Source organism: Perognathus longimembris, chromosome 7 (genome assembly GCF_023159225.1).
Source record: "Perognathus longimembris pacificus isolate PPM17 chromosome 7, ASM2315922v1, whole genome shotgun sequence".
NCBI lineage: Eukaryota > Metazoa > Chordata > Mammalia > Rodentia > Heteromyidae > Perognathus > Perognathus longimembris.
Window position 1 is genome coordinate 16,968,800 of NC_063167.1, and position 140,560 is coordinate 17,109,359.

Consider the following 140,560-nt stretch of genomic DNA (forward strand, 5'->3'; position numbering starts at 1 on the left):
CCTCTGATCTGAGCCCCCTGAGTAGCTAGGATTACAAGCATGAGCCGCGGTGCCTTGCTCTTGGCAAGTTCTTATCTCTTTTTTTCACAGTCCCTAGTGTCTAGAAGAGTGCCCAATATATAGTAGGTGCTTGCTAAATACTTTCATTGTTGTTGTTCTGGTTTCAGGGCCTTACACTCTGGCTCAACTTTTTCCATTCATTGCTAGACTGGGACTTGAACTCAGGACCTGACATTTTCCCTCAAAGGCAAGCACTCTACCACCTGAACCATGTTTCCAGCCCTCATCAGCTTTTTTTTGCTGGCTAACTGAAGGCAGAGTCTTGAAGCCTTCTTCGCCCCCCCCCCCCCCGTCCTGGGGCTTGAACTCAGGGTGCTGTCCCTGAGCTTTTTTGCTCAAAGCTAGAGTGCTTCCACTTGAGCAACACTTCCACTTCAGGATTTCTGGTGATTCACTGGAGATAAGAGTCTCACACACCTTCCTGCCTGAGCTGGCTTCAAACCACAGTCCCCAGATCTCAGCTTCCTGAGTAGCAAGGATTATAGATGTGCACCACCAGCACCTGCCCTACATACTTCTTGAATGAATGATAAACAAGTGAACGTATACAGGGCCACATGTAGGAAATGTGTTGTATGTATGATGTGTGTGTATGTCTGAACAGACACATTTTGGTGTGTCCAGGTGTGTGACATTTCTGGCATATGTGGCATTTGAGCCAAGTGTGTGCACAGGTAGGTATGTGTGTTTAGGTATGGGACCTTTTGCCTGAGGCTTTGCCACTGTGTGAGCCCTGCGAGGGTTGGGGCCATGGCTGTGTGTGCACAGTTGTGTGTGCGTGTGCGTGTGCATGGGGGTGGGAAGGCGCTGTCGGCTTCTCCCAGCCTTCAGCACTCACTCAGCTTCACCCCAGGTCGCCTGCTGCGAAATGTCAGTGGCAGAGAAGCTAAAAATATCCACTCTCCTCCTTCTGCTCACTGCTTGGGCTGATGGGACTGTGGGGCCCCAGCCGGCCCCTGGGGCCCTGGGGGAGGAGGCACTGCTGGATGAGGGGGACGGGAGAGGGGGTGGTGGAAGGAAAGGAGGCCCTTCTGGGTACATACCCTTCCTTCTTCTTCCTGGCTCCAAAGCCAGGCCCCAGGCTTGCTTCTTTCAGGAAGCCCTTTGAGAAGCCCCTGGAGCTGCCACAAGCTCTGCTCCCGGGTCCCTGTGTGTGTCGTCCATCTGTAGCCACAGCATCCCCGTCCCCCCACTATGGTCTCCATCAGAGGGGCTCCTGAGGCAGGATCCTGTCTTGTCAGTTCCCAGGTTCCAGAGGTCAGAGCTGTGTTTCCATTTGGATAGGGGATTCCCACAGAAATTGCTGGAACCGTCTCCTTAGCCGGCTGAGCCATTTCTTGGGCTTATGTGGCCTTGCTCCTCTGACCCCAAGGCAGATCTGCTGCTACTCAGAACTTGCAGGAAAGGAGGAGTCTCAGCTCTTGCCCGCACCACACCCTAGGCTGGCACATTGAGGATGGGACGTGTCGGGGCTCGTGGTCCTTCAGAGAGAGTTGTACCTCATCCCATGTTAGGCTCTTGGGTGTGTCTGCTCTGTGCCAGTGGTGTTTTGCCATTGCTTGCCCTGGGCACTGTGGACAATCGGTAAAAGTCAGGTGGGTCATGTGTTCTTCCGGTTTTAATGTGCGTGTGGATGCCCAAGGGTGTTGTTAGCTACATGTTGCTGCTTCTTGTCATTCAGACCTGAAAATACTAGCAGAAATGAGGGGTGTGCATGTGAGAGGAGCTGAGATTAATGTGGGGTGCTCTTGTATGCCTGTGTGTTTGAGTATGCTGGATAGTCAGTGCTGGTTTGTCCTGTGTATTACGCATCTGTGGCTCTATTTGTGTGTCTGTGTTTTAATCATTTGATGACTGTGTTTCTGTGGGTCTGTATGTCTGTCTGCTTGGATGTCATTCTGCCTACGGAAATCTCTATACCTTTATCTGGGGTCTGTGATCCATGTTGGTATTCTCCGTGTGCCTTGGCATGTGGGTCCCTCTCTCCTTTTCTTAGTCTCTTACCATTCGGTTGCAGGCCTCAGGCGCATGTGCGCATGTGCAGACATGCACACGTGCACAGCAACTTTCTAGGGCCCCAAAGCCTCCAGTCCTGAGATCTCTCCCACCCACTCTCTCTCTGTTGGACTTGAGGTGGGAGCAGAATCAAAGAGGGCAGACAAGCATGGAGCCCACGACAGGCAGGGCCAGGACCAGGCCGCCAGCCATGAGGGCCCTGCCTCAGCTTTCCTCCAAGCTAGCGCTAAGCCAGAGCCTCGGTTACATGTAAACACCAGCTGTGTCAAGACAGCGCAGCTTCTTCTAGGTCAACAGACAGCTGTGGGGTTGCTAGGCAACCGCCTGGCTCCCCCCTACTCAGCCCCCCTCCCACTGCTTCTACCTGCAAACCTTCTGCTGGCTGCCCCCACCCCAGAGGCCTCCCCCTCCATGCCAGTTAACACAGCAGGGGCTGAGGGGGTGTTGGGGGGGGGGGTTAGGGCAGCTCTGGGACTGGGATCCAGGTAGGGGAACATTAACCCTGCCGGTGCCACCGCCCCCCCCCCCCCTCAGCCCTCGGTGTCCTCCTCCATGTGCCCCCCTCAGCCTGCCCAATTTAGGGCTGGCCTGCAGAGCTGCACAGCAGGTCCTGAGAGACGGGCACCAGCCAAGCTGAGGAGGGTCTGCAGGGCAGCAGGACGCAGGGAAGGTGCGCGGTCACGTCCGCATATGGTCAGGCTGGGGGGCGGTGTGTATGGGGGGGCCCCAGTGGCAACAACGCAGGGCTAAGTCCCTCTTTATTGTCCCCGTCCCACCCTCTCCCAGGATGGCCGCCCCATTTCCCAGACCGCACCTGCGCTCCCAGCTGCCCGGCCCTCCAGGTGCCAGCGCCCAGGCGCGCAGGACCCTGGGGGGCCCCCCCGGCCCAACCCGCCCCACGGGGGGGATCAGGGCGGGACTGAGGCTCCGGGCCCACTCGAGGGCTCAGGCTGTGCGTGGGGCGCGTGGGCCGGCAGGAAGGAGTGGGCGGCGAGCGGCCGACGGGGGGCAGCTGCAGGGGCAGCGAGCGGCCCTCCATTAGCATTCGGGCCCGCGCCGTGCGCCATGGCAACCGCCCCCTCCCGCCGGCCGGGCCGCCCCGCGCACAGCGCGCACCTCTCCTCCCACAGGTGGCGGAGCGCGCACGCGCAGGCACGCGCAGGCACGCGCACAGGGGGCCGCGGGGGGCCCGGGCGCGCGCCCAGGACGCCAGGTGCCCCAGAGCCCCCGGCCCCGCCCCCCCACGTCCTGCCACCCATGGGCGTGTCTCCAGGTGTGCCAGAAGCGCCCCGAGGGAAGCGGGAGGGAAGGGGGTGCCTCTCGGTCTCTGATCGCCCGTTGAGGGCTCATGCCCGCCCTGCCTGAGCTCATTTGCCTCTTTATCCCCAATGCAGGTGGCTCTGAGTGCGATGGCCCAGAGGTACTGAGTGTCCCTACCTGTGCCTTTGTGTGTTGCTGTTCCAGTGTGTGCTTGCATCTGCTCTCTTTGTTTCTTGTGTCTGGTGTGGTGGTGGTGGTGGTGGTGTGTGTGTGTGTGTGTGTGTGTGTGTGTGTGTGCATGTTTGAGGCTCTGGGTTTTCCTCTAGAGGAATAACCTGGGTGTGTCTGGATGAGTGTGCGCGTGCCTCAGTAATGAGCATGTCCGCCTGTGTGTGCTCCATGGATAGCTACATGTGACACATACAGCACCCCCCACCCATCTGTCTGGCTTCCTTAGGTACTTTTGGGTGTGGCTGTATGTGCAGTTTCGTGCTTGTGTGTTATGGCTCTGTGTTTGTGTCATTGTGCCCTTAAGTGTGTGTCCTAGAGTGTGCCTGTGTCCAGGGACTGCTGGCTCTTTGCCCTCCTGGGCTTCACTCCCTGCTGCCTGAGTGAGCCCACACCTGCTCCCTGAGCATGGGCCCCTCCCCCCACCTGGCAAGGACAAGGAAGGACAGAGGCAGACATGGAGGAAGAGACAGAGACATAGAGGGGGATACAGAGCCAAGGAGACTGAAGAGGTGGAGACCCAGAGTCATGTGATCCGCTTCATAGCCCAAGACCCAGAAGAGAAACAGATGCCAAGATCTGGACGTTACAGAGAGGGACACCCAGAGCCACACAGAAACCCTGGGTCCGGAACTGCTGAAACAGAACAGAGATCAAGGTTGTGGCTCCCTAGCTCCCCCCCCCCCCCCCCCCCCGTCCCAGCTGTGCCTCCCCCACAAACCCAACCAAGAGCTGTCCTGGCTATGTGACCCCAGCTTCCTCCTCACAGCTGCTGCTCTGTGTGTGTGTGTGTGTGTGTGTGTGTGTGTGTGTGTGTGTGTGTGTGTGTGTGTCATCAGTGTGTTCTGGGCTGGTGCCTACGTTACACACAGCCTTCCACTCTCCCCCACTGTCCACATTTTCACAGGCTCAGGTCTTGGACACAATTATATACATGCCACAGTCAGGCCACACTCATGTCAACCCAGACACACATCCCGAGCCTGTCTCTCAGTCACCAGAGCACCCAGCACACAAGCTGCTCCACGGGCGAACCACTTGTGCCCTAAGCTCTGCCAGTCAGCCACACACCCCTCGGCAACTCTTCACTCTCCAAGGGTTCCAAACCCCTACTAGAGAGGAACACACCACCAAACAGGTCAGTTGGAGCAGGCTGGATGCTCAGAGGCAGGGCACTGGGTCTGTGTCTGGCACTGGTCCCCATCGAGCTTGGGCCAGTGTCTGGAAACTTGCAGGGGACAGGCAGGACAGCGATATGGAGGCTCATGCAGCATCTACAGCAGCCACTCCAAGAAGCTATAATAACTTCCAGGCCCTGTGTGAAAGGCACTCCTGGATACCACAGTGTTCATACACATTAAATATGGGTGTGTGCACACAGGCGGCTGTTCCTGTGCGAATGCTCAGCACAATGGCTAGATTAGAGGCTCAACTTTGGCTGCTCATTTCGAACCAAGCAAGAGCCTTTAAAAATCCCAATGCCCAGGCCCCACCCCAGACGGAGAAAAGCAGAACTGCCTGGGGTAGGGCCGGCACCGGCAGTGGGAGGCTGTTCTCTACTGCTCTTGTTGAATGGCTGGAAAACTCTGCCATGGGATATCAATGGGGAGGTCGATAGAGACCGTTTTCAGTTTCTCTTCCCTGGTGAGGATTGAACCCAGAGCCTGGCTCAAGAGAGGCCGGTGCTCGACCAATGAGCTACATCCCAGTCCTTAAGTTTTCATTTTAACAGTTCAGTGAGCCCAGGTGCCTGTGGCTCATGCCTGTCATCCTAGCAACTCAGGAGGCTGAGATAGGAGGATCACCGCTGGAAGCCAGCCTGGGCAAGAAAGCCTGAGTCTCGGGCTGGGAACGTGGCTTAGAGGTAGAGTGCTTGCCGCTTGCCGAGCATGCACAAAGTCCTGGGTTCAATTCTTCAGCACCACATAAACAGAAAAAGCCGGAAGTGGCGCTGTGGCTCAAGTGGTTAGAGTGCTAGCCTTGAGCAAAAAGAAGACTCAGACCCTGAGTCCAAGCCCCAGGACTGGCAAAACAAACACACAAAAAGCTGGAAGTAGAGGTGTGGCTCAACTGGTAGATTGTCAGTCTTGAATGAAAAAGCTCAGGAACAGCACCCAGGCCTTGATTTTAAGGCCCACTACCACACAAAAACAAAACAAAACAAAAGAGCAGCACAGTGGAACACAGATCCTGAGCCTGACTGCTTGAACTCTGGTGTCAGCACTTACCCAGAAGTCTTTGCAAAGTAACTCCTCTGCCCTTGAGCTTCTGGTCTACAAGGTGGGAATAATAATGGTTAATAATAAAGCCTGGGGCACTGTTGTGGAGACAGAATCAGTGGCTAAGTATGTAAGGAAATTATTTTAAAAAATCTGATGTCAAGGGCTAGGGATATGGCCTAGTGGCAAGAGTGCCTGCCTCATATACATGAGGCCCTGGGTTCGATTCCCTAGCACCACATATACAGAAAATGGCCAGAAGTGGCGCTGTGGCCCAAGTGGCAGAGTGCTAGCCTTGAGCAAAAAGAAGCCAGGGACAGTGCTCAGGCCCTGAGTCCAAGGCCCAGGACTGGCCAAAAAAAAAAAAAAAAAAAATCTGATGTCAAGAAAATACTGTGTAATTTTTTTTAACTATTGTATTTACTATTACTGTATGTTTATTATTATGATAGAATTGGGGCCTGAAGTCAGGGCCTAAGTGCTGTCTCTTAGCATTTTTGCTCAAGGTTAGCACTATACTTAAGCCACTGATCTACTCTCAGCTTTTAAATAATTAGAGATGAGTCTCACCATCTAGGAGCTGGTGGCTCATGCTTGTAATCCTAGGTACTCAGGAGGCTGAGATCTGAGGATTGTGGTTCAAAAGCAGCCCTGGCAGGAAAGTCTGTGGAGACTCTTATCTCCAATTAACCACCAGAAAACTAGATGTGGTACTGAGGCTCAAAGTGGTAGTACACCAACTTTGAGCAAAAAAACTCAGGGACAGTGCCCAGGCTGGGAGTTCAAGCCTCATGACTGACCAAAAAGAGAAAGAAATGTACTTTTTACTTGACTTATGAAACTGTAACTCCTCTGTACATCACCTTTGTAGTAATTTTTTTAAAGAAGTCTCACTGACTTTCCTACCTGGGCATGTTTCAACCCTTGATCCTCAGATCTCAGCCTCATGAGTAGCTAGGATTACAAATGTGAGCCACTAGTGTCCAGCAACACAGTTTTTTTTCTTTCTGATTTGTGGTGTTGAGGATGAAACCCAGGGCCTCCAGCGTGCTAGGCAAGTGCTCTACTATGACTACTGATCCCAACTCTGAATTATTTTTACTACAGAATGTACTGGTTTTTGTTTCTATTTTTTTTTAGAGTATTGTGGCTTGAACTCAGGGCCTAATGCTCATGCTGGGCTTTTTCACTGAAGGCTGGCACTCTACCACTTGAGTCATGCCTCCAGTTCTATCACTTTGCTGGTTAGCTGGAGATAAGAGTCTCTTAGATTTGTCTGCCAGAGCTGGCTCCCCACCAAGATTCTCCAATCTCAACCTCCTTGAGCAGCTAGAATACTTATTTTTGTGCTGGTAGGAGGGATTTCAACTTAAGAGCCTTGAGCTCTCTATCTGCTTTTTCATTTATAGCTGGCACTTTGCCATTTAATCAATACTTCTAGTCGGGCATTTTGTTGGTTAATTAGAGATGGACTCTCTAATTATTTATTATTTTTGTCTAGGCTGGCTTTGAAATATGATCTACCAGATCTCAGCCTCCTGAATAGCTAAGATACAGGGATCAGCCACTAGCAACTTTCATTTTTTTTTTTTTTTTGTCATTGTGGGGCTTGAACTCTGGGCCTGGATACTGTCCTTGAATTCTTCAGCTCATGGCTAGCACTCTACCACTAGAGCCATAGTGCCACTTCCTGTTTTCTGGTGGTTAATTAGAGTCTCACAGACTTTCTGCCCAGGCTGGCTTTGAACCTTGATCTTCAGATTTCAATCTCCTGAGTAGCTAGGACTACAAGTGAGCGAGCCACTGGTGCCCGGATTTCAATTGCTTTTTTCTTTTGGCACCAGTCCTGGGGCTTGAACACAAAACCAGAGCTTTGTCCTTAAGCTTTTTTTCATTAAAGCTAGCATTCTATCTCGAGCTACATTTCCACTTCTGGCTTTTCCCGTGGTTAATTGGAGATGAGAGTGTCACAAACTTTCTTGCCCAGGCTGGTTTTGAACTGCAATTCTCAGATCTCAGTCTCTTGAGTAGCTACGATTACAGGCTGAGCAACTGGCACTGGGCAATTTTCCAATTTTATAAGCAGAGTGTTTTGGTACTGGTGCTGGGGCTTAAACACAGGCCTGAGTGTTATCCCTGAGCTTCTTTTGCTCAAGAGTAGTGTAGTGCTCTATCACTTGAGCCACAGCTCTACTTCTAGATGTTTGGTATTTATTGGAGATCAGAGTCTCATGGTCGTGTGTGTGTGTGTGTGTGTGTGTGTGTGTGTGTGTGTTGTGTCCCAGTCCGGGGCATGATCTCATCAGGGCATGGGTACTGTCCGAGTCCCACTTCCATCTTTTTCTGTTTATGTGGTGCTGAGGAATCGAACCCAGGGCTTCATGTATACTAGGCAAGCACTCTACCACTAAGCCACACTCCCAGCCCTCAGTATTATTATTATTATTATTATTTAAATTGGTGCTCGTGCTGGGAATATGGCCTAGTGGCAAGAGTGCTCGCCTTGTATACACGAAGCCCTGGGGTTCTGTTCCTCAGTACCATATATATAGAAAAGGCCAGAAATGGCACTGTAGCTCAAGAGGTAGAGTGCTAGCCTTGAGCAAAAAGAAGCCAGGGACAGTGCTCAGTCTCTGAGTCCACACCCCAGGACTGACCAGAAAAAAACAACAACTGGTGCTCAAACCTAGGGCCTCGTGTATACTGAGCACGTCTATTCCATGGAGCCACATACCACAGTCTTTTTGTTTGTTTGTTTGGTTTTGTTCTTTTGTTTGGTTTTGTTTTTTTGCCAGTCCTGGGGCTTGAACTCAGGGCCTGAGCACTGTCCCTGGCTTCTTTTTGCTCAAGGCTAGCACTCTACCACTTGAGCCACAGCGCCACTTCTGGCTTTTTCTATATATGTGGTGCTGAGGACTCGAACCTAGGGCTTCATGTATAAGAGATGAGCACTTTACCACTAGGCCATATTCCCAGCCCACATCACAGTCTTTAAATACATTTTTTTTTTTAAGTTAGGAAGAAGTGAAGGCTTGGAGTAAGTCTTTGGGTCAATGTACTTCTGCCACTTTCCATGTGACACTGGACAAGTCACTCTGAGATAAGTCACTTATTCCAAGTCTATGAAGCTGTCATGTAAATGATTGTTTTGAGTAAAACATCCCAGGAAGTATTTAATAAATAGTACAAAACCCTAAATAATCTAGAAGCCACGTAGCTTTGATACAGCCTGGGATCAGGTGTGGCACTCTGGCTGCGGTGGGGCCCTGCCCTCTGAAGTGGACAAGTTCCAGCAGCATAAGGACCCCTGCCCCGCCCCCCCAAACCTGGAGAGCTTTGCTACCTTTTCCTCAGGGGCCCCAGAACCTAGGGGCTCTAAAAGTCATCAGAACTCTTCTTACCCTTTCCTCCGCTATGACTCCTGCCCTCTCATGGGGGGATCATCTGCTCTCCCACTCCTTCGGACCCTGCTCTTCTCTCAGGGAACTCCAGTTCTCCCCAGGACTCTCTCCCATTCCTTCTTTCATTCTCTTTCCTCATCCTTCCCTTTTATTTATTTTTTTGGTGAAGGTCCTGGGGCTTGAACTCAGGGCCTGGGAGTTGTACCTGAGCTTTTATTTATTAGGCTAGTGCTCTACCATTTGAGCCACAGCTCCATTTCCAGATTTTTGGTGTTCACTGGAGATGAGTCTCACAGACTTTTCCTGCCTGGGCTGGCTTTGAATCTGTAGCTAGGATTATAAGGGTGAATTACCAGTGTTCTGCCCATATTTTGATTTTGTCAGTCATGGGGCTTGAACTCAGGGTCTGAGCACCACCCCTTAGCTTTTTTTGCCCAAGGCTAGTGCTCTACAACTTTGAGCCACAGCTCCAGTTTTAGTTTTCTGGTGGTTAATTGGAGCTAAGTGTCTCATGTACTCTCCTGCCCACACTGACTTCACACTGTGGTTCTCAGATCTCAGTCTCCTGAGTAGCTAGGATTCCAGCACAACCTTTGTTTATAAGGACGTGCTGAGCTGTGGTTACCTCCCTAACTCCTTTCTTCCCTGAGTCTCTCTTCCACACAAGTCCTGAGCGCCAGGACACACAGCCCTCTACTATTCTTTATTCCGCTTCCTTTGGACCCATCTCAGTTGAGCCAGTCTTTTCCACTACCTAATCTCCCCAGCTCCCCAGGAAGCCTCACCTTCAGACTGAACCCTCATTTCCGTAGAAGCCAGTTCAGCTCCCCCACCCCTCCCCCCAGGCCCCCAAGCCCCTTCTGCCTCCTCAGCAACTGCTGAACACATTCATTTTCTCCCTGCAGGCAATTCTTGGGGCTGCAAACCATCTTCTCTTGGGTTGGCTCATCCCAGCCTCCTCTGATGGGTTCTCTGACCCCCCCACCCCCCCACCCCCTGCTGCACTGACCTCTCCAGAAGCCCCTCCCCCTTCAGGATCACAAGCAGTGTGCTTTCCAGACAGAACCCACGCCTCCTCCAATCCGCTCCCATCTCTGCGCCCTGGCACGTGTTCTTTTCTCTCCCTTCATTTTTCTGTTTAGCATCCTAAGCGTGGCTTTTTTTTTTTTTTTTAAACTTTCTGCAGAGCCCTCTTCTCTGGTCCTCAGGGTCTTAACTGCGTCCTGCCCCCACTTCTGGCTCCCCAGCGGAATGTCAGTGCTACAGGCTGTCTGCAGAGAGGACAGAAAGCCAAGATGAAGATCTTGGTGAGTTGTGGAAGGGGCTGAGCAGGTGGACGAGGCTTCACATCAGCACAAAGGCCAGAGTATCGGGCTATGATATAGGACCCTCCAGCTTTTCCCAGGCAGGAGGGCCCAGAGGGTGGGAGCCCCAGCAGCCCAGGGTTCCTTTGTCTACCCCATCGCCTGGGCCTAGCTGGGGGGATCAGGGAGGCCAGGTCACATGAAGCTGTCTCTTAGACAACACTGAGGAAGCACAGGGAGAAGTCACATGAGCAGAGGTTTAACATAGAATGGGTCATGGGAAAACTGTGTCTGAAGATCAGGAGACCAAAGTGGCTGTTGTTTGGGTGAGGACAACGGAGAGCTCCCCCAAAGTCAGGGGAGAGCAGTTCAGTTCTTCTAACCTAGCATTTGGGGATAAACACTGGGGTGACTGGCATGGTCCTACCTTATGTTGTGCAGATGTGCCTGCGGTGTGTGGGTTAATACAGGGGGGGCCTGGAGGTAGAGGGGGCCCAGGACCTAAGACTAATGAGGGAACACATAGCAGTCCCAGGGGGAAAAGAGTCTCAAAAGTGTTCTTGGTGCTGGGTGCTGGTGGCTCACACCTGTAATCCTAACTACTCAGAACACTGAGATCTGAGGATCAAAGTCTGAAGCCAGCTTGGGCAGGAAAGTCTGTGAGACTCTTATCTCCAATTAACCACCAAAAAGAAAAAGAGCCAGGCGCCAGTGGCTCACGCCTGTAATTCTAGCTACCCAGGAGGCTGAGATCTGAGGATCATGGTTCAAAGCCAGCCTAGGCAGGAAAGTTCATGAGACTCTTATCTCCAATTAAAGACCAGAAAACTGGAAGTGGTGCTGTGGCTCAAGTGGTAAAGCATGCCCCACGACAAAAAAAAAAAAAAAAAAAAAAAAGTAAGAAAGAAAAAGCCAGAGTAGAGAGCTGTGGCTCAAGTAATAGAGCATTAGCCATGAGGGAAAAAAAGAAAAAGAAAAAAAAAAACAAAAAACCTCAGGAACAGGGTCTGGGACTGGAGTTCAAGCCCCAGGACCAGCCCAAACAAACAACAACAAAAAGAACAAAAAGGGCTGGGGATATAGCCTAGTGGCAAGAGTGCCTGCCTCGGATACACGAGGCCCTAGGTTCGATTCCCCAGCACCACATATACAGAAAACGGCCAGAAGCGGCGCTGTGGCTCAAGTGGCAGAGTGCTAGCCTTGAGCGGGAAGAAGCCAGGGACAGTGCTCAGGCCCTGAGTCCAAGGCCCAGGACTGGCCAAAAAAAAAAAAAAAAAAAAAAAAAAAGAACAAAAAGCTAGTTATTGGCGTGGTTCAAGTGGTAAAGTGGCAGCTGAACAAGAAAAGAAAAAACAAATGTGGGGGCTAGAAAGCCAGAGATACAGAACAAATGAAGGCAGAGTTCTGAGACCAGGGTTAGAATGAGGGGGCCCGGATTCAAGAGCAGGCACATAATGCGGGTTCCTCAGGGAGACTGATGTCCCCCCACCCCCGCCCTGCCAAGTCCTAGGGCAAAATGAAGACCAGGAGGTAGAACTTTCTTCACTTTTAGGACAGAATGCATGGACTGAGGCAGAGGCAGGACAGGTCCACAGAGCACAGTGGAGTGGGGGACCCTGGGTTTCAAGCAGATGTCAGATGTAGCAGGGAACACATGTAGGTATTTCAGTCCCTCTGGGGACCCAGCGGCTGGTGACAAAGCCCAGCTGTGTCCCTTCCACTCCACCCACCCTCACTCACCCCCTTTCACAAGACACAAGGTTTTTTTTTTTTTTTTTTTTTTTTTTTGCTTTTTTTCATTTCTTTTTAATACAAACTTGGATCTTTGGGTGTGTCCTGCCAACAGAAAGCAACAACAACAACAGAAGAGAAAACCCAAAAGAGTGAAAAATAAGAAAGAAAGGGGGAAAAAAAAAAAAAAAAAGCTCCCGTAAGAGGTTCTTCTCCCTCCCCCCCACCATGCGAATTTGCACACCACGGGACCACAGCAGGTTTACAGAATGCAATATACAATCCACGATTTATAATAAAACAGTATATACAATAAATAGGATATTGTTCATTTTTGTCAAACGACCTGTAGATAAATTTCTCAGTGCATACTTGCAGGGGCTCTGGACACAGCGAGGCCCTGCTCGCAACCTCTTGCACACGCACTCTCTCTCGCTCTCTTTTTTTTTTTTGTCTTTTTCTAAAACTGTGTTTTTGTCTTTAAGTTTTGTACATTTTTAAAAAGTATTTACAATTGCTGGTTTTGTGCAGAAAGGGCTCACCTTCGGCTTCTGCGTGGAGGAGATGGGCAGGGAGGGTTGGGGATGGGGTGGGAGGCAAGGGGCAGGCTTTCCTGCCGGAGGACAATGTGGACACAAGGAGGGATCTTGGCGTTGGTTTTCTGAAAGCTGCAAAGAAACAAAAGAAGAGGCAGAAGTCAGCAGCAGGCAGACACTGGACTTTGAGACCAAGAAGACCCAAGAACCCTGTCCCCTGCTCCAATCCCACCAGGATTCTGGAAGAAGCCAATCACATCGTTTCTTCCCCCAGATCTAGCTCCCACATAACTCGGGGACTACATGTGGCCAACTCCGAGCTCAATTTCTCTCTGTAAAACAAGCATGGGTGAGGCCACACGTAAGAGGTGAAGGCTAGGCTGAGGGAGCTGTCAGGGTCCCAGGCCTGTAAGAGCTTGGGCTCTTGGAGTTAGGCACCACTGAGTTCAAATACAAGCATCACCGTTTAAGAGCTCTGGGCCAGCGGGTTGAGTTAGGCTTCTATGAGCCTCAGTTTACTAGTAATCAGTAAAAAGGGGTTAACTAGAGTTGGGGATGTGAGGAGAGAGAACTTCCAGTTTTAGTCCAGTCTGGACTACCCAGCAAGACCCTGTCTCAACAGGTTAACACAACACACTAGGGGTGTGGGCCCGCAGAGATTTGTTGGCAGGATTCAGTGTGGTAAGGCAGAGGAAGACTGAACACACGTACACAATACACATATTACGGCTCGCTATTATCTTTCTGGGGCCACTTGGGCCCTCCGAACCTCAGTTTCCTAGTGTCACAATGAGTTCATTTAGTAATTCTTTCCCCTGCCAAGGAGGTTGTGAGGAACACTGCAGGGAGGACACAACTGTGAACCACTGCTTCCATTTTCTCTACATCTAACCCTTTCCCTAGCCCTACCCATGCCACCCTGTTCCTTAGAGAGAGGTGATGAGGACATCTGTCTGAATGGAGAGAGAGCTGCCCAGCATGCTGCCATCTGTGCTCAGTGTGATGCTGCCTTCCCAAAGCTCAGAAACTCCAAGTCCACCATGAGCAGTGGACTGGGGTGCTGCCCTCTTCCTGGGCAGCCCCAATCCTGTTTAGGAGACTCGACTTGCCTATCCAGACCCCCAGTCAGGCTAGACCCTCTGGATTCACAGCTTTGCGCCATGAGGACTGAGCTGCCTGGAACAGGGTTGGCTTGGCAATTCCCTGTTCTGCCCCCCACCGCCATGGGCCACGTCCTCGGGATTAGGCACAGGGTGTGGGTGCTCAATGCACCTCCTAAGCCTCCTCTGCAGGCTGGGCTGCAGGAGCCGGCAGCGACAGGAGGTGACTGAAAGCTCTCCTTCCTTGCACTTTCTTGGCTTCCCGTTTGCGAGGCCACATTGACATTCTGCTCAGCCTCAGCTGCTGTCTGTTGGGCAGCCAGCCCTGGGGACGACTTTTGTCCTCAGGCTGGACTTGCCAGGACACCCCCCAGGAGCTAGGGGACTGGGTGGGCTCCTGAAGGGCAAGGGCAGCACCCAGTCCTGCTGGCTGGCTGGGGCAGCGGCACCCACCGCCACACCGGCAGGTCTAGAGAGTGAGCAGAGTCCGGAGGCGGCCACTGGGGTGGGAAGCAACAAAGTAGCTCTTGGTCTCTGCAGTGAGGGTGATGAGCAGGATTAGCTGCAGAATAGGGGGCAGGAGCATGCTCTCTGGGGTGCCAGCCCCCCTCCCCCCAGGGCCTCTATCCAGAAGCTGTTTATTGCAGGTGAAGGAGAGTGGCCAAGCTGGGTAACTAGCAGGGGGAGATTTACAGTGGGCCGTTCCAAACACTCTGCACATCAACAGCGATGAACCTCAGCTTTTCCCCCAAGGGCCTGGGGCAGGAAGAGAGGCTCTGCACAAATCCCTGCCTCTCCCACCCCCACCAACCCTCAGCCATTGCCAGTGACCCTCTCCAAGCCAGGTCTCCATGGTGATCTCAGCCCAGCGGGCGGCTTCTGCCAGAACCTTCCTGCGGTGCCCGCGGCCAGGCAGCAGGAGGCTTTCTCACCCTCCGCCAAGCCGCCCAGTGCCCAGCGAGCTCACCTTCCTCCTCCCAGAGTCCTGGACTTGGCCAGCCACAGACTGTGGCAGAATCTGGGAGATGATGGGGGGTTGGGCGGGGTAAGGGGAGAACTCACATCTCACTAGACTCAACTGTCCACATGAGAAGTCCAAACACCAAGGTGCCAAGCCTAGCACCAGCCATTAGAAACAAAGCGGAGGACAGGGCAACCCTGTTCCTGCCTTTGAGAGGCTCATGCAAAGCAGGCCTAAGATGGGCACTTTATGCGGGGAGATGAGGGAGAACCAGGAGTGGGGTGCCTAATGGTCTTGGTGGAAGGCACTGTGGCTCTCAGTTCACTGTTGGGCACAGCGCCCAGCACACTGGTGTCTCAAATGTGGGGACGGAAAGACAGAGTGATGACTGATCAGAGACAGGTCAGCATGTCAAATCAAGGTCCAGCTCAGCTCTTGCACACCTCCAGGATGCCTCCTTAGAGCACCCTGTTACCATAGCTACCAGTGTACTTATCATTCTCTCCAGGGCCCAGGCCTGCAGGTGGTACCTCTGTACTCTCAATCCCAGCATGCACCTGGCCCCAGAACACCAACCACTGTTCCCAAGACTTAACCTTTTAGTGACTTTACAAGGAGCCTCAGAGCCAGCTTCCACTGGGTCCTCAGGTGCAGTTTTTGAATCTGAGGTGCCATGACCTTCATTGCCTCTTGCCTGGCAGTGGAGTAGGCTCAGTGAGCACTAAAGGGTAGCTGAGTTGAGATTCAAAGGGCTATAGAGGATATACAGCAGGTTTCCCAGAGAGCTGGTCTCTCCCCAAAAGAAGGCTACACTTGCACATTTACTTAAGCAACCAGGAAACATGCATTCACACTCACTGGCAGGACACGCGCTATGACTTAACCTTCACTAGTTTCTGCCTCAAGAAGAAGGGGGTTCAATGACAAATAAGAGCAGAAAGCAAAGTGTATGAGAATGAGACTTAGTTCACTGTGATCTAGAGCAAGGCCCTTCCTGCTCTGGGCCTCAGTTTCTCTTCTGCAAAAGAGGGGCTCATGGGCTGGGGATATGGCCTAGTGGCAAGAGTGCTTGCCTCATATACATGAGGCCCTGGGTTCAATTCCCCAGCACCACATATACAGAAAATGGCCAGAAGTGGTGCTGTGGCTCAGGCGGCAGAGTGCTAGCCTTGAGCAAAAAGAAGCCAAGGACAGTGCTCAGGCCCTGAGTCCAAGCCCCAGGACTGGCAAAAAAACAACAACAACAAAAAACCAAAAAAACAAAAGAGGGGCTCAACCAGGCACCAGTGGCTCACATCTGTAATCCAAGCTACTTGGGAGGCTGAGATCTGAGGATTGTGGTTCGAAGCCAGTCCAGGCAGGAGACTGTGAGATTCTCATCTCCATTAAACTACTCGAGAAAGCTGGAAGTGGTGTTGTGGCTCAAGTGGTAGAGTGCTAGCCTTGAGCAAAAGAAGCTCAGGGACAGCACCAAGGCCCGGCAAAAAAAAAGAGGGGGGGGGAGGAGGGGTTCAAACAGGTAATAAGCGGGACCCACAGTAGCCAAGATGGTCCCCCAAGGACTACAGTTGCCTGAGTGGCCTACCTCCCAGTATTTCCAGGCTGACAAGCCTGAGCCGCCTAAACGCACAGATGATACCATTTCAGGGCCCAGACTACACTTGCCTGGCAGAAATACCATCAGGTAGGGTGGGCCTGCAGTCCATGAGGTCTCACACTGAGGTTCACAACTGGGGAGGGACAGGATGTGTGTGTGTGTGTGTGTGTGTGTTCTCCTCTCAGTTTTAAAAAATCAGTGTCTACTACTGGCAAGAGGCATACACATAACATACACCGAGAGCTTTTCCACTCTCCTAGCTAGGGATAGCTTATATGCAAAGACAGGGGTGAGCAACTAACTGCATGTGTGGGACATGAAAAGGAAGTGGGGGGAGGCTGAGCAAAATAAGAGTACCTGCCAGGAGTTTGGCTTAGCGGTAGAGCACTTGCCTAGCATGAACAAAGCCCTGGGTTTGATTCCTCGGAACCACATATACACAAAAAGCCAGAAGTGGCGCTGTGGCTCAAGTGGTAGAGTACTAGCCTTGGGCAAAAGAAGCTCAGGGGGAGTGCCAAGGCCCTGAGGTCAAGTCCCAGGACTGGCAAAAAAAGAAAAGAGAGTACAATGGAAATGGGGTGATCCTTGGCTCTGTTATGTGCTTTGATGACCTGCTGGCTGAGTCCCTAGACCAGTCTAGACCAGTCCTCTGTCAATTGGCTTCTAAGATTTGGGTCAGCCCTGACAGTTCGATCCAGTTTACTTATATGACCCTGGCCCACTCCCCACTCTTCTGTCTTTCATGATTCTCTCATTCTCCATGCTCATCTTTGACTCAACTTAGAACACAGACATACTCTCCGACCTGTCCCAGGAACAATGAGACACTGGGGTGGGGAGATGGTAGCAGAGATGAGTAAGTGGCCTAAAGGGGGTTGACGACCTGTGAGGACGTTCTCAAGAAGGGCTGTCACCACGCACACAGGGCCAGAGACTAACCGTGCCCGGGAGGAGGTGAAGTCAGCTGAAAGGCAGGGACTGGCAGGTGGGAAGACCATGGTGGACAGGAGAGGACAACGCAGGCCAGGGAAGAGTGAAAGACCCCTCCCATAGTACCCTCCTCATGCCACGTGTCCTCAGCGGGCAAGAAAGGGCGAGAAGAAGATGGGGCTGCAAGAGAGGCGATGCCAGGGCACAAGCCCCAAGTACTTTCCACCCCCGGCCAGGAAGACTGGCCTGTATTCTGCAGGCAAGGAGGCTGGAGAGGAAGGATGCAATCAAAAGGTGTGAAGCATGGAGTTGCAGGAGCAGATGTGCTTTAATCAATTCATCCAATAAATATTTTAGGGGCTCCAGACACCATGCATCTAAAAATACTGAACAATAAGCACTTTGGCGGCCGCGGTGGGGGAGGGGGAGGGGGGGCTAGAAATCCTCACTGTGAAGGAGGGCTCCCAGCTCAGGAAGCCCTAACTGCCTGCCCCATGCAGGTGACTCTAGAGAGGGGCTGAGTCCCTCCCCTGCAGAGTGGTGACGTGGAAGTTTTTAATGAATCCCTGCTGACAGGCTGGAAGTCCCCCGAGGGCAGGGCCTTGCCCATCTGCTCCCCGTGTGCATTAGCACAGGACACTGCCTAGCCCAGAGCAGGGAGCAGTTCCTGTGTGCTGAACAGATCCCCCACCCGCCTACCCTCAAGGCTCAGACTCAGGACACTATTGCTCCAAAGGTTACAAAGAGAAAGCAGCCCGAGAAGTGGTGAAGTGCCCTGGGGGAAGATCGAGACACATTACAAAGTTACCAAGAGTTTTCCGGATTATTTGTGTTGGGAGAGAAGACTGGCGAGGGTAACTCTGGGAAGGGTTTCTGGCTGACTGAGGTCTTTTTTTTTTTTTTTTTTTTTTTGCCATTCCTGGGGCTTGAACTCAGAGGCTGGGTTCTGTCCCTGAGCTAGCACTCAAGGCTAGCACTCTGCCACTCGAGCCACAGCGCCACTTCTGGCTTTTTCTATACATGTGGTGCTAAGGAATCGAACCCAGGATTTGTACATGCGAGGCAAGCACTCCACCACTAGGCCATATTCCCAGCCCCTGCCGAGGTCATTTTTGAGTCTAGGCTTTATTGCTCACCAGGTCTGGGTCCTTTGGGGGTGGGGCTGACCTTTTCCCTGGGAAGGCAGTATCTGAGGCAAGGAACTCAGGTATTTCAAAACCTCCCCATGCCCATGAAATACAAGGTCCCTGTTGGAGGGCAACAAGCTACAGAGGCTGGAGGACTAGATCTGGACTGAGCCAAGGCCCAGAAGCTCAGGAAGTATGCGAGGCACACACAAGCTCTGTGGGGAGGTCTCCATCCACCATCCACCACCCACTGACTGCATGCTTGCTGCAAGCCAGGACCCTGCTACGCGCTTCCTTCACATGCAATCTCCCTTAATTCTCACCCGAGATGCAGAGCTGAGTGACTCACTCCTAGGTCATGTAGGTGTTAAGGGATGGAACCACATGGTACACAGAGGCCTGTCTGCGACTACAGGTAGGCTTTTGGCTATTGTCCTTCAGTTTGGGGGTTCTACTCTGGGTTGTGGGGTGCTGGGAGAGAAACATGAGAGGGCATGTTCACGGAGATGGTGCTTCCAGGAAATAGGGTTCTTAGAACAAGGCCGTCTCACAGCTGTGAGAGGGGCAAGAGATAGGATTAGAGAGAGGATGGCCTCATAGCAGGGGGAAGTGCAGGAGCCCAGGAGAGGCAGGGAAGGACTGGTTGAGCCATGATGTGAGACTTCTCACCCAGAGCCAGAGGCAAGTTCAGGTGACCTCTCAAGGATTCAAGACAGACAGGGCTCTGAGCAGCCAGGCCTGGCCCATGCTTGAGCGTGCCTGCTGACCCCAGCTGGATGGTGGCCTTGGAAACCATCTCCTGCTCTGGTTAGGGCCCAGCTGGTGTAACCTTGGAGGACCTGTGACATTTCTCTTGGCCTCAGTTCCAAGCCTGAGAGGGAGGAGGACAGGGAGAGAGGCACCAGAGATTCTCCAACACCTAACAGGTCCTTCCTACCTGTCGCCCCTGCCCTGAGGGTCTGGTATGGCTGACCTTTAGCCTATAGGGTCCCAGTATAGTCAGTCTGCCTTGCTTTGCTTTTCATTCAGGCAAGAGAAAATGTCTGCGTGGGCCCAAGGTCTGTCTCCCGAGACGAGTCTCCTGTCTCTTTCCTGTCAGTCACAGCTCTCAGCCCAGCCACGCCCAACAGTCCCTAGTCTCCTGACCTTTCATCCTACACTGGCATTTGCCAGGTGACCTGCCTGAAGTGCTCTTCCCTGCCACCAAAGCTCACCTGTTCTTCAAGGTCAAGTTCAAGTACAGTTTCTTCCACAGACCCACAAAGTCCAACCTGACAGTTTGCAGACACGGAACCCGGGAGTGGAGTACAGAGGAAAGGAGCAGCCATGTGGCAGGCCCAGAGAGGCAGGAGTGCGTTTGTTCCAAATCTGACACCACCATTTACTAACTACAGATCCTCCAGGCAGCGTCCTGTCTCCTCCTCTTTTCACCTCTCTCCGAGGGGTTGCTGTGGGCAGTAGCACACAAAGGGCCCGCAGCAAATCAATGTCCCTTTTTTCACTAAGTAGGCAGAGGGATGACTTCTGAGCACTCACTGCCTGCTGCATCGTCTTTGACCCTCTCAGAAAACACATCCTTCCAGGTGTGTTTCTATTTTTTTTTTTTTTTTTGCCAGTCCTGGGGCTTGGACTCAGGGCCTGAGCACTGTCCCTGGCTTCTTTTTGCTCAAGGCTAGCACTCTGCCACCTGAGCCATAGCGCCACTTCTGGCCATTTTCTGTATATGTGGTGCTGGGGAATCGAACCCAGGGCCTCATGTATATGAGGCAGGCACTCTTGCCACTAGGCCATATCCCCAGCCCTCTATTTTTTTTGCTTGTACTGGAGCATGAACTCAGGGCCTGGGCACTTAACTTTTTCACTCAAGGCTAGTAGTGCTCTGAGCCACAGCTCTACTTCTGTCTTTTTTGGTGGCTAACCGGCGATAAGAGTCTCCAGGCTGGCTTCGAACCGAAATCCTCAGAACTCAGCCTCCTGGGTAGTTAGGATTACAGGCCATGAGCCACTGGCGCCCAGCCTGGCATGGCTTTTTGTTTCTAGGTTCTTTGTGTACTTGTAGCTTCCTTGGGTGGATGCTGAATTTGAGGACAGGAACCATATCTGCTTTGTTTCCCCAGCACATGGCATTGAACGAGCAGGGCGAGGTTCAAGATTCATGGGTAAGCTGAATTATTGCTTCCCTAGTGCCCAGCGTCAAAGCTGCTCACTGCCTGTTGGCGAGTGAGCGCATCATTGTCTTCTCTGCTTAAGCCTTCTGTTGACAATGTGACTCCCTCTATTAATTCTTCCTCACTACTCTGCTCCGAATTCCCCCACCCTTTGTCACTGCCACCTTAGCTGAAGCAGGGAGCCCATCCTGCTGGTCCAGGTCACGATCTCTGCCTGCCTGAACTACTGCAGTTGGCCTCCCTATTTCAATGTCTGCCCAGTTCCAATGTGCCCCACTCTCCAGCTGAGAACCTTCTCTTCAGTGGTTCCCCACGTGCCTTGATTTGAATAATTCAAACTCCTTGCAATGCCCTGTGTGCCTTGCCTTCACTTGCTTTTGTGTCTTCCTACCACTTCCTCAGAGCTCAGCCCCTTCCTGCCTGCCTCCCGGCTGCACACACTGCTGTTCTCTCTGCCCACAGCTTGTGCAGTGGTTTAGCCCCCTCGTCGTCCTTCGGGTAGCCGCCGCAAGGTCTGGGCAGTGGGTTACAGGTTCTCATAATCCCCATGGCTTCCTTTTTCTCATACTTCCCTTCCTACAGCTGTAACTACCAAAAGTTCTGTGTCATTCTGCTTGCTGTCTTTCCCTCTAACCAAAAGCTGCCTGAGGACCAAGTGCCTCACCTGTGGTGTTCACTCCAAAGACTGGCACAAAGGGGGTGCTGTGCAGATGTCTTTGGGACAACTGCATGCATTGGCTTGAGGACAGTGCTGCTAACTCGCAGCCCTGGGTGGGGAGCGGGGCCAGAATGTGGTGCTGGATGGCATCCCAGTTCCTCCTGTGTTCAGGCCTCACTGGGTGGTTCCATTATGCATTGCACTGAGCTGTGACCTGCCCAAACACCCAGCCCCCACACCCGTTCCTTTTTTCCCACCCAGAGCCTGGGAGGAACAGTTTTTGGATTATTCACATTTCTGGATTATCCATGAGACATCTTCCCTCCAGTGAGAGGGATCAAGAGTTTGACATTTTAAACCCTAAGCAGCTTCTCCCAGACCTGCCTCAGATCTGCGGCTCTGCTGCTTGTGGCGAGAGGCATGGGGAATGGAAGACCATTTTAATCTTGGCCTGGTTGCATTAGGAGAGAAAATCTGTTGCCAAAAAAAAAAAAAAAAGGAAGAAAAAAAAAAAAAAGAAGGTGGGTCCATTGTCTCTGCCATGCAGAGTGGTATAAGCCTAAGAGATGACTGAGGTCAATTTCCTGAATAGATGGGGAAACAGAGGCAAGAGTGGGGCAAGAGCTTGATTAGGAGCATGGAGCATGGTCCTCCCAGAGGCCTCGGCTCCCTGGTGCTGCTCTTTGTCCCCCTCAGGCCCCAGGGCAGCTGGAGTCTAGCAGAGAGTGGATAGTAAGCACCAACTGACTTCACTTCGGAACCCTGGGTCACTGTGGCCCCGAATGGCCTCCTCAGAGCAGAGCTGGGGCTTTCCCGGAGGCTGTCCCATCCGTCCCCAGGAAGGGAAACACCCTGGTGGCTTGGAGCAGCAGGGACAAAGAGTGAGGGCCTCAGACGTGTCACCAACTCACCTCACTGCCAGTTACTACATCAGGGCCAGCGTTGTGACAGGTACCTGTTGTCTTAAGTGGAGCTAGCTGTGGCTGTATTCTGGAACAGGTTGGGCTACAGAATATCATTTCTTCAACCTTATTCCTTTTGGTCACCTGGGAATTTTTTTTTTTAACATTCCTTTTCTAAAATGCAAACTCTTTTGTGTGCCTGTACCTGTGTCTGCTGGGGCTTGAACTCAGAACCTTTGTGCTCTCCCTTAGCTTTTAATGCTCAAGGTTGGTGCTTGAGCCACACTTTCACACTTCAGCTTTTTGCTGGTTAATTGGAGACAAGAGTTTCTTAGGAGTTTTCAAGCTGGGCTGGCTTCAAACTGTGATCCTCCAAGACCTCAGCCTCCTGAGTAGCCAGGATCATAGGTGTGAGCCACTAGCACCTGATACTATCGTACAATATTTAACTGGTCTCTTGGAGAAGCATTTGGTATGAGGAAAAGGACTGGCTTTAGGGTCAAAATATCCTACCTGGGACAGAGATATTGGTGGCAGGTTTCCAGGGAGAGTCAGTTCCTGAGTGGATCCCCTTATCACACTGAGCCTATCTTAGGTCAAAGATGTTTAAAAAACGGCCTTCGCAGACACTGGGGGGAGGCACGTGGAGAGGCCCTGGGTCATTCTCCAAAGGCATTTGCAGAGTGTGTGACCAGGACACACGGGTTGTGCCAGGAGTGTCCAACGGACCTAGAACTCCGGATTAGCCCTAGGTGGGTGACGGATCTGCTTCTCCCTTCCTCGACTCATGGGAGGATGTAAACACCCTCCCTTGTGAAGATCAAGTGGTGAGAATTTCTTGCCCAAGGCCTAGCACGCATGAGGGAAACCTTTGTTTGATGAACCAAGCTAGGAGTTCCTATCTAGTCCATGTTTTCCCCACCATTCCAATGATCAGTATCTCTAAATGTCCTGCTGGGTTCCTAGCCAAGCTCCATTTCAGCCCCAGGACTGAGCTTCTCTCCCCTGCTGCCAGGTCCCCCCTTTTGTCCTTTGACCTTACAGATGAGTCCTGCTCATCTCTTTGTACCTCTTCTTCCTGTCCAAGCATTAACATGTTCAGTTTTGCCCGCCGCCCAGGCCTTTGCCCACTCCACCCCAGTCCCCAGACTCACCCAGGAACAAAACCTCACGGTCCAGTCGGCACTTCAGTTGGCACTACAGGGAGGTGACGGTGAATGTGTCCTCAGGGTGAGGTTCCGCCATGGGCCCCAGGAAGCTGCTCTTGGGGCCCCCACCCAGGCCAGGATGTGCCTGCGGCATAAAGCCTGGGTACCTGTAGGCAGTGTCCTGCAGGGGCAGCAGCGAGTCCCTTGGCACAGGGGACAGGGTCAAGTCACTAAGGAGTGGGCAGCCATAGCCAGCAGCGGCTGCAGCAGGGCCACGGGGTGGACCGGGAGGCCGGGCCATCTCCAGTGGCTCCTTGTCGGCCTTGGGCGTGGCCGGTGGGCTAGCCAGGTGAGGGGCACTGAGGCACGCGGCCTCCGTCCTGCCCAGGAAGTCAGCCAGCAGGCCCGATCCCACCTTGCCTTCATAGGGTGGGCTACGGGCAGCAGAGCCTGGCGGGTACCAATAAGCTGTGCCCTTGCAGCTGGGGGAGTCGTAGTGGGGCTGGCCCAGCGGCAGGTCCCGGCAGCTCAGGTGGGCCTGGGCTGCAGCTGTGTGGCCCAGACTGGCCCCCTGGAGCCCATGCTTGAGGGGTTCACAGGCAGTCAGCTTGGTGGGTGGTGGCCGCAGCTCCTCCTTGAAGCCTAGTGTGGGTGAGCAGGTGGGCGAGTAAGCCTTCTGCAGGCCAGCATCAAACACGGTGGGTGGGTGGGCCAGGGGCGGGAAATGCTTGCCATCGAGCTCAGGGGCACCCAGGCTGGGCGAGTCGCAGTGGAAGCCTTGGCCAAAAGTGCCGTCGGAAGGTGTGGATGGGTTCATGGAGTAGGGTCCCATGAAGTCACAGGGGTCTCGTTCTCCCACACCGAAGGCCCTGGACTGGGAGGGCAGCGGAGACATGCTGCTGTCCCCGCTGTAGTAATCGAGGCCCAGGTCTGGGCTGTCCTGAAACAGCGGGTTGACCGGCTGCGGCTTAGGGATGAACTTGGCTTTGGCTGCTGCACCACCTCTCTCCTTCTTGGCTGAGCAAGCCCCACCCCCCCGACCACCCCGTGGTTGCCGGGGCCCAGTGCTCCGTTTGGAGGGGTAGCCCGAGGCAGTGGCCGAGGCCGATGTGGAGAAGCCTAGATGCGAGGCTTCGAACAGGTCCACCTTCTTCCGCCGTCCACGGCCGGGCTTGGAGCTGCTCTGGAAGAGGACACTCTGGTTCCAGTTGTAGCCGGGAGCGGAGGATGCCTCGTTCCAGTCCATCATCAGCTTCTCCAGGCTGGACAGGCTCGACTGGCCCTCGCTGCTGGAGGCCTCACTGTTGGCACGCCGAAAGCCGCCCCCTCCGACGGGCTGATTGAACTGGGTGCTGTCGGAGGATGACTCGGAGAACGTCTCGGACACGGTGGTCTGCTGCTTCACCTTCTGCGGCGTGTAGTTGGAGATGTCCAGGATCACATTGGGCTCGCTGACGTGGCAGTCGAAACTGGGATTGTAGAGCTGACTAAAGGCCTCAGAGGCCCAGTCCAGGCCTCCGTAGCCCTGCCGGAAAGGCCACTGAGAAGCCCCCGCAAACTGCCGACAGTTCTCAGGCGAGGGCTGGAAGGAGGAGGAGGAGGAGGAGGCGGCAGAGGCTGCGGAGGTGGCAGAAGCTGTGGTGCCCTTAGGCACCATGTAGCCACCGGGGGAGACGGTGCTGGCACGACTATCACAGCGCAGGGGTGTGGGGGCTGACCCGGAGAAGGGGGTACCTTCAGAGCTGTTGAAGAAAGAGGCTTTGCCAGGCGGCAGGCAGGGGCCCCCGGCCGGAGGGGGGGCATAGCCAGCGCTGTGGGCACTGCTGGGAGAGGCAGGAAGGCTGTTGCCACTGCCGTAGGCAAAGCTGCAGTCCTTGCTGTTAGCACAGTCCTGACCCGAGAAGGGCTTAGCCGGGGCGAACACACTTTGTCCAGCCCCGTAGCCACCGTACTGGGGAGGGTAGGTGTTGGCAGGGGGGTGGGTGGTGGGGGAGCGGGCCACAGCTGAAGGCGGGGGTGCCAGCTTTGGGAAGGCCTCAGCCGCCCGGCAGTCTGACGTGGCTGGAGTTATCCCATAGCTCGTTGCCCGTCCCGGCGGGAAGGTCTGGCGACTGGAAAGAACAGGCTGGAAGGAGGGGTCTGCGCCGCCTCCACTGCTGCCCACCGACACTGGGCTGGCCTTGGCCCCCCGGCTGGGGAAGGTGGCCAGGCCCCGCTGGGCAGGCAGGGCACTGGAGGGAGGCCCTGCATAGGTGCCCGATGCCTTCCGGGACTCTGGGCGAGAGGCTGAGAGGGCAAAGTCCAAGAGGTCGGAGGAGTCATCCGAATCGAGCAGCGAGCGAAAGTAGCCAGTGAACAGATTTTGGCGTTCCTGGCTGAGCTCCGTCTGGCCCGAGGGTGCGCCCGGGCTGTAGTAGCTGCCGCGGCCCGAAGCCCCACTTTCTAGCCCGGCAGAGGCGAAGGCCCGGGCCTCGGCCCCCTGGAACCCACAGTTTCGGCCAGCTTGCCCACCTGGGTGCCCATGGTGAGGGGCCCAGCCACCACCCTTGTCCCCTGCCCACTCAGCACCTGCCTCTCCAAAGCCCGGGCCACCCGGCACCTGGTCTGGAAAGAGAGTCCCGTTCTTCCGAGACCTCCTCTTGCGCTTGGGTTTGCCGGTCATGGCATCTACCTCCCCTCGGCCCCGCTTCCGGGGGTGCCCCAACTCAGCGAGGCCGGGACCCCCGACCCCAGGAGATGCCACGGCTACCACCTTCTTTTTCTTGCCGATGCCCTCAAAGAAGTCGCTGAAGGAGCATCGAGCTGCCTTGGCCGCATGACCCCCACCCCGGCCCCCAAAGCCACCTGTTTTGCCTCCGCGCCGTCGGAAACCCTGCACGCGGTGCAGGAAGTGGGAGATGCTCTGGGTGTCCGGGGCCTGGTGCACGGACTCGGGCTCGCTGGGCGTCCAGCAGCGGGGTGGGGAGCACCGCCCGGCACACTGGCTCTGGCGGTTCAGGAAGGCCAGCTTGGCGAGGACGTCGGAGTACTCGGCCTTGCTGTCGTTGGCATCGGCCGCGTAGGACGGCTGGGGCGAGGCCAGCTTTTGCTTCCGCCGCCGTCGCTTCTTCACTTCCGGGATGGCCAGGGTGGCCGCTGCCACGGTGGTGGCCTCGGCAGCCACCACGGCTGGCTCCTTGGGCTTGCCGGGCCCCAGCAGCAGGTTCTTAGGAGGGCGACCACGCTTGCGCTTGAGAATAATGGGCATCTCACCCGGAGGGAAGACCACCACCACATTGCGCCCGTTGTTCTTCATCTTCAGCAGGGGCGTGGGCTCTGCGGACACGCGCAGGCCCAGCTCCTTGCCCTCCACGCTCAGGCTGCTGCTCAGGGACGACACTTTGTAGGTGGTCTTGTTCCGCCGCCCCAGTGATACAGGGATTTTGGCCATTTTCACCACCATGCGCCGGACACCCCGACATTTACTTTTGCGGGGAGGGACTCCGGGGGTCTGGGAGGACTCTGGCTCCAGCTCTGGGACCGGGCCTGGCAGGGCAGGAGGTGGTGGGGGCGGCGGTGGCGGGGGCTCAGCAAGGGCAGCTGCTAGCCCCGTAGGCATAGGCAGGGGCAACAGGCGGCCCTCAGGTCCAGCATCTGCCTTACGACCCCTGCCGGCTTTCCGCCGGCGACACAGAATCTTTGGCCTATCGGTGCGCCGCAAGGCATACTTGGGGTGGCCCTCAGGCCCAGGAGGGCCATGGGGTGAGCACAAGTCCAGGCGCAAGGGCTCAGCCAATGGGCAGTGCCCCAGTGGCTGCTGGGGCTCCAGACGGCGCCCAGGGACATCCAGCAACTTAGGCAAGGGGTCAAGTGCCTGGGGATCGAGTAGCTGGGATTCTAGCGAGTCAGGAAGCGTATCCAAGGCCTGCAGAGCCAGGCTCGGCAGTCCCAGAGGATCCGCAAGGGGCTGCAGTGGGGGCAGCTCCAAGGCTTCCCCAAGTGGCTCTAGTGCCTGCGGGTCCAGGAAGCGGGGCTGGGGGTCCAGAAGCTGAGGCTCTGGCTCTGGCGATGGTGGCTCAAGGGCCTGGGCCTCCAGCAGTTGGGCCTCTGGGCAAGTAAGGGAGGCCAGCTCACTGAGGATGTCAGCGTCGGCAAGTTCAGAGTAATCAGGGCCATCTGGCTCAGGCTCTGGGGGTAGCCCAGTGGCTGCAGCCGCTGCTCCAGGACTATGGCCTTGGCCAGGCTGAGGGCTGTCCCTAGGTTCGGGCTCAGGCTCATAGAGTGGGTGGCCGGGCCGCTCTGACTTGGCATGAGGGGTGGTGCGCTCCTCAGGACTGCGGATGCTATTGGCCAGACTGGGTGAGGAGAAGAAGCTGTACTGCAGGTCCCCGGGTGGAGGGGCCGGGGGCCGGCTGAGCCGCAGCCCACCACAGTCCAGATGCACACCGCTGTGCTGCAGGTCCTGCGAGAGCCGCGTCAGGTCCTTCATGATGTCAATCAGCTGCACCACCGGACGCAGGTTCACACGGCCGTTGTCCCAGTGGCAGCGGGAGCTGTTACCGTCTCCGGCTGGAGTGGGGCAGCGGGCCTGGGAGATGGGCCGGGCTGCCCGAGGGGGTAGTGGGTCGTCTCCCTTGGCAAGGACGGGTGGGCGCCGGGTGCTGGGGTCCCGGCGTGGGGGTGGGCGTGGATTCTCGGAGAAGGTGTGGGTGGAGAAGGCCTTGTCAGGTGGGCTGGCAGGAGGTCTGGTAGGAAGCAGGGGCCGGGGGGTGGGGGGACCGCTGGGGTAGTACTTGGGCTCCCGGAGGTAGTCAGGAGAGCTGCACACGGCACTGGAAGTCACCACCAGGCCCTGGGGCTTCACACGCATCCTGACCTTGTCCTCCGAGGGCCGCCGGGCGGGGCCGGGGCTGACATGAGGGTGCGAGAAGCCGGGACCGGGACCTGGCGGGGAAGGACAGCAGGAGGACTCACACTGAGCATCCTCAGCAGCTTCCCCCAAAGGAGCTTACCCTGGGGCCTCCCTGCCATCTCATCCTCTTACTCCAGCCCTGCCCCAGGCCGCCTGTGCGTCCCAGCCACCACGGGCCCAGTGGCTCTATGGACAACTGACCCCCTGCTACATCCTGTGTCAGAGAGGCCCACTGGCTGGATGAGGTGACCACTTCAGTGCAAACCTAAGGGGAGGGTCAGAAGGTCCTACTGTGGGCACAAACTCTTTCCTCCCCCCTCCCCCCCATCCCGGGGATTCCAACAGAATGCCAGCCACTCACCCTCGGCTCTGCCGCCTGGGCCGTCACGCTGGAAATCTCTGTGGACAAGACAGACAACAGATCTGAGTTCTCCATATGACTTCATGGCCACACTAAACCCCAGCCCACTGGCCCAGCCTCCACCGGATGCCACCGCCGTCCCCCCAAGCCCCCGGCTCCCTCCAGTGTGCCCACCCAGCTGACCTGGGAGAGAAAGGGCCCCCGTGCCTGGGGGCTCTGCCAGTCGCTGGCTGTCGGCTGGGGATGTGGCAGAGCAACTTCGGCCTGAGCCCAGGCCTCGGAGTGCGGACAGCGCCTGGAAAGGACCATCGCAGCTCAGGTTTAGTGAGCACCTACTGTGCGCCAGGCACTGGGTGGGAAGCTGTCCAGGCATCGCTTCATTTAATTCTTCATACCAATCCTGTGAGGTAGGGGCTATTAATAACCCCGTTTTGCAGACGAAGAAATGGAGGCTCAGATATAAAGTAACACCATTCATTCATATACTCATTTATGGGGTGCCTACTCTGCACAAGCAGACATTGTCAGATAATTATAAGTGATTTAATTATTAGTGGGATAAGAGCTTCAAAGAAAAAGTTACAGAGTGCCTGAGGTCAGAGGTCTAGCAATCACTAGAGTCAGCAATAAAAGCCCGTATTTTGGGGATACTTTCTCTACTGCCAAGAGTGGGCCAAGCACTTCACATAGATTATCTCACTTAATCCCCCTTCGAATCTGAGATCAATACAATTGTCCTCACCCACTTTTAGAAAAATGATCTACTGAAGGTCCTAAGTACCACAGGGGCAAGGATGTCTGTCGTATTCACTGAACAGCCGGAACAGCATGTAAGAAGCTGGAGGCATAGTTTAGCAGTAGGGTGCCTGCCTTGATAGCACCAGGTTGTGTTTAAGACCCAGTTACCACCCCCCCCCCCCACGCACACACATAAAGGCCCAGAATACCAGAACAGCATGGGCTATGTTGGCTCCTCCTTGTAATCCTAGCTGTTCAAGAGGTTGAGATCTGAAGATCACTGTACTAAGTCAGCCTTAGCAGTCAAGTTTATGAGAGTCTTATCTCTAATTTAAACACCAAAAAGCCAGAAGTGGAGCTGTGGCTCAAGTTGTAAAGTGCTAGTAGCCTTGAGCAAAAAAGCTAGGAGACAAAGCACAGGCCCTGGGTGCAAGCTCCAGTACTGGCACACACTGCATGTGTGTGCATACACACGCACACACCACACACACACACAGGTTGAATAAATGAATATGGCACATAGAGCTATCGTCCCTGCCTTTTCTCATGAAGCTATTTCTCTCTTTTAAAGATAGGGTTTCAACACATAGCCAACTGGCTGGAACTCATAGTCCTCCCTTACCTTTGCCTCCACAGTGTTAGGCTTACAGACATACACCACCATACCTGGCTCTCATGAAGTTCCTTCTTAATTCTTTTCTAGCTCCAAAAGACCCAAGGAAGACACTGAGGGAAAGCCAGACATGGATGTGGAAAGGGCGAGTCTTTGGACCTTCTTTGGTTTTCCTCAGACTCTGTGAAGCCCCATCCTACCTCTGGCTCTGGTCAGGCCTTGGCTACTGACTCCCAGGGCTCTATCTATTTCACCTTCATAGTATTTATCACAACTGTAATCAATTACTGGTGTGACTGGCTGTTTCATGTGTCTTCCCTGAGAATGTTGGCTTTTCAGGGGCAGGGATCACATCTGGCTTGTTTACTGCTGTCTCCTCTGACCCCAGAGCCTGGGCTATGGATGCTACATAAATATTTACCGAGTGGCTCCCTGGGCCGGTCAAGGCAGAGCTGGGATTTAGATCCAGGCATCTTTGACTCCCAAGGGAGTCTAAAAACTATCAAGAGTTGGGCTGATACCCAGGAATTAGGATCCTGGAGGTTGGGGGACTGGATGGGAGCTGATCACTGTGAAGGTCTTAAGAGACACAATGGCCAAGGCCTAGTGTTTGATCCTGACCTAGCAATGGGTCCCGAAGGCCTACCCGCTACGATAGACAGGTATGGATTCAACTGGCTGACATACTGCTCCATAGGAAGGCTGCAAAGCTGGCTCAGGCCAGGATGTGTGAGAAAGGATACTCCTTTGTGCCCCATTTGATCTACGGAGTCTTCACAGCAACCAAGGAGGCATGGACGGTTTATTATCCCCTAGGTACAAGGAAAACAGGCCTAGAGCCCTTATGAAACTTGCCTGAAGTCACACAGCTGCTCAGAGGCTGCTTCCTAATTCTGCCCTAAGGCCAAAGCCTCTTTCTACTCCCAGCTCCTCACAACTCTCTTTTAGCCACTTCTGGAAAAGCTCCTTCCAAGCTGTGGTCTAATTTAGGTCTGGGAGGGACCTTAAAATTATCTAAGCCATTGGCTTCCAAACCCTGGGCCTGGGGGAGCTGTGTCACATTCCAGATACCCAGGCCCTAGTCCAGGGGAGTCTGACTCACACATCTGAGGGACATCTGGGGATCTGTATTTTTAATCCGCTACCCCAGTGGGTATACTGTTCTAGTGCCATCTCATGCCCTTCCATTTCAGATGAGGAGACTGAGATGGGAAGAGGGAAAAGACAGACTTTGCCTGAGGCCACATAGAGCAGAAGGGCCCTTTTGTTGCTCTTCTCTAGGTGGACCATTGCTCTGCCTGGTAGATCCTTCCGTCTCAGCAGGTCCTAGGCCTCAGTAACTGCTCCCCATTGTCCCACCTATGGGCTCACTCTAGGCTGTGTGCTTTCCTACGCCTGGCTGTGGACCTGTCCCCTCAGAGGGAGTGCCTTGGAGATGCTGGAATCTCCAGTAGCATGGTGGCCCTCTGGCTGCCGCTGCCCTGAGACGCCCACCAGAAGCCACCGTCCCCCCTATGTGCAGTAGATGAGGCTCACCAACCCTACTGGCCGGCAATGGAGACCTCCCACTTGGGGCCGGAGGGTGTGATCTTGGCAGAGGAGACAAACCTCCTCCCCAGTGGCGGCTTCTGTTCCACCCACCCGTGAAGACCTTTGGCCACGTCCTTCTGACTCTGTCCACTGCTCTCTTTTGCAGTCTCCAGGATCTGAGGGAAGCAGCTGGCTCCCCTCCCCACCACGCCCCAGCAGGCGGCCATTCTCTTGGCCCCCTCCCAAGGATACCACCTAGCCCTGGTCTGAGAACAAAGTGGAAAGAGTCCTTCTGTCTGCTGGCTGCTTCTGGGTCAGTGTGTCTGAGCTTGCCCACGGGGACACCAGCGGGCTGGGAGGGGCCCCAACCTGCACCGGCTCAGTGCCGGGAAGCTCCAACCCACATCCTTGAGTCCCCAGCCCCACCCTCCCCACTGTGGCTGTGACCACCCCACCCCTTCCCCAGCCCCCCCTCCTCCACCCACAGTCTCCCTAGGGGAACCAGACTGCCAGCCCCAGCCCTCACTTCCGGCCTCATGACCCTCTCTCCAGCCTGCATGTCCTCCCTCTTCCATTCCCCTCCCAGTCTGGTCTGAAAACCCAGAGATGTCCCCTTCCTCCAGGCAGTGGAAAACAAGGCCGGCCGGAGACTTTCCCCATCGCCTCCCTTCCCCTCTCCTCAGGGGCCTTACCAAACAGGATCAGCTTCCTCCCTCCCCCCAGGAACTAGGCATCACCGCCTCTGTCTTCTTCCCTTCAGCCCCCTACCCGCTCACCCCATCTGCAGATCTTCCAACTCGATTCTAGCTCCAAATCACAACCAAAGTAGCAAGGATGGAAATAATGATGGTATGGGTCACTTATTGGCATTTAAAGGTAGCCAAGTCATTCCATTCAGACTCTGCTGGAGTCTGAACTTGAATTTAGTTTTGTTGGGCTCCTCTAAAACCAAGCTTTGCTCTCCAGAGTCAGCCTCCTCCAACTGTCCTAGTCCTAACTATCATTTCTAATTTTTGACTTCTGTCTTCCTCCTAGCTGCTAGTCACCACCTCCCACCAGTCATCTCCATGCACTACCTTCCCTTGCCACTAGGTGTCCCCTTGGAGCCACTGATGCCCCCAAGGGGAGCTGGTCCTGCCCCGCCTCCAAGGCCATCACCCCCCCCCCCCCCAGCACAGCACTACACAGCACAGCACACCCCACCCTACCCCCAACCACACAGAGCTCCTTTGTGCAGCCCTCGCCCACCCTCTTCCTGTCCAGAGCAGGGCACCTGGCAAGCAGGTCTGTCCCTGAGCCGCCCCCTGCCAGCCCCCTGCCCTGGGTGCCAGGTGTGTAGGCGTGACTGCCAGCTCTCCCTGGACGAGGGTCACCCTGTTGGTGGCCCTCCCTTCTTCCCTCTGAGGTCACCCAGGGACTGAACTTCCCGCTCCGCTCCACCCCCATCCCCTCCTGCCCTTGGCCCTTCCAGACTCCTGTCCTTGTCTTTCCTTCTGTCTCCCAGAGGACTCTCTCCTCCAGCCCCACCAGGCCGTCCTCCCACCTCTCACCTCCCCCCACCCTCCCCAGAGAGCGAGCTGGGCGCCTGCCCCGCCCCTCCTGCCCGCCCAGGTCCGAAGAACTCCTCCCCCTGGAAAGTCACTGCTGGAAAGGAAGTGACTTCAGCGATTTGGCCACCAGGCTGGGCACTGCTGAGCCCAGCTCTGCTCCAGGCTTGCCCGGCCCACCTCCAAAGCACAAATGGAGCCATGTGCACACGCCACCCCACTGTGCACCCAGAACCTCGGGCGCACATCCTGCCGCTCCAGGGGACTCAGGTCTCCTTGACACATCTCTACAGTACACACCAGCTCTTGTGCCCGCACAGCACCCGTGTGCCCACAACTTCCCAGAAGCCAGCCCGCATCCCATCCCACACACTCACCACTCCAGTGCGCCACACAGAAAGTCCTTGACCCACCCCACCCCCCAGCTCAGTCCACTTACATAATTCCTGTATACACAACCCTGGGCACCTGAGGACAGAGACCCACACACACCTGCTTGCACACAAGCCTGCCCGCCAGGGCATTTTCAGACAGGTAGCACACTCAACTTGAGCCTCCCACAGCCCTACCTCCCTACCTTTCCCATCCCAGGAGGCCACACCCCCAGACCTCAGGCCCCAGGAATGCTCCTTTGGAAGCTGGGTGGGGTCCCTAGCAGGCTGGGTTCTAGGGAGCTTCCTGGAGCCCCAGGCTTCATGTGTCAGTTCAGGGAGTTGCCACAGCAGGGCAGGGCAGCCCTACCTGGCCTCTGCCGCAGGGAACCAGGGTGGGCTAACCTGGGCCAGAAGCAGAGAGGCAGGTCCTGCCACTGGCCCCACCCCCTCCAGGTCCTCTGGGCTGCCTAGCACACCTGGACCACCTGAGCTCTCCCGGCACCTCACCTGGGCCTCCCAGCTCTTCGCTTCCTTCCACAGACTCTGACAGAGAGGGGTCCTACAGGGCTGGCCAGCTGCACACACCAGGCACTCTCAAGTGGTACTCACTGGATATCATGAGCCTCAGTTTCCCTTTCTGGACAATGGGGAGGTTGAGTAATCTGGGTCAATATCCTCTGATTCTTGGTCTATACTGGGAGGGGATCCCTGAAGGACTAGCAGAGGCCCAGGTCCAGCTTCAGCTTAGTTACCTGAGCAGGCTCAGGCTGTGCAGAGGCCTGGCTCAGTAGGAAGGGCCCGTCTTCGCCAGCGTCTCTGGGGTGGTTTCCTCGGAGGCCTGAGGATAGCCCCTCACCTGGAGCCCTCTGCACAAGCTCAGCTGGGCGGGCTCTGGCGTCCAGGCCGATGGGCAGACGATCAGGCAAGCTCCCATCTGTGGAAGCAAACACAGCACAGTAGGAATGAGCACTGATGCAAGGGGAACCACCACGGCAGAGCAGAGGGACACTGAACTAGGAGGAGGCTATTCTAGATGAGGTCTAATCCAGCTCCAACCACATCCTGCAGCGGAGCTGTGAGTCTGTCTGTCTCTCTTTTTGCCAACCCTGGGGCTTGAACTGAGGGCCTGGGCACTGTCCCTGAGTCTCTCCTGCTCGAGGCTGGAACTCTACCACTTGAGAAACATCTTCCTTTTGTTTCTGTGGCACTGAAGAATCAACCCAGAACTTCATGCATGCTGGGCAAGCACTCTACCACTAAGCCACATTCCCAGCCCAAAGGGAAGCAGCATCTTTGTATATCTAGATACAGACAATGGTTGAAGGAAGCTGGCTTAAAGCGTCAGATAGGCCTTGGCTCATTAGCTTCAGCCAGGACCCTCTCTGTTTTTCCCTTTCCTCATCCCTCAAGTGGGGATGTGTGCTAAGAGCTTGTTCTCTGCACAGGTGGGAGAATGGCTGTTCTCAGTGGTGTGGACACAGATTTCCACGAGGACGTGTATGCAGCTGGCGCTTGCCTGTTTCCAGCAGCAACTGGCTATGTCTCTTGTTTTCTTTAACAACCATGGCCTTCCTCAAGCCCCACCCCCCTTCCTGCCCATTTGTATGCCGCCCTGAGGTCTGTACCGGAGCCCAGAGGGGGTCTGGGAACCAGTCCTCGTGGACTGCTTCTAGGTTCTGGTTGCCTGGGAATATGTATGTGTGTGATAGAGATTTCGGCTGTGTAAATACATGGCTGTGAATGTTCAGTTGTCTGGGTAAATACACCTGTAATGTGGGTTTCTGGGTCTACTTAGCTTGTCTGCATTTCTGTACACCTGTGTGGGGTACATGCATGCTTAAGAGTGTCCATGTGTGGAGGCTGGAGATGGGGCTAAGTGGTAAAGTGCTTGCCCACCATTAGCGGCACTAAGGGGGTCCTGGGTTTGATCCCTGGAACCACATGCCAAAAAAAAGTAAATGTGTGGGACCACGTGTTTGTTCACTCATGGCTTGTGTGTCCATCATGTGTCAGAGTGTGTGCACGCCAGGAGACTGATCAGCGTCCTATATGTGTGGTTACCTAGACATGTGGCTATGGACACCAGCTGTAGTCAGGCTGGGAGTATGCTTACGTGTGTACACACTGTGCCTGGCTCTGTATCTCACTGTGTCAGGAGCCAAAACGGGCTCCTGCCTGTCTCAGCTCTCTGGGTGTGTGTTGGGCAGGGGGTGGGGGTGGGCGGCTGAGCCTCCACCATCCCTGCAGGTTTCTAATCTCCAGGCCTGTGACTGCAAGCACTGTGTCATTGCACATCAGCACTGTTTCCCTCCTACCTCTTCCTTTCTGTAGGTTATCAGGGTCATGGTGGCCCTGTCAGTCTGCTTTGCCACGGGTCAGCATGTGCTTGTGGGTATGCCTGTGAATATGTGGGTTTGTATGACCTTAACGGTGTCTGCACCCTGGGCATCTGTGTGTGTGTGTGTTGGTGGGCCCTTGCAAGAGCAGTACTATGCCACTGCATGTCTACACCCATGTAGCTGTGTCAGTGTCACCCTGTGTGAGAAGTCCTGTGCTACAGTGTGCCTAGTGTGCGTGTCAGCACCATGGAGTGTTTGTGTAACTGGTGTGCATGCATGCACAGGAGGCAGACCCTTTGTGAGACAGTGCGCCTGTGTCACTGTGTTTGTATGTGCCTGCTTCCCTCTTCTCTCTCTCTCTCTCTCTCTCTCTCTCTCTCTCTCTGTAGGAGCCAGACAACTCCCCAAGCCTGGATTAGGGACAATTTATCCACAGGCAGAGAAGGAGAATTCCAACCTGCCAGAGCCTCCCTCCTCTGATCTGTCCCCCTAGCCCTGTGGTTGGGTGGGCACAGAAATGCAGCCCAGCAGCCCCCAAGCCCTCAGGGAGCCCCCACCTCTTCAGCTTCCCAGAGGCCCAGGAGGGTGGAAAACATGGAATTTTGGGTGGCTCTAGAGCCCTTCGGGGAGGGGGGTGAACAGGCTGCCCCCCCATCCAGGCCTCCATGGCTCAGCTCTTCTTGTCTTGGCCCTGTTCTCCTACATATGGTGTGTGTGTGGGGGGATCTGCTTGGGGTCTGCCGGCCCAGAGGATGAGCGAGCAGCTGCCCTCAGCCCCTCCAAAGCCTGATATTCCCCAACTGATAAATGCCAGCCCCCCTCCACGTAAATAGCTGGGGAACTTGCAACAGTACCCACTCAAGCTGGGGAGGCAGAGGGCAGAGTGGTGGGGGGAATGCGGCAAGGGGGAGCTGGGCTGGGCTGGGACTAAGGCTCCCTTCACGGTGCTCCAGGCGCAAGGCAGAATCACATGTTTCCCATTAGCTGCTCTGGCCTCCTTGTTCAGGGGGTGTTGGCTGGGGGAGATTTGTTCTGGTTGCAGACACCAGCCGAGACCACACAAGAGAGAGAGAGAGAAAGAAAGAGAGGGAGAGAGAGAGAGAGAGAGTGAGAGAGAGAGAGAGAGAGAGAGAGAGAGAGAGGAGAGTCATAGACAGGAAAACAGAGATACACAGAGAGACAGAGACGTGAGAGACAAACTGTGAGAGGCAGGCACACACAAATGAAATAGCAGAAACAGCGACTGGCGGTGTGAGGCAGAACAGAGACAGCGGGGGATATAGGGATATAGGCAGACAGGGACAGGAATGGGGGGGGGGGTGTCGGGCTGGGACCCATCAGTCAGAGGCTGAGAGGCAGGTGGGGTCAGGCAGAGAGGAGAGGGGCATGGGGGAAGAGAGCCCAACAGAGTGGGCAGTGGGGAGGGACAAACAAGGATCAGGCAACCGTTGACGCCTGGAGAGGGTGGTGAAGCAGATAGGGTGGGCCAGGCTGCATGGGCAGGGGAGTGGATGCCCGGGGCGGGCGGGGGCAGCCAGTGCCTGGGCCTCCCGCCTGCTGACCCTCGAGCCTGGGAGATAACAGGCCCGAATAGTGCTGACTTGCGGTTCAGAAATCCAATATCCTCCGCGGCGCACTAATCGACTACCTGAGCTCCCGGCCTGCGCCGCGCTGCCCCGATTAATCCTGCGGCTCCACAGCCTTAATTAGTTTAACAGTTTCAGGGGCAGAAGAGGTAGGGAATAGGGTCCCCAGCCTGTGGGGACAACGCCTCCCAGGCAAACCCTGCCTGGGCCCCAAAGGCCCCTTCCCACACAACCTGAAAAACACCCACTTTCCTTCCTAGGGCCCAGTCCCAAGGGCCGGGTCAGAAGGTGGGTCATGTGCGCCGCACCATGCCCCCCCCCCATTCGTCCGGTGCTCAGGGCAGCAAGTGTTTCCTCTGGCTGGCCCTTTGGGGCCCTGTGGTCTGCGTGGGGCAGGCCCTACCAACTGCCAGCCCAAACCAGGGATGACAACTTCCCAACAACGTGAGACACTCACACAGGTCACTCCCCACAACAGCCAGGCAGGGCACATGGTAACATGCTCTCACACAACAGGCAGACAGGCAGAGTAGGTGACAACCCTTCTCACAGGAGGAGCCAAGTATTAACCGGTGACTTGTGGTGAGTGTGAGATGGTCACCTGTGACACCCTTTTGACAGACTGAGACAGGTCTCCAGTTGTCAACCCTATAAACTACCTAACCAGGCACCCCAACACCCACTGACAGGATGTGGGATGCACAGAACCTGTCACACATTGCCTACCAGAACAGCCCCTCCCACAAGCAGGACAAGCCTCTTCCCACAAGCCGCTCTTGGAGGGGCCCTGCGTGCCCCCCAGAGCCACTGCGTGAGGCAGGCACACAGCCTCACCCCTTCTCTGGGTCCCTCCCTGCTTTAGACAGGTGACAGTCCACCCATGTCCCTTCCCCATCACTGTCACCAGCCTGGGTGGTGCTGTCCTCTGTCTGCAGAGGTGTCACAGTTCACAGGGCATGAATGTCACCCCAGTGCTGCCAGAGCCAGGCAAAGCTACACGTTGCCCCAGTGACAAACACCTCTGGCCCCAGGAGGAGGAGGAGGAGGCACGCAGGCTCGGGGTGTGGGTGTGCGCTTGCTCCCTGGACACCGGGAGGGGAGGTGCTATGGCTTCTGCCTGGGTAACCAAACCGCCAGGCCTGGTGCTGAAGAGAGGAGCCGTGGGGAGGAGGAAGCTGCCCGGGCACACAGACAACCTGGAAATGCCACCTCTCCAAGCCCTGACCCCACCCCATCTCTAACTCTAGGGAGGGGGCAGAAGGGACAATGGAGAAAGGACTGTGGCTAAGGTCAGAGTTTGCTGGTGCCATGCACTCCTGAAGGACAATGGCTTGAGCCCCTCTATACTACCAAGGGTGCCCCTCTTCCTTCCGAAGGCCCCCTCTCTAAACTTCAGGCCACAGGACTGGGGACAAGAAGGACAAAGTCCAGGGGTATGACTCAGCCGGGGAACAGGCCTGGCCTGCTGGCCAGAATGGTGAGGGAGGCCAGGAGCCAAGAGGCCTGGGTTCAAGTCTGAGCTCCTCCCAGGTCAGGCTGGGTGACCTTGGAGCAGCCGCTCAGCCTCTTTGGCTTCAGAGAGAAGGAAGGGGAGGCCAAGGAAGTGCCAGGGTCAGAAAAAAGCTGGGGGTGGGGGTGGGGGAAGGCCACTGAGCTCCTCTCCCTGCTCTGCTGCTTCCTCACAAGGAACCTCGTTTTCAGGCATCTCAGTGTCCTCATCTGTAAAGCAGCCCAGGAGAACAGGAGGCAGAAGTGGCATGGGAAGCTGCTTTATTGGAAAGACGGTGGAATGGACCAAGAGTGGCCAGGGGATTTGCCCAAGCTGCAGAGCAGACCGGTATTGGCAACAACTCTGCCTCCACTGCCTGGCTTCACACCTGGACTTTGAAGATTACTTGGAGCTGGGCCTGTAATCCTAGCTACTAGGGAGGCTGAGATCTGAGGATCGCAGTTCAAAGCCAGCCCAGGCAGGAAAGCCCCTGAGACTCTTATCTCCAACTAACCACCAGAAAACAGGAAAGTGGCGCTGTGGCTCAAGTGGTAGAGCACTAGCCTTAAGCGGAAGAGCTCAGGGACAGCGCCCAGGCCCAGAGTTCAAGCCCCAAGACCACCACCAACAACAACAACCAAGATTACTTGGAAGTGGAGAGTGGGGGTGAGAAGCAGGGTTTCTGTGGATAAGAGCGGAGTTCCCTAGTGCTAAGGATTCAGATAGGAGTCTTGTCTTCCCCCTCACTTTTACCCTAAGCCTCACTTGGCCTACCTTCATTCAACCCTTGAGCTGGAGTAGTAAGTAGCTCAAAAGGGGCAGGCGAAGGAGTTGCCCACACCCCAGGCCGGTGACCCACAGCACACCTGCTGCTTGCAAGGACTGGAGAAACTAGAATGGTAGTGTTCAGGGCCTCCCTGTTGTACAGGAGCCCAGAGAGGGACAGGCATCGCCTGAGGTCACACAGCAGGACAGCAGCAGAGCCCAGAGCTCGGGTCAGGACAGCCTCAGAGCAGAGTCCTTCTAGCCCTAGCCCCTGGGGGTGGCTGGAGCCAGAGGGGCCCCAGGGACTTAGCAAAACGTGGCGACAGATGGCCTGCCGAGGCAGCGGCGATCTGGGCGGCTGGCAGGCATGCTCGCTCCCGCGCAGGGAAGCAGCTAATTTTAGCTGAGGCCTCGATGCCAGCTTTGTTCCCCCCACCCACCCGCCGAGGGGGCCCAGCATGCCTTGCGTGCAACCCGCCTCCCCCAGGCACCCCTACTCCCCCGCCTTGGTAAGTAGTGCCCGGACCCCAGGGTCCTACAACTGCCTGTTTCACCAGGCTGCACCACACCCACAAGCAAGGGCTGGGCCTTGGAGGCCTGGTTCCCCACCCCCGGGCCAGTGTGCCCAGGACTCCAAGCTCATTCCTTGAAGAAGATGACAGGAGGAAGGCTACAGGCCACTGCCCAGACCGGAAGGGCTGGACAGCAGGAGCTGCCCATCTCCAGGGAAGCAGGCACTGCCTTCTACCTAGCATTTAAGGAGACAGGACCCATACCACCAGACCTCCAGTTTTTCTGGGCTGGAGTCATCTTGGTGGTGGGGGTTGGGGTGCAAGAGTTGCTCTAGTCTTTCCTTGTTCCTCATAACTTTGACTTTGCTCCAGGAACTCAAAAGTTCTTTAGAAGAGGTCCGAGCTACAGCAAGGTTAGTACCCTTGTGCCACTGGCCCAATCTGAGACAGCCATCCTGGTCATGGGGAAGATGAACACAAGCAATCAGTGAGGCCTAGACATCCTTACAGCTAGGGGTCTTCTTGGCTGGCTTCGCTGCTGCGAAGCCCTACCTGGGCTGGCAGAGGTAGACCAGGGGGATGAAGCCATTCCCTGCAACCCTCTCAAGGAGGCCTTGCACTCCTGCTTCTTGGTATCCCAGCTTCTGTGGACTGTTTTAACTTGAGATTTTCCTCATTTCAGGTTCAACTACACAAGCCCAATGGGGCTTTGGGGATTTAAAGCACCTACTAGAAAGGGGCTCCTTTGGGGTGAGTCTGGAGGGCTTCCTCAGCTCCCCAACTAAAAGCTATGAGGGAAAAGTATGAAAGAGACCTGGAGCACTCTATGAATTGAGAAGGAGGGAAAAAAACCAACGCAGAGAATCAAGACAGAAAGCAGAACATCATGGCGGGGGCACAAGAAAAAGGGCTTGGGAAGAGGTGAGGGAAAGAAGGAAGATGGAGCTGGGGGAGAGACAAGGAGCATGACAGAGGAAGGAAGACAAGAAAGAGATTCATGAAGGAAGAGAAGGAAGAAGAAAAAACAAAGAGAGGCAGGATGATGCAGAGACAAAGACACACACAGGGAAGGAGAAAGGGAGAGACAGACACACACAGGGAAGGAGATGGAAAAGGAGTCTGCTACAGACAGGCCAGTGTACAGCAACCCAGGGAACTGGAGACAGACAGAGAGACTGACACACCCAGAGACCAACAGAGACAGTGGAAGGGGTGAGACACATTCACAGGATGGGGCGGGAACAAGGGGGAGACACTAAGTGATAGATGGAGTGTGGGGGGAACAGCAGGAGTAGGCAGAGGCACAGAGGGAGGGGGCGTGAGGAGAAAGAGGAGGAGGGGAGATGTCGTCGCCAGAACTAGGGGGGACAGAGGACAGAAATGGAATGTGGGTCTGGGCATGAGGCTCACAGATGCATCGGCTCCGGTTTCAGCTGGGGCAGTTGGCTGCTAGGGTAGGGGGAGGAAGGAGCTGAGCTGGTAAGAGAGGGGGCCTGTTGCCATGGCGGCGGGCACGGCAGGGGCACAGTCTGCTGGCACTTGGAGCTCTGGGCATGGTAGGGGGCTGACTGAGGGGGAGAGGGGGGGCATGAAGAAGCCTTGCCCCTGTCCTTAGGGCTCTATGGAGGGGAAAGTTTCCAGAGAGTAGCTGGGAATGGAGCAGGGCTCTGGTCTCTGCCTGACTCCAGGGGGCACCCTCTCCAGCCTGTGCCAGCCCAGGTTCCCATCTGTGCCTCAGACTGGCCCTGGGGACCCTCCTCTGCCCCCTCCAGTCTAGCTGAAGATCCTGCATGCTGCTGCTGCTGCTGCTGCAGTTTGCCGGGAAGCAGCAAGATTGTGAATTCAGGATCTGTAATCCTAACGCAGAGCCCAGGCCTACCGGGCTCCAGTTGCCAAGGCGACGGTGGGTCAGAGGGCAGCGCAGGGCGCCCGCTCCTCCAAGTCAGAATCCCAATTGTTAAAGCCCAAGAATAAACAGCTGAAACGGCTGTGGGGGGGCCGTGGGGGGGCTGAGGTCTGCATCGGCTCAGTGTGGTGTTGTCAAGCGAGATGTCACTAATTGTCTGAAGGAACGGGCTGAGGCAGCTCTTAACTGCTTCCGTGCCACCGGAGACACCTTGGCTGGCTGGCCTCATCCCTGGGGCCTCCCAGCATTCCACTGGGCCAGACTGCCAGGGGAGGGAGTGCTGGCCCAGCACAATCCTTGCCTCCTTTGCACTGAACCCCCACATACTTTGGCTCCCAACACTCTTCTTTGCTCAACTTGGAACCTCCTACTTGCAAGCTAAATCTTTATGTCCCCAGAACCAGTACCCACCCCAGTCACAGGGCTCACAAGAGTCCATGTAGCCCAGAACCATCGTCCCCCTTACCCTGGCAAAAGCCCTCTTAGCACCCTCAAACAGCGATTCCTAGAACTGAGGTTCGGGATGAGAGACCTAGGGTTCTTCTGAAGAGGAGGAGGGATCAGGCAGAGACCCTTCCAAGTGGAAAGGCCTCGAGCAATTCTCTATGTAACGCTCAACTCTTGGTCACACACTATCCATCAAAAGCCTGAGGGGGCCAGGAACTCTGGTTTCCAGTTGTGATTGTTTTACCTACTTGTTGTGTGACTCTGACACTACTGCTTTCCTCACGGTACTGTGGACACAGTACTTGTCCATCCCCCACAACCTACACATTTAAGTAGTGCCACTGTGAGCCAGACTGCATCTGTACTCCTGTCCAGGGGAGCTGCCAACCCACTGGTGAGAAGGTCTCAGCAACTCAAGAAGTCAACAGCGATACTTCAGGTAAGACATTCCCTCAAAGCCATCAGACAGCGTCTGGCACACTGGCGACAGAGGCAGCTGGAGTAAGTACTGCTACTAAGTAGTCAGGAATAAAGACTTGGGGGGGGGGCAAGGGGAGCTGGTCCCTTCTGAGGCGGCTTTCTACCGGGAGTTCTTGGAAAGATCAGGCCAGGCCAGCCCTCCAGGACAAGGGTCTTACTTGGTTGTTAGGGGCTGTGATGCGCACGCGGTCTTGGGGGTGCGGCCTCTCCCCTCGCCGGCCCCTCCCACCGACCCCACCCACCGCAGGCCCAGCACCTTGGGTAGCGGCAAGGGGGCGGGGCACCCTTGGGCCAGGCTCCTGGGGATTGGTAACACATGAACTGACGTTACAGGGGGTGGGGCCGAGCACCGGACACACCCTCCTCCCGAGACCCACCCCCTTCCCCAGGCCCTCAGCACAGATCCCTGGGACCGCCAGAGCCCCTCAGGTGGGGGCTGGTGGTAGGGTAGTCTGGGGCGCTGTCAGTGGGCGGGGAGCCGGGCTCGGAAACAGGGGATCCCCCAGAGAGAGCCCAACCCAGCCGGGGGCTGGAAGCGTACAAAAGGCAACTTGTTCTTTCACGAGATGCCTGCGCCTTCTCAAACATACCTACAGCCACACTCTGGGGACAGCTACACCCACACAGCCGCACAAAGCCTGCCAGGGTGGGCTGTAGGAACAACGCTGTCCTGAACTATCCCCTGCCACATACTCAGCACCATTCTCACGCCATCCCATCCCAAGTCACTGGTATATGCCCCCAACAACAGCTTCAGTGCTGCCCTGGGACACGGACCCAACCCCATTCCCAAACTATCCTCTCCCTCCCACTTGTCTGTGGCTTACCAACTCCTACTCTGGAGTCCCTCTGCTAGCTGCACTGTAGCTCCACACTGGAACCCTGGCACCCCATCAGGCTTATTGCCATCTCTTGCACGCACGCACGGGCACCCTAGTGCTGGGGCTTGAACTCAGAACCGGGGTGCTGTCTTTTAGCTTTTTTGCTCAAAGTTGGCATTCTACCACTTGAGCCACAGCTTCACCTCTGGCTTTTTGGTGGTTAACTGAAGGTAGGAATCTCATGGACTTTCCTGCCCAGGCTGGCTCTGAACCTCAAACCCAGGTCTCAGACTCCTGAGTAGCTAGGATAGGTAAGTCACTGGCATCTGGCTTCTTGTGTCTATTGGGAGATGGAACTCAGCACTCTGAACATGCCAGGCATGTACCACTGAGCTACACCCCTATCCTGGCTACCATTACTTTTTATTGAGTACCTGTTCTGAACAATCTTTATAATTACGCTAGAGGATATTGTCTATCCTATTTGGGGGATAGGGGAACTGATGCTTAGGTTTAAAACTTGCCTAAGACAGAGGCAAGGATTTGCACATAGGCCAAGATTGACTTCAGAGGCCAGTTTGTGTTTTTTTTCCCCCTATGTGCTGTCATCTCTGCCTCCTACCACACCATCTTACACCCTAGCACCCTACTACATCCACAGCCAAACAGCAAAGCCATCTGAGTGGAGGTGTAATTCTCCACTACATACACATCTCAATGTCACAGGGTAGTATGAGGCTGGCCACTCTCACTAATCTGAGAGTATGTTTACTGGGGGGAGTGTCTCTTACTTCTTCACTTCCTGTATCTCATGCTGACCCTGAGTTATTATAAATGGGGCACAGAATCAGAGTGAGGCCTGAACAGACTACCTCTAACCTTTCCAGTAGGATCACCTCCACCTCAACTAACCCCAGCATGACCAAGTCCTGCCATACTGGCTGGGGTGCCTAGTTTGCAACACTCCCTGACCCAGAGTGTCTGGACTTTCCCCTAGCCCACAATCCCTGCTGAGAGTAAGAAGATGTCCTGGGGATGTCAAAGGGCCTTTCCAGGGGGAGGTGGTGCTGTGACCCCAGAGTTGGGCTATGGAGAAGGATCTGGTTACTCTTCCCCCAGCTGTGCTTTGGACTCCTTGGGGCTGACCTTTCACCTCCTCCAGGCCAAGACCCAAAGGGGGCTGGAGTCCAGCCCTCACCTCATGTTAACCCTCTGCATTCCTCATGATTTTCATTCCTGGGCCCCTGCCAGGTCTTAGGAAGCCAGGTCGAACATGCCAACCTTTCCCTAACCTCCCATCCTAGCGTCCGGTTTCCCAGAGAGCTTTAGAGAATGCTCCTCGCTGTCCCCTGCCCAAGATGCCCTGCCGGGATCAGATACCTCCGCCCAAGCAGCTGAAAATGACCTGGGCTATTTTCGCTACAGGATCACATTGCAACTCCCCCTTGAGCTGGCAGCTTCCCATACCTCTCCAGACCATGGTCCCCCACCCCTCATCTTGTACCCAGAGCCACTAACAGGACAGGAGGGCTTTTAGAGATCACTGGACTTTACCCTCGGATGAGAAGACTGAGGCCAGGAGGAGCCAGGCACAGGGCTGGGCAGAGAACCAGGCTCCCTGGGTCCCCGCCCAGGTCTGTTTCTACTGTCTAGCACAGCCTGCTCTGTACCCTAGATCCCAGGGCCTCTGACCTAGCCAACCTCCCCCAAGCACCAGAAAGTCACACTGGAGGCTACCCATAATTCCCAGGGCTGCCTTGCGTGTCAGAAACTGCCTCTGCTACTCTCTTTTCTTTGTTTAGAATTGGTACCAGGTCTGTTCCTATGTCATAGGCAAGGAGGACCCACCCAGGTGGTGGTAGGGGGGTGCAAACTGCAAGGAAAGACAGAGACTGAGGCCTACAGAAAGAAGAGGTACACTTACGCTTTATTCCTAGCTGCCCCTTGCCCCAGCTTCTTGGTCATGTCCACTCCCACTCCCACCCTGGGGCCTTCCATTCCTACAATCTTAGCCCCCTCCAGGCCTCTGCCCCTGCCCCCTACCCCCAGCTTCAAGCCCCAGCCCTCTTGGGTAGGAATGTGACTGGTCAGGTCTGAGCTGACCACATGAGTGGCTATAAGGTGACAGACCCCCATCCCCCCAGCCTGAGGGGGAGCTCACATACCAAGGTGTGTGTGTGTGGGGGGGGGGAGCAACTGCTTTAACCCTTTGCAGCCTGGCTTTTTGGGGAGAAAAGGATAGGTACTCTACTTCTTTCTTAAGGCCAATTCCAAGGGAGGGCTGCTGGGTAGGGGCAACGCAGGCAAGGGGAGTGGCACAGGGGCACCTGCCTGGCAAATTCTCATTAGGAAATGATCCTGTGCCACCCTAAATGTTTAATCTCATCTCCCATGACACTGGAGAAACAGCCAGGGCAAAGAAAGAGGACAGGCATCACTGAACCCCAACCTCAGGAGCCCCTAGTCTGATGGGAGAAACAGAAGCCTGCCCTGGGGAGTCTGACGGGGGAGACCAGGCACAGCAGAGGCTGGGACAAAGAGCTGCGAGCAGAGGAGAGCACGGAGCTGCTGCACAAGTGGGAGGAAGCCAGGGCAGAACAAGCCAGGTGGGGTCAGGCTGGGCAGGCTTCCCGGAGGCCCCTCGGCCCACACCCCTCCCCCCAGGTCTGGAATCTGGGGGGTCAGGGCTGAGGGACAGCTCCACCCCCTGCTCCCCTCAGGCTCAGGAATTCCACCAGCAAGGGGGGAGGCTTCGTACTCAGTCCAAGTTGGCTCCCACTGGACCAGGAACCGAAGCTCCTCCTCGCCCCCCACCCCCACCCAAGTCCCTGGGCTGGCCCTCAGCCCCCTTCCCTCCCCCTGCCTGGCTGGCACGGTGTGTGCCAGGCGCTGGCAGAAAACAAACCCGCCGGGGTGGGTTTGCAGGGAGCGGGGTAACCTTGACACAGTTGCGGCAGTCGCTAATGGCAGACACACACTCCGCCTGTTCTGGGGGGACTGTTGCCGTTGCTAGGAAACCAGCAGCCGCGTGAATGGAAATGGGTCAGTAAACCTGGGGAGAGATAGTGTGACACTCGAACCACTGCAGCTGCTCCAGCCCACACCGAAATCCCTCCTCTTCAATATTTATCACTCCCGCCTGGGCCCTCAGCTCCTGCCAGACCCTGCACCAGCTTGGCCCTCAGGCCCCCCCCAAGGCCTGATTCAGGTGGAGGGAGAAAAGCGTTGGAGGGAGTTGCTTATCCTTATCCAAGGTTTGGGGGCCCCCCGGGCGGGATGGAACTGGTTCTGGAGGAGATTGAACAGGAAACAGAGTCTAATCCCGTGGTGGGGAAGGGGTTAAAAGGTCAATTCACGCCTGTTCCTGACTTAGGCACCGTGGTAAAATTACTGTGAGTGAGCAGGCTTGCAGCTGCCTGCCTACCTGTGGAGGGACTGAGGAAGGCAGGAGGCCTCCCTCCTTCCCTGTGTCCTGAGGCCTCCCTTCTTTGGAGGGGGTGGAGGGAAAGAGGCACCCCAAAACATAGCTAGGATACACTGGCAGCCTAAAAATACCCGTGAACAACCCCAGTAACATCTAGTAGGACCCCAAATGGCCAGCGCCCACTGTTTTACAACACTGTCATACAGTCATATCAAACCTCGCAGATATGCACTGTTCAGAAAACTGACAACACCCTTACACAGACAGCCCCACAACAGAGCGTGTGACAACTGCAATTCAGAAGAGTGTGTGGTTCAACTAACTCCCAACTCCCGGCTCCAAGCTGACAACCTTAGGCACAGGCAAAACTTTCACCACTCCCCACCCCACCAGGTTGGAGTCTGCCCAGCGGCCTGCCCTGACCCAAAGCCCAGTCCTCTGGCTCAGGTATAGTTTTTCCTCCCTCCCACTGCCAGGTTCCTTCCTTCCCTTGCACACACCCTGATACCCTGCCCTGTGATGGCCCTTTTGGACTCATCATCCCACAAGTGAGCTGCCTCTCACCCCATCCCCAGAGGCTGATTGCTCCCTGACACATACATTCTCTTCCCAGAGAAGCATGCCGTCTCCACGCCCTGCCTGACACAGCTCTGGATCCTTAGCACAAGCCTCCCTCCAGACAACAGGGGCCTTGGGAATCAACCACTCACTAGGTGATATGTGCCTGCTACCCACTACAGTCTCGGCCAGGGTGTGTCTCAGCAAGGGAGGCATTCTAGCTGTTTTTTTTTTTTTGGGGGGGGGTGTTGGGGGTGGAAGGAGGCGGGTTACCTTGACAGGGATCTCCCAGCTGACTTGGTTCTCGGTGTGCTCCTATCTCCTAGGATACATCAGTCAACACAGCCTGGGAGCCTGTCAGAGCTGGAAGATGCCAGAGGGAGTCACTAATTCAACCTCCCCCATTAAGCAAGAGGAAACAGAGAGGAAGCAACCCACCCAAAGTAACACAGCCTAACTGCTGGTTCCAGCTTTTCTTTTACACTCCCTCACTGTGAACCTCCATGGGTTAGTGAAACTGGACAGATATGGGTATATCACTTGCCAGTGGGATCTGCTCTACAATCCCAGGCTGCAACTCCCCCCTGCTGGGAATTGAACTCCCGTAAGTTTGCTAGGCAAGGGTTCCATCACTTGAGCCACACCCTCACTCCAGCCAGCCACATTTTCTGGCTCTGCAAAACAGGCTGCTCTTGTGTAGTAGTTCACAGTGGGCGGGACTTCTGGTCTACCTCATTCTAGCCATGGGGCAAGTTTCTAACTTCTCATCCTAGGGCCCCAGAGCACCGCCTCCCAGAATGGAAGGAAGGTTGCTTTATTCCCAATCCTGGCCTTCAAAGCAAATTCCCTCTAGTTCCAGGGTATCCCTGTTATGCATTATTTAAATAGATCTCTGCCAAGATGCCTCTGGGATAATGAGTGGAGTTCTCCTAGGTAATTTGAGAGAGAGAGAGAGAGAGAGAGAGAGAGAGAGAGAGAGAGTATGTCTAGTGTTGGAGATGGAATCAAGGGCCTTGTGCATGCTACATCTACAGTACTTCCTATGCAGTGTTAGCTTCACTTCATATTCCAGAAAAGCTCATAGAGGTGGGGTAATTTGGTCAGGTTTAAGCAGACAACAAATAGAACCCTGAGCTCCTTCCAGTACACTAGTCGTTTCCAGTGGATAAGGAAGGCCAAAGAAACTAGAGCCAGAGAGAGCTGCAGGAGGTCGGGTAGGGAGTTGGTGGGAACAACACAGGCTTGGGAAGACCCCCGGAACTGAAGTGGAGACTAGAGGCATCTGAACCTGTATTTTGGTATCTGGCAGTGGTGGAGAGGAAGGTCAGCAAGGAGTTGGGAGGAAAGAGAAAGCAAAGCAGAATTCTACTAGCTTCAAGCATGCCTGGGCTATACTCCGGGGAGCCAGGCCAGTACACTTTGCCAGCCCCCACCCCAGTGTAACAACAGTGGAAGCATTGTGAGGGGACCAGCTCCTCCTTGGGCCTTGGTTTACCCTTTGAGCTGGCTGGCCGGTCAGGAAGGACTTCTAAGGGCCTTTCCAACTCTAATATACAGTGGTGAGCATGATGGCAGAGGCAGGAAGATGAATAGTTCAATATCAAAACAAACAACAAAACCTGGGCAGGAGGCATGGCTCAAGTGTCACAGTGCCTGTCTAGCAAGCACAAGGCCCGAGTTCAAATCCCAATACTATCCCCAAATAAATACTTTGGCACAGCTTTAGCAATCTCTCCCCCCTGAAGAGAGCTAGCTGAGAGTAACAGCAGTAAATATATGCATCTGAATAAATGAGCACTCAGTGAAGCTACAGGCTCTCCAGCCTATTTACCATGATACTTTTACTGGGAAGCCACAACTCCCACGGCTGTGGAGGGGAAGGAGTTACACAGGTGACCCTAACTGCAGGCAGACATAACTACCTTAAATGTTCAAATTAAGTCCCCACACCAAGGCCACAGCCCAGCCTTCTGCTGTCCTTTGCTTTTGGGACAGCATAGCTCACAAGTGCAGAGACTTGCCCAAGGACACACAGCCAGTGGGTGACAGAGAAGGCATAGCAACTGGGCGGATCCCCACTGCTGGTGTTGAGAGTAGAAGAGGGCAGGCTGGGAGAGGGGTGGGGGGTGGACCCAGACGGGGGGGGGGGGGGGGGCGGGGGAGACGTTTGCTGAGTAGCCAAACGGCTCGTCGGTCTGCAGAGCACCAAATGGTACTGCTGGAAACTCAATGGGGTGGGAAGGCAACCCCTGCCCTCTCCCACAAAGGGCAGGCGGGGCTTGCTTTCCTCCCGCGCGCCACAAGGCCATGAGAGAGCCCCCAGAGGTCTCCTACCGACTCCCCGGGACCTCAGGAAAAGGAGGCCCTTCCCCCCACCCCCACCCCGGGCCCTTTTCTGTACCCTAAAAGGTGCAGAGTCGCTTTCTTTGGGAGCGGCCGCCGCCGTCGGGAAAATTATCCCAGACACTTCCAGCAGCCCACCCCCTACCAGCTTCGGGGCTGGGAGAGGCACCGACGCCCGCAGGTCCTGCGGTCTCCGAGCTCCCTCCCTCCCCCGCCACCGGGCCCCGCAGCCCCGGCTCCCGGCCACCCCGCTCTCCCCGGGGGAGGCCTCCGGGAGAGGTGAGGCGGCGGCCGGGGGAGGGGCGCCGCCCGCACCTGGCCCTCTCCCCGCCCCGACTCGGAGGGGCGGGCCTGGCCGCCCGCGAGACTGGAGAAGGGCGGCGGGGAGGGGCGCACGGCCTCCCGCCGCACCCGCGGCCCGGAGCCCCTTCCCCGGCCGGCCGCGCGCTCCAGCCGCAGGAAATTCCAGAAGCTCTCCATCATCCGGGCGCAGCGCAGCCGGGCTGCCAGGCTCCCCGGAGGAGAGCCACAGGCCGGCCGGCCGCTCGCCGGGCCGCCCGCCCGCGCCCCCACCCGGGCGGCCTCCTCCAGCCCGCCGCCCCGTCCCGCGCCCGGGGCCGGCGGAATGCGTGGCAGCCCCGGCCGGGGGCTATTTTGAGCGGAGGGGAGCGGCCGGGCCGCCGGGTGTTTTTGGTTTTTTTCCTGGCCCCCGGCCCGCCGGCGGGCCCTCGGCTGCCCGCGGGAGGGGTGGGGTCACGCGGATGGGAGCCGGGGCCCGGATCCCGGCCCCGGTGGCCGTCCGGACCCGCGCGCTGCCCCGCCGAGCGCGCCGGGAAGCCCGCTACCTGCGCGCCCTCCGCCGGGAGCGCGCGGCCTGGGCACTCCCTCCCCGGCGGCGGACTCGGGCCTCACTGGATAGCGCCACCGAGCACCAGTGGCCAATCACCGGCCTCGATGTCCTCACCTGTGAGTTGGGGTGAGCTACCTGGCTTTATATGGTGGGTACCACATAAGGACTCTGCTTGCTGGATGCCTCTTCCTGAGCAACACGTTTTCAGGTTCGGGGACCCTCAGTTTATCAGCTTATGAAGTCACAGTCTCCAAAGGCCCTTTCAGGGGGAAAGACCCTTCCATCTGAACAAGGAGTTTTCCCTTACTACTTGAGTCTATCCTCACTCCATCTCAGCAGCCAACACTGAACCGAGTCTTTGACCTACTTTATCAGAACGCATGAGCCCATCAAGGTATATTCCCCTTTTTGCTCTCCTGGAAACTGAGGCTCAGGAAAGTTAATTGACTTGCCAAAGACTACACAGTGGCAGAGCCCAGAGTTAGACAAGCTTTTCCAGAGTCTGAGTAGACCACTTGTGCTGTGACACACACAAGGCAAGCACCACTGACTGTGCCATTCCCCCCCCCCCCCATTTTTTTAAAAGAGGGATGAACAACTGAGTCTCACAAGTGTGATTTGCCCAAAGTTACTTTTGGACAGTTAAGGGGAGAGGCAGCAGGCACTCAACACACATCTTTCAACTCCCAGTCCAGTGGCCTACTCTAGACCTCTGGATCTGCTCAGCTCCTGTCCTGAGACAAACTAGAGTCGTTCCCAGATAGGTTCCTAGTACCAAGCTGGCACCTAGGGGCCTCAAGTCTCAGGCTACTGGGTCCCTAGGATTTGCTAATTCATCACATTCTAGATTTAGTTCAGTCTCAGGTCAGGGATGTGGGGGTAAATGACATATGGGAGCAGCCTGGGATAGGGCCCTGGAGCTGCTTCCTGCTCCCCGACAACCCCAGCAAGGAGGCACAAAAGCTGGCAGGCCCCCCCACTCTGCCCCGGAAACCTGGCAGTTTATTTCTGTCTCTGGGCCCCCTGTTTCCACAGAGTCAGTCCAGGAAGGCTGGCAGCAGCCGGCCCAGAGGGGTGGAGCTCCTGCTCCCTCAAGGGTCCAGCTGCCACCGTGCCATCCCCCACCTGCCAGGCCAGACCAGGCTTGAGTCAGAGGTGACATTGTGATGAAAGGGAGGAGCTGGGGCCAGTGCCGTGCAGAGAGGTGATGCTGAACTCTAGACACCGCAGAAGAGAATCCACTGTAATCCCAGGGCTCCTCAAGCCAGAACTCAGGTGCTCTCCTCAGTTGAGTCCACACAGCACCCAGTTCAGGTCTACGAAGGGTGTAAACCTCTGACATGTCTGGCCTTATTTATTCCAGATCATTTTCTGAAAGAAGAGCCTGCTTCTGGACCTGTACTGTCCATACAGCACAGCCACTTCACATGTGGCTACTGAGCAGTGAGACTGGGGGGAATCCAAACCCTGATGTACTATGAATGTGCTGAAGGCTTACTGTTAATTTTTTTTTAAGAAAGGTAAAATATCCCAATCATTTTTACAATGATTATATGTTGAGATGATTATCTCTGATATTCTGGTTGGATAAGATGCACTATTAAATTTAATTTTACTTGTTTAATGTGGGTATTAGAAATTTTTAAATTACCTATGTGGTTTCCATTGCTCTTTCTTTCTCCTTCCCTCCTTCCTGTTTGTGGCAGTGCTGGGGATTGAGCTCAGCCTTGTACTGGCTAGAATGGAGCTGTACCACTTGAGTCACACTACCAGCCCCTTCCACTGCATTTCTGTTGGGTTGGACAGAGCAATTCTAGATCATACGGTGTTCTGGCCTAGAACCAAAGCTAGGCCCGCTCTAGATCAATATCTGTGTGGCTTAGCACACCTACCTCCCCATATCCAGACCACAGCCTTCAGTGTGGGTCTAAATCTTACTGCCCAACCCCACCCCACCCCAGCTTTCTGGGAATTCAGGCTCAGCCAAAGATTTTGACTAATGTCTGTTTTAAACCACTACTTACTACATTGCTTATTCACCAATTCCCAGTAGCTTGATCTCAGCAACTATGGCTCCAGGTTAACTTCCATGTTAACCTGCCACAGATCAAGGATCTGGCCTGACACCTCAATCTATCCAGTAAGGTTTCAAATCCATACCCCCTCAGGAGGAATGAGGTTCCCATTTGGATCTGTTTCCTGATGACCAACATGCCAACTCCAGTAAATCTAGATTCCAGTCTGAGAGCATAGTCTAGTCGAATGCAGATCTACTGTGCTTCTAGATAGTGCTGCAGACCAGGGTCTAAACCAGAGCCCTATGAGGTTCCCACGCAGCCTGGGACTGCTAAGCTCAGCAGATGGGCCCTAGAGTGCCTCTCTGGAATGGAAAGAGTGTCTCTACTTCTGAACTCCTCTAGAGAGATCAAGGCCTGCTTGCCTTTCTCAGTGGCCTTGGGGTAGGGAGGGAGGGTAGATTCCAGGGACAGCACTGAAGGCTAAGTCAAAGGGTCAGTGATAATAAGCCTTCCATGCCAAGGGGCTGAACATAATCAGGCTTCCAAGCAAGAGCAGCCCACATGCCACCTTTCCCCACAGACTCCCTAGCAGGTTCCTAAGCTGAGGGACACATGGGGCAGACACCAACCCTTCTGGAAGTTAGGCCAGGGGCTCCAAATGAAATAGCAGCAGCCCCCCTCCATTGCCTGATACCTCTTTCGTCAAGGCGAGCTGGCACCACTGACACCTTTCCCTTACCTCTAGCTCTTCCTTCTCCATGGCTTTCTTGGAAAATCCTCCCCATAGCTGCCATTTCTCCCTCCTTCATTCTAGAATACTGGGATAACGCAGGCTGACAAACCCAGGCTTAAACTCCTGCTGTCACTGACAAGTCACTTCACCGCTAGTGCTCCTCTGTTTCCTCATCTATAAAGCAGAATAAAAACAGTAGTACCTATTTCATAGTGTTGTTGTATAGCTTTAATAAGATCATGAGGTAGAGCAATTCGCTCAGCACCTGGCCCAGAAAAGGCATTTAGTGCTAGCTGTTGTTTTTAATATTGATCATCTAGCTTGACTCTATGGATAGACTTTGACAGGTTTGCAAACCTCACAAAGTGTAAAGAAAAACTTGTTCTTGTGTCTTCCTGAAGAGAAAGCTCTAGTAGCCCTTATATTTTCAAAACGACTGTAGCACAAAAGATTTTTGGGGGGGAAAAAGCCAGTGGTTCATATCTGTAATCCTAGCTATTCAGGAGGCTGAGATCTGAGAATCATGGTTCAAAGGTAGCCTAGGTAAGAAAGTCCATGAGACTCTTTTTTTTTTTTTTTTTTTGCCAGTCCTGGGGCTTGGACTCAGGGCCTGAGCACTGTCCCTGGCTTCTTTTTGCTCAAGGCTAGCACTCTGCCACTTGAGCCACAGCGCCACTTCTGGCCGTTTTCTATATATGTGGTGCTGGGGAAATCGAACCCAGGGCTTCATGTATACGAGGCAAGCACTCTTGCCACTAGGCCATATCCCCAGCCCTCCATGAGACTCTTATCTCAGGTTAAGCACCAAAAAAGCCAAAAGTAGAGCTATGGGTTCAAGTGGCAGAGCGCCAGCCTTGAGCGAAAAAAGCTCAGGAGCAGCACCCATGCCCTGGGTTCAAGCAGAGGCTCAAAGTAGGGAGAAAAGGACCAGCTGAGTGGTCCTCAAAAAACCTGGGCAGACCAATGGCCGGCACCCAGGACTTATGTCCCAGGCCTGACTCCTTCGACTATTCCAAGCTGTCTGTGGGATGTGACCTCATCATCTCTCATCTGCTCAGCATGCAGGCCTCCCAGTGGGATTCCACCTCCAGTAGCTCCTATGGAATCTCCTCCACCCAGTGCCAGGTACACGGTCCTCAAATCCCCTTCTTGTGACATGGGGTCTGTCCTGAAACCCTTAACAGCTCTCCACTGCCAACGACAACACGAAGGCCAAGGTCTCTGGCCAGGGCTGGCCCTGCCCCCCTCTTCCGTGTTCCCTCTCATTTGGTCAGTGGGCTGGCTACTTCTCTGCTCTTTTCCCTCCTCTTAGTGGCAGTGCCACCCACATACTCACGCAGTTCTGGACAGCGTCTGCCCCTCTGCTCAATCACACAGTGTTTCGGGCCTAGCCTGCTGCCCCCAGCTCTGCCCTCAGGGTTGCTTCCAGGCCCAGCCACTGTCTCCACTCACCTGGAGCTGACCTGGCCAAGGGAAGCTGACCCCAGCTCAGCTCTGTGCCTGGACGCTGGCTTACCTCCCATCAACTCTTCCTATGCCCTCGCCACACGAAGTCAGCTGGCAGAGTTTTGCCTTCAAAGGCATGACCCCCACGTCAGTCTCCTGAGTCTCAGTGTCCTTCTCCCCTACAAGATGGAGACAGTAATATCTATGCATCACCTGAGTCTCATGAAAGACAAATGGCACAGAAACTGGAAGGTGCTTTGGGTGTGTGTGTGTGGTCTGGGCACTGTTCCTGGGCTATAGTGCTCAAGGCTGGCACTATACCATACCACTTGAGCCACAGCTCCACTTCCAGCTTTTTGGTGATTAAATTGTCTCATTTAAATCTCATGGCTTTACTGCCTAGGTTGGCTTTGAACTGTGACCCTCAGATCTCAGCCTCCTGAGCAGCTAGGATGACAGGCAGGAGCCACCAGTGCCTGATAAGAGTCTCACAGACTTTCCTGATCAGGTTGGCTTCAAAGCACTATCTTCAGATCTCAGCCTCCTGAGCAGCTAGGATTACAAGCATGAAGCCACAGGTACCTCACATTGGAGGGTTCTTTTTCTTCCTACTAAAATCTGCAAATAATATAATAATCACCTCCATTTTTAACTTAATTTAGAATTCCAATCAATGCCAAGCAGTTGTGTGCACTTGTAGTTCCAGCTATACAGGAGGCCAAGGTAGGGGAGGATATTTAAGAGGTTGAGACCAGCCTAGACAACACAGAATCTATCTTAAAAATAATAAAGGGCTGGGAATATGGCCTAGTGGCAAGAGTGCTTGCCTCGTATACTGGGTTCGATTCCCCAGCACCACATATATAGAAAGCGGCCAGAAGTGGCGCTGTGGCTCAGGTGGCAGAGTGCTGGCCTTGAGCAGAAAGAAGTCAGGGACAGTGCTCAGGCCCTGAGTCCAAGGCCCAGAACTGGCAAAAATAAATAAATAAAAATAATAATAATAATAATAAATAAAAATAAAAATCAATAATCCTTCAACTGTGGCATTCTCTAAGCTCCTGCTTGTTCTATTTTCCTCCTTGGCACTTATCACTATTCATGTGAATATATTTTTAGTGAATTAATTTAGACATAGGGTGTGGCCACATAGCTCAGGCTTACCTTGAGTTCACAATCCTCCCGTCTCAGTCTCCCACTGAGATTACAGGAGTGGACTACCTTGCCCAGCTAGCTAACTGGACATGTGTGAACTGTCTGTTCACTCTCTCAATGTAAGCTTCTTGAGAGCAGGGATTCCACCCCTCCCCCGTAAGAAGTTGTACAAAAGGGTTTTAATTCCATAAATCAGAATATTATGAATATTATTATTATTATTGTGCCAGTCCTGTGGCTTGAACTTTCCTATAGTGTGCACCTACCACCAATATATACTTGAGTGAATTTATGAGCCACATACTGACTGTGCCAGGCACTGGACTAAGGTGCCAGGGATTTCCATTACCCCCTATTTTCAAAATGGTGACTGTGACACAGCTTGGCTCTTGGACTCCAGAGTCTGCCCTGTGGACCACCATGCTCCATTTCCTTTCCTGTTGACAAGCTTCATCCTTTTAAATCTGTCACCCTCCCTATCAGCCCTGGGGCTGTCTCCCCAGGGTGCCTCTGAGGCCACCAATCCTCCCAACTCACATACTGGGCCACTTCCTCCCACTTCTTAGCCCTAAGCTAAGTTTCTTAGTCTCACCTCAGGGCCTTTGCCCGTGTCCAGCTTGGAATGCTATGCTCCCCCACCCCCAATTTCTTTCAACTTGCCCATTTCTCTGGGAAGCCTTCCAGCCAGCTTCGTTTTCTTCCTGCCCTGAGCTCACTAACCCTTGTGGGCAGGTTAGTGAACTGGATCCAAGCCCCACCCCACTCTATCTCCTAAACCAGGTTAAGAACACAAAGCAGCCAGGCCCCAGTGGCTCATGCAGGTAATCCTAGCTACTCAGGAGGCTGAGATCAGAGGATGGCAGTTCAAAGGCAGTCCAGGCAGAAAAGTGAGACTCTTATCTCCAATAAACTACTCAGAAAAAGCCAGGAGTGGTCCTGTGGCTCAAGTGGTAGATCGCTAGCTTTGGGCACAAAGAGGTTCAGGGACAGCACCCAGGCCCTGAGTTCAAGCCCCAGGACCAGCAAACACAAATACATACATACACACACAAAGCTTCCGCACTCAAATACATACATACACACACAAAGCTTCCGCACTCAAACTACAACTCCACCCCTACCAGCTGTGCTGCTGTGGGGAGGTAGCTATCCCTCTCTGAGCCTATCACCCTTTCTCTGCAAAATGGGAGCCAGCCCACGATTACCTCTATGGCATCTTATTGTGCTGCTCCCTCTGCTCTAAAAGCCTAACTACTCAATTCCTTCTTCCCAAATGGTCCTTCTCTGTCTAGATGACCACCCTAGAAAGACTGCTAAAATGTACTGGCCCCTTACTCTCTGCTCACTGGAAACAGATCTGGCATTTAGCAGGTGCTCAATAGTACTTGATGAATAAAGTAATCAATTAAATGCCCACCACAACCTATGGAGTAAGGAGACTGCTATCATACCATCTTACAGACAAGGACATCAAGGCTGGGAATGGCTGGGTAAACTACTTCCCAAAGACAGGATTCAGCCTCCAGAGCCAGGCCCATCACTGCCTAGCTGTGTTCCCAGTGGCTGGGCACGTTCTTCCTTTAGGTGTTGGCTCTTAACATCCAGATGGATGTTCACTGAACATCAGCTTCAGAGTTCTAGACTTTCATATGTCATCTCATTTGACCTCTCAAAACCCCATGGCAAAGGCTGGGAATGTGGCTTAGTGATAGAGTGCTTGCTTAGCATGCATGAAGCCCTGGGTTCAATTCCTCAACACCATATACACAGAAAAAGCCGGAAGTGGCACTATGGCTCAAGTGGTTAAGTGCTAGCCTTGAGCAAAAGAAGCTCAGGGACAGCGCCCAGGGGCTGAGTTCAAACCCCAGCACTAGCAAAAAACAAACAACAACAAAACTCAGGGCAAGCTCAGGCATAGTGGTTTATACCTGTAACCACCGCTACTCAAGAGGCAGAGATTGGGACCATCAGGGTTTCAAGTCAGCCTGGGCAAAAAGTTAACTGATAAATAATAAACTGGTGGGTGTGGTGGCACATGCCTGTAATTCCAGCTATGTAGGCGATGAAGTGGGAGGATCTTGGTCCAGACTGGCTCCAGCAAAAACATGAGATCCTATCTGAAAAATAAAGCAAAAAAAAGGACTGGGGCCATGGCTCCAAGGGATAGGGTGCTGGCCTAGCAAGTTCAAGCCCCAGTAACACCAATACCATTTGGCAGTGGGGACTAGGAGATCAAACTTATAATCCTAGCTACACAGGAGGCTGAGATCTGAAGATCACAGCCTAAGCAGGAAAACCTGTGAGTTCAGTTCACTACCAAAAAAGCAGGAAGTGAAGCTGTGGCTCAGGGGTAAAATGCGAGCTTTGAGTGAAAAAGCTATGCAACAGCACCTAGGCCCTGATTCAAGCCCCAAAACAAAGTAAATAAATACCCCATGGTAGTAGTGTTCCATGATTATTTCACCTTGACCGGTAAGGAAAACAGTCTGAGAGAGGAATCAAGTAACTAAAGACACATGCGATTCTAAAGCCAAACTCACAGCTGCATTGTGGTTTTGATGTTCCCCAGGGTCTTATCCATCCACCCTTGAACTGTTCACACACATGTACCATGTTTCTCCATCAGAAGAGTTCTGAGGCCAACCCTTCCACGTCTCCCAGCCAGCGCCAGCACTGCAGCAGCTGGGTCAGGCTCCACAGGGCTCTGCAGCGGCTGCTCTGCCCGCCTGATGCTCTGCCAGTTTCCCCCCGAACAGGTCTTGATGTGTAGGCCTTGTCCGTCCTTCCAAATACAGGATTGGTGAGGGCAAGGTTGGGCCAGAAGCTCCCCAAGATACCTCATGTCCTGCAAGCTCAAAGCTCCCACTCCTACTTCCTATTTAGGGTACCAAGGAAGACTGATAACATAATGGTTCAGAATGAGGACTCTGTGTGTGTGTGTGTGTGTGTGTGTTGATAGTGAGGCTTGCATTTAGGGCCTTGTTACTCATTTGACTTTTTTGTTCATGGCTAGTGCTTTACCACTTGAGCCACATCTTCAGTCTATATTTTGCTAGTTAATTGGAGATTTAGTCTCACAGATTTTTCTTCCTGGACTGGCTTTGAACCTCTAACCTCAGATCTCAGATTCCTGAGTAGCTAGGATTACAGGAACAAACCACTAGTACCTGGCCAGGAGGAAGACTATGAATCTCAGTGTTCCAAGTTCAAAATTTCTGACTGTGTGTGACCCAGCATTGTACCTCAGCCTTTCTATGCCTCAGTTCTCAGGAAAAGACATCAAGACTGCGCATGAGACTGGCTAAAACCAAAGCCTATAAATACTGTTTTCCTACTAAGCATACCTACATATAAAATTTTATTTACAAATTAGGCAGTGATAATTATTAATAACCAAATAGAAAAATTACAATATATGGTAATAAAAGTTGTTTAAAACTTATGAGTTGTTCTTTTTTTTTTCTTTTTTGGTGTTGGTACTGGAACTTGAACTCAGGACCTGGGCACTGTCCCTGAGCTTTTTTGCTCAAAGCTGGCATGCTACACTGGAATCACAGCTTCACTTCCAGCTTTTTGGTGGTTTATTGGATGGAGATAGGAGCTTCACACTTTTCCTGCCTTGGCTGGCTTCGAACCTCCATCCTCAGATTTCAGCCTCCTAAGTAGCTAGGATTACTGGCATAAGCCATCCGTTTCTGGCAAATTGTTCATTTCTTTGATCTTCCCGTTAATATTTCTGGACTGCAGTAGGCTGTAGCTGACTGAAAGTGAAAAATGAAACAGAAGACATAGGGATGACTATATGTAAAGTAAGGACCACAACAGGGAAAAGAAGGTGATTAGATGAATATCAATTTACAGGAGTGTCTGGAACATGGTAAATGTCTGTTAAATAAAAGTTGAGGCTGGCTCCAGATACTGGTGGCTCATGCTTATAATCCTACCTACTCAGGAGGCTGGGACCTGAGGATCTCAGTTGGAAGCCAGCCCAGGCAGAAAAGTCCATGAGACTCCTACTAGCCACCAAAAAGCCAGAAGTAGAGCTGTGGTTCAAGTGGTAGAGCACTAGCCTTGCATCAGAAAGCTCAGGGACAGCACCCAAGCACTGAGTTCAAGCCCCAGGACATTCTCTCTCTCTCATGCACGCACTCGTGCACACACATACACGCACGCACACAAAGTGGCTCAAATGGTAGAGCATACACATCTAGTAAGTGTGAAATCCTCAATTCAAATCCTAATACTGCTGTAGATAGATACAGGTATAGGGTTCTACCCAGTCATGGAAAGGTCCGTGTGGCAGGGTACCCCAGTTCAAAACAGACAACTGAAAACATACCAGGAAGTAGAAAGAGGCAGCAGAAATCTTCCCCTTTGGGATGCCCCTTGTGGCAGGAACCCACTCCCCAACCCAACATCCTCCTGAGCCAGAGGACCCCATTTCCTGACCTGACCAGTTCTCACCTAATCCTCTCCCCAAGTCCCTACACCCGCCCTCCCTCCAGCAGTTAGCCCCTCCATACAGCCTGACACGCTGCAGCTGGAGTCAGGGCTCTGCTTCTCCTAGTTGCTCTGTGACCTCTGGCTAGTCACTTAACGTCCCTGAGCCACCCCCTCCTCCTCGCCTTGGCAAGGGACTAATCCCGCTCCTCACCAGGTCTTGCCCTAGGGATTAATAACTGAAACCATGCCCATAGATATTTCCACAGGACCCTGGCATGCTGGTGTTCCACAGGCCTGGCCACATGGACGGGCATGATATTCGAGCACTGGGGTAGGAAAGGGGGCCGCCAATGAACACTCACTCTCTCTCTCTCTCTCTCTCACACACACACACACACACACACACCACGTTTCCCCAGCAGCCCAGAGCACCACCCAAGCAAGGCAGGTGGCCTACCATGACCATGGGGATGATGCAGAAATATTGGAATAAGCACAAGCTGGATGTCAAACTTCTCAAGGCCACAGTTGCTACAGCTGAGGCCCTGAAGCAGACCTGGGGGTGGGGGCAGTGGGAAGACCCTGAGGTGCGAGAGGAGAGTGGGTGTGTTCTAAGGCTCTCCCTCCGCCCTTGCCTCAATCTAGTGTCATTTAGCCTGGCCTTCCACCCCTCCAAAAAGGAAGAGAAGCCTGAGGCAGCCAGTCAAGTCAGGAGAGGCGATTACCTCTGTTAATTAATTAAAATAAACAGCAAATTAAATACAGCAAAATTAAAATAGCACAGGAAATTAGTTCTCTACCAGCCCCACCTCACAGGTGAGAGGCTTCCAGGCCCCCTGCAGGCAGAACCTGGGCAGCACTAGACCTCCTGCCTGGCACCCTCGATTCCTGGCAACCCCAAATGCCAGTGGCAGACCCCAGCTACCCCATGGATATTCAGCTCTGTCACTGCAAGTGGGCATCCTAGCACCTTAGCCCTAGGTACTCCAAGCCACACACCACATTTCTGAACCCAAGCCTTGCTCCCCCACCCCCACCCCACCCCCCCTGGCTGGACTTGTGCCTTCCTGACCGTGTTGGCCTCATCCACTGCCACTCCTGTCAGGAGAGAGAAGGGCTCTTTTTTCTGGTGCTTGGAGTCAGAGCCTAGAAAGACAGGACCCACCCACCCCACCCCCCACCATTTTATTTTATTTTTTAAGGCTCAAGACTGGGACTTGAATTTAGTACCTGCTGCTTTTGCTCATTGTTAGTACTCTACCAACTGAGCCACACCTCCAACCCCAGAAGACACCTTTCCCTGGGCTGTGTTCTTGCTCCTCTTCAGGGTGTCCCAAATCTGTGTCTGGACACCTTTCACTTGGCTGTTTTCTTAAAATGCTCAGGAAGAAAGCACTGCAGAGGCCTAAAATCCCAAGCCAGAAGATGCCTGAATTCCCCTCTACACCGACAATTCATCAACAGTGGGAAAACTGAGGCAGGTGAGCAAGTGAAGAAGCCTGCAGCTAAGTCTCAGTGAGCACATCCCCAAACAGACTTCAAGAGCAACTTGGTTCTATCTTGACCCCGCCCCCCCCCAAGGCCCAAGGCCTTGCCTCCACAACCCTAACTCCACCTCTCCCTCTCGTGCCCTACCTCAGAGGGATGGAGGCTCAGCCAACCCTTCTGCCCCTGCCCTCAGGCTACTGATCAGAGTGCGTGGTGCAGCACCTGAAGCTCCTCCCCCAACCTCTGCCCACCAGCAGGGCCTCACCCCCACCTAGGCCCCTCTGCTGGCTGCATGATACAGTTACCAGGTGGGCTGCTGGCCCCAGCACCTGACATAGTACCCTGCCCCTTACCCTGTCCAACTGACAGCTGGCCACAGCCCAGCACCCACACTGCCCCACGGCACTTGAGGGGCCTTGCTCCTGACAGTGTATGTCTCCCCCGTCACAGTGATGTTGTGTACATGAATCTCCTCTCTGTCCAGCATACCCATTGTAGGTTACACCCCTGAGTTCCTGTCTGTCACTGATGACTTCCTATAACCTCTGCTCTTGGCATCCAACCCTCAGTGGGTCTGCTCTGACATCCCATGTTCTCCCAGCATATCATGCTTTGATTCACTGCCAGGCTTTGTATATGCTGTTCCCTCCACCTACAACACCCTTCCCATACTTTTCCTGTTACGAATTCCTACATATCCCTCAACACCCAAAATCAAGGGCTACCTTTCAACCTAGTTAGAAGAGAGTGGTTGGGCTGGGGATATAGCCTAGTGGCAAGAGTGCCTGCCTCGGATACACGAGGCCCTAGGTTCGATTCCCCAGCACCACATATACAGAAAACGGCCAGAAGCGGCGCTGTGGCTCAAGTGGCAGAGTGCTGGCCTTGAGCGAGAAGAAGCCAGGGACAGTGCTCAGGCCCTGAGTCCAAGGCCCAGGACTGGCCAAAAAAAAAAAAAAAAAAAAAGAAGAGAGTGGCAACAAACCACCAGGCTGCTCCCTCAACTGCCAACTCTGGGAGCGAAGGGCCTAGGTCTGTCCTAGTCACCTCTCTGCCCAGGAACCAACCCCAAGCAACGCTTAGTCAGTACTTGCTACATGAATGAATGCTCCACATCACCTGTTGACTAGACAGAGAAAAGACAAAAGAATACGAGGTCACAGTCCACAGGGCCAGAGGGTGGAGGAGAGACTACTGAGGCCAGGCTGGCCAAGAACAGGGAAGAGCAGTGACGAACGCTGCCAGGGGCTAATCTCTGTAGCAGAGCCACACTCTTGGCAGAGGGAGTGTTTGTGAGAGACAGAGAAAGGAAAGTGATGGGAGGCTCTGAAAGTATGCGTGCTTGTGTGTGTGCTGCATTTGTCAATTAGCCCATGTGAGAAGGCAGAGATGTGTGAGGGAGTGGATGGGGGTCGGCACATGGAAGCCATGGAGGCTGTGGGCATGTATTAGCAAGCAAGGCTGTGTGTGCATGGGTGGATGTGCCGTGTGTGTGTGTGTGTGTGTGTGTGTGTGTGTGCGTGTGCGCGTGCTCGCTCAGGCACACATGTGCACCCTGGAGGTTGTATAAGCCTGCTGGGGGAGAGTGGCTAAGAGGGGGCACATGCCTGGGGGAGTGTGAGACTGTAGGTGAGGGGCTATGGAGAGCACACACAGGGAAGATAAGAGTGCTTGTGAGGGTAGCCAAGAAGGAAGAGGTGTCCCAGCGCTTCTGAGGGTGTGGCTGCTGTGGCCCCAAGCCTAGGGGTGGGCGCTGGCCCTGGGTCCAGGGTAGAGAGCTGTCACAGAGCACCAGATTCCTCAGAGTCTCTCTGGAGCCACAGGCGCCAGCTTATCAAGTCCCCAGGCGGGAGGCTGAAGAGAAGGCCCAGATGTGCGTGTGCCTCCACATCTGTCCACAGCAAAACCTCTGGGCATTTATTTGTCTTTGTCTGTGTCCGGGTGTGCACGCCTGTGCTTGTGTGAGCCCCGCTGGCTGTGTGTCTGTGCCTGTCTTTGTCTCTGTATGCATTTGGGCCTTTGTCTCAGAGTGTGATTGTTGGTCTATGCCTGTCTGCATGGCAGGGGCTCGTTTTGTGTGTGTCTGCATGTCTGTCTACGGGATGCCATGTGTCCATGACTCTGCATGTCTAAGGAGTGGGTGCATGCCACCTCTTGGGCTGCCTGTTTGCACCTGTGGGGCTCCAGCCTCAGTGTGAGGACACACTGTGCTTTTGAAGCTGCGGAAGGTCTAGATCTCGGGATAGCTAAATGTGCATGTGTGTTAGCTTCTCAGTGGGAGCCCATGCCATGTTGTGGCATAGAAATGCTTATCTGTGTGATATGTGTTTGTGCCTCTGTGTGTGTGTGTGTTGGGTGTGAGGGGTTTGTCACAGACTGGTGAGCAAGTTAATCTTAGACTCTGTGACACGTGGAATAAAATCACGCTCCCATAATGGGATCATTCGTCTTCCTGTCCAAGGAGAGAACCAACTCTTCACCCTCCACCCTGGGGGAGTCTGAGGGGCCAGGGCCAGGCACCAGCCCCCACCCAGGTCCCTTTGGGGCTTCAGTACAACACCCCCACCCTCTGCTGCACTGGGCTCATGCTGCCTCCAGAGTGCCCTGGTGCCCACTGCAGACTGGGCAGGCCTCCAGAACATGTGACTGGGCCTTAGAGGCCTGTCCTGGGCCCCCCAGCCCCACCCACTGCCGAGGAGGGCCCTGCCCCAGATGGGAGGGGGGTGCAGGAAGGAATCTTTGGGCCCCTCCTCCTCCCAGAGGGGAGGGATGAGCTGAGCTGCAGGCCCGGCCGGGATTTTCCATCTCTCAGCAACAAGATTCCTGGTGAGCAGGCTGCAGGGTTTGGCAGGGCGCCTGCTGGAGACCCGCCCTCACCCGCCAGGACTCCTGGGTCCCCAGGGCCAGGCAGCAACGGGTTCCCTAGGGAGCTGGGAGGGCCCCAGAACTACAGCCTACTGTTGCCTGGGCCTGTGGGAAAGCCAAACCCTTCTAGCCCTTTCCCCCTCTTCTAACCAAAGATGGCTTCCCAGCCCCCCCAGGCCAACCGCCACCCTTCCTCTGGCCTCCCCCAAGCCTGGCCTTGGCTTGAAAAAGCCTTCCCAGGCCAGCCACCCAGCTCCACCTCGCCTGACCTCAGCACACACCCAGCCGGGGTTCTAGACTTCACCTCAGTCCACAGACTCACAGGGCAGGGCTGTGCTGCTCCTCTCGGACTGGGGGCGCTCAGGGCAAGGCTGTGCGTGCTGCATCTGCTAAACCCTCTTGGTATCCGGAAGTTCTCCTTCCAGACCAGGAAAGAATGTCAAACCCAGAGCTGGGGAACCAGGCAGTGAAGCCCTCTGCCCTACCTACCACAGTGAGGCAAGAGGAAGATCCAGTAAGTCTGGACACTCTTAGACCCGCTCCAGGACTGTGGCTGCACCTTTCTCTTTCCCATGGGTGTCATTTCACAGGGTGGATCTCAGTGGGAGGGAGAGAAGAGTGGGCAGGTGGGCTGCTTCAGCCCCCAGAGCCTTGGATGAGCTGCTGGAGAGCAGGTTTGGTAAGAGATTAAGCTGGAGGAGAAAGGAGCCGCTGCAAGATTTATGAGCCTCATTCTTCTCCCTTAAATTCCCCTCCAAGCCCCCCAGCCCCCCAGCCCCCAGCTTGGTCCCTCCAGGGCTACGCTGTGGCCCCAAGCCAATGTCAAGGCCCTAACCCATCCATCAGCTATTGCCAGGGAGTTTCCACCCCAGCAGGTTCCAAAGGGAGGGGCCCCACTGACACTAGGGCCCAGATCAATGGGAGGGGGCATGGCCTTCAAGAGTCAGTCAACAACCCCATCCCCTTCCTAGGAGCTAGGGGCTAGCTCCAAGAAGAAAGCAGGCTGATGGGTGGGGCCAGGGGAGGCGGCCTCCCCGCTCTGGCACCACACCCAGCCCAGTCCTTTCAACAGGCCAGGAGAGCAAGGATCCCAGAAAGCCTGACAACTCACTGGGTGTGTGACCTTGGGTGGCTGCTTCTCCCCACCACCGCACACAGCAGGAAGTGGCTCAGATAAGCCAGGGTGGCCCTCGTTCAGCTCAGCCCCCTCAGTGCAAAGCCTTGCCCTCTCTTCAGTGCAGGGGTGTCACAAGAATCTGGGCCAGATGAGGTGAGGCTGTAGCAGCTGACTAGAAGAGTCCCTGAAGTCACCCAAGTCACATCTGAAAACATATTGTGATCAGCACCCCCCTGGCCCCTTCACATCCGTTTTCCGAAAGAGTGAAACTGAGGCCCTGAGAGAGGCTAAGAGTCCTCTCAAGACCTCTATCTTACTGGTGGGGTGACTAAGAGGACAAGCTCTGGGGATGGAGGAACCTGAATTGAAACCCCAGCCACACCAATAATTTGCTAGGTGAAGGGCTCTGTTTCCTGCAGGCCTCAAGTCCTCACCTGTATAATGGGGTAATAGTGCCTCCCTCCTAGGCCTCCTGAACTGAGCTGAGCTGAGAAAATGCACGTAAAGGGCTTGGCAGGTCCTGACACACTGAGCACTTGCACAGTGGCTGCTATCATGGCTGTGGTTAGTACTTCATTAACATAAACCCAAGTGGACAGAAGCCATGGGGAAGGGCCTGGCTGGAGGATGAGACCAGTCTTACCTAGAGTCAGGTTGGGACCCCCAGGGTCTCAGTCCAGGAGGGCCATCCAAATTCCTAGAAGCCCCCTAGCTGTCTCCCCTATTCGTTAAGGGCCTCTCATTAGTGAGCCTGGGCACCTGCCCCTCCGTGCGTAATAAGCCTCATTAGTATCTTAGCCCCAAGCTCTGAGCCCAGAGCCTATGTGTGTGCACATGTATGAGGGTAGGGGGGCTGCAACAGGCCACCAGCCAGGAGACAGCATCCTCGCCAACCGTACCCCCTGCCTGTCATCCACAGAACCCATCACCACCCAACTTGTCACCTGCCTGCCTTGCACCCGCACCACCTGTCACCCACCCAGACTCGTCACCCACCCAGCCCATCACCTGCACCACCTGTCACCCACCCAGCCTGTCACTGGAGCCACCTGACAGGCATCTGGGTGGGGGACAGAAGATGGGGAGGAGAAGACCACAGGGGTGTGGAGCTGGGGGCCCCAGAGACCCTGTGGGACCCCCACTTCAGCTCCGCATCCTGCAGTATCGCCATGGCAACCTCTCAGCCGCAACCACTTTCCCAAACATCCCCCGCCCCCCCCCCCCAGGCCCTGCTCTTAGCTGAGCTGAGACTGAGAAGAGCCTGAGTGACAACAGAACGGGGTAGGAAGGAGGGGGTTCATCAACTGGCTGGCCTTGACCATCCTTCTGCCCTTGGACTCGGTTACTCCATCTGCAAAATGGAGGGGCCAAAATGGGTGAGGCTTTTGTAAAGCAGTCCATTCATTTCTAGCCTGGATTGGTTGAACTGACTGCTGGTTACCTGGGAGGGCTGGAAGGCGGGACTAAAGGAAAGGAGTTTCTGGGTTCTTCCATGCTCCTTTGCTCTAGGCCTAGCCCAGAGACACAGGGACGTTGGAGGAGGAGCAACTGGAAGGGAGAAGGGCTCTGCCCTAAGACTGCTGGCTACAGGGGCCACACTGGGTTATCCAAGGTGACTAGGGCTCTCTTGGCCCCTCTGAGCTGCATGATGTATAAAAGCAGAGCTTGGAGCTGAGCAACAGCTGTGGCACTAGCACTCCAGGGGCACAGGCCACTGAGGGATGGCAAAGACAAGGTGCCTCCTTGAGGGAGATCCCAGGCTCCTCCGAGAGCCACCTGGGTAGGGACTGAGGTGGCAGAGGGGCAGCAGTATGTCCTCCCTCCCTTCTCCTCTTCTCCAGGCAGGCCTCGATAGGATTACTTCTGCATGACTGCCCACTCCATAGGGTTCCAGAGACCCTCCTGCCTGCAGCAATCTTTAAAATTCCTCCAGCTCAACCTCGTTTCCCTTTCTCCCTGCAGCAAGTGCTCCAGAGTCTACCGCAGTGTTCCCACTGCTGCCATGCTGATGTAAGGCCACCTGCCCTGCCACCAAGCAGGCAGGGCCCGGGCGGCTGCTCTCATCCTCAGGGGGCAGCCCTGCGTCCCTTGGCCCTCTTGCCCTGGGTGCTGGTCAGTGCCACAGACCACAAGTTCCAGCTGGGGTCAGGCATGCCAGCTGTGCCAAGGCAGGTGGGCACTGTGTGCAAACACACCTGGTGGTACTTGGCATACTTGCCTATGTCCTCTGCTGCCAGAATTTGGCTGCCTCACCCCTTGCTCTGACCCCCTCCCTCTCTCACCAATCCCCGCTGCCCCCTAGGGTGGGCAGACATCGAACCAAGCCAGTGCCCGTGGCTCCCTAGGGCACAAAGGCAGGCAAGAGATCGATCCACTGAATTTTTTAAGGCCCTAATGGAGCCTGCATCTCAGGACTTGCTGGATTGGGACACAAACAATATCTTTGGGACCCCTCCCACAGTACTGCAGTTGCTCCTCTTTTGGGTCTGAGGAATCAGGGTAGCCCTTCCATAAGCTTTCCCCAGGAGGGAAAGAAGCACCGGGACCCCTGGGAAAGAGATGGGACAAGGGTCTGTCTGTGAGTAACACCAGATCCCCCCTCCTATCTCCCCAGCCCTAATGCAGGCAGAAGCAGCTCAGCCTCTAAATCACTCCCCTCACACTGCCCTCTGAGGCGGATTCTGTGCATGTGTAATTAGGGGGTGGAACAGATGGTGGAGATTCCGTTTAAAATCATGCATCTAGTAAAGTAACCTTCACTGTCGGAACTGACTCCCAGGGATACCAAGCCCCACAGCCTGGATCTGGGGAGGGGGCCCAGCAAGCCAGCAACTCCCTACCCCTTACCCTGAAGCCCCAGTCCAGGGTCCCTCTCAAGTGAGCCAAGAGGAGGGTCTGGTATGCACCTGAAGAGTGTAGGCTGGGGGTAACTTCCCCTGCCCCCACATACATGCCACCTTCCAGGCATGGCTGGGTGCTCAGAGTTCTTGGCTGAGAGACCAGAGTGACCAGGTGCCAAGGGGCTCTGCCCACCCCCAAAGGGCCTCGAGCCCCCAAGTCCAGGCCAGAGTGTTCACAGCCCAGGGTCAGGGAGGGGGGAGGCTTTGAACCAGATGTCCAGTCTCTCTGTTCAGGAATGAAAGGCCTGGGGCAGTGAGGGGGTAGAGGTGGCTCCCTGGGAAAAGGAGTCTTTGGGAAGTAGAGGAGTCTGGGGCAGCAGAATGGGGGGGGGGGAGGAGAGACAGAGAGAGACAGAGACAGAGAGAGGAGAGGGAGAGGGAGGGAGGAGAGAGAGAGAGGCATGTGAAAGGCTAGGCTGTCTAGGGGAGTGCTGGATGGGGGGAGGGTGTGCTGGAATGTGTGGCTGGTAGGAAGGAGCAAGGGTGGCAGAAGAATTGAGGCGGGGTATGTGACAGGGTGTCAAGGGGTGCAGGGGGAGCAGAAGAGCTGTTTGTGAGCTCAAAGGAATGAGTGGGTCAGGGCTGTGACTAGCCAAGGCTGTGCAGCTTATAGATAAGCAGGGGTGTTTGGGGCACTGTGGAGCGGCCCCTGGCCCTTACAGGGATGAGCAGTGGAATGGTGTGTAGAGCTGGGCTACATCCAGGGAGTCAGTCCATAGGACTCAGGCAGGGCCGCCTGTGGAGGCTTGGGGGGAGGGGGGCTGGGGTGATGCATGAGTGCACACACAAACTGGGGAAGGTACTGGACACTGAGGACACTGTTTGCAGATAGACAAACTACATCTGTGAGTTTGAGGTAAATGTTGTGGCTGGATATGGGGGGGGGGTGATTCTTGTCTGAGTGGGTGTTGCTAGGGCTGTGCACATGTGTTTGCCAAGTCGTTGTTGGGAAGGAATTGGGGCAATAACTCTAGAAAGGGTCCTAGGATTTTCACTGGGTACCCGGTGGACTTGGGAGGAGCTGGGGCTAAAGAGTATGGCAGAAGAAGCTGTACCAGAGTGAGGCACCTGTATCCGGCATGGTAAGAAGGGGGACTCTCCCCAGAGAAGGTAGGGATTATGAAGTATATATGTGGGAAGGGATTCAGGCTGTACCTGGCTTCCTGGGGTTGTGAGCAGTGGAGTGTGCTAGTGTATATAGGAGGCAGCTGGATATCAAGAGGGTGTTCGTATCGAGTGGTTGTGTGTGTAGAAGTGTTGGGGCTATGTGTTTGGAGGTGTGTTTAGCAGTTGTGTTTGGAGGTGTCAGCGCTGTGAGAGTGTATGTGGGGTGGCTGTATATTTAGGAGGTGTTGGGGGCTACAGTTGGGTCCTGTGATCTGAGAGGTGATGCCCTCCGCAGATATTTACAGCAGAGTCCCTGGCTTTTGCTCTTCCAGAAGCCCAATTGGGGGCTACCCACTAGAGCCCCTCTGCTGGTTGGGGACTGTCGAAGACAGGAGGTCCATCTGTCTCTGCCTATGCCCAGGCCCCAGGAACAAGGCTGCCTCCTCACTCCCTGGGGGGTGGCAACGGATCCCAGCCCACCCATCTGCCTTCAGATGGTCTAGGCAGGAGCCTCCACAAAGCTGCCTGGAGGGCGTCACTATGTTTGAAAAGGCATGGGCTGGGGGTGGGGGAAAAACTACAGTCTTCATGGAGGCTCCTTTGAAAACCACTGACGCCAGGCAAGAGGAAGCGGGAGGACACGGGCGGGCATGTCTGTCCTTGGATGTCTGTGTGGGTCAGTGCCCAGCTGTGAGCCCCACAGTCCCTTCCCATGTGTTTGTGCTGACGGCCCCTTTTGAGGTAGCACCTGGGGCCTTGCAAAACACCCCTGCAGACCAGGCAACAGGCTCCCAGCTTCACACCTGCAGCTATGTCTTCCCACAGGCAAACTCCCTACACCCATATACAAACACCTCCCCCCCCCCACACACACATAATAAGCTGCCTACCTCTGCACGCTCACGCTCACTCACAGCTCACCTCTGTATCTTCATACACAGGCAAACCTTACCACAACCACCCCACTCTGAAAAACTGCAAGTCTCATCAACTTACACCCCCCTGCACATAAACATGCACTGGCATCCACATGCAAACAGCAGCTATCACACCCATAGCCCCTCCCACACATGCTTGCTCACACCATGACAGATACATGTGTGCACACCTCCCTCACCAACTCTTCCCCATGAACTCACCCACCAGGCCAGCTCCATGACCAGGCCACCCTGTACCATCCTAGAAAGTGCACTGATTGATGCGGTCCCCTGCCTCCCCCGCTCTGCCAGCAGATTGGGGGGGGGGGGGCGGCTATCTACTCTATTCCAGGTGTGAGCCTGGAATATGCCCTGAAACCCCAAGGCAGGGCCTGTGTGTCACCACCTGGACAGGCAAGAGGCAAAGGTGCTAGCTCACCAGGTGTACTGAGAGGCAAGTTGAGTGTGGGGGTGGAGCTACAATGTCACACAATGTGTGTGCTTGCCCAGGTGTGAGTGCAGGGGGTGCATTTCCACAGGCAGACATGGCCCAGGCCAACCCACAGCACTAGCCCCAACAGAGCAGCAGGGAGGAGGGGGCTCAGCCAGGCTTTACTTTCTCCCCCTCTTCCTCCCTGACCTCTTTAGCAGCTGGAAACTGAGCTGGGGGTGGAAGGAATGGAGACTTGGCTGGCCTGGGGGTTTGGGAAGGGAAGAGGCAGAAAACACCTTCCAGATTCTCATCAAATCCCTGTTTGTGGTTTGTAGCCTCCTCTCTCTCTCTCTCTCTCTCTCTCTCTCTCTCTCTCTCTCTCTCTCTCTCTCTCTCTCTCTCTCCCTCTCTCTCTCCTCCCGACCTTCCCCCCTACACCAGGTTTTTCCTTTCTTTATCTCTTCCTGCTCTCATTCTCTTCCCCATCTCTGTCCTTCCTGCTCATTCGGTCTACCCCTCTCTCTCTCCTGTCCTTCCATTTTCTGATTCCTCTTCCTGACAGCACCTCTGTCTGTCCGTCTCTCCCTGTCCCAGTCCATCTGTCCGTCTCTCTCAGTCTGTGCGTGGGTGTCGGTGTCCATCTGTTTCACCACCCATCTGTCTGGCTGTCTGTGTTAGTTCTAAGGGTGCCCACTCGCTCCCCAAGGAACCTTCCTTCAGGTCAGCAAAGGTCTCTCCTGGCCCAGGAGGTAAGGAAGGGGTGTAGAGCTCCAGCTTCTGGAAGCTTCAGTAGCAGCTGGGCTGAACTGGGAGTTGGGGCCAGCCAGCTGCAGAAGCAGCCCCTCCCCTGAGCTCCCAGGCCAAAGACCCCAAAGCAGAAGAGGAAAGAAAGCAGGGCCTCACTGCAGCTGAGTTTATTCATGGGGGCTGGGGGCCTTACTTTACCCTCACTTCACCATTCCTCCCAAAAGCCAGGCCTTAAAAGAGAGGGGTCCCACCTTCTTTATGCCCTAGCCAATGGGAAAGATGCTGGGATCCAGGAGGGGGGTACCCCTTGGGGAAGGAGGGACTGGGAGCCAGGGCTTCCTGTCAGCTAGGCAGTAGGGAGGGGGGCTCCTTTGCTCCTCTCTTCCAGGCAGTCTCTGGGGATCACTGCTACTCTGGTCCCAGCTCTCGGCATGAGGGGCTGGATAAGAGTTTCTGCCAGGTTTACCATAGTCTCTGCCCAGCTACCCACAGGGAAATGAAGAATCACATGATTGCCTCTTCAGCAACACTGGTGGCTGGTTTTGGTCATGCACAGGCTTTGGCCTAGTCTAGGCACTGGCTGTTCTGAGATGCCCTACAGCCCTCTGCCATTGCCAGGCAAGTCAGTCAGTTGGACAGATGAACAGATGAGCAGACAGACAGACACACCACACACACACACACACACACACACACACACACACACACACACACAGAGAGCGCATCTCAACTCACACTGCCTGCCCAAAAGTCCCCACTATAATGACACCGAGTTCGAGTTTCCCCAGAAAAACCTGCCCTCTACCTTGCCCTGGGGGAGCGGGGGAGGCCCCACCATGCCCTTAGCACACAGCCACTAGCTTGACACCACATCTCTCCCCTCTTTCCAGGCTAATTTGCTACCTGATTCCCTTGCCAATAGCTCACAATCCAAATGCCACAGTGGATGGGGAAACTGAGGCCCAAGAAAAGACAGTATAGGAGGGACACTGCTTTCCTTCTGAGGCCCTGGCATTGAGGCGTAGGATCAGAAATGAGGAATGAGGAAAGAACAAGATTGTGCAGACCCAGAATTCAGAATCAAGCTCCTTCCTGACCCACCACAGCTAAAGTCCATATTGGCTGCAACTCTGCTCCCTGGGCCAGGGCCAGGGGCTGGCTGCCTCCCCCAGCTCTCCTTGCCCCTGGCTGCGCCCCTCCTTCTCCCACTGTTGGAGCAGCCCTCCCTGCCCTCTCCCTCCCAGCTCTGGCTCTCTCATCCTTAGCTCTTGGAAGCCTGACTCACTGTTTCCCCTCCTCTCTCCCCTCCCTCCTTCTCCCTCCCGGCAGTGGCGCCTCCCCCTCCCCTGGGGGGGGGGGCCCTCTGGCCACAAGGGTGCCTGCCTGCTCCTCTCCCCAGGCTCCAGCCCCCCTCTGCACCCAGGAGGCCCCCTGCAGCTGTTCCAATTCTCCAGCTTCAGTGAGGTGAAGAACAAGAGCCTGGGCCCCAGCCTGGCCTTGCACAGTATCTGTGACCTGACTCCTGGGATCCCTCTTGTCAAACTGTGGGGGAGGGTGCTCCAAGGGGATAACTGCCCCACCTGCCCCCACATCCGGGGGTGGGGGGGGCTGATGTTTCCTACTTGTATAACATGGGTTACTCTTGGTAGCAGGCACCTGCCAACCTGTGGGGTGCTCTACCTACCTCAGGCCCTACGAAGCATTCAGCTATACCTAGACACTAGGGAAAGAAGAGAGAAATGCTGCTCCTGACCTGGGACCATTAGTTAAGACCCCTTGAATCTCCATTTCTCCTGTTCTTCTCTATCCTATGGGTTTCTTTTCTCTCTCTTTTCTCCCCACTGGTCCTCCTCCCTCTTCCCAAGATTATTTCCTTATATTTCCACCAGTAACAACCCCAACACGCCATCGTGAGAGAGTAGCCCTCAGGCCTCTGTTTGTGGCCTCAGTGTAAGACTGCTGAGTCCCCTGGCCCTCAAGGCCAGGGCCTGTAACTCCCTACCTCTTGCCTGTTTCCTCTTCCAGTCTCATCAATAGCTCAGTCTCCATCTTTCACCTTCTACACCAGCAGTGTGCCTGTCTGGGTCTCCCTCCCTCCATTCTCTCTCCCTGGGGGGCCCATCTGCTGACATTAACAACAGTGTTACCCTTGCTCCCTCTTGCTCCACCAGTTCCATCCCATCCTGGCTTTGCCCCTCCCCCTCCTCTGTCCCAGGAGGCTCAGGGAACCCAGAGACAGAGCTTGGCTCCATCCCATAATAGTGAGTCTGCTTGACCTCACCCAGCCAGACCAGAAGGGCCTGGGCATCTGCTACCCAGGCATGGCATCCCTGGTCTGGTGGCTGCCATGAGACACAGAGCCCTGTATCTCTCTCTCCCTCTTTCTCTCCCCTCCTCTCTCTCTCTCTCTCTCTCTCACACACACACACTCTCTCTCTCTCACACACACACACACAGACTCACACTCACATGGTGACCTGGGGGTAGTAGCACAGAGCGGGTAGAAGAGGAAATGCAAGAGGAGCTCAGGTTTGCCTCAGGAAAGCCTTGCCTGATGGGGAACACAGGCAGGAGGGAGTGGTTCAAAGCCAGTGCCTCAGGCTGATTCAAGAATAAGCCATGTCCCTTTGGGGGGCACTGCCAGAGTGACCCCCCCATCCAAACATCTTCTGCTAGGTACAATCTGCCCCCCCAAACCTCCAGCACTACCACAACAATTGGGTGGAGACCCCATCCCTTAGTCTCCTTTAGAGCCCAAGCCAATCTCCTCACAGTACACCTCCACTTAACATAGCAGGGGGTTCCAGGAGACTCTCTGCCAAGATCTAAGGGGGTGGGGGGACACAAAGCTCTCCAGACCCCAAGCCCCTTCACCAAAGACTCCATTAAAGGAAAGGGAGCAATACAAATTAATCCTGGAACCTCTACACACTAAAACTGAGAAGACAAGTCATGTTTCCATAGCACTTGGGGGTGTTGGGGGCTCCCTGCCCCCACGACCTTGCTCCAGACCCCCCAGCCCAGAAACCATAATAAACAGCAAGCTCTTTCTTTATGACACCAAATTTCTCCAAGCCCAACAGCTCCTTCCATCACTACCTCAGCCATAGATCACATTAAAAACTCACAGAGGGCAACTTAAACACATCACATTTGTTTCTCTCTATATTATTTCAAAAGTAACGGCATTAAAAATGGATTTTACTACAGAAAATAAATATCAGCACGTGGGCCCGGAGCCCAGGCAGGGGAGAAAGCCCACCAGGAGAACGTCCCTGAGGGCTTGAGCACAACTTAGACACTGACCAGGATGGTGGCTGAATAATCAAACAACACCGTGTGTTGGGGGGGGGGTGCCTGAGGGGGGGGCAATTCCTGCTCACCTGGGCACTTGCCCCAATGACAGGATAGGAAGGGGAAGAGTCAGGGGTTTGGACTGGGGTCCCCCGCCCCCCCCAAAAGCTCTTAACCTCACTCTTTGTGATCTCTAAAGGGTGGGAGCTCTGGGGCCAGAAGTTCACCAGCCTCTGGGGGTTACTTCCAAGTATTGACACAGTAGGGGAAAAAAAAGAATTCAACTTACTATCCAGTTTGATTTTCCATTACTATAAAAATAAATATACATCTGCTCAAAGGAGGGAGATGGCAAGCAGCATGCATGTGCCACCTGGGGGTCCCTCCGCTTACCACTCCAGCCCAGCCTGCCAGCTCCCCCCACATGGGGGGGGGGCGGTGCAGACTGCTAACCTTTCACTCGCAGCCCCAGCTCAGGCAGCCACATACACTGGGCCACAAGGAACAGGAACAAGCCAACAATAGAAACACCCCAAATGCCCCTGGCAGGACTCTGCCCAGGCCTGGGCACATGCTCCTGCCCTGCCAGCGGCAACAGCAGCAACGGACAAAATGTGGCCACCCTGACCCTGAGGCAAAGCTTGTCCTCACACCCTGAGCTCAGCCCAGAGAGCTGGGGCCAAGTCCCGCCTGACACCAACTGGTCCAGCGGGAAACGCCTGCCCAGCCAGACAGGCACAGGCCCCCCAAGGGTCCCTCCTTGTGCTTGGGGACCAGGGCTGGTGCAGCCCAGCCTTGCCTCCCAGGGTGACGCCTGGGCCCAAATTCAGCTGGCCCTGCCAGTCAGGCACTGGTGCAGAACTGAGGGCACCAGGCTCAGCCCCTCCCAGCCTAGCCCCAGGGCCCCCAAGCATAGAGGGAGGGGAGACTCCCCACCCCTCCACATCTGGCCCTGGCCCCCAGGGTCTGCGGTAGAGAATTCCCGCCCCCGCTTTGCTCTCTCCCTCCTCCCGCCCAGTGCTCTGTGCCCGCTGCTGCCTCAGGGACAGCCCCAGCTCCCGCCTCCGGCCAGCAAGGCCCACATCCTTCCTCTCTCGGCCTGGCCCCTTTGCCTGGCAGGAGGCTGGGGGGTCAAGCTGCTGGGGGGGGGTGGGCTCCCCACAGCTCCCACCAGTCCTCCTCCCCAGCCCCCCAACTCTGGGTTGCTGTGGAACAGGAAACAAGGTTATTTCCTAGACTCAGAGCCAGCCCCCTGCCCCTCCGGCTCTGCCCGCGGACCCAGACCCAGCAGGGGAAGGCGCCCTCAGCCAGAAAGCAGAGAGATTCAGCAGTTTACCCCTCGCTCCCGACCCAGGGGTCTGACAGCTGTCACTCAGCACCCCACCCCCTGGGGAAGAGGGGGCCGATTCAATCAAAGCCCTAGAGGAAACGCATTGATAGGCGATTATTTATTTATTTATGCAAAAGTGAGCCGACTTTGTTCGCCAGGTAACCGGGCACGCGGCCCAACCCCTCCGGCCCGGCCGCCCCCAAATCCCTCCTCCGCCCCACACCCCCTCCGGGTCATTAGGTCTCCGCCCCTCAACTCCCCGAGCGCCAGCGGAACCTTGGGATTTGGGGGCCAGAGGGGAGGGGCTCTTCCCTCCGCAGTCTCCCCGTTTCCCAGCACCGATCCTAAAACCCAGCCTTGTTCTCCGCTCCCACGGTCCCCCTTCGTGCCCCCCCACCCCACATTCTCAGCAAGCTGGAGAGCAAATTGCAGTTTTAAATCCAAAGGCGGAGGGAGGGGGAAGGAGGGAGGGGGTGCGCGGCAGCGCTGGGCGCGCACCTCGCCCCCGAGCCGGGGAGCCGCGGGGCGGCCAGGAAACCCGAGAACCCCCCCTTCCAGCCCCCCCTCCCCGTCCACCTCCCCCTCCCCCTTCCCGGCGCTGCCTGCCAGGCTTCGAGCCGAGCCCAGCCGAGCCGCGGGCCCCGGTGGAAACAAAGACCGATCGCAGTGCTGGCACCGCAGCCACGGGGTCCGGCGGACCGGACCGGGGGGTGCGGGCCCCCCCCCCTCCCGTGCGCTACACAAAAGAGCCCGGACGGCCGGTCCCCAGCGGGGGTCTCGGGCTAGGGAGCAGGCGCCACTCACCGGAGTGCTGGGCTGCCGGCTCCGTGGGTCCGAGCCAGGCGAGGGGCTTCGGGGGGCGTCTGTCTTCCGGCGGTGGCAGCGACGCGGGCGCCCGGCTGCTGGGGAGAGGAGTCGCGGGGGAGCCCTGAGCAGCCTGCCGTCGCTGACAGCATGGCTCGCGCCTCGGCTCACGTTCTCCGCCGCTAACTCCGCCGGACACGGCCCCCCGGTTCCCGCGGCGCCCCCCCCCTCCACCCCGGCCGCCCCCCGCCGCGCACTCCACAACCCCGGACACCCCCCGCCCCCGGCCCTCCCCAATCGCAAACCTGGGAGGGAACGCGCCCCGCGCCGTCCTCCGGCTCCTCCTCCGCCGCCCCCTCCCGCCCGCTCCCCGCGCCGTCCGTCCGTCCGTCCGTCCGTCTGTCTGCCTGCCTGTCTGCGGGTCTCTAGCTCGCGCTCGCGCTGCCTTTCTCTGCTCTCCGGGCTGGGTGGGAAAAGGAAATGAGGACAGAAAGCAGACGCTGGCTCGGGGTGGTGGAAGCTGGATTCCCTCTCTCCCTCCGCCCTCCTCTCCGCCCTCCTCCTGCCTTCTGCTCTCCGCTGCGAGCGGGGCTGAGCGCAGCCTGGCGGGTGGCTCGCTCTGCCCGCTCGCTCCGCCCGCCCGCCCGCCTGTCTGTCTGTCTGGTCTGCCTCGCTCGCTCGCTCCCTCCCTCCGTCTCTCGCCCGCGCCCTGCCCGCCTGCCTGCCCGCCCGCCCGCCTGCCTCTCTCCGTCGCCGCCGCCGCCGCCGCTGCCTCTGCGAGCTCGCCTTACCTTCGCCGCTCACCATCCGGAACCCCGGGGAGGGGGGGCGCGCGCGCGGCACGCCGGGACTTGTAGTCTCCGCCCCGGCCGGGCGGCGCTCGGGGCGGGCGGGGCGGCGCCGGCGGCCCCGACGGCGCGGCCCGGAGCGCGCTCGGACCCCCGGGGCCCCGGTCTCTCCGGCCGGGGCGGGGCGCGGCCCGGCTTACCGCGGGAGGCGGATGCACGGTGAGGGCCGAGAGACGTCCCCGACGCCGCACAGCCCCTCCGAGGGCGCGGGCTCCGGCCGGGGCGGACACACGGAGGGGCGGGGTCTGAGGACGGGCTGGCCGCGGGGGCCGCGACTCGGGGAGAGGACCGGCCCGCCCAATCAGGGGACACCGTCGAAGCCCCGGCCAGCGCCTCCCCAGCGCGGATGGCCCCCTCCCCTCAAATCCAACCCCGGGCTCAGCCCCCCTCCCCCCTCCCCGCCCCCGCCGACTCCTGGATTCGACCGAACGGGATCAGACCCAACAGCCGGAACGGGGCCGGGCGCCGCGCTCCCACCCGCGTCCACCCCCTCGGATCCCATCTGCTCTGCGCCCCCCCCCCCCCAGCTCCCGACCCATCCACGGGCGCCGCTGCACACCCCGGGACGGTGGCTGGAGAGCTCGGGAAGGAAAAGCTGCCCCGAGTCACGGAGGCCTGGGCCCCCCCAAGAGGAAGTGGCAGAACCCAGTCTGATCTAAGCCAGGGTCTGACGAATTCCAAAGCTCAAGCACTTAACCTCTGTCCAGGGCGAGGGCAGGGACACTTGTGATTTCCCCTCTCCCCCTCCCTGTCTGCATGTCTGTCCTTCCGTCGCCTGGGTCTGTGTGTCCTCCCTTGCTTGCCTCTTCCGTTCCACAGATATGTCAACTGAGGCATGCAGGGCTTGCCGGGGACACCGAGGTGAATAATGCACAGTCGTGTCCTGTCCTCCCTATCTGCCGACACCAGCCCTGACTGGTCCCGGGCTGGTCCCCACTTCACCAGTGTGTCTGACATTCCTTTGTTCCCGTGCCCACAGGCTCAGTCCACCTGGCTCCCTATCTCAAGTTCCTCCCACAAAGCCTCTGTGCTGCGCCTGCCTATGGTCTGACTCTTCCTTTGACCCTGAAGGGCGACGGGCAGCTTGTGTCAAAGGCAAGTGGTGACCCTGCCAACTGCCGCTCCCTCTCACGGACTTCTCTCTGCTTCCGCCACTCCTGGAGGACAGTTGGACACCCCCACCACCCCCACCACCCCCACCCCGGCCAGAGGACAGAAGAGGGGCCCCAGGGTTGAAGTGCAGCAGGAATAGGAGAGGTGAAGGGCTCTGTTGATTTGGCACCATGACCCACTCATGGCCTCCATCTGGGAACAGTTTCTCCCTACACACAAGATAGGTCCTGGGTTCAAATCTTTCTTCACTGAATGGGAAGTTTCCACTGAAGTCAGATATTAACAAAAGCACTGTCGCTGGAGGCCATTTGTAGAGTCAAATCCACATCTGAAATTTGTACAAATAGATGAGTTTCGATATTTTGCCTTAGCCGCCACCCCATAGGACCAGAATCTGGTACTGGAGAGGGCAGAAGCCCATATTCCTTCTTCTTTAAACCCCTACACACCTTAGGCTCCACTGATGGTCATGAAGCCCCTACTGTCTGAATCAAGTTTAGGGAAAGAGTTGGATAAAGTCGTTCAAGACAGTTTCCAGGAGACAGGGACCCCAGGTAGGGGAGAAGTGGGGACAAAGGGAGCTTTGGAAAGGCATGGAAGGAGGAAAGTTAATTAGGTGGGTGGGAGGGGGGAAGTAGGGCCCATGTCCCTGTGTATGAGGGGAATGCAAGTTGGGTCATTTTTTCCCCAAGCTTGCTGCTCCACCCCACACTGCTTCATCTGCCCTTTCTCCAATGCCAGTGGGTACAATTAATGTTCCTGCATAGTCTCCCTGCCATTTGGGGGGCTTGTTTTTCTTATGGATCCTTTCCAAGTTATCATCGGGGTCCCCCAAAGCGCAAGCCGAGTCTTCCTGTGGGCTGCTACTGCCACCTAGTGTCCAATCTCTATGTCAGTTTACACGGTTGAAGCTAAAGATTTGAGGAGCCTCGGGTTCTCCCAGAGCCTGCAACACCTCTCTCTGGGTTCAGTTATCTCCAGCCACTTTTGTTCCAGGGTAAGCAGCAGAGTAGAGCCAGACTCTAGGAAATCTTGTTGACAGTTCAGAGATAAAGCGGAGACCGGGTGGACTGGGAAGCAGACCACCTGATCCTGATGATTCTTTTACGTGTAGTAAAGTCCTTAACTTGTCTGACTCTGTTTTCCCGTGGGTGGAGGTGAAACTGTTGAGAAGAGCCAAAATATATGGATGTGAAAATGCTTTGAAAGCTGGCAAAGGGGATGGAGAGGGAGATTTTCAAGTCCTAATACCAAGGACAATGACCAGCAGGTCACACAGACAACTTTGGGTAGGACCTGAGGCTCCTCTTCCTGAATACAGTTCTGGGAGTGGCCCCACTCTTGGAGCTGCTTCAGGGAAGGTGCAGTTTTCTAGAGCCCACAGGAAGGGAGACTGAGGCCTAGAGAGCTTTCAGGCTTATCCTAAACCATGGAGCTGCAGATCCAGAACAAGACAGGAGCCACTATAGGCCTGTTTGCCCTCTTTTGAATGGAAAAAAAAAAAAAAAGAATAAACCCTCAGAGCAGAGGCCCAAGAGACCAGGGAAGCAGGAAGCCCCCCTCACTGTGGTACCGAGGAGACTAAGGCCCTCAGGCCCCCATTAGCCCTCCTCCTGGGCTGCTGCTCCCCTCCCCAGCAGAAGTCCTCCCACATTCCTCCAGGCAACAGGAAACCCCAGCTGCAGTCCAGACTTCAAACAGCTCCTCCCTCTGGGGCAGGGGGTGTGGGAGGAGAGGCCAGAGGCCACAGGGCAAAGGTCAGCTTTGTTCCTGCCTGAGGTGGTGAGGGACCTGGGGAAGACAGAGAGGGGGGGACCGGGGAGGGCCCTGGACCGCCACGAGGCATGTGTGTGAGTTCCCACGTGGCTCTCTGCCTGTCTCTAGGGGTAGCTGTGTGTCTTTGTGGACTGAAGTTAGAGAGCTGTTCGTGCATGGTTGTCAGCGAGTGCTCAGCTGGACCCCTCAGACTTGTCTTTCAGGGCTGGGTTTAAAGGCAATGAGGATGACTGGTGTGCTTCTTTGTGTTCAAAGGGGTGTTCCTCTCCCGCCACTTCTCTCCTCTTTCCTCCACCTCGGTTCACACACAAGGTTCCTTCTGAGAAGTGAATGTGACCTTGTTACTCTCTGCTCCAAGCCCTGCAGTGGCTCCCACTGCCCAGGGCTTAGAATCCCAGCCAAGTACAAACTGCTCCACCAGATCGCTGCCTCCTCATCCTCATTTTACCCATTAACCACCCTCAAATTTAATACTCTAGTCACAACCACGTGGAACACCCTGTAGTTCTATTTCCTGCCTTCCAAATTCACTTAATGCAATCCTGTCTAGAATGTCTGTCTTTTGATTTTAGAATACTGATTTGTATATTGTTTTTGGTGACAATGGGATTTGAACTCAGGGCCTCACGCTTGTTCAGTTTGCTTGTTTGGCTAGCACTCTACCACTTGAGCCATACCTCTAGCACTGCTTTTTGCTGGTTAATTGGAGATGGGATCTAGCAGACTTTTCTGCCCTGGTTGGCTTCAAATAATGATCTTCCAGATCTCAACCTGCTGAGTAGGTAGAATTGGGATTACAAGAATGAGACATTGGTTCTTAGCTTTTTTCTTTTTTTGAGATAGGGTCTCACTATGCAACCCAATTCTACCTTAAACTTGAAATCCTCCTGTCTTAGCCACCTGAGTTATGGCATATACAATTTCCACCATGGCTAGAACTTGTATGGATTTTTACTATGAAGTAAATTATTTTTCTTCTTTTTTAAATTGTCTCTAGCAAATTTTCTTCTTCTTCTTTTTAAAATTTTCTCTAACAAAGCAACACCTCCTCTGAGGGGCCTTCCCAACTGACCCCTGCCCAGCTGAATTAATATTCCTCCTCTCTCTCTTCTACCACACAACTTGCATTGTCATTTCTGTTGTGTCTATGTCTATCCACTAACCCTCTCATCACCATTAACTTGTGTCTGTGAGCATAGAATTGTGCTCTATCCCTCATTTTGGGAGAAAAAGTTTCTGAAGGGGCTTGGGGGGCGGGGTGGAGGGTGGAGCAATCCCTGAAAGTTTCTTGTACTTTTGGCTGTAGTGGCCAGAGCTTCCACTAGAGGGAGTCTAAACACCATTGCAGGACCATTTGGGACACTTGTAACCCTCCAACCCTCTTCCCAGCCTCATTTACACCCTTGACCCTCCTGTACATGATTATTTGTACTTATCTGAGTGGGGATTGTTCTGCCATACCTCTGGTGCCTTTGCACATGCTATTTAGAGATGACTTTATTATGGTTATTTCATCGGGCTTTCACATTAAAAAAAACAACAACACACACACAAAAAAACAACTCCCTGAGCTTATGGACTGACCTTGATTTCAAGTGTTTTAAATGTTTTCTGTTCTGCTTCTGCCCCATGGACAGATCCAGCCTATAGAAGACACCAGAAACTGTGCTAAATGATTCTTGTAGCCTCCTGAGGTAGCTAGTATTACAGGAGTGTGCCACCCGCAGCCAGCTCATCATGCAGTATTATACTTTCACCACTATGTCAGAGAACTGACATAGTGAGCTGCATACGATGAGTTCGGCTGGGCACCTGTAGCTCACGCCTAGAATCTTAGTTACCCAGGAGGCTGGGATCTGAGGATTGGGGTTCAAAGCCAGCCTGGGCAGAAAAGGCCGTGAGACTCTTATCTCCAATGAACCAGAATACTGGGAGTGGAGCTGTGGCTCAAAGTGGTAGAGACACTAGTCTTGACCAAAAAAAGCTCAGGGACAGGACCCAGGCCCTGAGTTCAAGCCCCACTACTGACAAAAACAGAAAAAAAGAAAAAGACTCTGAATTCAAATCCTGGCTCTATCATCTAGCTGAATGACCTTGGGTGTATGTTAAAGCCCCTTAGAGTCTTCATTTCCTATTTTGTAACATGGTGACAATCTCCCTTCTGCACTGCCTCTCAGTGAGGATCAAATTAGACGATGCATGCGAAACACCCAGCATTACTCAATTAGGTGTCCTCCTCCCCCAGCATGAACTTGGAAATAAAATTGCCCTCTGAGTCTCAAGCCAGTAAAATCCATGCATCGCAGAGGAGAGGAGCCAGGTGGGGGAGTGAATGAGGCGAGAGATGGTTTTGTACACGACTGAAGAGTTTTGTGAACGGTGCTAACCGCAATCAAGGTGACCCGCCTGTAATCTCAGGGAGGCAGGGCGAGGATGTGATTGAAATTGAGAAAGCAGAAGCCTAATCAATTGCATTGTGCTCTATCTGGAGGGAACAGAAGGCTATACTGAAACGGGGGTGCAGGGGAGGTTCTTGCATTCTCTCCCGAGGGGGAGATGGGGAGCCGGTAGGCACTGGGAAGCTCTCTTCTGTGGAGAGCAGTGAGAGAGAGGTCTGGTAAATTCCAGATGGATCGCTGCCCTGCCTGGGCCTCTGCTGAAACCACATGAGCACCCGGGCGGCAGGCAGAGCCCAGGGAGTAGGCCAGAGTGCTCTGCTCCCAGGAAAAGGCTCCACAGACTAAGAGCCCGAACTGGGGAGGCAGAAGACAGTGTCACTCCTTGCTTTGCCACTTAGGCCCCTGGCACCTGGGAAAAGCTAATAAAGCCTGAGGAGGCTGAGGCGGGAGATGCAGAGTTCAAGGTCATTCTGAGTGACCTATGGAGACCTGTTTCAAAAATAAAACAGAAAGAAAAGAAGCTGGCCACTGGTGGCTCATACCTGAAATCCTAACTAGTTAGGAGGCTGAGGTCTATGGACCAGAGCCTGCCTAGGAAGAAAAATCCAGGGGATTCTTATCTCCAACAAACCAGCAAAAACCCAGAAGAGGAGGTGTGGCTCAAGTGGTAGAGTACCAGCCTTGAGCAAAAATGCCCAGACCCTGAATTCAAGCCCCAGTACTGACACACACACACACACACACACACACACACACACACACACACACAAAATAAAAAAGGAAGGGAGGGAGGGAGGGAGGGAGGGAGGGAGGGAGGGAGGGAGGGAAAGAGAAATAAAGAAAGAGAGGAAAGCTGGAGATGTGGCTCAAGTGGTAGAGCACCTTCCTAGCAAACTCAAAGTGCTGCGTTCAAACCCCAGAAATGCCAAAAAAAAAAAAAAAAAAAGGAGAAATTTCTAAAGAGAAAAGGCTGGGTACCAGGAAGTCACATCTATAATCCTATCTCCCCAGAAGACTGAGATGGAGATTATCAGGGTTCGTAGCCAGCCCAGGCAGGAAAGTCATTGAGATTCCCTCTCCAAGATATCCAGCAAAAATCAGGGTTGGAGGCATAGCTCAAGCAGCAGAGCACCAGGTAAGCAAGCATGAAAAAACAATAAAAAGTAGACCTGCCAAGCAACTCACATCACTTCCGTGTTAGACAGAAGACCTTCCCTTTCCTAGGAGCTGGAAGGATGGAAGGGCAGTGTATACCTGACAGGATGCTTAGCAAGTCAACAGTGTAAATGGGAGGGACAAAGACAGCTAGCATGTGCCCAGCTCCTCATAGCTCCTTTGCAGAAGACCATAGTGAGGCTTGAAGAGATTGATAACTTGCACAAGATCAGTGAGTTTGGTTGTGTGCCCTTCAGGAAGCCTTGGCCACTAAGAGTTTGTCTGCAGATCAAATGAAGCTCCACCCCTATAATAACCCTTCCGAGAGCCACTTAGACCCTATTCATCTTTTTTTTCTCCTTTGGTGCAGGTCTTGGAGCTTGAACTCGGTGCTCTACCACTTTGAGCCACAGCTCTATGGCTGGTTTTTTTGGTGGTTGGTTGGAGATAAGAATCTCAAAGACTTTCCTGCCTAGGTTGCTTTGAACCATGACCCTCAGATCTCAGTCTCTTGAGTTGCTAAGATTATAGGCGTGAGCCACTGGTGCCCAGCTGACCCTATTCATCTTATGCTCTCATTCAACAATGGAGCCCTTGGCTAGGCCCAGGGATCTGCACTGCCCACTTTGCTCCGCTTTCTTAAGAACAACTGTATGATCTTTGTACACTATAATACCCCTGAACCTCAGTTTTCCTCATCCATCAGTGGGGCTCAACACTGGGTTGAAAGGTAGGGAATCTAAACACATCTGGCATTTGATAGACAATAAATGAATATTATTTGGGTGCTAGTTTCTCACACTTTTATCCTAGCTACTTAGGAGGCTGAGAGCTGAAAATTACAGTTTGAAGTTAGCCTGAGCCAGAAAGTCCATGAAACTCTTCTTTTTTTTTTTTTTTTACCAGTCCTGGGCCTTGGACTCAGGGCCTGAGCACTGTCCCTGGCTTCTTCCCGCTCAAGGCTAGCACTCTGCCACGTGAGCCACAGCGCCGCTTCTGGCCGTTTTTTCTGTATATGTGGTGCTGGGGAATCGAACCTAGGGCCTCGTGTATCCGAGGCAGGCACTCTTGCCACTAGGCTATATCCCCAGCCCCATGAAACTCTTATCTCCAATTAACCATCAAAAAAAAAAAAAAAGGCCAGAAGGGGCTGGGGATATGGCCTAGTGGCAAGAGTGCCTGCCTCATATACATGAGGCCCTGGGTTCGATTCCCCAGCACCACATATACAGAAAATGGCCAGAAGTGGCGCTGTGGCTCAAGTGGCAGAGTGCTAGCCAGGGACAGTGCTCAGGCCCTGAGTCCAAGCCCAGGACTGACCAAAAAAACAAACAAACAAAACAAAACAAAACAAAAGCCAGAAGTGGAGCTGTGGCTCAAGTGGTAGAATACCAGTCTTGAATGAAAAAGTTAAGAAAGAGTACCCAGGCCCTGAGTTCAAGCCCTAGTACCAGCATTTTTAAAAAAGTAAATAAAAAAAAATGAGTTATCGTTAGCATTATTTTTCCCCAGCCTCACAGACCTGCAGGGCAGGGACAGGTCTACCGGATGTTTGTTTCTATAGTCCTGCTAGCAAAGGCCCATCACAGAAGAGCTGCCTAGCAAATGCTTGTCACTTACAGCAGTAATTCCTAGGCTCATGAGTAAGGTCAACAAACATTTCCTTATTTTCTGCTAACCTAGCTTGCACATGGAGGATATCAGCTGCTAGTTTTTGAAAGAAAGACCCAGGGGACAGGACAATGGACCACAGGCAGGTGTGCTGCAGGTTTTTAGAATCTCCCACCCAAGCCAATAAGAGCTCCCACCCATTGTTACAAACAAAATGGCTCCACAGCTCCCTCTGGGATAGAACTCCCCTAGTGAGATCCAGGAGCTAGAGCAATGCCCCGACCCCTGCCTCTTCCTTCTGCTGCTCTCTTTTGGGGGTTCTGCTGTGGTATTCTCCCCTGCCTCTGTTGAGGGAGACCTAAAGTTATCTCACTGTGCCTTTAATTAATAACCATAAACTCCCGAAAGCAGGCAAAGAATTAGCAATCAAAGCCATCCATCCATTTCCATTTGCCCGCTATCTGGGGACAGCTTTCAACTCATCCTAAACATACGAGGATGATCAGTGGGACTGTAAAGTGTCGTCAAACTCTACCCCTTGGCTACCATGTGCTTGGTAGATGGTAGGACACTCTCTTACCTTCCCTTCTGCTCCCAAGAGACAAATCTGTTTCGTTCCCCTCTTACTGACCACTGTGCCTTCCCCAAAGAAGGCTTAAGGAAGTCAGGCACCTGTGGCTCACACCTGTAATCCTAGCAACCCAGGAGGCTGAGATGTGAGGATCACAGTTGAAGTCAGCCCAGGCTAGAAAATCTGTGAAACTCTTATATCCAATTAACTACCAAAAACCCAGAAGTGGAGCAGTGGCTCAAATGGTAGAGTGCCAGACTTGAACACAAAGGCTGAAGAACAATATCCAGGCCCTGAGTTCAAGCCCTAGTACACACCCACACTCCCCCCACACCCCCCACAGTCAGAAGTGGACACATTTTTCATAGTTTAAGTATTTATGTTGTCATTTTTATTATTTACATAATCCATAAATGTTCACATTCAGAGAGGCGGTGGCTTTCAGTAACATTCAGCTCTCTCTCTCTCTCTCTGTCTCTCGTGTGTGTGTGTGTGTGTGTGTGTGTGTGTGTGTGTCTCATCTGAGCCTGGACCCACTCCTTGACCAGAACAGCCAGCCAGCAAGACATGAGTCCAGCAAAGACTTTCCCTGAATTTGTAACTTACAGTCCCAAGCAAGAGTAGGGGATGAATTCTTAGGGCTTAGGCTAGAGGGGGATGATGGGAGGGGAGGAGGGCAGTAATAGGAGGAAAGTGAGGGAAGGGAAATAATGGTTTATAAATAACTAAATAGGGTGTGAGCATTTGGGGGAGAGACACACATGGAGGAGCTTTAAGACATGGAGGGGTCAGGGTGAGTGAGAGATGAGCTTGGAGCATCCATTCTCCCATCTGAGAAATGAGTAGGGTACCCTAGATTTTGGAGTGGGGCCTAGGTGGGAAGGGGAGACACAGTGCTTGGAGTGAGCAATGAGATCTTAGCCTCCATTTGCCCCTTCTGTAAAAGAGGGCTGCCCTAGCTGGCATCAGGCCTTCAGCCCCCCCCACCATATGCTAGTACTTTATAAGGTTGGCTTTTGTTTGTTTGTTTGCCAGTCCTGGGCCTTGAACTCAGGGCCTGAGCACTGTCCCTGGCTTCTTTTTGCTCAAGGCTAGCACTCTGCCACTTGAGCCACAGCATCACTTCTGGCCTTTTCTGTTTATGTGGTACTGAGAAATCAAACCCAGGGCTTCATGCATGCAAGGCAAGCACTCTGCCACTAAGCCATATTCCCAGCCCCTCTATAAGGTTTTAAACCTGGGCTTTTGGACCAGAGCCCTGGGGACTGTAAGGCCGGGTGGGCACCCACGGAGAGGGGGCTATGTCTGGTCTCCAGGTTGATACTGTGGTTCTGTGGAGGTAAAATAGTCTTCCAGGAAAGACTGCAGGTACTCGAAGGTGGGTCTCTCCTCTGGGTCCAGACGCCAGGTCTGTTCCATGACTTCGTACAAGGACACTGGGCAGCCTGGGGGGCAGGGCATGTGGTAGCCATGCTCCACCTGCTCCAACACTTCCCGGTTGTTCATGCCTGAGGGGTGAGATTCTGTCAGTCAAGGCCCTGCCTCAAAGAGCAGTTCAGAGGAAGTCCTGCCCATGCCCGCTGCACACCTGGGTAGGGGACTCGGCCCTTGCTGATGAGTTCTGTGAGCAAGATCCCATAGGACCACACGTCTGACTTGATGGTGAATCTACTATAGAGGGCGGCCTCTGGGGCTGTCCACTTGATGGGGTACTTGGTCCCTGGAAACATGAGAGATGGGAAAGGCAATTAGTGAGGGAACAGCTGGATTCATAGAATGGGACTTTGGGACTGAGCACCCGACCCTGAGCAGAGTTCTCTGGATATTGCCTAGAGGACAAGGTATCAAGCTAGCACCCACCATGTATACTGGAGTGCAGTGCATTTTCTACATATTATAACATTTCTCATAACAATAACACTTAAGATGAATCTAGTGCTTACAATATGCCTGGAAGTCTTTTTTTTTTTTTTTTTTAATAATTCTAGGGATCAAACTCAGGACCTCCTATGCCCCAGGCAAGTGAGATACCACTGAGCCATATCCTCAAGCCCAGGACTGCTGTATGTATGTATGTATGTGTGTGTGTATGTATGTATGTATTTTTTGCCAGTCCTGGGCCTTGGACTCAGGGCCTGAGCACTGTCCCTGGCTTCTTTTTGCTCAAGGCTAGCACTATGCCACTTGAGCCACAGCGCCACTTCTGGCCATTTTCTATATATGTGGTGCTGAGGAATCGAACCCAGGGCTTCATGTATATGAGGCAAGCGCTCTTGCCTCTAGGCCATATTCCCACCCCTTCTGGCCGTTTTCTATATATGTGGTACTAAGGAATTGAACCCAGGGCTTCATGTATATGAGGCAAGCGCTCTTGCCTCTAGGCCATATTTCCAGCCCAGTATTTATTTATTTTAATTAGCTAATTAATGAATGAATTTCTGTGCCCATACTAGGACTCAAACTCGAGGCTTCATGCTCTTGCTTGACTCTTTTGCTCAAGGTGGATGCCCTACCACTACAGCCACAGTTTTCCTTCTGGGGTTTTTGCCTGATGTAAGAATCGTACAGACTTTGCTTCCTGGGATATCAGTCTCTGGAGGATCTAGAATTACAGGCATGAACCACTAGCACCAGGTACTGTTTTAGGTTACATTGATACATCAACTCATTAAACGCTCTCCGAAAGCCCTTGGAGAAAATCCTGTGACTGACCTCATCTTACAAGGGCTGGGGGTGGCTTTGCCTTGCTTACACATCCAACCGGCTGGGATTCACCCTGGACCTTCCACATTATTGTACCCTCATACCTCACATCTGAGAACTAGAGCAGTGCCCGGTACATAGTAGGTATGTGGTAAATATCTATGGATGTCCTGTCTAAATCTTTTCATTTTACAGGCCAGAAGTTGTAACTCATGGAAGTTGGGTACATCACTCATAACATAGGACTGGTAAATGGCTAAGCTAGGATTTGAACCCACAACTGGCTGGTGATGACTGACTAAGGGTGGAGAAGCGCTCCAGAGGATGTGACCCACAGCAGCCCCTTGGAGCTTAGCCATCTGTAGAGGTCGGGTGAGGAGGTCACCTTGTTGGGGGTTGTACTGCTCATCCTCAATGAGACGAGCTAGCCCAAAGTCCGCGATCTTGCACACCAGCCATTCTCCCACCAGGATGTTAGCTGCCCTCAGGTCTCGGTGGATGTAGTTCATACGCTCCATGTAGGCCATGCCCTCAGCTACCTGGAGGCAGGAGAGGTTTAGGAGACATGGAATTCCAGCATATAGCCTGTGCAAGGGGTGAGGGACCATTTGAAAAGCCCACACTCTGGCTGGGGATGCCAAAGCTCAGAGAGCTACTGTACCCCAGGTCTTACCACTGACGGTGGGCCAGCCACACTTCTAGGTGGTTGAGGGCACAAAGAGACAAAGGGAGAGAGGTCTAGGAGATGAAGGCTGCTGGCTCAGTTTACCTGGGCCGCCATGTCCACCAGTTGGGGCAGTTTCAAGGCCTGGCCCTCTGGATTCTTGAGGAATTCCAGCATGCTACCTGGGGAAGAAGCAGCTCAAAAATCAGCAGCAGGACTGCCTAGATTCCTATGAGAACAGCCTTGTCTCCCTAGATGAAGCACAATACTGTGCCCTTATAAATTGCCCTGGCCTGTTCTTGCCTTCCCACCTGGATCTAGCCCCTTTCAGGGTCCTGCCGGGACTTCACTGACTGACACTCTCTATCCCACCCAGGCCCTTACCCTTGTATAGTTTTTGCCTCTGCCCCCTGGATACACCCTCCTAGAATTTGCCAAAGACCCTCTCTCATCCCAGACCCTGCCTGAGTTTGCCCAAGCCGGATCCACCAGCTGATCAGCCTAAAGTGCAGGCTCCTTCCCGGCCCCAGGCCCCCTCCCCCAATCGGTCTTAGCCCCGCCCCTTCGTCCTGGCCCCACCCCTCTGGCCTGGCCACGCCTCTCCGGTCTGGCCTTACCTCTCCCTATCTGTCCCAGGGTTGGTGCGGGTCCAGCCCCTCACAGGGGCTCGGCTGATGGCTCATAATCCCTCCCTGGTGGCAGCCTGGGTCCTCCCCCACCTGCCCAGATCCTGGCCCTCACCATGGCACATGAACTCCGTGACGATGTAGATGGGCTCTTCCGACACCACTGCATACAGCTGCACCAGCTTGTCGTGCCGCAGCAGCTTCATGATCTGCGCCTCCTCCAGGAAGGCCTTCGGGGACATGGTGCCTGGCTTCAGCGTCTTCACCGCCACCTTCGTGCTGCCGTTCCACGTGCCTGCTCGGCAGCCAGGGGCTTATCAAGCCCGGCCCCGTCTCCTCCCTCCTCCCCCCACCCCCGTCGGGCTCCTGGGACCCCCTTACCCAGCCACACGTCCCCAAAGCAGCCGGTGCCCAGCCGGCGCTCGAGCATGATGGAGTCGCGGCTGATCTCCCAGGCGTCCTTGGCTAGGCCCAGCGTTTGAGGCTTCATGGTGGTGCAGGCTGCCGTGAGCAGGTAACACAGCCCGTCGTTCACCTCTGGGGGTGATGGAGGGAGGGAGGGCACAGGTGAACTGGGCACCCCTTTCCCCATTCCTCTTTAGCCTAGCCAGCACCAGACCCTTCCTCAAGATCTGACTGGAACCTGGGCGAGGTCACAGAACTAGGTGGAAGGTACTCAACTCTCAACAGGAGCACCTATGGATGCTCAAGAAAAGGGGGTGGTACTTAGAGGGAGGGATGACCCCTCTATGGGGTGTGTTTGTTGGCTGGTACTCGGAACTTGGCCTCATTCTTGCTTTACTGCTGCTCTATCTACCACTGGAGTTACACCCAGACCAGCTTCCCTTTGTTTGTCAGTCCTGGAGCTTGAACTCTGGGCCTGGGCACTGTCCCAGGGCTTTTTTTGCCCAAGGCTAGCACTCTACCACTTGAGACTTGAGCCATAGCACCACTGGAGGCCTTTTCTGCGATTAATTGAAGAGTCTCACCGACCTTCCTGCCAAGGTTGGCTTCAAACCTCCATCTTCAGGTCTCAGTCTCCTGAGTAGCTAGGATTACAGGAGTAAGCAACAGATACCTGGCTGCAGCCTAGCTTTTCTCCATTTATTTTGGAGATGGAGTCAAAAGGATTTTTCTACCCAGAATGGCTCACACTTGTCTGAGTAGCTAGGATTACAAGTGTGAGCCATTGGCACCCAGAAAGGATTGGAATCTCTAAGGATAAAGTGAGATTTTGACAGCTGGATCCAGGATTGGGGGTTAGAAGCAAAGCTGTAAACATGAGGCCCCCTTCCTTCTCTGGACCTCATCCTTGACCTAACTAATCAAGGTGGAACCCAGCTAGCCTTCTTCTCCACCCCACAGCCAGGCTACGCAGGGAGGCCCACACCACTTCCTGCCCTGCTTCAGAGTCATCTGCTCCTGTGTACTCCCTCCCCCCCCATCTGACCTGGCCATGACCACCTTTCTGCTAGACCACAGCCATGGCTTCTTAACAAATCCCCATTCTCCCTTGCCACCTGCCATCCAAGGCTCACCCAGCACTGCAGTTTCTCACCAGCCCCTTCCACAGGCTCAGGCCTTGAGGCAAGAAGTTAGCCCATTCCCCACTCAGAAGTTAGGGGGTGCGGCTTGGCCATGGGTGGTGTCACACCCGTGAAGGATCCTGGGATGGAAACCTCCTCCATCATTGTAGTACCAGCCTGGCCACTCCTACTTCTAGGCGTTTGTCCCCCATGGCCATGCATCATTGACTTGGCTTGGCTTCCAAAGCTCTAGCTCACCCCCCTCCTTTTCGTCTTCTTCTCTCTCTCTTTTTTTTTTTTTTTTTTTTTTTTTGCCATGTCCTGGAGCTTGGACTCAGGGCCTGGGCACTGTCCCTGAGCTTCATTTTGCTCAAGGCTAGCACTCTACCATTTGAGCCACAGCACCACTTCTGGCCTTTTCTATATATGTGGTGCTGAGGAATCGAACCCAGGGCTTCCTGCATGCAAGGCAAACACTCTACCGCTAAGCCACCTTCCCAGCCCCCACCAGCTCACCCATGTAATGCCGCACCAGCTCCTGCACTGAATCGAACTGTGCCCTCGTGGTGATGTAGTAGCCACCCGTGTCCAGCTTGCGAATCTTGTAATGCTTTATGTGATCTCCTCTGGTTTGGTCCCAGTCACGGATGGACAGAGAGTAGGCACCTGAGAGGAAGCGTCACTTAGGAACTGTTCAATACCGCTCTACCCTGTTTGGGAGCAGAAGGAAGCCCCAAAGGCTGGAGATTCTGAAGTTTGAGGGCCACATCTATAGAACCTAGAACCAGCCCTAGCTGAGCCATCCTAGCCCCGCCCTTCCACCTGATCCCAGCCTCTACTGACCAGAATGGTGGGGCTTCCTGGGGAAAGTGGCACTTAGTGTTGTGCCCACCTTTGGTGGTTTCACTCTCCCGAATGAGAAAGGCCCCTTGCGGATTGCCTGGTGAGAGCAGCTGCCTCTCGGCATCCTTCCTCCCGATCTTTCCAAAGTACCACCTGTTGGCAAGGAGAGGCACAAATCAGATACACTCCCTTGAAACCCCAGCCCCGCCTCCTGAGCAGTCACACCACAAGCCAAGACTCGATGTCCTTCCTCATCTATAAAATGGGGTTCATATACCTAGAATGAGGATCCCAGCAAAGGGGGGCAGAAAATGCCTCACATACCGTAGGCTGCCTAATACTGGTTAGGGGTTTGTTGAATTAAAATTGGCAAAACCCAGTTTGGCATAGTGGTACATGTCTGTAATTCCAGCATTCAGGAGCCTGAGGCAGGAGGAATGCAAGTTCAGGGCCAGCCTGAGCTATGTCATTGCAATCCTGTCTCAAAAAACAACAACTGAGAAGATAGCTGTTGGGCACCAGTGGCTCACACCAGTAATCCTACTCAGGAGGTTGAGATCGGAGGATTGCAGTACAAAGCCAGCCTGTGCAGGAAATCCATGAGATTCTTCTCTCCAATTAGCCAGAAAAAAAAAAAGCTGGAAGTGGAGTTGTGGCTCAAGTGGTAGAGTGCCAGCCTTGGGCAAAAAAGCTAAGGCAGACCACCAGGCCCTGAGTTCAAGCCTCAGTCCTGTATTAAAAACAAAGGCTAGATGCCGGGCACTCACATCTTTAATACTAACTACTAAGGAAGCTGAGCTCTGAGGATCACAGTTCATAGACAGCCTGTGCAGGGAAGTCCATGAGACTCTTATCTCCAATTAACCACCAAAAAACAACAGAAGTTGGACTGTGGCTCAACGTGGTAGAGCACTAGCCTTGAGTGGAAGAGCTCAGGGACAGCACCCAGGCCATGAGTTCAAGCCCTATGACCAACAAAAAAACAAAATCAAATGCTTGAACCCAGTCACTAGTGACCTCATCAGAATGTCACGAGTCGCTTAGTCCATCTCACTGCAACTCTGCGTATATTCATTTTACAGATAAGGAACTTGAGGCTTGGAAGGGAAGTGAGTTATCTATGAGTCTGGCTGATGTGTCCCACCTAATCTTGTCAGCCACTCCCCCTAGTTTTTCCCCCACCACTCAGATCCCTTTCCCACCCTTAGCCCCACATTCCTTCCTGTGGCTTCTAGAGGAGCTGTCCTGCTTCTCTCCCTCTCTTTCTGGCTGTTCCAGCCCAGCACTGTCTACCACCTTCCACCCACACTCTCTCTCTTCAGTGTGGGTGTTGTCCTGAGTCTCAATTTTAACCTCACGCCCTACCCACTCCTGTTTTCTCTTGGCAGTTCTTTCTGGGGTTGAATTGTAGCCCTTTACCAGCTGGGAAAGTCCACTGGGGGAGATGAAGCGACCGCAGGCGTTATGGAAGATTTGGGGGTCATCCGATCACTAAATTGGTCAGGGACCATTTGAGCTGAATTAAAAAGGAGCTCGGTTTTCCCATCAAAGGAGGTTAAAGTTTCCGTGAACTCTGGCATGATCTGTCTTCTCCTGGATACTGGGCATGGTTTGGGGAAGAGGGGGAGGCACTGAGGGGAGTGGGAAAGGATGAGTTCCCTGCCCACACCTACATCAGGACGCGTCAGGATCAGCTGAGCACTTCTTTTCTCTGCACATGTCTTCATTTAGTTCTCCTAACCAGGCGGGGTGGTAGAAACTGTTCTCACTCATCCTACCAGGCAGAGGAGAAAACTGAGCTGCTGAGTGGCTAAGCATCTTCTGAGGCCACGGAGATAGCAGAATAGAGGCTTTCCTTGCTTTGTTTATTACGCTTCCTCCCCCTCAGTCTCCTACCCTATGGGCCTCCTGAGACTCCAGGCTCACACACTGTGCTCTGGACCCTGCTTGTTTCCCTCAGCTCGGGGGACTCCCCACCCTACGCCCCCACCCCCGCCAAACAGCCCCTCCCTTCCTCAGAGAACAGGTTCCATTGCCATCTTGCTCTCAACAGCCACCCGTCCATCCATCGGTCTATCTGGCTGTCTTCTCACCTTGACTTCACTCAGAAATTCGCTGCACACTCGGGTTTCACTTCCTCCCCTCCCTCCTACTCACTCCTAGGTTCTGCTGTCTCGCCTCTGCTCATCAAAGTCACCCCTATGCCAAGTCCAGTGATAGCTTTTGACTCTCCCTCCCTTTTCCTGAAATCTCCTTCCACCCCTTCCCCCTTGGCTCTTCTGTTTTGGCTTGGCCTGGTTTTCCTGCCTTCTTTGATGGCTCCTCCTCTTTGGGAGCAGGAGTGCTACCTGGCAGGGCCACAGTGAAGAAATTAAAGAACATTAGCGTCAGTTAGGAGCAAGTGTCCTTTCCTCTGGGCTAGTGTAGTGGTGCAGTGGGCACCATTTGGTCTAAAGCAGGCAGCCTCCTCTATCCTCAATCCAACAGGCCCACAAAAGCCACCTGTTCCTGTGTCCCCCACTGCAACAAGTAGTACTGCTACCCTCTCCCCAAAGCCCAACAGCAAATCAGTCACCAAATCCTGAGGAGTCCCTTTCTGTAAAGTCTTTCTGCATACTTTTATTCTGTGTGTATGCCAGTCTTGGGGCTTGAGCCCATGGCCTGGGCGCTGTCCCTGAGTGCTTTTGCTCAAGGCTGGTGCTCTACCACTTGAGTTGGCTCAACTTCCAGCTTCTTGGTGGTTAATTGGGGATAAGAGTCTTATGTACTGTCTGTCCCAGGCTGGCTTTATACTGAAATCCTCAGCTCTCAGCCTCTTGATCATCTAGGATTTGAGGTGTGAGCCATTGACACTGGACCTACATTTCAAAAAGATCTTAAAAAGCTTAGGAGTCTCAATTTCCTCATCTGTAAAATGGGGTGCTAATAGTAATGTTAGTATAGTAAGAATTAAGAGAACCAAGGTAGGTGTCTCAAATCTATAAAGGCATCCCACTAATAGTAATATCATGTCCTTTTTTTTTTTTCCGTGTGGTACTGGGGTTTGAACTCAGGGCCTCATGTTTATTAGGCAAGTGCTTAGTATTTGAATCATACCAGTAGCCCTTTTTGCTTTAACTATTTTTAGTTTTCTCCAGGCCTTAGATAGAAATCTTTTTACCTATAGCCTCCTATATAGCTTGGAGTACAGACACGAGCCACCCTGCTGTGCTAGTGAACTACACCCGCCCCCCTCACCTCCTTCATTAAAGTAATTATAAGTAATGTTTCCTTTCAATTGTTGAGCCTTGTGCATATTAGTTTACTAAGTACACACTCCTCCACAGAACTACACACCCAGCCCCTACTTCACAGATTTATGTTCAAATTCAGCGCTTTAGGCAGCTAGGCAAGTGCTTTACCACTAAGTCATACCCCCAAATCTACTTTAAGGCTCTGTGTGTGTGTGTGTGTGTCTGTCTGTCTGTCTGTCTGCTGGCCAGTATGGGGGGTTGAACTGAAGATCCTGGACATTATTCCTTAGCTTTTTCACTCAAGGCTGGCACTGTATGACTTGAGACATCTCTACATTGGTCTTTTAGGCTTTTTTGGAAAGGGGGCGGAGTGTCTGTCATAGGGCTTGAACTGAGAGCCTGAACACTATCCCTGATAGTGTTTTGCTCAAGGCTAGCTAGCATTCTATCACTTTGAGCCACAGCTTTACTTCTGCATTTTAGGTGGTTAATTGAAGATAAGAGTCCTCTGCTCAGGGAAGCTGAGATCTAAGGATGTGGTTTGAAACCAGCCCAGACCGGAAAGTCCATGAGACTCTCATCTCCAATTAACCACTAAAAAACTGGAAGTGGTGCTGTGGCTCAAAGTGGTAGCCTTAAGTGAAAAAGCTCAGAGACAGTGCCCAGGTCCTGAGTTTAAGCCACAAGATCTAAAAAAAAAAAAAAAAAAAAAAGAGTCTCCTATCTGGGATGACTGAACTGCAATCCTAAGATCTCAGCCTCCTGTGTAGTTAGAATTACAGGTGTGAGCTACCAGTGCCTGGCATACTGGAGGATTTTTGTGGGTCAATTGGAAATGAGAGTTGCACAGACATCTCTCTTTCTTCCTTCCTTCCTTCCTTCCTTCCTTCCTTCCTTCCTTCCTTCCTTCCTTCCTTCCTTCCTTCCTTTCGCCAGTCCTGGGGCTTGAACTCAGGGCCTAAGCACTGTCCCTGGCTTCTTTTTGCTCAAGGCTAGCACTCTACCACTTGAGCCACAGCACCACTTCTAGCTTTTTCTGTATATGTGGTGCTGGGGAATCGAACCCAGGGCTTCATGTATACAATACAAGCACTCTCTACCACTAGGCCATATTCCCAGCCCCTGAATACAGTTTTACAGTTTTTCTTTTTCTGGTCCTGGGGCTTGAACTTAGGGCCTTGGCACTTTCCCCAAGCCTCTTTGTACTCAAGGTGCTCTACCACGTGAGCCACATCACCACTTCCAGTTTTTCTGAGTCATTTATTGGAGATAGAGTTCTCACACCCTTTTCTGCCCTGCTGACTTTGAACTGTGATTCTCAGATCTCAGCCTCCTGAGTAGCTAGGATTACACGTGTGAGCCACTGGCCCTCAGCTGTTATTGCCTCTTTTGTTCCCACCATAACCTTACACATTGAAAGACAAGGAAGGATGCAAGCTCAGAGTAGAGCAATGACTTCCTTTGGAGCCCAGGGTCCTGTCGATAGGGTAGGCCTCACCCCGTCCCCACTCACTCTTCTGCCTGGATGGAGTCCACAGGAGCCACGTAGTTGCTGGGAATGTAGCCGCTGTGTCCAGAGCTGAGGGACCGAGCCTCCCACCAGTCTCCTTCACTGCAGGCACACAATGAGGAGTGGTCAGGGGCAGCCCCAGCCATGGGTGCCCTGGGGTTAGCAGGCCACACTGAAGACAGCCAGAGACTGACCCTGCTAACCCTGACCTTGGACACCCAGCCTGGGGTGGGGTAGGGATGACTTTTGTCTATTCTGTTTTTAAAGAAGGAATAGGGTAGAGGACACCTGGGCCTCCTGGTTTCTTCCTCTTGCTCCTTACTAGGCTGGGGTTTAGGAAGAAACAGCAAATAGCTGATGAAGACATTTCCCCCACTGAAAACCCCTGAGGCCTGTCCATTTCCTCCTAGATGAAGTCTAAACTCCTCAGTGCAGCTGAAAGACCTTCCCGATTCTTCCCCACTCACCTCTGTGGCATCAACTCCATTCTGTATTTCATTCATTTCCTGTGGTGGGACCCAGGGCCTTGCTGTCTGTGTTAACTAAGCCACACTCCCAGCCCTGACTGAGCCACACTTCCAGCCTTGCCTCCATTCTTCATGGTCCGCCTTGACAGACTATTTATCAATATTCTCATTATCTCTTTCTTTCTTTTTCCTTCTTCCTTGTCGATCCAGTCATTTTTCTCACCTCAGGTAAAAGTCTCCTCAAGGAAGCCTGCCCTGTTACCGGCTTCCTGGGGACCAGGCTTAGAGTTCCTTCTGTGCTCATAATTTCCCATCTCCTGTAGCAGTCACTCATGTTGGTGGTTGCTGTGTTGGTTCTATGAAGCCAGGCAAATTCTTTACCACTGAGTGTGCCCCCAGCCCTCACCTAGGGTTTATGTTGTCATGCAGAGGTACCTCCCACGTGGCTAGAACTTTCTGAGGATGGGGGCCCGGTGGGATGGGATTATTTTCTGGGCCCCACTCTGAGATCAGGCCACGTCTCAGCCACTTACTTGTTGTTCAGGATGTGGAACTTCTCGCCTTTGCTGAAGGTCAGGTCATCCTCTGTCCGGGCCTCATAGTCATATAATGCCACAAACAGGGTCACGCCAGTCCCTGCAGAGGCAGGGCTGCTCAGCAGAGTGGGGCATGGCATGGGGCACCAAGAGGGCTGCACCCCTAGACTCCAGCTCCCCAGCCAGGCACCACACCTTCCTGATGCCACCACGACCTGGTTCCCACAGCCTTCTGGAGTCCAGTGGCGTTGTGCTCTGGGTTTTCTAGCTTGGTACCCATGGATTCAGAACGTGAGGCTTCATGCCTTTCTCATGCTGGGGAGCCCCTAGGCTGCCTACCCCTCTTTCTCCTGCCCCTCCACTTGACAAATGACACCTGAGAGGCAAGATGCTTCTTTTACCACCTGTATCTGTCATGAGATCCCCTCTGAGGTGAGAACAGAACTTCAGGCTTCTTAGACTGAGGTCCTAGGGTCCAGCTGTACACAGTCCCTCAGCCTATGTAGTAGTAGAGAGCACGACCATGCCTCCCGCATCATTCTGGAAGCTTCTAAGGACAAATCCACTTTCTTTTTGCCCTGCACTCTCTCCCAGGACCCATGCAGCCCCAGCCTCCAGCGCTGTGGACCCACCTGAGAAGCCCCTAATGGTGCTGCCGACGAGGGAGGCAGGGCTGGTGAGCTGGGGGGAGAAGCTGTTGTAGTTGGGGATGTGTGAGAAGGAGGACGCAGGCCGGGCCTGAGTGGGGTCGGGGCCATAGCGATCCCCAGCTCCGTAGCTCCTGAAGGCCCCCTCCAGCCCAGCATCCTCCTTGGGTGCTGAATCCAACTTCTTGCAGAACACGCAGCCCATTCCAGGGACCCTGCTGCAGAATGAGGATGTGCCGATTCAAGGGCCTGTGCCAGGGGCACCGTCCCGGGCACATGTGCATTCACACTCGTCCACTCCAGGGCCTGGACTGAAGTTCCCCCAGGGAGGGGTAAGGTGGGCAGGGCCACCCTTGAGCCTGCCTCCCAGCTGCCTGCAGATGCTTGGAGAGAGTTTGTGTCCCCTCACAGCTGGCCTCTCCACCTGCTCAAATCTTTATCTCTCAGGCTGGTGGTTAACATCACGATGTTGCAGTGTTGTTTAGTTGTTTGATTGATTGATGGGTGCTGATTCTGGGGCTTGAACTCAGAGCCTGGGCACTGTCCTTTAGCTTTTTTTGCTCAAAGCTAGTTAGTTCTACCACTTGAGCCACAGCTCCACTTTAGGCTTTTTGGTGATTAATTGGAGATAAGAGTCTAACAAGCCAGGCACCATGGCTTGTGTCTGTAATCCTAGTTACTCAGGAGGCTGAGATGTGAGAATCATGGTTTGAAGCCAGCCTGGGCGGGAAAGACCATGAGACTCTTCTTCAATTAACCACCAGAAAACAAACCAAAAAAACCCAGAGTCTCCCCTTGCTCAGGATCCAAACTTCTTTCTGGTACTAACCTGGTTCAGGTCACCAGCAATAAACTCCTTTATCCTCTCTCAAAAGTGGCCTTGGGCTGGGAATATGGCCTAGTGGTAAAGTGCTCATCTCCAAAAAGTGGTCTTGATCTTTGCTGGTCTGTATTGCTATAAAATGCCAGCATGCGCGCATGTGCACACACACAGACACGCACTCAAAGAAGAAATAAATGCGTTTACTTATATGTGTGTATGTGTGCAGCTGTTGAATGTGCAGGCACTTTCTGTGCAGATGTTTAGCTGTGTGTGCACATCTGCACAAGCATGTGTGTACGTGTGTGTGTGCAGGTCTGTGTGGGTAGGTGTGTCTGGTCTGTGTCTATGACTGTATGCAGTTCTGTGTGGAAGCATGCATCCTTCTCTGCGCATGCCTGTGTCTGTGTGTCTCTGGGTGCATGTTCGTCTGTGCGTCTGCGTGGGTATGTGTGTGAGTGTGTGAGCCAGCGCCATAAGCCTGCACCTGGAGATTCCCCACAGAGGGAGATCAAGGCCATTTCCTGTCATGGGTCCAGCCTCCGGCCTCTCAAGCTGCCTCATTCTGGTTCCCCCATCCGTTACCTAGCAACAGGGCCCTTGTAGGAGGAGGGGGCTGCAAGGCAGGCGTTGTGGGGCCCAGAAAGGCCACCCCACCCCGTTTCCTGACCCTGAAAGCCTCAGTCCTCTCTCATCTCCGCTCCACTCACCCTGCGGGGCTCTTGCTCCTGGGTCAGTGGGATCACCGCATGATCCTCAGGAGGGCAGGAGGCCTGAGGATGAAGCGGGAGGAGAGGGAAGATGAAGGCTTGCCAGTGTTCCTGGCAGCCAGCTGCCCAGCTCCTGCCCTCTCCAGAAAGCCAAAGGCCTGGGCTCCACCCAGCACAACTTCTGCCTTTGTTTCCCTTGCCACCACCCTGGCACACTTACACATCTACTCTTGCCTAGGACACCCCACCCACGCCAGCTGTCTCTCGTTCCACCTGACACCATCCCATGAACACACACACCAGCACACAGCCACACCACACTCACAACGTACGCTTGCCAGCACACCACACACCCATGCAGCTCGAGAAAGAGCCAAGCTCCGCTCTGCAACAGTGCACACACACTACACTTACGCATTCTTGCACACTTAGACACTCAGAGTTTTCTATTTAGGTCTAGAGCCTCAGCTTCTACTACTGGAACCGTACTCCCATCTTTTCTTTGTTTTTCTTTCCTTATTTGTTGGATAAGGTCTTGTATTTTTGCCTAGGGGGAAATCTCAAACCAAGACCCTCCTACTGTGTCTCCCAAATAGCTGAGATCCCAGGTATGAACTCAGAGGCCTGGGCTCTGCTCCCCTACATCCAGCTTACTAAGTGACAGGGGTTCTCATTACCATTTTGCCTAACCTAGCCTTAAATCACAATGTACCCACGTCTGCTTCCTTAGTGGCTGGCATTACAGATGTGGCCTACCATGGCCAGCTTTAGATCTACCCCCTTGAACCAGATTTCTATCAGTTCACTCACAAGGCCCTAGCCATGGACTTCTAAAACCAAGCCATTTCCTAGCACCTGCCTCTGTGCCCAGAGCTGGGCAAAGCCCAGGAGACCCAGAGTCACCTCTGGTGGCAGAATGCAAGTAAACACCCACCTTGGAAGCTTTGCTTCTATCCCCGACATCGGAGAGGCCCAGGTCAGAAGCTGGGAGCCATTGTAGTCCCCCAGGATGCTCGCCAGACCAGTCAAGCCTTCCTTGGCAACTGAGTCCTCTGAGCAACCCAACAGTCAGCTCATTGGGCAAAGGGTCCCCACCTCTTCCCCCCACCAGAAGTGCCACCATTGCAACACTCAGAGAGAGGAACTGGCCAGGGAGAAGGCTGGATTTCCTAAGTTGTGAGAGTGATGGAGAATGGTAAGGCGGGGCCAACTCAGCAAACCCCAATTTCCCCCAAAGAGGCCCTGAAGATCCTGGGGTTAGGATCTGGAGGCCCTTCAACTTGCTTCGCTTGGTCCTGGGCCAATTCCCCTGTGGAGATCCTCCTCCTCTTCTCTCTAGATCCTGTCCTTCTTACTAGCCCACTCACCTCTTCCAGGAAGCCTGCCTGGATTGAATGGGTCTGCTTGCCCATGGCTGTTGCTGTTATATCAGAGCCAGGACTGGCATCCCAGGCTCCCAGCTCTCCCTGAGCCTTCACTAGAACTCTCCCCAAATGTGTGTTGGAGGGGGAAGGGACAACATCCAAGTAGCCAAGTGTGAAGCGGTCTGTGGTGAGAGGTCTAGCCTAAAATAGCCCCTGTTCACTAGGCCTCAAAGAGATCCTCACCCCAAACTCAAAAAACTAAGCCCCTCCAAGCCCAATAAACCTATTAGGAAATGGGCAAAAGAGCTAAAGAGAGACTTCACAAGAGAAGATATAAAAATGGCAAAGAAACATATGAGGAAATGCTCAACATCCCTGCTAGTAAAGGAAATGCAAATAAAAACAACCCTGAGATACCACCTCACCCCAGTTAGAATGGCCTATACTCTGAACTCAGGAAACAACAAATGCTAGAGGGGCTGTGGGGAAAGAGGAACCCTTCTCCATTGTTGGTGGGAGTGCAAATTAGTACAACCACTTTGGAGAACAGTATGGAGGTTTCTCAAAAAGCTCAATATAGACCTACCCTATGACCCAGCCATACCACTCCTAGGCATCTATCCTAAACAGCAAAATCCAAGATATCAAAAAGGCATTTGTACTACCATGTTTATCGCGGCACAATTCACAATAGCTAAAATATGGAAACAACCCAGATGCCCCTCCACAGACGAATGGATCCAAAAAATATGGTACCTATACACAATGGAATACTACATAGCGATTAGGAATGGTGAAATATTGTTATTTGCAGGGAAATGGTCAGAACTCGAACAAATAATGTTGAGTGAGACAAGCCTAGAACACAGAAAACAAAGGGGCATGATCTCCCTGATATATGACTGTTAACAAAGGGAGACGGAGAGACAGTAGAGACCAAGTCTGTGAATACTGTATATGTTCTTGATACATTGTATATTGCATATATGTCAACCTGACCTAGACAAGGGATAGAAAAACAGGTTGTAAGATATCATAAGAAATGTACACACTGCCCTACTATGTAACTGCACCCTCACCCTCTTTGCACATCACCTTGTAAAAAAATTTATGTCCAATTAATAAAAAAAAAAAAAAGAGATCCTCACCCCAAACCCCTCCGGGGGGAGGGGTGGAACCAGTGTGTAAAGACCCCAAGATATCAGGATGGTTAGAACCAGGGGAGAAAAAGATGGAGGGAAGGGAGCCCCCAGGACTGAGCTGAGGAGTTTCGGGGCAGTAGAGGAGAGAGGGGCTGACATGAAAGCAAGGGTCACAAGGTGAGAAGAAAACTCTCATCCTGTCACAGGAAGACAAACGCACCTCAAACCAGCTCTGAGCGAATGCCTAGATCCGCACCCGCCTGCCGACATGTTCCAGGGTATATGAATGTTCTCAGTGACACACACAGCAGGCCATGAAGACAGACACAAACACAAACCTCTGCGAGGGGACCCATAGCCCGCATACGCCACTTTCCAGCCCTGCACGCACACAGCCTCTCACTATAGCCGCTCGGTGTGCCCACCACCGCTTCACACAAAAGCCTTCTTTTAAAAGCTGGGAATGTGGTTTAGTGTAGAGTGCTTGCCTAGCATGCATGAAGCCCTGGGTTCGATTCCTCAGCACCACATAAAGCAGCTCAGGGACAGTGTTCAGGCCCTGAGTTCAAGCCCCAGGACTGACAAAAAAAATATTATTATAGTTGGGTACCAGTAGCCCACGCCTATCATCCTGAGTACTCAAGAGGCAGAGATCTGAGGATCAAAATTTGAAGCCAGCCTGGGCAGACAAATCCATGAGACGTTTATCCCCAGTTGACTAGCCACAAGCTGAAAGTAGATGTGTGGTTCAAATGGTAAGGTTTGAGCAGAGAAGACAAGCAAGAGCCAAAGCCCTGAAATCAAGCCCTAGCACTGGCACACACGCACACACACACACACACACACACACACACACACACACATTTATATTATTGATAAGGCACCTAAGGCCCAGAGAGGCTTATGAACTTGCCCCGAGTCCCACAGGTGATGTATGTAGCCTGGCATGGAGCCCAGAATCTGAGATGTCTGCACGGTCTGTTCCAGACACGGACAGCTGCACTGGTGAATGCACAACCCCCAGAGGGACACAGATACACAAAGGTGCACCCTTGAGATGTAGCCGCGCCCCCACCTCCATGGGAGCTCTCCTGTACAGGACACAAACTTGCAAAATTCTGGAGTCCCCACACAGCCACAATGCTGCCACTCCCAATAACACCCAAGTGCTCATTGCCACAACATCTCTACCAGCCTCAGGGGAGTCCCAGAGTCTGCAGGCCGGGTGTGGGGGTTGGGTCGGAGATGATAAGCTATGGGCTGGCAGTGTGACCAGCAGGCAGATCTCAGGGATTTACAACCTGCAGGCTTGAGAAGACCAAGGCCCCAGTGGGGCCTGACTGACGGCATTATGCCGAGAAGCTGAGAAAGGGTGGGATGTAGGGTGCCCCCCCCCATGGTATCTACATGGCCCTAGACAAGGAAGGGCCACATGACATGTGACCTTGATCATCAGAGGACAAACAAGAAAGCTAGAACAAGGCAGACACTGAGAGATACAGAGGCCAAGAAAGAGTCTAGCAAAGGCAGAGACACAGAGAAACAGCATGATGTATTAAGAGACTGGTTCTCAGGAAAAGAAAACAAAACCAAAAACCAAAGCCCTCCTTTGCAGGTTTTTCTGATTTCCAAGGTATAAATATTCCCATCATGGCTGATTGAATACCCACCTGAATTCCCGAACCAATGTCCCTGAGCCAGAGCCAGCCGGAGAAACAAAGACAGGCAGAGACGGAAGTGCAAGGTAAAGAAGAGCAACAAAAACTGTGTGTGTGTGTGTGTGTGTGTATGTGTGTGTGTGAATGCCTGTAATTCCAGCACGCAGGAGGCAGAAACAGGAAGATCATGGGTTCAAGGCCAGCCCAAGTTACCTAGTGAGGCCCCCTCTCAAAAAAAAAAACAAGTCCTCAGATCTTGTCTGGCATATACAAGGCCCTGAGTTTGAGGGTTCAATCTTCAGCACTGAAAAAAAAATAAAAATAAAAACCAGAAAAAAGGGGGTGGGGTGGGCAGAGATAGAGTCAGAGTCAGCTGGGCACTAGTGCCTGGAATCCTAGCTACTCAGGAGGCTGCGATTTGAAGATTGTGGTTCGAAGCCAGCCCAGGCAGGAAAGTCCATGAGATTCTTATCTCTAATTAACGACCTGAAAACTGGAAGTGGCACTGTGGCTCCAAGTGATAGAGCTCTAGGTTTGAGCAGAAAAGCTCTGGGGCAGCGCTTAAGTCTTGAGTTCAAGCCCAATGACTGACAAAAGAGAGAGAGAGAGAGAGGGAGAGGGAGGGAAGGAGGGAGAGAGAGAAAGAGAGAGAGAGATCGAGAGAGAGAGAACCAAGAAAGACCTAGAGAAAATAGAAAGAGGGCACAGGCTGGGTTTGTTCTGCTTAAGCATCTCATGAAACTATCCCCCAAGGCTCTTTGTCCTTCCCTTGCTCAGACCTTAAAGTGTTGTACCAATTCTCTCAGAAACCACTGGATTTCCTAGAAGTCTGGGTGGCCATCACAATTACAAAAAAAGTCCTGATTTATTCAACATTTGTACAGTGGCTCGATTCTTCCCAATGAATTTCTCTGTGTGATCTCACTGAGTAGCTTTCTGGAGTAGCTTTTATTTACTTATTTGTAGATTTTATTTTTAACTCTTTCTTTACAGATGAGGCCCAGATTTGATACCAAGTATTAGCCAGAGTCTGTATTCTGGTCAGGTATGGGTGTCCCACACCTGTAAACTTAGCAACTCAAGAGGTTGAGATCTGAAGCCTGAAGTTCAAAGCCAGCTTGGGTAGCAAAGTTTATGAGGCTTTTTTTTTTTTTGCCAGTCCTGGGCCTTGAACTCAGGGCCTGAGCACTGTCCCTGGCTTCTTTTTGCTCAAGGCTAGCACTCTGCCACTTGAGCCACAGCGCCACTTCTGGCCGTTTTCTATATATGTGGTGCTGAGGAATCAAACCCAGACTCTTATTTCTAATTAACCACCAAAAATTCAGAAGTGGAGATGTGGCTCAAGTGGTAGAGTGCTAGCCTTGAGCAAAAAAAACCTCAGGCACAGCACCCAGAGCCTGAGTTTAAGACCTGGGACTGGTGCGCGCACGCGCGCGTGCTCACACACACACATGATTATGTTTTGAGTAAGGGAACAAAAAACACAAAGTCAATCTGGCTGTAAGGCCCACTCTCAGCACTGCTCTATTTTGCAGCCCTAATAGAAGCAATAATATGTGTCTCTTTATGAGGGCCCACTGTGTGCTAGACACAGTGCTACATGCTCTCAATCCTCAATTACAGCCCAGAGACAGCAATCTGCCCTGTCTGTCTTTTCTCAGAGGCAGTGAACTTGGCTGCCTGCTAACACTGGAAAGATAGGCTATCCACCAGCATTGTAAACACTGCCAGGGCTTATGTCTATCAGTGTCTTTTTTTTTTTTTTTTCCGTGCTGGCAATTGAACCCAGGATCTTGCACATGCTAAGCACGTGCTCTACCATTAAGCTACACCCGCAGCCCTAAATAAGTCTCCTGAACATCTGGTTGATAGGAATAAGCTTCCAGAGTCCCCCCCAGGATTCAAATTACATTATAGGTATGTGAGCTGAGGTCTAACCCCCGACCACCACACTCCCTGCTTCAGCCGCCCCCCGCCCCCCACCAGCTCTGCTCTTTCATTTTTATTGTGTCTTTGGGACAGGGTTTTTGCTATGTAGTCCAGGGTGGCTGGAAGCCTGCGATCCTCCTGTTTCAGCCTTCCAAGGGCTGGAATTCCAGGCATACACCAGCACATCTGGCTTCCCAGCCCTATTCTCCCACGTCTCCGGTCTGGGATGAGTGACAAAGTCCATGCGTTGTCTCTGAGCCTCATGTTCTCATCTGTACCTTCTGTGCCGAGCAGCTGTGAAGGCTTCATGAGGCCCAGCTTCTGCTCCGAGTGCTTTGGCCATGTAAGGCAGAAAGCCACAAGCAGCAGAGTCGCATGGCCCCAAGGGACATTTCACATCCCCTGCCGGCCTCCTTTGTAGCAGGGTAGTGACCCGCCTGAGAGCACACACTCCTGACACAGGAGATCCAAAGCCGGGATTCTTCATTCAGGTCCACAGTTCCATTCCTGGCATGGAGCTGTGTTCTCCAAAGCCTATGTAGCATTTGGACATTCACCCCAACTGGTGAAAATCATTCTTTCTGCCCAGCCCCTGGCCATCTGCACCTGTCTCATGACAGCTGAGTACCCAGCAAGGAACTGGCTTCCACTCATAATTCCCTGCCCTCTCCCACCCCTCCCCCTCCCGCCTCCTGGACCTCCTCGCAGCCCCAGAACCACCCATCCTCTCTCTGGTACTACACTTCCCATTGTTATGTTCCAGCTTGGATAGAGACACAGAATGTCTTGTCCTCCTCCCCAGACCCCCACCCCAGCAAGGATCTGAGGGATCTAAAGACAGCTTTGGGTTCAAATTCTTCTGCTGCCTGATGAGTGGCTGGAGACATTGGACAAGTCAGTTGATCCCTCTGAGCTGCAGGTTCTTTGCCTATGAAGAACAGGAATAGCCATCTTCCCTGTGAGCTGCTCCTGAGCATCAGATGCTAAGGACCCTGAAGGCAGCAGGCACACAGTAGGTGCTTAGAAGACTTTCACTTCCCTCTGTTTCCTTTGAATCAGGGAGGGGTTAGGGGGAGGGGGAGGGGGAGGCGGGCTATGTGAAGAAAGAGAAGTTCTCAGACAAGGCAAGAGGGCCATGCTGAACCAGCATGTCTGGGGATTTCACCAAAAGGGAACTGGGACTTTGGGCAGTGGCAGGAAACCACCATCCTGCAAGACTTCCGGCTTCTCCCCAGTGCTCTGGGCTGGGCAGGGGGCGGCCTGGGCTGGAGGGGCAGGAAACAAATTCAAGGTCTGTAGGCACCTTGTTTTACAAAGCCTGGGCTGAGAGGGCCAGTCCCTGCCTACACCTTTGAGTATGCCTTTGAGTCATTCTTTAGGACTCTAGGGTCACCCTGAACTGCATCTCTTGCCTGAGGCCTCCACCTCTCATTAACCCCTTCCATCCCATACCAGCTTTTCTTGAGGCTTTGAAACCCAATCTTCCTGGCCACCCAGGGGGGTAAGAAGACATAACTCCACACATAGATCCACCGCTCCTGGTGAGATCACCTCTGTCTGTCTGTCACACACACACACACACATACACACAGAAGTACATACACAGTCTCAAGTTCATATAGTGCAAGCCCAAACCACACTCACAATCACTCTTACATTCCCACAGCTTCACCCCACTGGGAGAGGGAGATGGCAGTGAACTTGTGAGCCCTTCCCAAGCTCTTTTCAATCTTCCCCATTCCCATCTCCAGAGGGCCATGTAGCCTAGTTCAGGAAGGAGGTGGAGCCTAGGGCCTTAGCTCTGGATACTTCTGTGGCATCAAGGCGGTACCCAGCCCCATACTAACTCTCAAACCTCCACTGTCCCATCTGTGAAGTGGAAACAAAGCCCTGCTTTCCCATCCCCACCACAGATGATGGAAGGAGGGCAAGGCCTGAAGACCTCTGACAGACTACAGGCCTGGGCAGTGGCCAACTGGGCAAGGGTGGGAGACAAATCTGAACCTGGCTCATCTCCCAGAATGGACTCTCAGTAGATCCACAGACCTGCGTTTTATTAGACATGAGCTGTGTGCTGGTCCCAGGAGGCCCATTCAGCGAGAGCTAGGCTTTCTGGCCCCTTCCTTTTTTTCTGTTTTGTGGTGGTTCTAGGGCTTGAACTCAGGGCCTGGGCTGTCCCTTAGCGTGTTCTGCTCGAGGCTAGTGCTCCTCTACTTGCGCCACATTTCTGGCTTTTTGGTGGTTAATTGGAGATAAGAGTCTCACTGACTTTCCTGCCTGGGCTGGCTTTGAATCAAGATCCTCAGATTTCAGCCTTCTGAGTAGCTAAGATTACTGGTGTGAGCCACTGGGTGGGGGTGGGGTGGGAGTGGGGGGCCCCCACTCCATGTTTTGAGGACGTTAATGAACAGACTGTCCGGGTCAGTGGTAATCTAGAACTTCATCCAAGCTGCTTTTCTGTGAACTATGGGTGAGAGATTGATTCTCCCCAAGGCTCATGAGGGGAAAAGAAAACCAACCCAGAGAAGGCCAGCAACTTGAGGGCGGTCACACAGCAAGGAGCCAGGACTTACTGCAGTCCCCACTCCAGGACCCCCCCCCCCCCCACTCCTAGATGGGGACAGGGGCGGGGCCCCCAGGTGCTGGCCAGCGCTGAGCCCCGTTGTCATGGACACGGCCCTGAGGGCGTTCACCGTCAAAGGCAGGATTTCCTTTGGGGCGGCCAGAAATTCCCGGATCCCGGGGGAGTGGGGGGGGGGGGCCTGGGTCGTGGGGCCCGAGGGAGCGGAGGGGCGGGTGTGCCGAGGCCTTCCCCTTCACGGGGAAGCGGGGACCCCCGCCTTGCCTCGGGGCGTAGGCCTCACCCCACTTCTGCGGATTTGGGATGGGGGGGGAGGTTCTCCTGGACCCCTGCAGCCGCGCCCCACAGAGCATCCTCGGGAACCCGTGCTCTCTGACACCCCACTTAGGGTGAACTCCCCAGGGACCCAGCACCCCCGCCGGGCCCCCACAGCCTCGTCCTTCGGGGGTCCATTCTTCCTCCTCCCCCCCCCACCTCGCTCCTTCCCAGGCTCTGACATCCTCTTACAGGGCACCCTGTTTCCCCCATCAGACTCGGGGTCCCCTTTGTTCTACGTTTCCCACGTTTCCCAGCCTGCTCCCCAAGTTCTAGCAGTGAAGAGGCCCCCTCGTTTTCCTCCGAAAGCCCTCCTCAAGTGGGGGTCTCCTGGCCATCCACGTCTCCGTTCTCCTCCCCGAAGTTCGAGGTTCGGGCTTATTCCCCGCCCCCCCTTCCCTCCCCCCTTCCCCCCCCCAGCCCTCCCTGGAGGATGGGCGGGGCCCACCTGCCCTTCCCACCCCACCCCACCCCCTGCGCCCACCTACCTGGTCCAGGGGGGCCGACTCTGACCCGGCTCCCAGCTGCCACCTGAGCCGATGTGGGGCAGAACTGGGGTGCCGCCCCCGCCCCCGTGCCCGCCGCCCCCTGGCGCAGGGAGGAGGAAGCCACCGCGGACTCCTTGCGGTGGCCCGGGCCAGGGCCACAGTGAAAACTGGCAGTCACACCCCGGCCCGGCCCGAGCCGGCTGCGGGGAGGGGCCCCCAGATCCCAGGCCCGCCACTTTCCGCCCGCCCCTGGTTTTGGGGGGGGGGGATTCACCTTTGGGGGCCTTCTCTCTGCACCCCAGCTTCTCTCACGCACAGCATCCCCCTCCCCCAGTGCCCACCAAAGGGGACAGATTTATCCCCCCCCTCCGCCGAAGACCCTGCTCATTCAGAATCAGCAGCAGAACAGAGCTGAGGAGGGTCTTTCTGAAGCAGAGCACCCCCCAACACCCCTGGCTCCTTTTCCAGCTGGGAGAGGCTGGGGGCCAGATCCCCATTCGCCTTTACCAAGTTCTCATAGCTAGCTGACCTCAGGCTGCTGTCACTAGATTCCCGGTGGACCCTGTCACCATGCCTTGCCTTCCCTCTTCCAGAGGCTGAGAACCCCCGATCCCCACCCCGCCCCATCGCAGCCCTCCCCTCCCCCACGGTTAACTTCTTCCGCTAAACCAGAGGTCCGGGACCCCTTGGGGTGTGTGGCCTTGGTGGGGAGGAGGAGGTGGGGGCAGGGTTGCTTGGTGAAGGAGTGCACACATGGCCGTGCAGCTAGAGTGTGCAAACACAGATGTCTGTCTGGGCCTGCTGATGACTTTGGCTTTGGAATCAATACATATCCACACATAGGCAGGTGTGGTTCTGAGTGCCAGGAGGGTGTGTGGGGCTTTGTGTGTGGGCAAGCGCCTATTCAGGAGTGTCACGGTGGGACTGTGGGTGACTAGGAGTAGTGGGTGTGAATAAGAATACTGTTAGGAAAATGGGGGAAGAGGGGGAGGACAGGGGAGGTGCAGGACACTGGAGGGTGGTTTTATTACCACCCTCAGGAGCACCCTCCAAACAGCTATTCAATGAACAATCATTACCTGTGGGGTGCCAGCCTCAGGGAACACAGAGACCAAAGAGACTGAACCCACCTTGGAGTCAACCCAGGCACTCGTGGGGCTGAGAGGGGGGTGCTTGAGTCCAGTGGCTGGAGGCAGCCTGGGCAGTAGGGCAATTCTCCATCTCAAACAACCATCAAACCAACACAATTAAAAAAAAAAAAAAAAAAGCTAGGTACCATGATCCACACCTGTAATCTCAGCAGTTGACTGCAGCGGAGGATTGAGTACAAAGCCAGCCTGGGCTACATAATGAGACACTATCTCAAAAAAAAAAAAAAAAAAAAGGGGAGGGCTGGGGATATGGCCTAGTGGTAAAGTGCTCACCTCATATACATGAAGCCCTGGGTTCGATTCCTCAGCACCACATATATAGAAAAGGCCAGAAGTGGCGCTGCGGCTCAAGTTGGCAGAGTGCTAGCCTTGAGCAAAAAGAGGTCAGGGGCAGTGCTCAGGCCCTGAGTTCAAGCCCCAGGACTGGCAAAAAACACAAACAAAAAAGGCAGGGGAGAGGAAGGAATGGAAGGAGGGCTGGAGGGAGGAAGGGAAGGAGGGGAATAAGGAAAAGAAGGAGGGAAAAGGAGAACGAGATAAAGAAAGAGAAAAGAAAGGAAGGGAGGGAGGAAGAAAAACAAAGAGGAAAAGGAGGGAGGGAAGGAGAGGAGGACTGAGAGAAAGCCAGGGAGGGAGGAATGGAGGAACCGTCCTTGCTCCTGGAAGGATTCCCCCAATCCAACAGGCTTGCCCTGTCATCCAGCAAGGTTTGGCTTGGGACATCTCCCAGGAAGTCCCTCCCCCTGGGTGTCCACCTCCATCTTGGCCAAGCCCACAGCATCTCCTGCCTTATGTGCCATTGGCTTCAGGGGCCTGGGGGTGAGGGATGTTTTTCTCAAAGGCAGAGACTGGCTCTTGGCTCCCGTTGGTGTCTCTAGTGTACCCCATACAGGGCCTGGCACAGAGTAGCAGATTCTCTGGGCATAAGAATGCATGGATCAGCCAAGGAACAAAAAGCATTAATAAGTAAACAAAAGCTCAGGGAAAAAATAAATCCTTGAAGATAAGAATGAAGAATGTAAGCAACAAAGACTGAATAACCAGATGAATGAAAGAACAAAATTTCTTCTGCTTTTTTTTTTTTTTCCTTTTGGTACCAATCCTGGGGCTTGAACTCAGGACCTGGGTACTGTTCATGAACTTTGGAGCTTTTGTGCTCCTTTTACATGAGCCACAGCTCCACTTCCAGCTTTTTTGCTGGTTAATTGGAGATATGAGTGAGTCATACAGACTTTCCTGCCTGGGCTGACTTTGAACTGTGGTCCTCAGACCTCAGCCTCCTGAGGAACTAGAATTACATTCACCAACCAGCATGAGCCACCAGTACCTAGATTCTATTGCTTTTTTTTTTTTTTTTTTTTTAGTGGTGTTATCGCTCTTCCACTTGAGGCACAGCTCTGCTTCTGGCCTTTTTCGGTAAGTTGGTGGAGAAAAGTCTCATAAAGCCAGGCACTGGTGGCTCATACCTGTAACCCTAGCTACTCAGGAGGCTAAGATCTTAGGATCACGGTTTCTTTTTAATTTTATTTTTTATTTTATTGTCAAAGTGAAGTACAGAGGGGTTACAGTTTCATCTATAATGCAGCGAGTACCTTTCTTTTTTTTTCCCTTCCCTAGCTCAGATAAAGATATATACAATATCCAATGTACCAAAATCATATACAGTGACCACAGGGAATATGCCATAGGAAATTCACCTAGTACATTAAACATAACAACAATAAAATCCTCCTGATTCCATCTCTTGAAGTTCATTTTGCTTAGTCTCATCTTATACAATCATAGGTACATAGCTGTTGAGCTACTGTGATCCTCTGGTAGGTCTATCCTAGACATTTTTATGTTTATTTAGTATTTGTTTGGTTTTTAGAGACATGATGTAAAGTCGCTAACCAAAACATGTAGAAATACCATTTGAAAAGAAGTTTTTTTTTTTTTTGGCCAGTCCTGGGCCTTGGACTCAGGGCCTGAGCACTGTCCCTGGCTTCTTCTTGCTCAAGGCTAGCACTCTGCCACTTGAGCCACAGCGCCACTTCTGGCCATTTTCTGTATATGTGGTGCTGGGGAATTGAACCCAGGGCCTCATGTATACAAGGCAGGCGCTCTTGCCACTAGGCCATATCCCCAGCCCAAGAAGTTTGTTATTTTATAGACATGCTCTCTACTGTTCCTGGCCCCTCTAACATCCACATATCAAGGAGACCATGAGCCTTTGTTCTCTGTGTTCTAGGCTTGTCTCACTCAACATTATTTGTTCAAGATCTGACCATTTCCCTCAAATGTCATAATTTTACCATTTCTAATGGCTGTGTAGTATTCCATTGTGTACAGGTACCACATTTTTTGGATCCATTCATCTGTAGTGGGGCATCTGGGTCGTTTCCATATTTTGGCTATTGTGAATTGTGCAGCAATAAACATGGATGTGCAGGTGTCTTTGTGGTATCCTGGATCCTGTTGTTCAGGATAGATGCCTGGGAGTGGTATGGCTGGGTCATAGGGTATGTCTATGCTGAGGTTTTTTTGTTTTTTTTGGCCAGTCCTGGGCCTTGGACTCAGGGCCTGAGCACTGTCCCTGGCTTCTTCCCGCTCAAGGCTAGCACTCTGCCACTTGAGCCACAGCGCCGCTTCTGGCCGTTTTCTGTATATGTGGTGCTGGGGAATCGAACCTAGGGCCTCGTGTATCCGAGGCAGGCACTCTTGCCACTAGGCTATATCCCCAGCCCTGAGGTTTTTTTTTGTTGTTGTTGTTTGCCAGTCCTGGGCCTTGGACTCAGGGCCTGAGCACTGTCCCTGGCTTCTTTTTGCTCAAGGCTAGCACTCTGCCACTTGAGTCACAGCGCCACTTCTGGCCATTTTCTGTATATGTGGTGCTGGGGAATCAAACCCAGGGCTTCAAGTATACGAGGCAAGCGCTCTTGCCACTAGGCCATATCCCCAGCCCCTATGTTGAGTTTTTTGAGGAACCTCCATGCTGTTCTCCAGAGTGGTCGTACTAGTTTACACTTCCACCAGCAGAGGAGAAGGGTTCCTCTTTCTCTGCATCCACTACAGCATTTGTTGTTGCCTGAGTTCAAAGTATAGGCCATTCTAACTGAGGTGAGGTGGTATTAGGATCACAGTTTGAAGCCATCCCAGGTAGGAAAATGTATAAGACTCTTTATCTCCAACTAACCACCTAAAAATGGAAAGTAATGCTGAGGTGAAAAGTGGCAGAGAACTAGCTTTGAGCAAAAGAGCTCAGGGACAGCGTCCAGGCTGAGTTCAAGCCCCACAGGAAAAAAAAAAAAATCTCTGTCTTTCCTACCCAGGCTGGCTTTGATCCATGATACTCAGATCTCAGACTCCTAAGTAACTAGGATATAGGTGTGAGCCACCAGCACCCAGTTCCTTCTGCTTATTTATTTATTTATTTATTTATTTATTTATTTATTTATTTATTTATTTATTTATTTTGGCAGTCCTGAGCCTTGGACTCAGTGCTCAGTATCTGAGCACTGTCCCTGGCTTCTTTTTGCTCAAGGCTAGCACTCTGCCACTTGAGCCACGGTGCCATTTCTGGCCATTTTCTATATATGTGGTGTGGGTGCTGGCTTCGTGTATACAAGGCAAGCAATCTTGCCACTAGGCCATGTTCCCAGCCCCTCCTTCTGCTTTTTAAAACACAATGTGGGAGCTGGGGGCCAGTGGCTCACACCTGTAATCCTAGCTACTCCAGAGGATGAGATTTGAGCATCAAAGTTCAAAGCCAGCCTGAGGCTGGGTGCCAGTGGTTCAAGCCTATAATCCTAGCTACTCAGGAGGCTGAGAGCTGAGGATCATGGTTCAAAGCTAGCCCAGATAGGAATGTTCATGAAACTCTTATCTCCAATTAAGCACCAAAAAGAGCGGTAAATGGAGCTATGGTTCAAGTGCCAGACCCAGAGCTGAAGCCCCGGATTGGTACATGAATAAATAAATAAATAAATAAATAAGTAGATAGGTAGATAGATAGATTGATAGATAGTAGATAAAATACAAGGTGGGGATGGGGGTATAGCTTAGTGACAGAGCATTCGCCCAGCAATCTTAAGACCCTTAGATCGGGCTGGAAGTGTGGCTTCGTGGTAAAGATCTTGCCTAGGAAGCATGAGACCCTGAGTGCAAGCCCCAGTATGAGAGTCAAAAAACTTTCAATGTAAATAAATAAATGAAAAATAAATAAAAACGGACCCTGAGGTCAGTTCCCAGTACTGCAAAATAAAAACAAACATAATAAAATGCACATACACCCACAATATTCCTTTGTTCATAAATTCCCAGTGTCTTATCCATCAATTTGCTTGGACTAATTAAAAATAATACAATAGTAATGAAGAAGAAGAAAATCTAATGGCCTCCTCATGACCTCCCACGACCCCTGCCACCTCTCCTGTCCCATCTAAGGCCATTCTAGGTCACACTGGAATTCTTATAGTTCTTAGAATACACTGTTGTGCCAAGTTGCAAGACCACCCCCAAGAAGACCACCGAGATTCAGACACTCCGAAATGCAAAAGCAAGGCAAGGGTTTATTTAACGAGCTGCCAACTCGGGCCTCGTCCTACCCACCGACACAGCGGAGGTTAGGAGGAAGCCCCGAGCTGTGATTACACAGGGCTTATAAAGGCAAAGAACAAGGTTACAACAATCAGCTGTGCAAGCAAGATTAGAACACAGGTACAAATCTGATTGGCTTAGGGTTCGATTCTAAAATGGGGTTCACGTGGTGGGGCCTGACTTCAAAGTCTGGCACCTCATTTCCCCCTTTTTCTTTTTGGTACCTTGGGAGCCAATCATGGCTCCATTCTGTCCATTTCAATGGCTTGCATGTCTAGGGGATGATATAGAGGTAAGGCATGGGCCAGTAGGGCCAAAAGTAGTATCCGAAAATAACTCTGGTCCCTCGGTTTTAAAGGGGGGCTGATGGGTGAAGATCATCCATCTTCTGTAATTTCTTCAGGCTGACTCAGGGGCGTTGACCTCACCTAGCCAGGAACCTATAACCTTAGTCTCAGTCTTGAGACGAAGGCAAAGCGGCTGAGTTGGGTGCTTGGAGACCTCCCATGTTCCATCACGGTAGTTGTCATCCAGGGCAAAGGGGTCAGCTGGCCTGGCGTGGGAGCAATGGACCCAAGTGGTGATGCCGTCTAGGGTTCCTTCCACCGTGGTTCTTAGGATTTCAGTCCCCTGGTCTGAATAAATGGGGGGTAGGGACAGAAGCAGAATCATATCTTTTAGAGTCCAATTCATTTTCTCTACCTATCCTGCACTCTGGGGTCTATAAGCACAATGCAATTTCCAATCCGTCCCCAGTGCTGCAGCTATTCCCTGACTTACTTTTGAGACGAAAGCCTGTCCGTTGTCTGACCCAATGGTGGATGGGAAGCCATACCTGGGTAGGATTTCTTCCAGGATCTTCTTAGCCACTACATTCGCAGTCTCATGCTTTGTTGGATAGGCTTCAACCCATCCTGAAAAGGTGTCTACAAAAACTAGCAAATATTTGTAATTTCTGTGAAATCTACTTCCCAATACACACCTGGCCTATTCCCACAGAGGTGAGCTCCTTTAGTAATCTGTTGATTGGGGGCATTGGCAAGCTGACAGGCCTTTAACAGATCTCAATAAGGACACAATCTCAGGTCTACAAGCTTTCTTTACTAAACAGATGTATGAGCTTAAAATTCTCACTGCCAGTCAGGGCTTTGAGTAAATGCGGGGGGTGAGATTTTAATCTATCCTCTCATTTGACAAACTTACCCTTACTAACCACTATCACAGATGACTGGTAAATTCCTGCCCATTAGACAGACATGGGCATTGGAAAGGCATGCTTATGAACTATTCTTCTAGGACTTCCCGGCTTTAACTTTTGAAAGGCCAACAGTAGTGACTCTAGGATCTGACACCATCTCTGCCATCCAAGCAGCGGCTTACTGCCTCTGGATGCTCCATCACTTTTGTCCCAGGAGGAGTGACTTTCGACTTGGACTCAGGGCCTGAGTGCTGTCCCTCAGCTCTCCAGCTCAAGACTAGCACCCTACCACTTTTGAGCTCCACACCACTCTGTTCCCAGCACTCTGCTGGCTGATTAGAGACAAGTCTCTCACAGGGACCTTTCTTTGCCCGGGCTGGCTTCCAACCGCAGATTCAGATCAATGAGTCTTATAAGGGGCCACTTTACTCCAATTATAAGCAACAAGGTGGTCCACACAGAAGTAGTTTTTAAGCATGCTCTCTTACCTGGAACTTATTAAGGGTCAGTATTAGATCTTGACAAACTTGTAGGAATCACCTGTGCTTCTCTGTGGGCCTGCTGGAAACTGTTACAAAAAAACCTACAAAGAAGCTGGAATGGCAATTAAACATTTTGGTAGCCATAATTCTCCTTTTCTCACTTTGCAATAATTATTTAGGACAATTTTACTTCCAAATTTCTTATCTAGAAATGTATTCTTGATTTCCAAAGCCTTTTTAACACTAACACAACACTTTAGCTTTTATCTGCATCGGAAAAACTGAAGCTCACAGGCAATCTGAAACCAGGTGCCACCCTTTGCTTACGGGCTGCTTGTTTCAAAAGAGCCTCTTTTTTTTTTTTTCCAGTCCCAGTTACTGCATGGCATGAAGACCTTTGAACTCAAATGACAATTTTTCCTTAATGCAAGAATTACAATTAGAAATCTTCCTACATACATAGAGTTAATGAGAGTTTACTTCTATGCCATTAGTTTAATATAGATCCTTTTAAATCCAAATTTCTGATACTTAGCTCTGATTTTTTTAATTAAACATTTTTAGCGTACCAAATAATTTTCTGCTTAAGAAGGCTGGGTGGGGGTCCCCCCAGAGTTCTTTCTGTGGACACTCACACTCTGATTGTGAACCATCGCCTGTACATCTTTCCAATGAGCTATGCAGGTTTGACACAAAAGAGACTGTTAGACTTACAAACAACACAGAGATGACAGCGCAGCATGGTGAGGTCACTCCCTGCCACCTGTGGGTGGCTTGGGCTGGCCCTATGTTCACCCTGTCGGCGGCTGCGGGTCAGGACTTGGACTTGGGGCTGATGCGTCCGTGTCCTGGGCTGTCGGCGCCGTTGAGTTGACTGGGCAGGACCCTCCGGAGCGGAGGGCACAGCTGAAACATTTTCCTCAGAGTCCTCCTCTTGTAGAGTTAACTGGGATGGGGAGTATGGAGCGGGAAACATTTCCTCCTCCGTGCTTCCTCCCTATGTCAAAGCTCCCTCAATTTCCTCAAAGGTGGACCATTCTGACTTGCACAGGGTGATCCACTTTTCCTTTTTAAGGGCCACACCTTGGTTCTGAGCTATCTCCTTAACCTCCCTCCAGTGAGCTAGGATCAAGTCTAGGGGGCTAGATGGAGGTCCTCAAGATAATACAAAAGGAGGAAAACACACAGGCCTAAGAAAAGCTACGAGTTGGAGATCTCCCAAGCTGGCCCACAACCTCCTGCAAGGGTGCAGAAGGAGTGGACCCGAGTTACGAGTTGGAGATCTCCCAAGTTGGCCCACAACCTCCTGCCAGGGTACAGGAGGAGTGGACCCAAGTTGGCCCACAACCTCCTGCCAGATAAGCAGAAGGAGCAGACCCAAGTACAAGGTGGGGGGTTGAGTCTCGTTTAGGAGGCCCTCCTGGTCAGTTCCGGCCAAAAACCAAACTGACTCGCGCCCTACAAGTATAAGCAAAAGCAAAACAGACAAACAGACAAATTACAGGACAAGACAAATAAACAGTGCTGTTTTCTTACCTTCGGAGTCTGGGATCTCGGGGTCTCTGGGGCTATCCCGGACGAAACCCCAAATGTTGTGCCAAGTTGCAAGACCACCCCCAAGAAGACCACCGAGATTCAGACACTCCGAAATGCAAAAGCAAGGCAAGGGTTTATTTAACGAGCTGCCAACTCGGGCCTCGTCCTACCCACCGACACAGCGGAGGTTAGGAGGAAGCCCCGAGCTGTGATTACACAGGGCTTATAAAGGCAAAGAACAAGGTTACAACAATCAGCTGTGCAAGCAAGATTAGAACACAGGTACAAATCTGATTGGCTTAGGGTTCGATTCTAAAATGGGGTTCACGTGGTGGGGCCTGACTTCAAAGTCTGGCACCTCACACTGCCTATTGGCCTCAGGACCTTCTCGAATGTCGTGTCCTCTTCCCTCTGCTCTTTTCATTACTGGCTTCTTTCTAGTCTTCATAGAAGTATCACCTCCTCTGAGAAGCCCTCCCTGACCACCGCATCCATCCAAAGAGGTCCTTTTGTTCTTGATCTCAGCACTCAGTCTTCCTCCTTTCTGGACAACACAATCTGGAATTCCGCATTCCTCTGTTTACTGTTTACTGCCTTGACCAGGCTAGAGCTCTGAACTCAGGGGACACTAGACCTCAGGAGTGTGACACCCGCCCTCCTCAGGTGGGAGGAGGATTCTCAGCTCTCATTCACCCATCAGAATAACTTGGGTTAGGAACAGGCAGTGAGGCCGGGCTTCCAGGTGTGTAGAGCCACTCTTCCCCTTCCTAGCTCCATGCCCATGGCCCATTATCATTCCTTCTGGACCTCAGTTTCCTCATCTGTGAAATGGGGGTTGTATAGCCTTTGCTCCTGTGACAGAAATCTTGAGCGAAATCAATGAGCGAGTGACTAGTGCATGCCAAGTAGAAAATGCCACATAAATGTTATCATTCATTCACTCATTCAATCAAACCTCAAAACCTTGGGTCACTGCTGGGTGCCAGAGGTTCAGGTAGACATCGTGTTGAAAGTGTGCTTTCTCTGACCAAACCTCTCCTCTTACAGACCATGCTCATTTAACACAATTTCAGCTGGGTGCTGGTGAAGTGCCAGACTTTGAAGTCAGGTCCCACTTTACCACGTGAACCCCACTTTACCACGTGAACCTGAGATAAGCAGGCCCTGTGAGCAGACCCAGAACAAGCCCATTAGGGCCCAGTTGGTCTAGAACTCTAACCGCTGGGAATGCTTAACTCTGACCACCCCTAGAATGCCTCGAACCCTGAGCCAATCAGATTTGTACCTGTGTCCTAATCTTGCTTGCTTGAACACCTGATTGTTGTAACTTTGTTTTTTGCCTTTATAAGCCCTGTGTAATCGTAGCTCGGGGCTGCCTCCTAACCTCCGCTGTGTCGGTGGGTAGGACAAGGCCCTGGCCACTTAAATAAAGTCTTGCTTTGCTATTGCATTTCGGAATGTCTGAGTCTCGGTGGTCTTCTTGGTGGTGGTCTCGCGACTTGGCACAACACTGGTGGCTCACACCTGTAATCCTAGCTACTCAGAAGGCTGAGATCTGAGGCTCCTGGTTCAAAGCCAGCCCAGGTAGAAAATCTCCAACAATATACATACATATGTATAGTTTCATATATACACACATATACAATAAATTAGCTATACTAGGGAGATTTCACTGTGACATTTCCGCACAATGTATTCCAGTCAATCCCTCCTTCTATCACTTTCCTTACTCCTTTTCCCCCTACCTAGCACAATTTCACAAGATTTCATTGCTCTATGTTCATTCTTTCCAACAATCTATGGGGACAATGTCTATCCTTCTCCACCCTCCTTAGAGTCCCTTTCTCTCTCCCCCATAAATATATTTTTATTAGCATATGTTAGTGAGGTGCCAGACTTTGAAGTCAGGCCCCACCACATGAACCCCATTTTAGAATCGAACCCTGAGCCAATCAGATTTGTACCTGTGTTCTAATCTTGCTTGCACAGCTGATTGTTGTAACCTTGTTCTTTGCCTTTATAAGCCCTGTGTAATCACAGCTCGGGGCTCCCTCCTAACCTCCGCTGTGTCGGTGGGTAGGACGAGGCCCAAGTTGGCAGCTCGTTAAATAAAGCCTTGCCTTGCTTTTGCATTTCGGAGTGTCTGAATCTCGGTGGTCTTCTTGGGGGTGGTCTTGTGACTTGGCACAACATTTGGGGGCTCATCCGGGATAGCCCCAGAGACCCCGAGATCCCAGACTCCGAAGGTAAGAAAACAGCGCTGTTCATTTGTCTTGTCCTGTAATTTGTCTGTTTGTCTGTTTTGCTTTTGCTTATACTTGTAGGGCGCGAGTCAGTTTGGTTTTTGGCTGGAACTGACCAGGAAGGCCTCCTAAACGAGACTCAACCCGCCCACCTTGTACTTGGGTCTGCTCCTTCTGCTTATCTGGCAGGAGGTTGTGGGCCAACTTGGGTCCACTCCTCCTGTACCCTGGCAGGAGGTTGTGGGCCAACTTGGGAGATCTCCAACTCGTAACTCGGGTCCACTCCTTCTGCACCCTTGCAGGAGGTTGTGGGCCAACTCGGGTCCACTCCTTCTTGCAGGAGGTTGTGGGCCAACTCGGGTCCATTCCTTCTGCACCCTTGTAGGAGGTTGTGGGCCAGCTTGGGAGATCTCCAACTTGTAGCTTTTCTTGTTCTCAGGCCTGTGTGTTTTCCTCCTTTTGTATTAATTGTTTTGTTTTTTGTAGCCTTTTGGACTGAACATCTGATCAGAGCTATGGATAACGTTCTATCTTGAGGACCTCCATCTAGCCCCCTAGACTTGATCCTAGCTCACTGGAGGGAGGTTAAGGAGATAGCTCAGAACCAAGGTGTGGCCCTTAAGAAGGAAAAGTGGATCACCCTGTGCAAGTCAGAATGGTCCACCTTTGAGGAAATTGAGGGAGCTTTGACATAGGTAAGATCAGGACTTTGCAACGCCTAATCTACACCCCTCGTTCGGGCCATCCAGAGAAATTGTACTCACCTGTCCTCCAGGGAGGAAGCACGGAGGAGGAAATGTTTCCCGCTCCATACTCCCCACCCCAGTTAACTCTATAAGAGGAGGACTCTGAGGAAAATGTTTCAGCTGTGCCCTCCGCTCCGGAGGGTCCTGCCCAGTCAACTCGCCGGCGCCGACAGCCCAGGACACGGACGCATCAGCCCCAAGTCCAAGTCCTGTCCTGCAGCCGCCAACGGGGTGGATGTAGGGCCAGCCCAAGCCACCCACAGGTGGCAGGGAGTGACCTCACCATGCTGCGCTGTCATCTCTGTGTTTGTAAGTCTAACAGTCTCTTTTGTGTCAAACCTGCATAGCTCATTGGAAAGATGTACAGGCGATGGTTCACAATCAGAGTGTGAGTGTCCACAGAAAGAACTCTAGGGGGACCCCCACCCAGCCTTCTTAAGCAGAAAATTGTTTGGTGCGCTAAAATGTTTTACTAAGACTAAAAAATGAGGCTGGAGAATGCTAAAATCGTTTGTTAAAGGTTTTTGTCTTAAAATGTACGGCCGATGCTTATTCAGCGTGCTTTAAGATCTTTTGAAAATGTATGTGTGTGTGCATGTGTGAGTGTGAACATGTTCAAGACTGCAGTATGATGCAAAACTAAGTTTAAATTCAAAGGTCTTCATGCCATGCAGTAACTGGGACTGAAGAAAAAAAAAAAAAAAAAGAGGCTCTTTTTGAAACAAGCAGCCCGTAAGCAAAGGGCGGCACCTGGTTTCAGATTGCCTGTGAGCTTCAGTTTTTCCGATGCAGATAAAAGCTAAAGTGTTGTGTTAGTGTTAAAAAGGCTTTGGAAATCAAGAATACATTTCTAGATTTGAAATTTGGAAGTAAAATTGTCCTAAATAATTATTGCAAAGTGAGAAAAGGAGAATTATGGCTACCAAAATGTTTAATTGCCATTCCAGCTTCTTTGTAGGTTTTTTGTAACAGTTTCCAGCAGGCCCACAGAGAAGCACAGGTGATTCCTACAAGTTTGTCAAGATCTAATACTGACCCTTAATAAGTTCCAGGTAAGAGAGCATGCTTAAAAACTACTTCTGTGTGGACCACCTTGTTGCTTATAATTGGAGTAAAGTGGCCCCTTATAAGACTCACTGATCTGAATCTGCGGTTCGAAGCCAGCCCGGGCAAAGAAAGGTCCCTGTGAGAGACTTGTCTCTAATCAGCCAGCAGAGTGCTGGGAACGGAGTGGTGTGGAGCTCAAAAGTGGTACGGTGCTAGGCTTGAGCTGGAGAGCTGAGGGACAGCACTCAGGCCCTGAGTCCAAGTAGAAAGTCACTCCTCCTGGGACAAAAGTGATGGAGCATCCAGAAGCAGTAAGCCACTGCTTGGATGGCAGAGATGGTGTCAGATCCTAGAGTCACTGCTGTTGGCCTTTCAAAAGTTAAAGCCGGGAAGTCCTAGAAGAATAGTTCATAAGCATGCCTTTCCAATGCCCATGTCTGTCTACTGGGCAGGAATTTGCCAGTCATCTGTGATAATGGTTAGTAAGGGTAAGTTTGTCAAATGAGAGGATAGATTAAAATCTCACCCCCTGCATTTACTCAAAGCCCTGACTGGCAGTGAGAATTTTAAGCTCATACATTTGTTTAGTAAAGAAAGCTTGTAGACCTGAGATTGTGTCCTTATTGAGATCTGTTAAAGGCCTGCAAAGGTATATTGTTAAAAATTGCAAGACCTGTCAGCTTGCCAATGCCCCCAATCAACAGATTACTAAAGGAGCTCGCCTCTGTGGGAATAGGCCAGGCGTGTATTGGGAAGTAGATTTCACAGAAATTACAAATATTTGCTAGTTTTTGTAGACACCTTTTCAGGATGGGTTGAAGTCTATCCAACAAAGCATGAGACTGCGAATGTAGTGGCTCAGAAGATCCTGAAAGAAATCCTACCCAGGAGACTGAACTCCTTAGAACCACAGTGGAAGGGACCCTAGACGGCATAGCCACTTGGGTTCATTGCTTCCACGCCAGGCCAGCTGACCCCTTTGCCCTGGATGACAACTACCGTGATGGAACATGGGAGGTCTCCAAGCACCCAACTCAGCCACTTTGCCTTCGCCTCAAGAAAAGAAAGTTAGACTAAATATTGTTATAATTTTCTTTTTGCCTTCTTTCCTTACTACCCTGGCTAGTGTTAATGTTATTTTGGCAGCTCACTCCAAAGTGAGGTGAATCCTGCAGTCCCTTGGTAAAGTAGACTAAGGTTATAGGTTCCTGGCTAGGTAAGGTCAACGCCCCTGAGTCAGCCTGAAGAAATTACAGAAGATAGATGATCTTCACCCATCAGCCCCCCTTTAAAACCGAGGGACCAGAGTTATTTTCGGATACTACTTTTGGCCCTACTGGCCCATGCCTTACCTCTATATCATCCCCTAGACATGCAAGCCATTGAAATGGACAGAATGGAGCCATGATTGGCTCCCAAGGTACCAAAAAGAAAAAGGGGGAAATGAGGTGCCAGACTTTGAAGTCAGGCCCCACCACATGAACCCCATTTTAGAATCGAACCCTGAGCCAATCAGATTTGTACCTGTGTTCTAATCTTGCTTGCACAGCTGATTGTTGTAACCTTGTTCTTTGCCTTTATAAGCCCTGTGTAATCACAGCTCGGGGCTCCCTCCTAACCTCCGCTGTGTCGGTGGGTAGGACGAGGCCCGAGTTGGCAGCTCGTTAAATAAAGCCTTGCCTTGCTTTTGCATTTCGGAGTGTCTGAATCTCGGTGGTCTTCTTGGGGGTGATCTTGCGACTTGGCACAACATTGGTTGGTTAAGGGCAATTTTATTGTGACATTTCCATACATGTATACAATATATCCCATCAACTTTATCATCCTCCCTTATTTCCCCTTCCCCCACTTCTTTTTGTTTTGTCTTGTTTGCCAGCCAGAGAGCTTGAACTCAGGGCATGAGCACTGTCCCTGGCTTCTTTTTGCTCAAGGCTAGCACTCTGCCACTTGAGCCACAGCACCACTTAAGGCATTTTTTTGTGTATGTGGTGCTGAGAAATTGAACCCAGGGCTTCATGCATGCTAGGCAAGCACTCTACTCCTTAGGCCACATTCCCAGCCCCACTTTGGTTATTTATTTATTTATTTTTTGGCCAGTCCTGGGCTTGGACTCAGGGCCTGAGCACTGTCCCTGGCTTCTTTTTGCTCAAGGCTAGCACTCTGCCCCTTGAGCCACAGCACCACTTCTGGCCGTTTTCTATATATGTGGTGCTGGGGAATCGAACCCAGGGCTTCATGTATATGAGGCAAGCCATATTCCCAGCCCCACTTTGGTTATTTTTAAGATACAGATTTGTGCTTCTCTTTGTTGCTGAGATGACCGGTATGTGTCACCATTCCCAGCTACTAGTTGAGATTCTGTCTTATGAACTTTTATACCCAGGCTGGCCTCAAACCAGTTCCTCCAATCCCCACTTCCCAAGTATCTACAGTTACATACTTGAGCCACTATACCCAGCCAAGCTATTTTTTGTGTGTGTACCATTCCTGGGGCTTGAACTTAGGGCCTGGACACTATACTCTGAGCTTTTGTGTGCAAGGCTAATTTTCTACCATTTGAACCACAGCTCCTCTTCAGGCTTCTTTTGGTGATTAATTGGAGATAAGAATCTCATGGATTTTCCTGTCCAAGTTGGCTTTGAGTTGCAATCCTCAAACCTCAGCCACCTGAGTAGCTAGGACTACAGGTGTAAGCCATCAGCCTAGTAAGAATACTCTGTGTGTGTTTGTGTGTGTGTGTGCACGCGTGCGTGTGTTGCTGGTACTGGGGTTTGAGCTCAAGGCCACATTCTCTTGCTTGTCTTTTTCAGTCAAGGTTAACATTCTACCATTTGAGCCATACCACCACTGCAAGTTTTTGCTGGTTAATTGGAGATAGGAGCCTTATAGACTTTTCCACATGGGTGATTTGGAACCACGATCCTTAGATCTCAGTTTATTTTTTATTTATTTATTTTTTTGCCAGTCCTGGGCTTTGGACTCAGGGCCTGAGCGCTGTCCCTGGCTTCCTTTTGCTCAAGGCTAGCACTCTGCCACTTGAGCCACAGCGCCACTTCTGGCCATTTTCTGTATATGTGGTGCTGGGGAATCAAATCCAGGGCTTCAAGTATACAAGGCAAGCGCTCTTGCCACTAGGCCATATCCCCAGCCCAGATCTCAGCTTATTAAGTAGCTAAGATTAGGGGCGTGAGCCACCAGTGCCTGGTTTGGGCTTAGAATTTTATTTTATTTATTTATTTATTTTTAATTTTTTAAGACAGAAGGTCTTGCTAGTCTGCTCTGGCTGGCCTCAAACTCTGAGATTCAAACAACCTCTGCCTTAACCTCCCAAGTAGCTAGAAACACAGGTAAACGCCTTCATCACTCCTGGTTCATATAGTGCTTTTATTTTTTTTCCATTTTATGTAATGATTCAGAAATTTTTAAAGAAAAAAAAGTAATATTTCATGACAGAAGAAAATCATATTAAATCCAAATTTCTCTGTCTATAAACAAAGTGGGTTGGAACATAGCCAGGCTCCATTTCTGCGCAGCGTGTCTGCTTTTGTGTTTCCATGACAGAGCTGAGTAGATGCAGCCAAGGCCGTATGGCCAGAAAAACCAAAAATATTTACTTTCTAGTCTTTGACAGAAAAAAGTTTACTGAGTTCTGTACTAGACCAGTGATGACAGAGAGCAGTATTTAGACAAATATGACAAATAACACTGTGAGGGAAACATCAGACCCATCTATAGCTTGGAACATTCTAGAAGGCAACTGCCCTGCTCACTTTTCGTTTTGTTTTCTTTTGCCAGTCCTGGGGCTTGAATTCAAGGCCTGGGCACTGTCCCTGAGCTTCTTTTCCTCAAGGCTAGCACTCTACCACTTGAGCCACAGCTCTACTTCAGGCTTTTTAGGTAGTTAATTGGAAAAAAAAAAAAGAGTCTCACAGTCTTTCCTGCCAGGGCTGGCCTTGAATCATGATCCTTGGATTTCAGACTCCTGAGTAGCTATGATTGTTATAGGGGTGAGTCACTAGCTGAGAGGCCCGAGTCTTTCACAAGGGAGACTGGAAAATGGAGGTGCCCAAGAATGGTGGTATTTGCAGTATGGCCTCAGAGGTTGTCCAGAGAGTCCTCCTCAGCCTCCACTCTGCAGTTCAGGGGCTTTCCATGAAGTCCAGCCTTCCATACTTTCTTGTTCCTCAGGGTAGATCGGGCTGAACCTCCATATTGGCCCTCCGGGTCCTTCAGCACAGGCTGTAGGCAGTACCAGTGATCAGGGCTGGGGGAGCCACTGTGTGCACCAGGTGGGAGCCACTCTCTCTCATAAATGGGGACCTCTCCTGCCATGCATCTGGCCAATGTGGCTCTGCCTGAGAGCCTGGCCTGCACGCTCTCTGGTCCCCACCCCGAACCCCAACCAACACCAGACTGCAGCAAGAAGTGCACCCTGCTGCTCTGAGAGGCCCTGGAAGACAAAGAGGAAGTACATGCTCTATTGCAGCAAGACACACTCTAGTTAGAAGGCAGAAGGGATTGAAAAACAGAAGGGGGATTGGCCCTAGGGGAGAACACCCTACCCCAGAGTCAGGCCGTCTAGGCAGCTCCCTAACCTAAGCTCTGGGAAAAAGGAGCAAGCAGAGAGTGGTGGAAGCTGGGTTCCCACAGCTCCTGTACAGGGAGCCATTGTCTAGTGGAAGAGAAGTGTCGCACTCTTAGGTCAAGAGCCATATGGAAGGTCGCTGGGGAAAGAGAGTGGAGCTGGGAAAGGCCTTGAAGGGTGCAGGGCGGAGGGGGGGGGGCGTCTGGGGTCACTTGGGAGGTTTTCTGGAGGAGCAGGGGTGACAGAGTGTGACAGTAGCCAGGAAATCACACCCTCATCTTTAGGCCAAGCACCAAGCTAGCAATTTGCATATGGTGGCTCAGTTCATTCACCCCATTGCACAAGTACTTACTGACCTGGCAGCTCAGTGCTAGGGTTGGAGCACGGTCCTCCCCCTCTTAGAACTTGGCAATAGGAAGAGACAGTCAAAAGAGAGAGCCTAGCTGGGCGCCAGTGACCCATGCCTATAATCCTAGCTACTCAGGAGGCTGAGATCTGAGGGTCTCGGTTCAAAGCCAGCCCGGGAAGGAAAGGGTGTGAGACTCTTATCTCCAATTAACTACCAGAAAACCAGAAGTGGCACTGTGGCTTAAGTGGTAGAGTGCTAGCCTTGATCTGAAGAGCTCAGGGACAGCACTCAGGCCCAGAGATCAAGCCCCACAGCCGACAGAGAGAGAGAGAGAGAGAGAGAGAGAGAGAGAGAGAGAGAGAGAGAGAGAGAGAGAGAGAGAGAGAGAGAGAGAGAGAGAGAGAGAGAGAGAGAGAGAGAAAGACAGACAGAGACAGAGAGATCTTGTTGCCCTGTCAGGCTGAGACAGAAGAAAAGCAGAGAAAGGCCTATAAAGTGTTAGCCATTGGGCTTTTTTGAAATTAAAAAAACTTTTTTTTTTTTTTTGGTGCCAGTACTGAGGCTTTAACTCAAAGCCTCACGTTCTCACTTGTTTTTTTGTTTGTTTGTTTGTTTTGATGTTCCTGAAGCTTGAACTCAGGACCTGGGCCTCTCTGTGTTCAAGGCTAGCACTCTACCATTTGAGCCACAGCACCACTTCTGGCTTTTGTGAGTAGTTTATTGGAGATAAGAGTCTCGCGGAGTTTCTTGCCCTGGCTGGCAGGAACCGTGATCCTCAGATCTCAGCCTCTGGAGTAACTAGGATTACAGGCGTGAGCCACTGGCACCCAGCTTCTTACTTGGCTTTTTTGCTTATGACTGGCACTCCACCACCTGAGCTATGCCTCCAATCCAGTTTTCTTGCTGGTTATTTGGAGATGGAATCTTACAGAGTTATCTACCCAGGCTGATTTCAAACCAGGATCCTCAGACCTCAAGCTCTTGAGTACTAAGATTACAGGCATGAGCTACCCATGCCTAAGCCTGTGTTCTTCCCCACAAGGCTGTGATCCCACCCAGAGAAAGCAGAAATGGACACAACCTACAGAACATGAATTTATGGAGAGATACAGTTTTTCACTTTCCATAGGAAGAATGGGGTTGTATACACCCCCCTCTAGGCCTTGCTTTTTGTTGTTGTTGTTGTTGTGGGGCTTGAACTCAGGGCCTGGGCCCTGTCCCTAAGCTTCTTTGTGCTCAAGGCTAAAGTTCTACCACTTGAGCCACAATGCCACTTCCAGTTTTTGAGTGGTTAATTGAAGATAAGAATCTCACAGCGGGGCTGGGAATGTGGCTTAGCGGTAGAGTGCTTGCCCAGCATGCATGAGCCCCTGGGTTTGATTCCTCAGTACCACATACACAGAAAAAGCCATAAGTGGTGCTGTGGGTCAAGTGGTAGAGTGCTAGCCTTGAGCAAAAGAAACTCAGTGACAGTACCCAGGCCCTGAATTCAAGCCTCAGGATTGGCAAAAAAAAAAAAAAAAAAAGAAAAGAAAAAAAAGAGTCTCACAGGGCATTTTCTGTCTGGGCTGGCTTTGAACCGCTATCCTTAGATCTCAGCTTCCTGAGTAGCTAGGATTACAGGTGTGAGCCATCAGCACCCAGCGGGCCTTGCTTTTTAAACTTAATATCCTTTACTGAACTTTCCCTATTGGAATACCCAAGATTTCTTCTTTATTTTTTGTTATATTCTTGTTTGTTTTATAGGGGTGTGTGTGTGTGTGTGTGTGTGTGTGTGTGTGTGTGTGTGTGTGTGTCTGTTTCAGTTGTGAGGCTCAAACTCAGGGCTTTGGGTGCGGTCCCTGAGCTTTTTTGCTCAAGGCTGATGCTCTACCACTGTGAGCTGCAACTCCACTTCCAGTTTTCTGGTGGTTAGTTGGAGATAAGAATCTCACAGACTGGACTTTTCTGCCTGGTCTGGCTTCGAACTGCAATCCTTAGATCTCAGCCTCCTGAACAGCTAGGATTTAGGATTATAGGCGTGAGCCATCAGTACCCCGCTCTTCTTTTCTTTCTCTTTTTTCAGTACTGGAGTTTGAACTCAAGGCCTTGGGCTTACTTGGCAGATGCTTGTGATATTCCACTTCTGACTCTAGAGTGGCTAGAGTCTGGGATGACAGGGCTCCACCACCACACCCTGACTTTTTTTTTTTGTTGTTGTTGTTGTTTACAGGATCCTATGGTATAGTCTCAAACTCTCCCCTCCCACCTCAGATTCTCAAATACTGGGATTACAGAATGCAGCAGCATGCCCAGCTCCCTCATTACTTTTGATCACTGCGTAGTATTCCATTGTATGGCATACTACACGTAATCTTACATACATGCTCCCAGCATTTTCTGTTGCAAACAGTGTGGCAGAGAGTAACTATATGTACATCATTTAGCATTCATGCAGCAACATCTGAGGGAAAAATTCCTGGAAGTGAAATGTTTGGATGCACCTTTAATTTTGATGGATTTTGCCAAAATGTCCTTTGGGGAACCTTTACCAATTTGTGTTCACATGTGTTAGAGAACTCTGAGAGGGCACACATGATAGTGCTGCTTCCTTACAGAATATGCTCCGAAACTTCTAGACTTTTTGCCAGACTAGTAGTGTAGCTGTCTGGGATTGTGTTTCTTCTGAGTAAATTTGAGCTTCTTTTTCATATGTTTAGAGCCATTTGTATTGCTTTTCTGGGAACCATCCATTCATTGCTCTGTGTTCTCTTAGATTATTGGTCATTCTAGTCAATTTCCAGGAATTCATTATAAATTAGAGAAATAGCTCTTCATCTAAATTATAGTGATCTAAGTTATAAATGCCCCCCCGTCCCCATCATTTGTCTTATGACTTGATTTACAGGGCTTTTCCATGCGGAAGTTTTTGATTTTTATGTAGGTGACTTTATCAATCTTTTTTATGGCTTTTTGATTTTTGAGTGCTGCATTAGACTTTTCTCACCATGAGATGATAAAGTCTCCCCTGTTTTTCTCCACTGCTTTGATGGTTTTGTTTGGGGGTTTTGTTCTAGCTCTTAAATCTTTGATGTCTTTGGAGCTCATCCTGTTGCTCTATGTAAGTGACAATCTCTCTGGTCCCCCACCCCCATGGGCCAAGAGACCCCCACACCTTGTGTTAAAGAGTCTGTGCTCAGGATGCCCCTTCCATCAAGTGCTAAGTTCCCATGTGCAGTCTGCCCTATTTCCAGACTTTCTATTCCAGTCCATTTGGTCTGTCTCTTCCATAAGCCAAACCAAGTTGTCTGCAGTATGGAGGCCTGAAACGAGTTGCAGCTCAAGTGTAGAATGCCAGCCTCGAGTGAAAAAGCTAAGGGAGAGCCCTGAGTTCAAGCCCCAGTGCTGGAACACTCACAGATGAGCACTCAAGCGTGTGCATGTGCACACAGACATACAGATAGATACATGCACCCTCCCCGCCCCCACATAAATAGACAAACTATAGTTGAATAATTGAAGCTTTGTTTTCAGAACTGGAATCAGAACCAGGGCCTCATGCATGCTGAGCAAACACACTGCTACTATACTACACTCACAATTCAAGGGTTTACTACTACTAATAGTGGGAAGGTTGGCCTTTCCTTCTTCCCTCCCTCCCTTCCTCCCTCCCTTTCCCTTCCTCCTTTCCTTCCTTCCGTCTTTCCTTCCTATCAGAAATTTTCATTCTCGTTTTCTCTTTCTCAGATGGAGGAACCTCAGGAGATCTCATGGGATTTATACTGCAGTAAGGAAACAGAAAATAAACAATAATTGGATGCATTTGGTCATGTTAAAGAAAAGCAATGATAAAGCGGATGCCATGTCAGGAGCTGAGCTGCAGGGGAAGGGGAAGGGCAGAGAGCAGAGGATAAGGGAGGCCTCCCAGATCCCACCCAGCAAGAGGACTGTTCTGGCAGGAACAGGGACAAACACCACAGCCTGAGGCTAGAACCTGCCTGCCAAGTGGAGAATGGCTTGCAGGCCAGAGCTGAGGGACTGGAGTCTCAGAGGGGAGGGCAGGAGCTGATGAGGGAGCAAGCACCCGCCTTAGAGATCATAGCAAGGACACTGGCTTTTCTTCCTGACACCAGCAGCTAAGAAGCAGGGTGGACAGAAGAATGACCTGTCCCCACCTCGGTTTTCACACAATGGTTCTGGCTGGGTGGCAGCAGGTGTGACGGAAGCAGCGGGCAGGGTAATAGGATGGAAGGTGTGAACAAACTGTACCTTGAGGGGTTTTTTTTGTCCATCTCTCCCCACCATAATGTGGGCTTTGCATGGCAAGCACTGAGCTTACTGGGTTCTGTAGGCCCAGTGCAGGACACAGGGTAAGCCTGGAGACAGCCTGGAGAGAAGGGAGGAGAGAGGTTAGGGAACAGAGAGGAGGGAGGGAGGCAGAGGGAAGGTCTTTGGGGAACCGCTTCCCAAAGGCCACAGAAAGTAAAGAGAGCAGACATGGTGAAAAAGCCAATTCTGCAGCAGGGACCAAGGCCAGACGGGCTGCACCTGGGGACAGGATTCCCCAACTTAGTGTCTAGAACCTATGACCCCCTCAACCAAGAACCAGGTGATTACAGTAATCAGAATATCCAGGCTATGGAGTTGGGCCTAGTGATAAAAATCTGGAATTCCAGTGCACAGGAGGCAGAGACAGGAGGACTGTGAGTTTGAAGTCCAACCTAAGCCCCATAGATCCTATCTCAAAAAACCAAAACCACAGGAAAAGTAAAAGGTGGTGCTAGTGATTTATGCCATTAATTCCTGCTACTCAAGAGGCTGAGCTCTGAGAATCTTAAGTTCAAAGTTACCCCCAGGCAGAGAAGTTCATGAGACTCAACTCTAACCAGCAAAAAGCCAGAAGTGACATGTGGCTCAAGTGATAGAGTGACAGCCTTGAGAGAGAAAACAAAAACAAACAAAAACAACAACAACAAGGAAGTGGGGTGCCAGTGGCTCACACCTGTAATCCTGGCTACTCAGGAGGCTGAGATCTGAAGATCTTGGTTTGAAACCAGCCTGGGTAGATAATTGTGAGGCTCTTATCTCCAATTAACTACCAAAAGCCAGAAGTGAAAGTGTGGCTCAAGTAGTAGAGCGCTAGCCTTGAGAAAAAAGCTCAGGGACAGTGTGCAGGTCCTGAGTTCAAACCCCACAACCAAGACCAACACACACACACACACACACACACACACACACACTACAAGTAGATTATGGTAGCATTTACAACCATAGGGACCTCTGAGGAGAGTTGGGCTCCTTAAGGTGAAGGTTCAAGTCAAGGAAGTCTGGCGAGAAGTTCCCACACCTAGAGGCCCGCAAAAAGATAACATATCCCCTTGAGATGGGGTTCTGCCTAATTTGGTCTGGGTCCCTCTGTAGTCACAGGGAGTGGCCAAGTGCCAAGGGAAGGGACAGCTCCTGCTGTTCAGCCAGTGGGAGGGAGGGGCAGCTGCCAAGGCCCAGCTGTTGAGGGATTGGGGCCCAGCTGTTGAAGAGCCATGAAACCATCAAGATTCACATGCTTCAGGCAGAATGGCAGGGAAGAGGGCAGGTAAAGGGAGCCACTAAGCTGAAGGACAGAGAAAGCAGGCCATGCTGTGGTTGGGCCTGGCTTTGCCACTGCCTGGGTGAGCAGCCGGTGAACATTGGCCGGTGCATCTGGAAAATAGCCAGAATGTCTCCTGCCTTTCAGGCAGCCATGGGGTCAGAAGAGGTCACAGGAGTCCAGGACTGTCTGAAAGTGCTTCCATCCTGGCCTGCCTGTCCCCACGCATGCTCACCAGAGGAGCTCACTGTGTTAGGCCAAGTAGTGGCAGGGCTGGGGGAGAGGAAGCTGCTGGGCTGCCGGCTGACCCTAAGTCCCCAGCATGTAAGCTGGGGCTGGCTAAACACTGGCGAGATTTTCACCCAGATCTGTGCCTGTGACTGTCACTGGGGGACACAATGACAAACCAATCTTCCCCTCCTGTAACTTCCATTCTCATAGGAGAAAAACCATCAAATAAGGCCCCTCAACATCATGTGCTGAATATCTGAGGGGTTGGCCATGAAACTCTTCTCTGGAGGATATTACTTTTTTTTTTTTGTCAGTTGTGGGGCTTGATCTCTGGACTTGGTGCTGCCCCTGAGCTCTTCAGTTCAAGTCAAGTGCTCTACCACTTGAGCCACAGCGCCACTTCCTGTTTTCTGGTGGTTGATTGGAGATAAGAGCCTCATGGACTTTCCTGCCCAGGCTGGCTTTGAACTGTGATCCTCAGATCTCAGCCTCCTGAGTAGCTAGGATTACAGGCCTGAGCCACTGGCACCCAGCTGAGGATATGACTTCTAAATGCAGGTTTGAAGAGCAAACACAAGGTAAGTAGAGAAGGGAAGAGTGTTTAAGTCTGAAGAAAGAGACAAGAAACTACATTTTCAAAGCTTCAACTTCAGCGTGTCCAGAGGCTAGAAGGGGAAAGGCTAGGCGTGGTGAGGTCAGCTGGGTGAGTCCTCAGCAGAACAGGCCCTATCTGATGGCTAGCTCTTTCCAGATGATCAAGGATGAGAAGCAAGCAAGGTTGAGAGGGGAAGAGGTCTGGCAGGGAGAAGTGGTCTGGCTTGCATGCGTGCAGATACTTAGAGGAAAGAGCTGACAGAGGCTGGGTCTGGCTAGAGCCTGGCAGGAAGGGTGAGGAGGGGAGCTGGCAGAGAACAGGGATTCAGCACGTTTCTCTGTGAGTCTGGCTGAGTGGCCTGGAGGCAAGAGGGAGCCATAGAAGGCTTTTATGTTGGGAAGTGGCACACCCTCATTGAAACAGGGAGAAAACTGGGAGGGATGCAGACCTCCAAGAACTTGGGGGAGAGTGTTGGGGGAGGGGGATGTAGCTCAGTGTTAGAGCACTTACCTACCCTGCCTGAGGCCCTACCTAGGCCAACCACCAAAACTGAAAGGACAAAACAAGCCCTCTTTCACACGGCCTCAGAGGCATCTCAGGAAGGATGAGGAAATTCATTTGTCTGAGAAATCACATGGCGAGAGAGCCAAGAACTAGGACGTGGGGACCCAGGGAAGAAAGAAGAGCGTGAGGGCTCATGAAAGGATCTAGTCCTTCACCCCACGCCCCAAGGTCAGCTTGATCTCAGCAGCAGTCTTAGGTCCCAGGACCTAAGGGCTAGAAGGACTGTCCTCCTAGCCTAGAATGGAGAAGTGAGGCCCTAGAGAGTCACTGAAGTTACTCTATGCCCTACTCTCAGCTCATTGGGAACACCCAGTATGTACAAGCCCAGAACAGGCCAAGCCCAGCACAGAGAGACAGACAGAGGCAGACAGAGACAGACAGACAGACAGAGACTCAGGTCGTGGACTGTTGCTTGACTTTTTCCACTCAAGGCTGGTGTTCCAGGACTTGAGCCCCACCTCCACTTCCAGCTTTTTTGCTGGTTAATTGGAAATAAGAGTTTCAGGGACTTTTCTGCTCAGGCTGGCTTTGAGCCTCCTGGGTAGCAAGGATGACAGGCGTGGGCCCCCAGCGCCCGCCTGGTGCTGTTTGGAGACTGTCTCTCTGTGCGCCCAGGCTGGCAGGGAACGCTGGCAGCTCCCTCCGCATCCTGGAATCCAGGGCATTTCCCAGTCAGTTAGCACAAATGGAGATGTCGAGGTGTCCTCCAGGTCTGGAGGTGCAGGCTGAGGGCAGGCGCCAGACAGACCCCAGCTCCCGACCCCAGCTCCAGTGAGTGGCTGGGGCTTGGGACTGGCTCACACCTGTAATGCTGCTCAAGCGGCTTAGATCTGACAATTTTCTTTTGGAATCTGCCCAGGCAGGAAAGTCTGTGAGACTCTTAGCTCTAATTAACCACCAAAAAGCCAGAAGTGGAGATGATGATAGAGCATGAGCACCAAGGCTCAGAGTCAGCACCCTGGCCCTGAGTTCAAGCCCCAGAATTGGCAACAAGAACAACAAAAAAAACAAAACCAAAGGCACCCGTTTCACCCTTTGCTTGTCCTTAAGGAGCTAAGAGTAGTATAGAGAAAGCCCGACAATAACAAATGCCTCCATCCGTCAGGCTTTTATTACAGTCACGATCAATTTTAGGAACATTAAGGAACAGGTTAGGGCTGTAGCAGTATTTCCAATTTCAATTGTAGTGTAGGTCCCTGGAGGGGCTGCTTGACTCCTAAAGCAACAAGTGTTCCAGGCAGAGGATGGGGCTGGTACAAACACAGTGAGAGCTGGGCACAGATGGCTCACTCCTGTCATCCTAGCTGCTCAGGAGCCTGAGATCTGAGGGTGGATGGTTGAAAGCCAGCCCCAACAGGAAAATCTATGAAACTATTTATCTCCAAATTATTCACCAAAAAAGCCAGAAGTATAACTATGGCTCAAATAGTAGAATACCAGCCATGAGCGAAAAAGCTCAGGGACCATGCCCAGACCTTGAGTTTGAGTTCCAGTATTGGTGTACACACACACACACACACACACACACACACACATACACGCACACACGCACAGAGCAGTGAGGTTAAAGTACATGCAGAGGATACAGAGAAGGAAAAAGACACCAGGCTAGTAAGAGAGGGAAAAGGAAACCTCTAAAACCTTGAAGGCCATAGTAAGAAAGTCGGGTTTTATTATAAATTGATGGGCCAATCCCTGGGCATTTTGTTTTAAGACCTTTCTAGGGCTGGGGACACGGCTTTAAATGGTAGTTCCTGCCTAGCAGATGTGAGGCTCTGAGTTCAAACCCTATTACTGCCAACAAACAAACACATCCCACACACTCCCTAGTTGTGTGTGGAGAATAGAGCTCCCAGGAGAGCAAAAGTGGATGGGAGGATGACCTGGGGATAGTGAGGGTGAGAAGGGGACCAAACAGTTGGGGAAGTGTGGACACCTTCAAGAAACAACCAGGGCTGGGGGTGTAGCCCAGGGGTAGAGCGCTTGCCATGTATACAGGAGGTGAGGCTGGGCTTGATCCCCAGCCTTGCAAAAACAAACAAACAAAAATAACTAATAATCAGAAGAGACAATCTGCTGGCTGGTTGATGGATTGAATGAGGAGGTGGGTAAGGCAGAGGGGAGTTCATATCATTCCTTCATTGGACAATTATTTATGGTGTTCACGTTCCCTGCAGTTGCCAGGAAGTGTTTTAAACAGGCGGACTCTCGGGGAGAAATCCTGGCCCTGTTACTGGATAGCTGCTTGCCTCAGCGAAGTTAATTAGCTTTTCTCTGCTTTGATTTTTATCTGAAGTATGTGGATCCTAAGAGTGTTTGAGGATGTTGAAAGGGTTAAAAGGTGACTGATGTTAAAGCTTGGATCTGGGTTCTGAGGCTGTAGGCTTGGACTTGGATATTATGGGCTGTATGCTTAGGTCTGCTCCTTGGAGTAACCAAGGATTCCATTTCCTTCCCTTCCTTCCTTCCTTCCTTCCTTCCTTCCTTCCTTCCTTCCTTCCTTCCTTCCTTCCTTCCTTCCTTCCTTCTTTGCTTCCTTCCTTCCTATCCTTTCCTTTCTTTCTCTTTTTGTGATGGTACAGGGGTTTGAACTCTGGGCCTCTCACTCTCTATTAGCTTTTTTCCTCAAAGCTGGCACTCTACTACTTGAACCATGGCTCCAGTTCTATTTTTTGCTGGTTAGTTGGAGATATAAGTCTCATCGTTTTGTCTGACCTGGTTGGCTCTGAACTTCAGTCCTCAGATCTTAGCCTCTTAAATAGCTAGGACTGCAGGAGTGAGCCACCAACATTCTTCTGTTGCCTTTATACAAAGAGAAAGAGAGAGAGAGAGAGAGAGAGAGAGAATTATGTTAGAGCATTATTCCCACTTCTGCCAGCACTGTAGACTCACTTATTCAAGCCTTTTTTTTTTTTTTTAATCTTTTGCCAGTCCTGGGGCTTGGTCTCAGGGCCTGAGCACTGTCCCTGGCTTCTTTTTGCTCAAGGCTAGCACTCTACCACTTGGGCCACAGCGCCACTTCTGGTCATTTTCTAAATATGTGGTGCTGAGGAACTAAACCCAGGGCTTCATGGATACAAGGCAAGCACTCTACCACTAGGCCACATTCCCAGCCCCATTCAAGCCTTCTTAAAATTCCAAAGTTTAATACTAGTAGCTCACGCCTATAATCCTAGCTACTCTGGAAGCTGAGATCAGAGGATCACAGCTCAAAGCCAGCCAGGCAGAAAAGTCCATAAGACTCTTATCTCCAATGAGACAGCACAAAGCTGGGCTGGAGGTATGACTCAAGTAGTAGTGTGCAAGCAAGTGGAGTGAATGCTAGCTAGGCCCCTGAGTTCAAGCTGTGGTACCAGCACAAAACAAAAACAAAGCCCAGACTGCACCCAAGGCCAATTAGATGACAATGTCTACAGGTGAAACACAGGGCAGGGCGTTTTGAAACCTCCAGGGAATTCCAGGTGCAGCTACGTTTGGGAACCACCATGGGAGTGAGAAACAGGAGGCCACTTTATTTTTTATTTTTCTTTTTTTGTCAGTCATGGGGCTTGATCTTTGGGCCTCAGTGCTGTGTCTGAGTCTTTAGCTCAAGGCTAGCGCTCTACTACTTTGAGCTACAGCACCACCTCTGCCACTTCCGGTTTTCTGGTGGTTAATTGGAGATAAAGAGTCTCACGGGCTTTCCTGCCCAGGCTGGCTTTGAACCTTGATCCTCAGATCTCAGCCTCCTAAGAGCTAGGATTACAGGCATGAGCCACCAGTGCCCAGCTAAGGAGGCTACTTTAAAATACTCATCAGGGAGGGCTTTTCTGAGAAGGAGAGATTTGAATGGCAACAGAGAAAAGTGAAGAAGGAGCCACCATTGCTAAGTCAGGGGGAACAAATATCTTTGGGGAGATGTGTCAGGCCTAGGACCCCAAATGCCTGCAATGGGGGAGACAGAGGGGGAAACGGGCTTGGGCTAGCAGGTTGCAAACAATGGCATGGGTACTTAGAGCTGAGGGAGGACCCTCTGTCCCCCTGCAGGTCTGTCCCTCGGTGTGCTTGGTAACTGTGGGTACTGGGAGGTGAGGCCTTGTGATCATCAAGAATTCGTGCTTGCTGGGTACCAGTGGCTCACACCTGTAATCCTAACTACTCAGGAGGCTGAGATCTGAGGATCAAGGTTCAAAGCCAGCCTGGGGAGAAAAGTCCAAGCTGAAAGTGGAGCTGTGGCTCCAGTGGTAGAGCATCACCCTTGAGTGAAAAGCTAGGGGACAGAGTCCAGGGTGAATTTTCAAGCCCCAGTGCCAACACACACACATACATACACACGGGGTGTGTTCTTAACTAGATATCGTAGCTCACGCCTATGATCCTTGCACTCGGGGCTGAGGGTAAGGGTGGTGAAGGACTGACAGTTCCAAATCAGCCTGGCCTACATTGGAAAAAGGAATTTGTGCTCACTGTCGATATGTAGCTCAGTGGCAGCAGGACCTGGATTTAATTCCCATTACCGAAGGAAAAAAAATGAAAAAGGAAAAAATAAAATAAAAGGAAAAGAAAGCAATACATCCAAGGCCAGCATGGTGGTAATCCTAACGTTTAGGAGACAGATCCAGGAAGATTGTGAGTTCCTGGCCAGCTTAGCCCGCATAGATAGGGAGACCTTATCTCAGGAATCCCAGGCCCAAACCAAACCAAATCAAACATACTTCATGCTTACCACTTGGGGGCTCCAGGGGATGTGCCCCCATGTCT

General features: G+C 52.9%; 2 protein-coding genes and 1 long non-coding RNA gene across 6 annotated transcripts; 1 reads left to right on the forward strand and 2 right to left on the reverse strand.

Moving 5' to 3' along the window:
• Nucleotides 1-12,674: 12,674 nt before the first annotated feature.
• On the reverse strand, nt 12,675-55,893 carry Ahdc1 (AT-hook DNA binding motif containing 1). Of its 2 annotated transcripts, none has more exons than XM_048350619.1 (6): nt 55,758-55,893; nt 34,153-34,334; nt 28,782-28,893; nt 28,599-28,636; nt 23,353-28,269; nt 12,675-12,887 (listed from the first exon to the last, which is right to left on the reverse strand). In XM_048350619.1, the coding sequence occupies exon 5, from the start codon at nt 28,193-28,195 to the stop codon at nt 23,396-23,398; it is 4,800 nt and encodes a 1,599-aa protein (XP_048206576.1). In that variant the 5' UTR covers nt 28,196-28,269; nt 28,599-28,636; nt 28,782-28,893; nt 34,153-34,334; nt 55,758-55,893; the 3' UTR covers nt 12,675-12,887; nt 23,353-23,395. The 2 variants fall into 2 exon arrangements, with proteins under 2 accessions (XP_048206576.1, XP_048206577.1); XM_048350620.1 differs by having other exon boundaries at nt 28,782-29,012.
• Nucleotides 18,523-37,040, forward strand: LOC125354791. 2 transcript variants are annotated; one of them, XR_007211544.1, is made up of 5 exons: nt 18,523-18,885; nt 20,588-20,629; nt 31,646-31,792; nt 34,846-36,846; nt 36,882-37,040. It is a non-coding gene; the product is annotated as an uncharacterized LOC125354791 (long non-coding RNA). The 2 variants fall into 2 exon arrangements; XR_007211543.1 differs by lacking the exons at nt 18,523-18,885; nt 20,588-20,629 and having other exon boundaries at nt 31,444-31,792.
• Nucleotides 55,894-88,370: 32,477 nt separating the features above from the next.
• Nucleotides 88,371-111,103, reverse strand: Fgr (FGR proto-oncogene, Src family tyrosine kinase). 2 transcript variants are annotated; one of them, XM_048350622.1, is made up of 13 exons: nt 110,950-111,103; nt 101,473-101,535; nt 99,928-100,160; nt 99,293-99,395; nt 98,296-98,394; nt 93,599-93,702; nt 93,223-93,372; nt 91,562-91,717; nt 91,296-91,475; nt 90,660-90,736; nt 90,276-90,429; nt 88,776-88,907; nt 88,371-88,695 (listed from the first exon to the last, which is right to left on the reverse strand). In XM_048350622.1, exons 3-13 carry the CDS (start codon nt 100,145-100,147, stop codon nt 88,487-88,489), a joined length of 1,584 nt encoding a protein of 527 aa, XP_048206579.1. In that variant the 5' UTR covers nt 100,148-100,160; nt 101,473-101,535; nt 110,950-111,103; the 3' UTR covers nt 88,371-88,486. The 2 variants fall into 2 exon arrangements, with proteins under 2 accessions (XP_048206579.1, XP_048206578.1); XM_048350621.1 differs by lacking the exon at nt 110,950-111,103 and adding an exon at nt 102,407-102,556.
• Between the last annotated feature and the right edge of the window lie 29,457 nt (nt 111,104-140,560).

Bases quoted from the DNA above. Each gene is read 5' to 3' on its own strand.
- Ahdc1 (XM_048350619.1), bottom strand. From the start codon at position 28,195: ATGCGTGTGAAGCCCCAGGGCCTGGTGGTGACTTCCAGTGCCGTGTGC.
- Fgr (XM_048350622.1), bottom strand. From the start codon at position 100,147: ATGGGCTGCGTGTTCTGCAAGAAGTTGGATTCAGCACCCAAGGAGGAT. The intron at 91,476-91,561 runs GTAAGGGGGTCC...GCTGCCGAGCAG, and splicing joins CTTTGGGGACGTGTGGCTGG to GCACGTGGAACGGCAGCACG. The intron at 90,737-91,295 runs GTGAGGGCCAGG...CTTCTTCCCCAG, and splicing joins CACGGAGTTCATGTGCCATG to GTAGCATGCTGGAATTCCTC.